This window comes from Onthophagus taurus, chromosome 8 (genome assembly GCF_036711975.1).
Source record: "Onthophagus taurus isolate NC chromosome 8, IU_Otau_3.0, whole genome shotgun sequence".
Lineage (NCBI taxonomy): Eukaryota > Metazoa > Arthropoda > Insecta > Coleoptera > Scarabaeidae > Onthophagus > Onthophagus taurus.
In genome coordinates, this window is record NC_091973.1 from 18,335,583 (window position 1) to 18,461,636 (window position 126,054).

The window sequence follows — 126,054 nt, forward strand, 5'->3', positions numbered from 1 at the left end:
AAGATTAGTAATATCAAATGATAATAAAGTATAATTTTTAGGCAATGATAAATTTTGTAAATTATTGATAGTGTAATGTGCTTTAAAATTAATTACTTGTTTAAAAAATTGAATTAAAAATTTTGATAAGTTACATGTACTAGAACCGATAGACGAGATTATAGATCTAATTGGATAGTGATTTCAATAAGGAATAAACTAGAGGAATTTTTGGATTCATTGGTAGGAAATTGAAAATGTTGACATTATTTTCTTTAAGAAAATCTTGTGTGCCTTTGTTATTTTTTTACTTTAGTTTTAACTTTAGTATGAAAAGTTGAATTAGGATTCCCTTTGATTTCTATAAACTTGTTTTCGTGAAAAAATCTTAAAGTTTTCTCAATATACAGAGGTTATTGGTAACAATGAGTGAATTAGTTTTAATTTTTTGCTTAATCTTAGGTAAAATCTTGTTTTCATCTAGGCTGAGGTGTTAAATCATGAAATACTTTGCTTACAAATTCCGGAGGTGGTGTATTTCGTTCCAGAAACGTCCTCTTTAAAGTTTTTATGGACTTCCAGATTTCTGCTGCAGGAGTATTCTGATTGAGATTTTCACAGTATCGTCGCCAACCGCACCCCTTCTTTAGTTTTAAGACTTTTTTAGAGTACGCCATGCTTTCTTTATACTTCAAATAATCTTCCAACGTTCGGTTTGCCTTGTATTGATTTAGAAGAACTCTTCTCTGATCAACTAGTCTTTGGCAGTCTTTATCCCACCAAGGAGCAGGAGGCCTACAATTTTTGATTTTGAATGGCTTTCTCTTAGAAAACACTTTGTCCGAGGCAGAGTGTATACATTCAATGACAAAATCAATTTTTTGTTCCACATCATTCGGACAAGAGAAGTCTCTTAGCGTTTGCTTAATATGTTTTGAGTAATCCGGAAATTTATTTGTGTCAATTTTCCATTTTCTTGGTGGCTGTATAACTGAATTCCTATCGTAGTTGAGTAAAAGCGTCATCATTATAGGAAAATGGTCAGATGTATAGAAGTCGTCTAAAACTTCCCATGTGATTCTAGGAGCGATCGGGGATGATACCAAAGTTAAATCGACTGCAGATAGTCCTTGCCCAGGATAGGTTAAACGTGTTGGTGATCCATCATTCAAGTAAACAAGGCCCACTTCATCGATAGCTTTTACCAAAACATATCCCGCGTTATCATTTTTGTGTGAACCAAAGTATTGTTGATGAGCATTGAAATCCCCACCAACAATGCAAAGAAACAGCACCTCAGACAGTACTCGTAGATAATCTTCTAAATATATCCGGCAGTCAGTAGTTCGATAAATTGACACAACTGATATGTTCGACTGCATCAATGTAATTCCGCAAACGTCTAGTTGTTTTATTTGCGTACTAAATGATAATATTTTATATTGTAGACCTTTTTTAACAAAGATTGCAACCGCGCCGTAACCATCGTTTCTATCTTTCCGTATGATGTCAAAATGTCTATTCGTAACACTACTGCCATCTCTATACCAAATTTCTGAAAACATTGCAATGTCAGTAGAACATTCCCATAATAAGAAGTCGATATTGTCTCTTTTTGCTACAGCAGATTGACAATTCCATTGTAGAATCTTGAGATTTGAATTTTTACCACCGGTCATTCCTTTTTGTTTGTTTTGTTTTTAATTAAATAAAGTAAGTAAAAGTTTTTATAAAACAATTCCAGCAAACACTTAGAATTCAGATGTGTCTGTTGAATATTCTTCCTGGGAAGTACTAAGATACACATCACCTTTTGAAAAGGCTTTATTTTTTTTTGCCAACCGTTTCATTCTTCCATTTAATGTATTGCTTTTAACTATTCTAATAGCAGAGAGAAATAAATCTTTATTACAGCTATCGACCTAATAGTCTTTCGAAGAAATTTTAGAAATTTTTAGAAATTTTGGAATAATTAAAGAATAGCTGTCCCTCTTAAAAATCGATGATTTTTTTTTAATTGGTAGGAAATGACTCAAAAGATGTGTTAATGATAAGAAAAAGTGTGTAAAAGTGCAGTACTTACCGAAAAATCACTTTAAAGTTGCGATTGGACGTTTCTTTTGGCAAGTTAGAAAAACGCGTGTTACCTGCTCTTTGAATGATTTTAATTTATTTTTGAGTAACGTAATTAAATCCAGTAATGTATATTGGGTTACTCGCTTCTCATTAACCTTTTAAAAATCGCGCCAGTAATTGGCTTCCGCGCATCATCACTTTCTGCTCGTAAGCATACCTTACATTTATCTACCTTGGACACAAGGTTTATATACATAGGTTCCTATACTGCAATACTTTGATTTTAGTTTTGTTGGTGAGACGTAAGAGCAGGAGTGTTTCGTGACGTAAGGGGCGGCGGATTGCGCGCGCAACCTCAAGGTCATGTTTAGTGAGAGCTGAAGTGTCTTCTCTGGTATAACATAAATCAATTACTATTGTAGTTTCACTCAATTATTTTGTGATAAGTGAATTTATACCAAAAATTAAGTTGAATTATTTTCCGTTTTCCTACCGCAGTTAATTATATACCACACTAAATATATTAAAGTAATTCAAATTCGTTATTTTAAAAATTTGCATATTTCCCGGTATTATTTTCCGCCAATTACGTAATGCGCAGTATGGTCACAGAATAACCAGATGTGACACTGACGTCGATTCTTTTGATGTTGGCAGCACCCCGTTTTATGACCTCGATTTAAAATCCGCCATCATATCGCGGGGATCCGTAGGCGCGATGAACGCACAATGAATGAGAGAGACAACTTAATTTACCACCAATAGCAGCCATACCTTGCTTCCTCGCAATAATATGACGTCAGATTTGGTGGGATACCGCCAGTGTCACTTCTGGTTATTCTGTGCTATGGTACGCAACCATACCACAGAATAATAATAAACCTAGACAACCTCTTATATACAAACATTGCCTTGAAACGGATGTAACTATGTTGTTTTAGAGAACGTCCAAAATGGCGTCTCGAACTCGAATGGAAAATTTATCAGGGTCCTCAAATTTACAAATCAATAAAAATCACCAAATTCAATAAAAATGCACAATAGAAAAAGGAAACAACTAAAAGATCGAGCCCTGAAAATAATATTTAGTAGAATATTTTTACCTTAAGTTAAACGTGTAGCCGTGTTGATTAAAACGGAACCAGGAACGCCAATAACAATTGACCAGATTAGTTTAGATCTTCTTGTCGATTTGTTCTACGACAAGAAGATCTCCAAAACCAATTAATGAGATTCTTCAATAAAAATCTTCTACAACCATGCGGTTAAGCTTTACTAAAAATTACACCAGTGTACTACACCAAGGATCGATAACGAAAGAGGAAGAGGAAACGCGGTACGGATTAATGATATCCGCATCCCCACCCCTAACATTAATAGATCTCACAAATATCGATAAATTCACCAACAAAACTCATGTTACATAGAGTTAGTTCTACTTTTAGTTAAACAAAAATATACATCTAATACATCTATATACATCTAAAAATAATCATCTAGCGCTGAATAACAATTAAAACTAAACCAAGTCTTAATATTAATTTTTCTCTATAATTATCTTTCAACTAACATTTCCCGCCGTTCGATATTATTAATCTTTCTACATAAAGATGGCACCTCTGCTGTTAGAAATCTGAAATAGAGATGCGCATTAGCAGAGAGAATTTGAAAACCTGGAGCCGCTTCCAGCTCCAGTGAGCTCCCAGTTATTGTGAATATCATCTTTAACATCAAACGGTGTCATGTAAATCAAACCACGTCTGGAGATGAACTGAACTTTTATTATTTTTAAAACCTGTTTTATATAATAAACTTAAACTTACATTTAAATATAACATCTACCTTTCTTTATTTTACTTTTCGTACTGTAAACTAATTACTAACTATCTTGAAACTAACTAATTAAGTAATTTTAAAAGAAAACTATTAAATGATAATAAAATAAAAACTAGAAACTATTCTGCAGTATATCTATTCGGCGGTCGAATAGTTCTGCCAAAACTTGATGTTTTTTCATTATCTACAACTACGGGTTTTAACGTATCATTAATAGTATTTTCACATGTATTATCGTATACAAATTTATTAGTTCGTAAATTATTAAATTGGTAATCTATGGTTTTTGAGCTTTTATCGGGTTTCAAATAAATCATATTGCGAATAATACATCGTCTATCTTATTTTTTTATTTTATAGAACGTGGCCCAATTCTGTTAATTATTATGCCAGGGTGCCAGATATCTTTTGTTTAAATTGATATCTTATCAAACTACCTGTCTTAAAATGATTACGCAACTTTACAATCATAATAACTTTTAGTTTTGTTTTGATGATTAAAAAAATTTGATTTAAATTCTTTTTTGTTGATCAATTTTGGGTTTAATAAATTTGTCTTTAGCATACATTCCGTAAATGGGTGTGTTTCGATAGGCTAATAATGACATATACAGGGTGTATCTGAATGACTGCAACAAACTTCAAGGGTGATTCTTTAGTGAATTTTAAGGATACTTTGATATATGAACCATGAGCGACTTCGGCTCCCCTAAGGAGCTACACCCCTCCAAAAACGGCGGAAAATTTTGGTTTAATTTTTTTTTCTCAAAAACCATAAACGCTAGGAAAATGAAATTTGGGGAATATGTTTAACTCATAATAGGGCACGTTTTGACCCTATTTGTACTTTCAACCTACCCTTCTAAACTACTAAACGTAACCACCCCGTTCAATTTATGCCTAGATTTTTTTTATGAAGATGATAAATACATTGGAAAAATTTCAGTTAGATAGATAAAACTATTCTAAAACTTTTTTGTCTCTCTGGTGTTCTTCTAAAATTTAATAATTTCTGAGAAAAAAATAATTAAGCAAACACTAACTGTTAAGCTGTAGGGTTGTTAATCGAAAGTTGGAATGAATTTTTAGTGAAAAAATCTTAGTAGGCTTTGCAATCTTTGTCAGAAATATTTTTGACGTTTAAATGTCAGTGGTTTTCTTACTTTATTATTGTTTTATTTAAAATTTTGAAACGTCGAGTGAACGAGCGTAAATGTGATTGAATTTTATTCAAAAATTAATTTGAAAAACAATGATAATAGTAAGAAAAACTGACATTTAAACGTCAAAAAATTTCTGACAAAGATTGCAAAGCCTACTAAGATTTTTTCATTCAAAATTCCTTCCAAATTTTGATCGACAACCCCGTTGTTTAACGGGCAGTGTTTGCTTTATTATTTTTTTTCTCAAAAATTAGTCGTTTTTGAAAGTATTTTTTCTAATGTATTTATCATCTGTATAAAAAAAATTTTAGCAAATATGTAAAAGGGGTAGTTACGTTTAGCAGTTTAGAAGGGTAGGTTGAAAGTACAAATAGGGACAAAACGTGCCCTATTATGAGTTAAACATATTCCCCAAATTTCATTTTTCTAGCGTTTATGGTTTTTGAGAAAAAAAAATTAAACTAAAATTTTCCGCCATTTTTGGAAATCGCCCATGGTTCATATATGAAAGTACCCTTAAAATTCACTAAAGAATCACCCCTTGAAGTTTGTTGCAGTCATTCAGATACACCCTGTATATATCATCATTATTATCAACTGATTTTTTAATTACTTTTTTAACGCTTTGAATAGTCCTTTCTGCTAAACCATTCGATTGTTATTGATAGCTATTTTGTGATTAAAGTTCCATTTTCTTGATGATACCAAGAAAAAATTTTCAATTTTGTAAATTGTTTACCTGAATCCGTGACAACAATAGATGGGATGCCATGTCGAGCAAATGTCGATGTCATTTTATTAATAACATTATCTGATGTTAAGTTATTATCCAAAAATACAATTTCGGGAAATTTAGAATAATAATCGACAATCAGCAAATAAACTTTTCTATACAATTCATACAGATCTACTCCCACCTTATACCAAGGAATTTGTTCAATTTTGTCAATAATCATTGGTTCTTTTCTATTAGAGTTTGAATATTTCAAACAAGAAGTGCACAATTTTGTATAATTAATTATATCTTTTGTCATCCCAGGTCAATATAAAAATTTTTTAGCTCTTTGTAGACTTTTAGTAATACCTAAATGTCCAGTATGAATTAATGCTAACATTTTATTTCTCCATGTTGAAGTTACAATTAATCTATCATTCAGATAAATTAAATCATTAATTTCAGTTAAATTGAACTTTAGATTAATATACTGTTTAATATTATTTGGGATATTTTTTGATTTGTTAGGCCATCCTTTTTTTTTAATGTTAGTTCTTCATCTTTATCTGTGTCCTCAATAAGTAATTTTAATTTATTGACATTTATGTTAATTTTCTTAGTAACAGTGCAAGTATGAAATTGAATATCTAAATTATGATTCAATAATTCCCCTGAAGGTGTTCTAGAAAGCGTATCAGCCACTATTAAATCTTTCCCAGGTTTATATATAAGATTAATATTATAATTTTGCAATGAGTAGTAAAATTCTTTGCAATCGTGGTGGGCATGAATTTAGCGGTTTTTTAAATATTGTAATAAGTGGTTTATGGTCAGTTTCCACTGTAAACTTTCTACCAAAGACATATTGATGAAATTTAGTTACAGCAAAGTAAATTGCTAAAAATTCTTTTTCAATCTGTGCATAGTTTAATTGTGTTTGCGTTAGAGATCTAGATGCATATGCACCAGGATTACCGTTTTGCATTAATACGGCACCCAAACCATGACTAGAAGCATCGACTGATAAAACGATTGGTTTCTTGCTTGGAAATAAGCTTGGATCGAAATATTGAAGACCTTTTTGACTGACTATCATTTGTTTTCAATGATTAAAAGCATGTTGTTGTTCATTACCCCATACAAATACATTGTCTTTCTTTATAATATCTCTGAGAGGTTGTGTTCGTTGAGATAAATTTTTTATGAATCTACCAATATATGTTATAAGACCCAAAAATCGTTGAACGTCTTTGACATTCTTAGGGTTAGGCATATTTGTAATTGCATTTATTTTTTTGTCATCTAAACAGGTACCTGACGTTGAGAATTTGAATCCTAAATATCTTACTTCTTCATGTCAAATACGAGCTGACGAACGCTTTGTTTAAAGTAATTACTCAGCTCGACCCTAAACAACAAACGCCGATACCAACGTTTACATCGATGGTCTATGCACTCCAGATCTTAAAGGTCGCCTGCAATGATGACCACTCTTTAACGTAAAAGAATTTAGATGTAAAGATGAAATTATATTAATTGTTCAGGATATATGCTACATATATGTTTCAATTCACAATAGAATCGTCATCAGGCACGACTAAAATTAAATTAAATATATAAAGTAAATAATAACAAACAAATAACCATTAATCGAATTACCGTCAAATAGGTTTACAGGTGAAGGTCGCAGAACATCAAACTCTTTAACGTGGTTGAAGGCTGCAGTACCGCTGATACCGCCCCTAGAGGGCGTAGTACTAAGTATTGTCAGGGAAGTTGATCTTCCTACCCTTTTAAGAATCCAAATTTGGATTCTCGATACTGATGTGGATGTGAACACCACGGAAAAGACGCCTCAGAATCTAGCGGTCCAAAATAAACACCTAGATGTCGCCAACTGGTGCCTCTTCCGCTACAAAGTGAGGACAGACCCTGTGGGTCGTCTCATTGTCTTCGGGACAGCGAAGAAGGACGCCGAATGGCTTAAAACCCATGAACGTAAAATCTGCTACCTTTTCAACACCTTAAAGGTCCGCGTTGGCAGATTAAAAGACCCCGAGCAGGGTGTTGGAGCAGCCGCGGAAGGAGAGACGCCAGAGCGGATGGAAACAGATGATGTTCCAACCGTTGAGGAAGATGAGAACACTCTTGTCAACTCGATGGCATCAGTTTACCTTCCGTATGAGGACCAACCTCCATCTCAAGGATTGGAAAGGCTGGCCGAGGACGCAAGGAAAGGTAACTGGAATCTTGTCATCGGATGTGACTCTAATGCACATTCAACTGCCTCGGTTAGCGCTGATGATAATGGAAGAGGTAAGTCCCGTCTTGAATTCATTTTTAGCAGTAATTTAGATGTACTTAATCGATTCTCTGAGCCGACCTTTGTAACCGCTAGAGGTCAATCAGTTATTGACATCACACTCGCTTCGATGGGTATCTCGTCCTCGATCCACAATTGGACGGTTTCTGACAATGTTTCAATGTCGGACCATAGATGGATCACTTTCGATCTTGGTACCATAAAGATTAGAAACTTAAAGTGTAACCCTAGAAGGACGGATGTAGGCGTGTTCAGATCTATGCTAATTGGGAGTTTGAGCGATATTGGTTGGCGTAAGCCAAAGCTTTGAAGTTGGGGAGTACGTAAATACTGTTAGTGATTCCTTAATTAAAGCTTATAAAAAGGCCTGTCCCCTCCGATCAGAGGCCGTCTCTGGGCGTGCTACCATTTGGTGGTGTGCTGCGCTCGGCAAACTCAAACAGGAGGCAAGAACAGCCTTTAATAGACCTAAAAACTCAAAATTAGACTCCGACTGGAAACTTTATAAAGAAAATTAGCGGACTTCAAGAAAAGCGTTCGTCATAGAAAACGAGAAACGTGGAGGAAATTTTGTGAGGAAGTTCCCTGCTGCAGCGAAGTTTCTCGACTAAATCGGGTTCTGGCTTCAGACCCTGAACGACGAATTGGCTTACTAAAAAAGGCTGACGGTTCTTATACCGACAACCTTTTGGAGAGTCTTTATACTCAGTCTGTGGCGTGGGGTCACAGTGAACTTCATACCAAAACCGGGTAAGCTTGATTATTTCACACCGAAATCGTTTAGACCAATCAGTTCTCCTCCTTTCTTTTGAAAACCCTGGAAAGACTGTGTGATCGCTACATTAGAGATTTCTGTCTCCCAACTAAACCAGTAAATTCTAATCAACACGCTTACACTCAGGGCACGTCCACACAAACGGCTCTTGACTCGGTGACCAGCTTTGTTGGTGGAGTGCTGGACCTAAAGGACGTTTTTCACAATTATTGCAAGGAATCTTATAGATGATATTGGATTGTAGACTTTTGGGAACTAGATCTTTAGTCCTCGAGAAACAAATGGATAAAGGTAAAGAGTTACATTTAGCAAACTTTATCAGGTCAAATTTCAGAACGGAAATGAGTTTATCAGTCAACTTGGGGATGAAGGGAATCTTAGTGTAGTAGGTCCGGGCGTCGGGGAGGTTAGATATGGTCAACCTTGTTCTTTCCAGTTTTTTGCAGTGTATAAAAACTTTCTGACTTATTGCGTCTTAACTTTTAACGTAGAATTTTAACGTAATTTTTAACGTGGTTTTGTAATGTATTGTAAGTAATATTCAATTCTCATATTTTTATAATTAACTTTTTCACAGTTTTTTGTAGTATTTGATCTCTGTTACTTTTGTGAATTTGGAGAGGTTTAGTGTTTAAAAGATTATATTTATTTAGCTTTCAATTATTGCGGCCTCATGTTTAAACTTTGGTTCAGTTTTATGCGCAATACACTTTTGTAAGTAATTTAAGATAAATTTATAGATTCTTGTAACTCTTTTTGTTGTCTCAATATTGTAGTTACCCTGAGGAAGGAAAAATAAAATTTCTGAAAGCTTGGTAAAGATAAAAGGAAGCAATAAATTTTGTACTTTTACTGGTTAAAAACTATTTATTCATTAGAAGCTGATATGTTTCGATCATCTTCAAAGCTCTACAAGAAGCCGTACAATTTCAAATTAGTATCAAAAAATCAAAAATTCTAAAAATAATCATCAAAAAATATGTTGTTAAACAACAAAGAAAATTGAAAAAGTTATACAAATAAGTGTTGAAAAATATAAAATTTATAATTATTATTACTTACGCAGTCTATTTATTAACTTAAAGTTAACATTTCAAAAAATTTTCTTTTTATAGTATTTGTACAGAAAACACTTTAAAACTACGACGAATACAAGTTAAAAACTCTTGGCCAAATGGTTCAAGAAAGAAATAAAACAAGTTCTTAAAAAAGTAAAATTTTTCCACAACGGCGTATTTTTAGAACAACATCATGGGGTGTTCCGAAAGAATGTCACACATGTCTGATCAGAAATGAAAAGCAAAAGACAACAAACGAAAAATAATTAAAAATTAAAACATTATTCATCCGTAAGAATCAAAAGAAAACAATTTTTAATTGAAATAAGGAAAGGATTGTCAAATGGCTAGGATTAACTAGAAAGGAGTTGGGAGTAGCCGCAAGGACCCCAAAATCTGCGGATAGTATCTGCGGCTAATTATACTACTCCTCGGTATTTTGGGGAAACGGACTGGATAAACAATTATAAAGTGGTATTTTTGTGTAAAAGACTTGGTCGTTAAGACATTCCACATTATTATTGCTGAACCTGAACTTGTCAATCTCGTACGATTCCAATAAATTAAGCTTAAAACCCTTATTTTGTTTATGCAACAGAGAGACATCATTGTCTATGTAAAATTCATGGTTATAAGTCATTTAATGTCTACCAAAATTGGATTCTTCTCTTTGAATATGTTCTTTTATTCTTGTTTTAAGACATCTTCCTGTTTCGCCAATACAAGTGGCTCCACAAGTGTTGCATTCCAACTTATAAACACCATTTCGATCCAAAATATCTAATCTATCTTTAGCATTAAATAAAATTTTCTGTGTAGTGTTGTTATTTTTGTAGGATATGTTGATGTTATATTTTTAAAAAATTCTCTGAATATTGTAAGCCATTGGACCAGGGTAGTTAATAGATTTATATATTTTATTGTTATCTGAAATAGGTTGAAGGGAGGGAGAAGATTTTAAATTTTGTTTAATTAAAAATTTATTGATTAAAGAATCAATTTCCTGAATTTCATAACCATTATTTAAACCTATAGATCTAATTATGTTCAATTCTGTTTGTTTTTCGTTATCAGAAAGTGGTGTATTAAAACATCTATAAAGATGAGCTCTAAAAGCTGCAGCTTTATGAGATCTATTGTGATATGATTCACAAGGTATTATGGTGTCAGTTTGAGTTGGTTTTCTGAAAATCTGAAATTCGATAGATTCTTCGTTATTAATAAGAGTAAGATCCAAAAAATTTATTCTGTTATTTGTTTCTATTGTTAATTTTAATTTGTTATGTAAGTTATTGATGTGACAATGAAAATCTTCTATTAAATTATAACCATCATCATTCCAAACTATTATGATGTCATCAATATACCTGCGCCACAAAACAATATTGTCATTAATGGTGTTTTTATCATCCAACAATTCATGTTCCAATTTATTAAGGAAAATGTCAAAGAGAAGACCACTCAAGGGGGATCCCATAGACAAACCCTCGTTATATTTATAATATTTATTATCGAATTGACAAAAATTTTGTTCAGTGCAAGCTTTAAGTAAGTTGTAAGTATGTTGAGCGCTTATTGAGTCTGTTTTATTATTTAACAATTGTTTAGCAATATCAAGTGTTTCATTAATTGGAATGTTAGTGTAAAGGTTTGTAACATCAAAAGATAATAAAGTGAAGTTTTTAGGTAAATTTATGTTTTGTAATGTGTTGATTAAATCAGTTCTGTTACTAATAGAATAGTCTGCTTTAAAATTTATATGTTTGAAAAATTGAAATAAAAACTTTGATAATTTATATGTGCTTGAGTCAATAGACGATATAATAGGTCTAATGGGATAATTATCTTTGTGCAGCTTAATCAAAGAGTATAGCAAAGGTGTTTTAGAATTCATGGGTAAGAGATTAAAATTGTTTATGTTGTTATTATTTAAAAATTCCTTCAATTCTTTAAGAATCTTTTTTATTTTAGTGTGAAAAGCGTTAGTAGGATTCTTTTTAATTTCAAAAAAGTTATTGTCGTTAAAAAATTGTAAGGTTTTAGAAATGTATAGTTGTTTGTTTAAAACAACTAAACCTGCATTTTTGTCTGCATTTGTAATAACTAGAGAATCTTTTTTAATTTTATTTTTAATCTTACGTAAAATTCTGTGTTCCTCTTCATGAATCTCTTTTATATGGTTATTAAAACTACTTTGAGTTTTACGTTCTTTTCTCCTGATCAGCTCCACAAAGTCCTTTCTTAAGTCGTCCTCCCCCTCTGTGTTGTTAATTGCGTTTTCAATTTCGATCGCCAAGGCCGGCATAATGACGGCGGTTATAATGATTTAGAACCATGAATTTTACATAGACAATGATGTCTCTCTGTTGCATAAACAAAATAAGGGTTTTAAGCTTAATTTATTGGAATCGTACGAGATTGACAAGTTCAGGTTCAGCAATAATAATGTGGAATGTCTTAACGACCAAGTCTTTTACACAAAAATACCACTTTATAATTGTTTATCCAGTCCGTTTCCCCAAAATACCGAGGAGTAGTATAATTAGCCGCAGATACTATCCGCAGATTTTGGGGTCCTTGCGGCTACTCCCAACTCCTTTCTAGTTAATCCTACCCATCCTTTCCTTATTTCAATTAAAAATTGTTTTCTTTTGATTCCTACGGATGAATAATGTTTTAATTTTTAATTATTTTTCGTTTGTTGTCTTTTGCTTTTCATTTCTGATCAGACATGTGTGACATTCTTTCGGAACACCCTATGATGTTATTCTAAAAATACGCCGTTGTGGAAAAATTTTACTTTTTTAAGAACTTGTTTTATTTCTTTCTTGAACCATTTGGCCAAGAGTTTTTAACTTGTATTCGTCGTAGTTTTAAAGTGTTTTCTGTACAAATACTATAAAAAGAAATTTTTTTGAAATGTTAACTTTAAGTTAATAAATAGACTGCGTAAGTAATAATAATTATAAATTTTATATTTTTCAACACTTATTTGTATAACTTTTTCAATTTTCTTTGTTGTTTAACAACATATTTTTTGATGATTATTTTTAGAATTTTTGATTTTTTGATACTAATTTGAAATTGTACGGCTTCTTGTAGAGCTTTGAAGATGGTCGAAACATGTCAGCTTCTAATGAATAAATAGTTTTTAACCAGTAAAAGTACAACATTTATTGCTTCCTTTTATCTTTACCAAGCTTTCAGAAATTTTATTTTTCCTTCCTCAGGGTAGCTACAATATTGAGAGAACAAAAAGAGTTACAAGAATCTATAAATTTATCTTAAATTACTTACAAAAGTGTATTGCGCATAAAACTGAACCAAAGTTTAAACATGAGGCCGCAATAATTGAAAGCTAAATAAATATAATCTTTTAAACACTAAACCTCTCCAAATTCACAAAAGTAACAGAGATCAAATACTACTAAAAACTGTGAAAAAGTTAATTATAAAAATATGAGAATTGAATATTACTTACAATACATTACAAAACCACGTTAAAAATTACGTTAAAATTCTACGTTAAAAGTTAAGACGCAATAAGTCAGAAAGTTTTTATACACTGCAAAAAACTGAAAAGAACAAGGTTGACCATATCTAACCTCCCCGACGCCCGGACCCACTACACTAAGATTCCCTTCATCCCCAAGTTGACTGATAAACTCATTTCCGTTCTGAAATTTGACCTGATAAAGTTTGCTAAATGTAACTCTTTACCTTTATCCATTTGTTTCTCGAGGACTAAAGATCTAGTTCCCAAAAGTCTACAATCCAATATCATCTATAAGATTCCTTGCAATAATTGTGAAAAACGTCCTTTAGGTCCAGCACTCCACCAACAAAGCTGGTCACCGAGTCAAGAGCCGTTTGTGTGGACGTGCTCTGAGTGTAAGCGTGTTGATTAGAATTTACTGGTTTAGTTGGGAGACAGAAATCTCTAATGTAGCGATCACACAGTCTTTCCAGGGTTTTCAAAAGAAAGGAGGAGAACTGATTGGTCTAAACGATTTCGGTGTGAAATAATCAAGCTTACCCGGTTTTGGTGTGAAGTTCACTGTGACCCCACGCCACAGACTGAGTATAAAGACTCTCCAAAAGGTTGTCGGTATAAGAACCGTTAGCCTTTTTTAGTAAGCCAATTCGTCGTTCAGGGTCTGAAGCCAGAACCCGATTTAGTCGAGAAACTTCGCTGCAGCAGGGAACTTCCTCACAAAATTTCCTCCACGTTTCTCGTTTTCTATGACGAACGCTTTTCTTGAAGTCCGCTAATTTTCTTTATAAAGTTTCCAGTCGGAGTCTAATTTTGAGTTTTTAGGTCTATTAAAGGCTGTTCTTGCCTCCTGTTTGAGTTTGCCGAGCGCAGCACACCACCAAATGGTAGCACGCCCAGAGACGGCCTCTGATCGGAGGGGACAGGCCTTTTTATAAGCTTTAATTAAGGAATCACTAACAGTATTTACGTACTCCCCAACTTCAAAGCTTTGGCTTACGCCAACCAATATCGCTCAAACTCCCAATTAGCATAGATCTGAACACGCCTACATCCGTCCTTCTGGGGTTACACTTTAAGTTTCTAATCTTTATGGTACCAAGATCGAAAGTGATCCATCTATGGTCCGACATTGAAACATTGTCAGAAACCGTCCAATTGTGGATCGAGGACGAGATACCCATCGAAGCGAGTGTGATGTCAATAACTGATTGACCTCTAGCGGTTACAAAGGTCGGCTCAGAGAATCGATTAAGTACATCTAAATTACTGCTAAAAATGAATTCAAGACGGGACTTACCTCTTCCATTATCATCAGCGCTAACCGAGGCAGTTGAATGTGCATTAGAGTCACATCCGATGACAAGATTCCAGTTATCTTTCCTTGCGTCCTCGGCCAGCCTTTCCAATCCTTGAGATGGAGGTTGGTCCTCATACGGAAGGTAAACTGATGCCATCGAGTTGACAAGAGTGTTCTCATCTTCCTCAAAGGTTGGAACATCATCTGTTTCCATCCGCTCTGGCGTCTCTCCTTCCGCGGCTGCTCCAACACCCTGCTCGGGGTCTTTTAATCTGCCAACGCGGACCTTTAAGGTGTTGAAAAGGTAGCAGATTTTACGTTCATGGGTTTTAAGCCATTCGGCGTCCTTCTTCGCTGTCCCGAAGACAATGAGACGACCCACAGGGTCTGTCCTCACTTTGTAGCGGAAGAGGCACCAGTTGGCGACATCTAGGTGTTTATTTTGGGCCGCTAGATTCTGAAGCGTCTTTTCCCTGGTGTTCACATCCACATCAGTATCGAGAATCCAAATTTGGATTCTTAAAAGGGTAGGAAGATCAACTTTCCTGACAATACTTAGTACTACGCCCTCTAGGGGCGGTATCAGCGGTACTGCAGCCTTCAACCACGTTAAAGAGTTTGATGTTCTGCGACCTTCACCTGTAAACCTATTTGACGGTAATTCGATTAATGGTTATTTGTTTATTATTTACTTTATATATTTAATTTAATTTTAGTCGTGCCTGATGACGATTCTATTGTGAATTGAAACATATATGTAGCATATATCCTGAACAATTAATATAATTTCATCTTAACATCTAAATTCTTTTACGTTAAAGAGTGGTCATCATTGCAGGCGACCTTTAAGATCTGGAGTGCATAGACCATCGATGTAAACGTTGGTATCGGCGTTTGTTGTTTAGGGTCGAGCTGAGTAATTACTTTAAACAAAGCGTTCGTCAGCTCGTATTTGACATGAAGAAGTAAGATATTTAGGATTCAAATTCTCAACGTCAGGTACCTGTTTAGATGACAAAAAAATAAATGCAATTACAAATATGCCTAACCCTAAGAATGTCAAAGACGTTCAACGATTTTTGGGTCTTATAACATATATTGGTAGATTCATAAAAAATTTATCTCAACGAACACAACCTCTCAGAGATATTATAAAGAAAGACAATGTATTTGTATGGGGTAATGAACAACAACATGCTTTTAATCATTGAAAACAAATGATAGTCAGTCAAAAAGGTCTTCAATATTTCGATCCAAGCTTATTTCCAAGCAAGAAACCAATCGTTTTATCAGTCGATGCTTCTAGTCATGGTTTGGGTGCCGTATTAATGCAAAACGGTAATCCTGGTGCATATGCATCTAGATCTCTAACGCAAACACAATTAAACTATGCACAGATTGAAAAAGAATTTTTAGCAATTTACTTTGCTGTAACTAAATTTCATCAATATGTCTTTGGTAGAAAGTTTACAGTGGAAACTGACCATAAACCACTTATTACAATATTTAAAAAACCGCTAAATTCATGCCCACCACGATTGCAAAGAATTTTACTACTCATTGCAAAATTATAATATTAATCTTATATATAAACCTGGGAAAGATTTAATAGTGGCTGATACGCTTTCTAGAACACCTTCAGGGGAATTATTGAATCATAATTTAGATATTCAATTTCATACTTGCACTGTTACTAAGAAAATTAACATAAATGTCAATAAATTAAAATTACTTATTGAGGACACAGATAAAGATGAAGAACTAACATTAAAAAAAAAGGATGGCCTAACAAATCAAAAAATATCCCAAATAATATTAAACAGTATATTAATCTAAAGTTCAATTTAACTGAAATTAATGATTTAATTTATCTGAATGATAGATTAATTGTAACTTCAACATGGAGAAATAAAATGTTAGCATTAATTCATACTGGACATTTAGGTATTACTAAAAGTCTACAAAGAGCTAAAAAATTTGTATATTGACCTGGGATGACAAAAGATATAATTAATTGTGGATATATATGTATGTATCCACAATATAAATTAATATTTTAATAAGTAATAATATGACTACACTAATATAACTACATTCACAGGATTGATAGGATCGATTGATTATTATTTTGAATGATAATAATATTAATAATTTTATATAGTAACGTTCTCCTTTATTTTGTACATGTCGTGTGCACAGCATGCTACAGCCATATTTAAAAATTGAAAGTAACTTTTTTTTGAATTTTTATATTATGAGAATTGATTGCCTCGCTGTGGTGACATGTTGAATTTTCTTTTAAAAGAAATGCTGGTTTAAGGTTGTTGATGTTAACAGCTACTTCCTTGTTATTTTTGAAAATTACAAAATATTTCGGAAATGTTTTTATCACTTCAAATGGGCCTTCATATCTTGGTGTTAAAGAGGGTTGAATCCCATTAATTTTGACAAAAACAAATTTTGAAATGAATAAATCTTTATGAATAAATGGTTTTTGGTTAGAATGAAAAACTGTGTTTACTGGTTTCAAACAAGAGAATGTTTCTCGTAAACTAGATAGCAATGGATCAGATTCCAAAGGGTGTTGAATATTAACAAAAAATTCTCCTGGAAGCCTAAGTGGTTGACCGTATACAAGTTCGGCAGATGAACAACCTAGGTCTTCCTTTAGAGATGATCTGAGGCCTAGGAGAACCAAGGGAAGATCATTGTTCCACCTCGTAGTGTTACCTCTGGCAGTTATGGCTGTTTTTAAAGAACGGTGAAACCTTTCTAAAATTCCGTTGCTTTGGGGATGGAAGGTGGATGTATGAATTTGACGTGTTCCAAGAAGGGTGTGAAATTTTGAAAAGAGTTTTGATTCGAATTGTCGTCCCTGATCATGGGTTATAGTGCTAGGAATGCCAAATCGGCTGAAATAATGCCGAAACAAAGTATCCGCAATAGAAGAAGAACCAATATCTTTGAGAGGAAAAGCTTCTGGCCAACGCGTGAAACGATCTATTACGGTGAGCACATATGTGCAGCCAAGGGACGGAGTGAGAGGACCGACCAAATCAATGTGGATATGATCGAATCTTAATTTTGGTATCGGAATTTTACTAATAGGTGATTTTGTGTACTTTTGAACTTTTGTTTGTTGACATCGCAAACAGGTTTTTGTCCATAACTGAATGTGTTTTGTCATGTGAGGCCAAAAGAATCGTGTTTTGATGATGTGTGTAGTAGCGCGAATACCAGGATGTGTTAAGTTGTGAAATTTGTTGAAAATTGTTTTACGAAATTTTTGTGGTATGTATGTTCGAGGATTGTTTGTTGAAATGTCGCACCAAAGCTTTACATCTGAATGTGATGTTGTTTGTTGCGATAGGTTATATTTAGTAGTTTGTGTCTTTGAGTATTGTTTGTTTAGTAAATGTGTTAATTCTGTATCGTTAAATTGCGCGTTTTTTAAGGTTTGTGTGTCAGGGTACTGTGAATTTAGAGAATCAATATTTGTTCTGGACAACGTGTCCGCTACAATGTTTGATTCTCCTGTAATGTACCTGATATCTGATGTGAATTGTGTTATGTAAGTAAGATATCGTGTCTGACGCGGAGTTTTTTCTGTGTTAGAAAAAATTGTGTTGATTAGAGGTTTGTGGTCAGTGTAAACTACAAATTGATGTCCATGTAAAAAATGTTTAAAGAATTTGATACTAGTGTAAATTGCTAACAATTCTCTATCAAAAGTTGAATAATTTATTTGGCTTGAAGATAATTTTTGAGAAAAAAATGCTAAAGGTTGTGTTTTATTGTCTATAGTCTGTGATAAAACTGCTCCTATACCTTTACTTGAGGCGTCTGTCGTCAGTGAAAGAGTTGCTTGTGGTGATGGGTGTGCAAGAGTGACGGATTTTGATAAAAGTTCTTTGGCTGTAGTGAAAGAAATGTCGTGAAGGTGTGTCCAAGAGGTGATTGATTTAAGTTTTTGTGAATAAAGTGTTTGTGATAAATGATGTAGAGGAGCTAAAATGTTTGAGATGTTTGATAAAAATCTGTGATAAAAATTTATCATTCCTAAGAATAGCTGTAATTGTTTTAGTGTGGTTGGTTTTGGAAATTCAGTTATGGCATTAACCTTAGATTGCGAAGGGCGAACGCCTTCAGCAGAAATTTGATGACTTAGGAAATTTAAATCTGTAACTCCAAAAACACATTTTGTTGGTTGTATATTAATATTACAAGAGCTTAACCTCTCAAACAATTGTTGTAAATGAAGGTAATGTTCTTCTTCATTGCGACTGGCTATTAGAATATCATCTAGATATACGAATAGGAAATCTAAGCCAGATAGAACTTCGTTTATGAATCTTTGAAAGGTCTTTGAAAATCTTTGTGCCGCATTACGTAAACCGAAAGGCATTCTCGTGAATTCGAACAGACCAACCGGTGTAGTGATAGCCGTTTTAGGAATATCGTCTTCTTCTACAGGAATTTGGTGATAAGCTCGTACCAGATCTAATTTTGAAAAAATGTTGCAATTGTGTAAATGTAAGTTAAAATCTTGAATGTGCGCAAGAGGATAACGATCTGGAACTGTGATGTTGTTGAGTTGTCGGTAGTCTCCACATGGTCTCCAATCGTTGGAATCTTTCTTAGGGACCATGTGAAGAGGCGACGCTGTAGAAGAAGAAGAGGGTCGGCAGATTCCTAATGCCACCATTTGTTCGAATTCTTTCTTTGCGATGTTGTGTTTGTGCACGTCTAAACGTCGGGGACGACAAAACGGTAAGTGTGAGTTGGTAACAATTCTGTGTCGAGTGTTATGTCCAACTGGTTTTGTAAAGTCCGGTGTAGACGTTAATTTTGTAAAATTTTTTAAGAGTGTTGTATATTTGGTTTCAAAAGAAAAAATTTTGGGAGTTGGAATAGTATTTTTGACAATGGAACCAATTGAAAACAAATTGGTTTTCGAATCTACCAATCGCTTCTTTTTTATATCCACCAAGATACCAAATGCATGAAGGAAATCCGCACCAATGATTGGTTTACTAACATTAGCTATAGTAAATACGAATGGGAAATTCCTTCTTAGATTTAATGAAATTGTAAGCATTTTTTTACCGTATGTAGTAATTGTAGTACCATTAGCGGCAGAAAGGTTTGAGTTGGTATCTTGGTTACGTTTCGGATATAATTTGTGAGGTAGAACCGAAATGTCAGCTCCAGTGTCAATTAAAAAATTTAGGTTATTTTGATTGTCAAAAATGAAAAGTCGCGAACTGACAGAATTTACCGTAAATTGAGGTTGACTTTTTGTCAAAATTTTGAATTTGGAAAAATTTTGTTTTTCTTTTGAAACCTTTATTAGTTTTTTGATGTCGATGGAAAATTTTTGTTTTTGTCGGTGAAGGAATTATAAAATTTGCAATATGTTCCTCCACATTTAACCGCGTTGTCTCCAAATTTACGGTGATACCAACAAATAGTCGAATAACTCGTAGAATTAGATCTATTCCGCGAGTGACGTGACGAAGAACGATGTCTATCTCGAGAATTGTGAAAACAATTACAATTACAATTCTTCGACGTATTTGTTGGTATGTTTTGAAATTGGGTAGTCAAAGAATTTATTTGATTTTCCAAATTTTTTGTCCTGTTGTCCTGTTGTTGTTGTTGTTGTGTAATGGTAGTCACTAGTGCTTGACACGTTAACGTCAGATTTTGGATTGTTGTTAGTAATTCGTCGTGTGGTGGTGTTTTTGTGGTGCGATGTTTTTGAACTTCCAAGAGGTGTGTTGAGGTCGACGTCAAATTCATTGATTCCCACACCTTGTCGGCAATGGAAAGAATGTCCACAACGTCCTCTTTGCCAGAAGCGAGGAGTGCAACCGAAACAACACGAGGTAGTCTCCTTTGCCACAATTTTAATAATAAATTTGGACTAACCACCTGAGAACCACCAACTGTGGTCAACATCGCTCGATAAAAATCTGACGGTTTTTGATCTCCCATTTGTGAACCTAACAGAACATCGTCCAGCCGTTTTTCTTCACTCAATTTCGATTTATGTCTGGAGGGTTCTGTATGAGATCTACCACGGTAGAGATGATCTCAGTGGGTAAATTTGCCAAAAGAATGTTAAATTTTGTTTTTTCACTGCTAATTCTAGTTAGAGTAAACTGTGCTTCAACTTGTCGAAACCAAATATCGGGATTAGAAGGCCAAAATGGTGGTAATTTCAGTTTTGAAATATTTTGCAATTCGTGTGCGGTATTGTCACCATCAGCAGGGTCAATCATTTTTAATAAAATATTGTCTAGAAAATACGTTTAGGTTTTCTATTAAAGTAAAGTAATTTTTTTAATATTTGTTCTTGTTAAATAAAAATTGTTGAAAATATGATTAATTTTTTGATTCCTCTTAATATTTAGTCCTATAGGAATGAAAAGTGACTTTACTCACCGGCACACGACTGTAAACAAAACGTTTGGAATCTTGATGGTTGCGGGACTGGGCTAGCGCTTGTTCTAACTTGATGGAATGACTTGACGTCTTGTTGTCAATTGACGTAATATGGCTTGGGTTTGTCTTTATTGGGTATGGATAGAGCGCAGATTCAAATATTTCGTCGGGGGCAGGTTCAAGCTAATCTTCAGGTGCAGGTATAAAGTAATCGCTGGGGTAGGTTCAAAAAATTCGTCGGGGGCAGGTTCAATTTTCGGGTGCAGGTATAAAGTAATCGTTAGGGTAGGTTCAAAAAAATTCGTCGGGGGCAGGTTCAACCTTCGGGGTCACCAAATTGTGGATGTATATATACCGAGAGATCAAAAAAACCGGTCCGCTAAAAACTACTTTCCCAAGCGCTTGATACCAATACTTACTGTCCTCGTCACAGCCTCCTCCCATCTCTACGTGTTTTTAATTTTCAACGTTCTTATTGGTCGACGAGGTGATATCGATTTTTAGTTTCAATAGTTTCGATCAGCTGAGCTCAGAGTTGTGTTCTTGGTTTTGGCGTTTGGTGTTTTCAATATTTCATTATGAATTTATTGCGGTTTTATTTAATATTATCTGTCTTTATTAAGACAAAAATTCGATTGTGATTTTTCTCTAAGGTAAATAATTATTTTATTTTAAATCGGTTTGGTATAAATTTCGTTGATTTATTTTTAGGTTAAATCATGCCGTTCACCTTAGAAGAAGACAAGTTTCAAAGTTTTTTCTCCAATCTTATCTTCGAAATGGAGTAAAAGATCAAAATGGGGTATGAAAATATTCAACAAGTCTTTGTGTAGAGGAATTTAGGGAGACATGCCTGGAAAATGTAGTGAATTACCTTATGTCATGACATTAGGGAAGTTGTCAAAGTGGTTTGTTACAAGAATTCATTGAATAATTACATGATGATGAATTGGAAGAAGGATTTTTTCAACATGACAATGCAACTGCACGAACAAACAAAAGATTCCTTCATGAATTTTATGATGATTGAGTAATCGGTAGAGGATGTTGACCACCTCACTCACCCGATCTAACCTCACTAAATTTCTTTTTATTCGGCCATTTCAAAAATTCTGTCTACAAAAACCGTTTACAGACCATAGAAGAATTGGAAGATGCAATACGACACAATGTTCAACAAATAACTGCAGAGCAACTTGTACAGGTCTTCGATAATATGAAAAGAAGAATCACTTTATGTTTAGAAAAGAATGGTCAACATTTTGAATTCGTTTTATAATAAATAAAACTTCTAAACCTTTATTTTTATAATAAAATAAAAGATCTTTTTTTGATTTATGAAATAAATTAATTACAAAAGAATAGTTTAAAGGGTTTTCTTTTTATTAATTAATCCTTTTTAATTATTTTCGTCATAATTTAAATTTACATCCACCAATCTAACTCCAGAGAGAATTTATTTCGAATTTTGTTTAACGAGAGTAACATTTTTAATTTTGTGCGTGAGTTTTTAAGGTTATGTTTACTAAACTAAAAGTTTCCTCCCATTTCCCCACCACTATTAAAACAAGTGGAAAGAGGGTGTGGCCGCTGTGACGAGGGCAGTAAGTATTGGCATCAAGCGTTTGGGAAAGTAGTTTTTAGCGGACCGGCTTTCTTGATCGCATTGTATATGTGTCCACAATATAAATTAATATTTTAATAAGTAATAATATGAAGTACATTCACAGGACTGATAGAATCGATTTTATTATTTTGAATGATAATAATATTAATAATTTTATATAGTAACGTTCTCCTTTGTTTTGTACATGTCGTGTGCACAGCATGCTACAGTAAGTAAAAGTTTTTATAAAACAATTCCAGCAAACACTTAGAATTCAGATGTGTCTGTTGAATATTCTTCCTGGGAAGTGCTAAGATACACATCACCTTGTGAAAAGGCTTTATTTTCTTTTGCCAACCGTTTCATTCTTCCCTTTAATGTATTGCTTTTAACTATTCTAATAGCAGAGAGAAATAAATCTTTATTACAGCTATCGACCTAATAGTCTTTCGAAGAAATTTTAGAAATTTTTAGAAATTTTGGAATAATTAAAGAATAGCTGTCCCTCTTAAAAATCGATGATTTTTTTTTTAATTGGTAGGAAATGACTCAAAAGATGTGTTAATGATAAAAAAAAGTGTGCAAAAGTGCAGTACTTACCGAAAAATCACTTTAAAGTTGCGATTGGACGTTTCTTTTTGCAAGTTAAAAGCAATGTTAAATATGCATTTTCCTATTAAATCCTAACCTGAAATTGTTTAATTTATACCCACGCACTAAATAAAAAATTATTTTCACTAAACTTATTGAGATTACAACATATTTTCGGGTGAAAACCTTATTTCTTAGGCTCGCAAAGCATAACCACAATTACCTGTCGTTAAAGGAAGAATTTGAAGTTGAAGAATTGTACATATTGGTAAAAGAGATCTGGCATGCATTTAATAAATATCATAAAAAATCGTTGTCAACGGAACCATTCATTTTTAAAAGAGTGGCGGACATGGTTGCACAATCATCGAGTCTACCTGAAGAAGTGATCACACAAATAGTAAGAATCATGTCCTATATGTATAAGACTTCATGATTTAAAGCAAAAAATTTAGTATTAACAACGTACAAAGAAAAAATAAAATTAAGAAATTTTGGAGTAATTAAAGCATAGATGTCCTTCTTAAAAATCGATGACTTTTTTTTTAATTGGTAGGAAATGACTCAAAAGATGTGTTAATGATAAAAAAAAGTGCGCAAAAGTGCAGTACTTACCGAAAAATCACTTTAAAGTTGCGATTTGACGTTTGTTTTTGGAAGTTAAAAGCAATGTTAAATATGCATTTTCGTATTAAATCCTAACCTGAAATTGTTTAATTTATACCCACGCACTAAATAAAAAATTATTTTCACTAAACTTATTGAGATTACAACATATTTTCGGATGAAAACCTTATTTCTTAGGCTATCAATGCATAACCACAATTACCTGTCGTTAGATAGAATTGTTTCTACCAAATGTGTGTTAATAGACTTTGTGTTAATAGATTGTGTATCAATTGATCTGTCAAACGACTGAAATATCTTTATGTTGTAAATATAAATGATAAATAAGTATAGTAGCTTATTTAATAGTAGTTTACTTAAATTAAAATAGTTATTAAAAAAGACATGTGTATACATGGTTACAAAATAAAAATAAATAAATAACCCGTGTGACGATAGTAACAAACCTTCCTACAACTAACTTTTACCCGTAATTTCCTATCTATTTTATTAGCTGATATCTTTCATATTATTAAAGATAGCGGAAAACTAAATGCACCATTTGAAAGCTTGATTCTTTCTCTATGAAATCGTCGGTCCTCGTTTGCCGATATGTTGATATTAAGATCAATAAAAGATGAAGAACCCCGTTCTGTACGTAAAATAGCTTAATATTAAAAAACTTCAAACCCTTGTGCAATTGTTATCAAACCGAATTTAAAAAAACTGTGTTCACAATCAGAAAGAACGCTCCTTCAAATATCTTAATCCGGGTTTTTGTCGGTCAATATCTATTAGCATCATGGTTAAATCACCTTTAATATACATCTCTATATACAGAAACGTTTAATTGCTCTAGTAATTGGCTTCCGCGCATCATCACTTTCTGCTCGTAAGCATACCTTACATTTATCTACCTTGGACACAAGGTTTATATACATAGGTTCCTATACTGCAATACTTTGATTTTAGTTTTGTTGGTGAGACGTAAGAGCAGGAGTGTTTCGTGACGTAAGGGGCGGCGGATTGCGCACGCAACCTCAAGGTCATGTTTAGTGAGAGCTGAAGTGTCTTCTCTGGTATAACATAAATCAATTACTATTGTAGTTTCACTCAATTATTTTGTGATAAGTGAATTTATATCAAAAATTAAGTTGAATTATTTTCCGTTTTCCTACCGCAGTTAATTATATACCACACTAAATATATTAAAGTAATTCAAATTCGTTATTTTAAAAATTTGAATATTTCCCGGTATTATTTTCCGCCAATTACGTAATGCGCAGTATGGTCACAGAATAACCAGATGTGACACTGACGTCGATTCTTTTGATGTTGGCAGCACCCCGTTTTATGACCTCGATTTAAAATCCGCCATCATATCGCGGGGATCCGTATGCGCGATGAACGCACAATGAATGAGAGAGACAACTTAATTTACCACCAATAGCAGCCATACCTTGCTTCCTCGCAATAATATGACGTCAGATTTGGTGGGATACCGCCAGTGTCACTTCTGGTTATTCTGTGGTATGGTACGCAACCATACCACAGAATAATAATAAACCTAGACAACCTCTTATATACAAACATTGCCTTGAAACGGATGTAACTATGTTGTTTTAGAGGACGTCCAAAATGGCGTCTCGAACTCGAATGGAAAATTTATCAGGGTCCTCAAATTTACAAATCAATAAAAATCACCAAATTCAATAAAAATGCACAAAAGGAAAAGGAAACAACTAAAAGATCGAGCCCTGAAAATAATATTTAGTAGAATATTTTTACCTTAAGTTAAACGTGTAGCCGTGTTGATTAAAACGGAACTAGGAACGCCAATAACAATTGACCAGATTAGTTTAGATCTTCTTGTCGATTTGTTCTACGACAAGAAGATCTCCAAAACCAATTAATGAGATTCTTCAATAAAAATCTTCTACAACCATGCGGTTAAGCTTTACTAAAAATTACACCAGTGTACTGCACCAAGGATCGATAACGAAAGAGGAAGAAGAAACGCGGTACGGATTAATGATATCCGCATCCCCACCCCTAACATTAATAGATCTCACAAATATCGATAAATTCACCAACGAAACTCATGTTACATAGAGTTAGTTCTACTTTTAGTTAAACAAAAATATACAATCATCTAGCGCTGAATAACAATTAAAACTATACCAAGTCTTAATATTAATTCTTCTCTATAATTATCTTTCAACTAACATTTCCCGCCGTTCGATATTATTAATCTTTCTACACAAAGACGGCACCTCTGCTGTTAGAAATCTGAAATAGAGATGCGCATTAGCAGAGAGAATTTGATACGCAATATTACGCGAGCGTAAGAAAACCTGGAGTCGCTTCTAGCTTCAGTGAGCTCCCAGTTGTTGTGAATATCATCTTTAACATCAAACGCTGTCATGTGAATCAAACCACGTCTGGAGATGAACTGAACTTTTATTATTTTCAAAACCTGTTTTATACAATAAACTTAAACTTACTATTCCGCAGTATATCTATTCGGCGGTCGACTAGTTCTGCCAAAACTTGAAGTTTTTTAATTATCATTGCTTTGAACATATCATTAATAGTATTTTCACATGTATTATCGTATACAAATTTATTAGTTCGTAAATTATTAAATTGGTAATCTATGGTTTTTGAGCTTTTATCGGGTTTTAAATAAATCATATTGCGAATAATACTCGTCCATCTTCCTTTTTTATTTTATAGAACGTGGCCCAATTCTCTTAATTATTATGCCAGGTTGCCAGATATCTTTGGGTCTAAATTGATATCTTATCAAACTACCTGTCTTAAAATGATTACACAACTTAACACCTTTTTAATCATAATAACGTTTAGTTTTGTTTTGATGATTTAAAAAATTTGATTTAAATTCTTTTTTGTTGATCAATTTTGGGTTTAATATATTTGTCTTTAGTATACATTCCGTAAATGGGTGTGTTTCGATAGGCCAATAATGACATATATACAGAGTCATCCACGACGATATTTTCAGATTTCTAGCACTTCCGGTTATACCGGAAGTCGCCACCTACTTTATTTTTTTAAATGGAACATCCTATATATTTTTACATATTTGGATTTGTCTGTTTTCAAGGTTTATGAATAACTTTACTTTTTGCAATTTGATTCCGCCGTTCTCGAGTTATTCGAGTTCGTTCTCGAATTGGGATATCAATTTAGGATTTAGAACATGCGTAAGCAACATGATGGAGTATGTTTCGGTGCCGAGTATGGCTGTCTAGAACGTTTGGTCACTTTACTACGGTACGTTAACTTTTCGAAATTTGGAAGCACTTGTATGTTGCAGCCGTCACGTACGCGCAATTATTTGTTTGCACTCTCCATATCATATTATTATCAGATTCAAATAATCCTCATTACTAAATTCCAAACGTGGCATTTCTTGAGAACAGATCACTATCAAAAGTAACGTAGTCATCACACCAACAGCAATAAACCATAGCTCCAGCAAATGTCAAACTATTTACTCTTTCCTTACTGATCCTCTGATAATACGTAATAACAACAACATTCCCAACACAAAATTTTGTTTCCGGCTGTCAAAGTAGATGATTTATAAATTATAAAAAGTAACGTTGTAGTTGACATTTTTGATTGAAAAATTTAATAAAAGTCAGGGTTGGGTTGAAATATGAAAATTGTCACCTCTTCTGGTGTAACCACCAGTACCCGGAACCTGAAAATACTTTAGTTAAAAGCTGGCATCAAACATCACAATCTGCAAATTTTCAAACCTCCACTTCATTCGGTTATTTACTAGGTCGCACTAGGTATTCATGGCACGCTAAGTTAAACATCGATATGATGTGTGTGCATTTTTCAAAAAACCCTAATTATCTTCCAAACTATAAGTGTTAGATATAGGACATATGGGATATAAAAGATGTAAAATGAGACACTGAAGACGACTAAGTAATAAAATATGGGGGGTGCCATTTAAAAAAATTAAGTTATGGTACTTCCAAGTTTCGAAAAGGTAACGTGCCATAGTAAAGTGACCAAATGTTCTAGACAGCCGTACTCGGCACCAAAACATACTCCATCATGTTGCTTAAGCATATTCTGAATCCTAAATTGATATCCCAAAAATCGAGTGTTCTCTGATTTTTTGAACAAATGTCTACTGGAGCAGATTTTTCTAGAAAAATTCGAATAACTCGAGAACGACTGAAGCAAATTGCAAAACGTAAAGTTATTCATAAACCTTGAATACAGACAAATCCAAATATGTAAAAATATACAATATACAGGATTTAAAAAAATAAAGTAGGTGACGACTTCCGGTATAACCAGAAGTGCTAGAAATCTGAAAATATTTTAGTCGAAGAGAACGCAATTGATAGTACTTTAATCTGAATTTTGAAATTTTTATTTTGGCCAGAACCCTGTAAAGTTCTAATGGACGGTCGTCGTGGATGACCCTGTATATCATCATTGTTATCAATTGATTTTTTAATTACTTTTTTAATGCTTTGAATAGTCCTTTCTGCTAATCCATTCGATTGTTGGTGATGTGGTGTAGCTATTTTGTGATTAAAGTTCCATTTTCTTGAAAATACCAAAAAATGTGCGCTTGTAAATTGTTTACCTGCATCCGTGACAACAATAGATGGGATGCCATATCGAGCAAATGTCGATTTCATTTTATTAATAACATTCAACAATCAGCAAATAAACTTTTCCGTACAATTCATACAGATCTACTCCCACCTTATACCAAGGAATTTGTTCAATTTTGTTAATAATCATTGGTTCTTTTCTATTAGAGTTTAAATATTTCAAACAAGAAGTGTACAACTTTGTATAATTAATTATATCTTTTGTCATCCCACGTCAATATAAAAAATGTTTAGCTTTTTGTAGACTTTTAGTAATACCTAAATGTCCACTATGAATTGATGCTAATTTTATTTCTCCATGTTGAAGTTACAACCAATCTATCATTCAGATAAATTAAATCATTAATTTCAGTTAAATTGAACTTTAGATTAATATACTGTTTAATATTATTTGGGATATTTTTTGATTTGTTAGGCCATCCTTTTTTTTAAATGTTAGTTCTTCATCTTTATCTGTGTCCCCAATAAGTAATTTTATTTTATTGACATTTATGTTAATTTTCTTAGTAACAGTGCAAATATGAAATTGAATTTCTAAATTATGATTCAATAATTTCCCTAAAGGTGTTCTAGAAAGCGTATCAGCCACTATTAAATCTTTCCCAGGTTTATAAGATTAATATTATAATTTTGTAATGACTAGTAAAATTCTTTGCAATCGTGGTGGGCATGAATTTAGCGATTTTTTAAATATTGTAATAAGTGGTTTATGGTCAGTTTCCACTGTAATCTTTCTACCAAAGACATATTGATGAAATTTAGTTACAGCAAAATAAATTGCTAAAAATTCTTTTTCAATCTGTGCATAGTTTAATTGTGTTTGCGTTAGAGATCTAGATGCATATGCACCAGGATTACCGTTTTGCATTAATACGGCACCCAAACCATGACTAGAAGCATCGACTGATAAAACGGTTGGTTTCTTGCTTGGAAGTATGCTTGGATCGAAATATTGAAGAACTTTTTGACTGACTATCATTTGTTTTAATTGATTAAAAGCATGTTGTTGTTCATTACCCCATACAAATACATTGTCTTTCTTTATAATATCTCTGTGGGGTTGTGTTCGTTGAGATCATTTTTTTATGAATCTACCAACATATGTTATAAGACCCAAAAATCGTTGAACGTCTTTGACATTCTTAGGGTTAGGCATATTTGTAATTGCATTTATTTTTTCGTCATCTAAACAGGTACCTGACGCTGAGAATTTGAATCCTAAATATCTTACTTCTTCATGTCAAATACGAGCTGACGAACGCTTTGTTTAAAGTAATTACTCAGCTCGACCCTAAACAACAAACGCCGATACCTACGTTTACATCGATGGTCTATGCACTCCAGATCTTAAAGGTCGCCTGCAATGATGACCACTCTTTAACGTAAAAGAATTTAGATGTAAAGATGAAATTATATTAATTGTTCAGGATGTTTCAATTCACAATAGAATCGTCATCAGGCACGACTAAAATTAAATTAAATATATAAAGTAAATAATAACAAACAAAAAACCATTAATCTAATTACTGTCAAATAAGTTTACAGGTGAAGGTCGCAGAACATCAAACTTTTTAACGTGGTTGAAGGCTGCAGTACCGCTGATACCGCCCCTAGAGGGCGTAGTACTAAGTGTTGTCAGGGAAGTTGATCTTCCTACCCTTTCAAGAATCCAAATTTGGATTCCCGATACTGATGTGGATGTGAACACCGGCGAACAGACACTTCAGATTCTAGCGGCCCAAAATAAACACCTAGATGTCGCCAACTGGTGCCTCTTCCGCTACAAAGTGAGGACAGACCCTGTGGGTCGCCTCATTGTCTTCGGGGCAGCGAAGAAGGACGCCGAATGGCTTAAAACCCATGAACGTAGAATCTGCTACCTTTTCAAAACTTTAAAGGCCCGCCTTGGCAGATTAAAAGACCCCGAGCAGGGTGTTGGAGCAGCCGCGGAGGGAGAGACGGCAGGGCGGATGGAAACAGATGATGTTCCAACCGCTGAGGAAGATACGAACACTCTCGTCAACTCGATGGCATCAGTTTACCTCCCGTATGAGGACCAACCTCCATCGCAAGGATTGGAAAGGCTGGCCGAGGACGCAAGGAAAGGTAACTGGAATCTTGTCATCGGATGTGACTCTGATGCACATTCAACTGCCTGGGGCAGCGCTGATGATAATGGAAGAGGTAAGTCCCGTCTTGAATTCATTTTTAGCAGTAATTTAGATATACTTAATCGATTCTCTGAGCCGACCTTTATAACCGCTAAAGGTCAATCAGTTATTGACATCACACTCGCTTCGATGGGTATCTCGTCCTCGATCCATAATTGGACGGTTTCTGACAATGTTTCAATGTCGGACCATAGATGGATCACTTTCGATCTTGGTACCATAAAGATTGGAAAGAACTTAAAGCGTAACCCCAGAAAGACGGATGTGGACGCGTTCAGATCTATGCTAACTGGAAGTTTGAGCGACATTGGTTGGCGTAAGCCAACTGAAAGCTTTGAAGTTGATGAGTATGTAAATACTGTTAGTGATTCCTTAATCAAAGCTTATAAAAAAGCCTGTCCCCTCCGATCAAAGGCCGTCTCTGGGCGTGCTACCATTTGGTGGTGTCCTGTGCTCGGCAAACTCAAATAGGAGGCAAGAACAGCCTTTAATAGACCTAAAAACTCAGAATTAGACTCCGACTGAAAACTTTATAAAGGAAAATTAGCGGACTTCAAAAAAAGCGTTCGTCATAGAAAACGAGAAACGTTGAGGAAATTTTGTGAGGAAGTTTCCTCCTGTGCGAAGTTTCTTCGCTAAATCGTGTTCTGGCTTCAGACCCTAAACGACGAATTGGCTTACTAAAAAAGGCTGACGGTTCTTATACCGACAACCTTTTGGAGAGTCTTTATACCCAGTCTGTGGTGTAAGGTCACAGTAAACTTCATACCAAAACCGGGTAAGCTTGATTATTTCACACCGAAATCGTTTAGACCAATCAGCTCTCCAACTTTCTTTTGAAAACCCTGGAAAGACTGTGTGATCGCTACATTAGAGATTTCTGTCTCCCAACTAAACCAGTAAATCCTAATCAACACGCTTACACTCAGGCAAGTCCCCACTAACGGCTCTTCACTCGGTGACCAGCTTTGTTGGTGGAGTGCTGTACCTAAAGTAGTCCGCCCTGGGTGTTTTCATAGATATAGAGGGAGCTTTTGATAAAACAACTTAAAGTACATAAACGTGATTTTTAATAGGTTGTAAGTAGCTCTCAAATTGCTAGAGTCTTGGTGTGACGAACAAAGACACTCTCTGTGAATCCTAAGAAGACAGAGTTGATTCTTTTCACACGGATGAGGAAGTTTGGCAAGCCCAGAATGCCATCCCTTGCTAATACTCCATTGGTATTGTCAAAGAAGTGAAATATCTGGGCATCACACTTGACAATAAAATGACATGGAGAGCGCACCTAGATAATAGCATTCGGTCAATGCCGGAGGGCTATTGGTAAGACATGGGGTCTGTCACCCAAAAATGCCCTCTGGATTTATACGGCTGTAATCCGACCTATGCTTACATATGGTGCAGTAGTATGGTGGTCAAAGACCTTACAGTATACATGCACTGCTGTACTTAATAAAGTACAGAGACTTGCGTGTTTGTATGTTACAGGTGCGCCAATCAGTGTTATAATTAATTTTCATAATTATTTCTAAGTCCTTCAAACAATTTTGAAATCTAGTTTGTAATGAATAAGGTATATTTCTTATAGGTTTTACTACAGGACTGAAATTCTTATCAATTTCAATATGATATGACTTTCCTAAACAACCAATATCTTTGAATTGATAAATTAACTGCTTACAATTTAAATCAACTACAGATATAACATTTAATAAGTCTTCATTATTAAATTTAACAACATTTAATTTTAAACTGGTGTCGAGTCTCAAAATGGAACCGTTATCACCTTCTTCAACATAAAAAATAGAAATTGTAACGGTCTGATTCTTTGTATGTCTTTAATGTATTGTTTTGGTGTAAATTGGTTTTGTGTTATCAAAGAAGGAAGAAGGAAGATTAATACATTTGTTTGTATTTTATTTTTTAGCAGCGTACTTCTAGAATTTCCTTAATTTCCATTTTTATATTCCATTTATTTCTTATTTCAATTCTCTTTCCTATTTTCTTTTTATTTCTTTTATTCAAAGTTCATTTTTTTTGTACAACGAGAGTACAGAACTTCTGAGACGAATCTCGCTCTCTTGAAAACCAGATTTGATACGTGCCACCCCTGTGAGTTTCGGAAATTTTTGGTGATAGCCATGGTAATTTAAAATTATTTGGGTCGAAATTTCCATTTTCCTTATTTGGAGGATTTATCACTTGTGTGTGAAATATTTTTGGATTAAGTAATTATTTATTCCTGTTTACGGTTTATCCGGATTTTCTTCATATCATATTAAAAACAATCTTTATCCTGATTAAGGCCTCGAAGATCTGAGGTAAGACTTTTCTCTCAATCCTTAATATTACAAATTTTTAACAATCTTTGCGTTATTTAACAAAATTCCTTTTTTTTCTTCTTCTCCCTTCGGAAAAGAAACAGAAATGTAAAATTTCTGTTTCTTTTCCTAATTCTCTTTATTTTTGCTGTAGGTCTTTTTTATATTGGAGAGCATTATTTTGATTGATTTGCATTTCCTGTTGGGAGAAAACAAATTATTAAATTTTATATTGTGAGTCAATTTTTGGAATCCATTATTCCTAAGTTTGGAAGACGTTGCTGAAGTTTTTGGATTAGGTTCATCACAGAGAGTCAAGGTCAGATAAAAACCTAAAATAAAATAAAGAATTATGAATCAATAGTTAAATTACTTATAATATTAATTGTATCGTTCTCCAAATCTTAATAAAATTGTTTTTGTTTACCAACTATTGCAAAATGATTTAATTTGTTACAGAATTCACATTTCTTTCCGTACGCATAACACTTATTTAACTGGCGATTTCGACCACATCTGCTACAAATTTTTATAGATGTTTTCTGTCTTGTTGTTTGTGATTTTAATGACCCTGGTTGACTTAGAAATTGTTTCATTCTCCTCTTCCCAATGGCGTCAATTTCCGTTTTAATAGATTTGGCAAATGTGGAATTCATCTCATCTAATTGATGATGAGCTGTCTCCGTCAAAATACTGCATTCAATTGCCTTGTCTAATGTGTCGGAATCTCGTTGAAGCGTTTTTCTCTCACCGCGTCGTCTTTATTAGATCGTTTTTTCATCCTTCATCGCCGAATTCACAATGCGATGCTTAATTTTTTAATATTGTAATAATAACATTGTTCGATTGATACCTTCATACCTTGTTAAATTCTTTTTGGAACAAAATAATCTTCAAATTTATTTATTAAAATTTCAACTTTATCTTTTTCTTCTTTTGCAAAATTAAACGTGTTGTAAATGTTGATCACTTCGTCCCCCAAAGAATACAATAATTGTGCGCATTGAATTTTTTTTTCTTTTTTATGTAACACGATTGGGACCGCATAAATTTCAAATTTTTGTTTCCATTTACGCCAATTTTCAGCCAAATTACCAGTTAGGAGTATTGGTTGTATAAATTAATAATAATATAATTTTAATCCATATTATTTTTTCGAGTTGCTAACGGGATTGAAGAAACAAATCTCCTGATTATTTTATTTTATGTAATTTAATTTTAACTTAACTTTATTTCACGTGTTTTACTCACAGCGCCATGTCATGATGTTTTACTTCATTTTGTTTATGTAGTTGATGTTGATTCGTGTTGTTTCATCGCTTGGTAAGCTATTTTTAAGGTTACCTTCTTATAATTAACGTTAACTTTTATCATATAGATGTTCGTGGAGTAAATTTCAAGTGCAGTTACCCCTTATCGGTGATTTTCAACGTTTTCTCTCACTCGTTGAAATCAATTTCTTTAACATCTGGGAGTGGATTATCTTTTGTTAAGGATTTATTTAATGTTTTTTTTTTATATTTTGCTATTAACTTTATTTAGGTTGGGTCTCTAATCTCTGCAAAATTTAACAACTATTATTATATTTATATTCATAACTTTTACAACTATAGGTTCGTGTTAAAACATTCAACATTACTATGTATTAATAATTGATAGATAAAGCTTTTCTTTGCAATTTGATTGAAACGTTCTCATCAAAAATTTGTTTCTAAACAACTAAGTGTGTTATATCCTTTCAATCATCTCATTTCATAAACTTGCAAGTATTGTTCAGCCGATTTCATTTTAACCCAGTTTTAAAACAACTTAACCTCTGTCAGACAAACTTCTCTGGGCTTGACATATGCAACATATCTAGCATGTTTATTATCCTGAGAAATTTTGTCTTTCGAGAACAATTTTAATTCCTACTTTATTAAAGGAGGTAAGGCTTTCCCAGTTCATAATTATGCAACTAAACTTTCTACAACCACAAAATGTAGTACTAAAATTATTATATTAATAAACAACTTTAACAAGCGATTTATTATTAACCGATATATTGAACACAATTTACATATTGACGTGTAGTTTATAGCTTTCGTTTGTAATGCTACTGTTACAAGGAATACGAGAAATCACCTATTTCAAGTTAGCCCCACGATATTACTGAAAGTTAATCAAAAGCCATGATTCCCCATAATCCTTATATCAACCTCTAACTAGCTACACTAAAGTGAAATCTAGATCTAGAAGCTAGTTCCATTAACAGAATGACATTAATTGCAATTCTTTTCGGGGATGGCTAAGTTAACGGTAGCCCCTTTTTTAATTAAATTTCTTTCGAAAACCTAGCTCCAGATTTAAAAAGGTAACTCCACCTATATAGCTCCACTAATACCATAGCTAGCATGTTAGCAAAATCGCACATAGGTCAAAATGAAAGAACTATAGTAGAAATATGTACACGTCAAGTTGACCCACAAATACTGGAACTTAATCATAATCTCCCTCCTTAACTTAGCCACCCACGGCAAAAGGGGTGCTATTTATGTGATTGGGATAATGGAGCTTGCTTCCACTTTAGTGGAGCTAGGTTTTGATTCATTTCCAATAACATGGTAGGATCTTGACACGCGCATACTTCAATTTGATTTAAGTGCAAATTTACTAAACTGCTAGGTGTGGTATTAGTGGTATTTTGTTTTAAATCTAGATTTAAATTTAAGAATATTTAACTCTTGATGTATTTGGTTTGTAGTATGATCGCTTTTAGAACTGAATGTAACTTCAGTATTATTCTTATTAGTATTACTAATCGTTACTTTTGTTTCAGTATGTATCTGGATTATTTGGCATTTCCGAATTTTGCGAAGCCGAGCTATCAAGATTTTTTAAATGAATTTTAAATTTATAAATATTACTAAAGTGTTGTAAAAATTGACGATGCATACATTTAAATTTATGGATAGATGGAACAACATGTACTTCTTTTAAATGAATTACCAAACCATTAGCTGAATTCAAATTAAAGTTACATAGGAAACAGATAAAGATTTTAATTATGTGACTATCAAATGATAGTAGAAATAATAAAAAAAAAGTAATAAATAGGTCTGTGATAAAGTACGTTTAGTTGGTTTAGTTTTGCTTGGCAGTAAGTTTTGAAATCAAACCATCAGATCGCGAGTTTTGTTGTCAGATGTCAAAAAAATATTTAACGAGAAATGACCAAACTAATTTACTGATGTGGGAAAGCTCTACATTTGGACCCACTACTATTACACGTGGCTGTACTTTATGTAATCTGTTTATAACTAGTTTGCAATGCTTCAATTTTTGGTGTTATATCGTTTATAGATTTAACATGAAGCACAAAATCTTCTTGAGCATCTACTATTGTGGGTTTGAAATTTCTATTAATTCGTATTAGTTGAAGAATGGAATGAAGAAGAATCACAGTCCAGTAATCTCTTGAATCTAAGAACAAATATTTGTTATTAAATAAAGAGAACAATAAGGCTGGAATAAAGCTCCTCACCCACTTCCTGACTGGGCACTGCGGGTTACGTGAGCACTACATATGTTCTACATGAAGCTGACGAATACATCCCTCTGTAGAAGATGTGAACTGGAAGACGAGGCGGTAAGTCATATTGCTTGTGACTGTCCCAAACTAGCGTACTTAAGGGAATCCACTTTTGGCGTACCATGGCCCCAAATTTCGGATATAAAGAACATACCCTTCTATTCTATATTAACGTTCATTAAAACCGTGGGCTTTTTAAAATGTTTTCCAGAAAATCTTGAGACTGTTTAATATTTTTAAGTCTATCTTATTCCATAACAGTGGGTCATTATTTGTAGCTAAAAAAGAATTTTCTAAAACATCTACAAAAATTGTATTTTCAATTTAATAAAAATACTACGTTACACAGAAACGAATTCGGTCAGGAATTAATCAAAAAAAACATGATCAGATTTGTTCTTTTTGATCAGGATTCGTATTTCGACATGATTAATTAAAAATTTTATTTAGGAAATACTTATGTAAAGATCATTGTTTTTGAATGATAAATTTTTATCATAGATTTATCCCCAATATCTTACAAACTTTAAGCCCTGTATACAATCTTTCTAATACTCTTAATACAAAAACAGAAAAATTTATCACTACTTGGACTGATGAACACGACAAAGCTTTCATAACCACAAAAGAAAAATTAGTTCAATAAACCATTTTAGGACACCCTTCACCACACTATCACTAACTACAGACGCTTAATACACAGCTATGGGAGCAGTTCTTTCGCAAACCGTAAACAACAAAACACAACCTTTAGCTTTTTTTCTCAAAAAAACTCTGTCCAAGTCGAATAAAATAGCCAATATTCGACAAAGAACTCTTATCGTGTGATAGGTTTGTCTAATGTGTCTGTTGGGTCCTTTACTGTTGCTGAAGTACACAAAGCATTACATGGGATAGCGTTGAATAAAGGGCCGGGAGCGGATAATCTGCCACCAATCTTGATTAGGAACTGCTCTGAGGCTATGGCAATACGCCTACAGTTAATTTATAATAAATTTTTGCAACAGGGGATTTTTCCAGACGCGTGGAAGCAGGCCAACGTAGTCCCAATTTTCAAAAATGGTGCTAGGAATTTAGTTACTAATTACCGACCGATATCATTATTACCTATTATTTGCACGGTTTTTGAGAAATTAGTGTACACCAGCGTATTTTTTCAAGTCAAACAGAATATACATATGAGTCAACATGGGTTTTATCCCGGACGATCAGTTGAAACCAATTTATTGGAATACACAGATTAAAAGTTGTTTTCGATTGTTGCATGGGGATTTTCATCGGACCATACGTGACTATTACGAGTATTATGTAGGCCGTAACGGGTGAATGTTGCTTCATCCGTAAAAAGAATATGCGATACAACACGATGATCATTATTTATCCACCGACAAAATTCGACTCGTTTAACATAATCTTCCGGCAGTAGATGTTGTACCTTACCTAAATGGTATGGATATAAGTATTGTTCGTGGAGTGTGTTTATTACTCTCTTTTGTGGAATGTCTAATTGAACAGCAATTCTTCGTGAGTTGGTCGTTGCATCTTCATCTACTAGATCCAAAATATTTTCTACTGCATTTAAACATTGACGCGTAGCTCGTTCAGATGTTATTTTAGCGCTGGTAAGTGTACAGGTTTCGCGCAATTTATTGAAAACCCTAATAAAAACGTTTTTATTAGGATGTCTGCGATTTGGAAACTGTTGACGATATTCATCTGTAGCAGCTGTAGCACTCCCGTTACAAAAATCATATAATAACATATCTGTATATTCTAAATGTGAATAAGTACTTGGCATTTTGTACCTCTTAATGCAAATCAAAATGTCAAATCTACGTTAAATGTTTAACGGTAGTTATGCAATCAATTGAAAACAAATGAAAATCGGATAACCACATATGGGTTTTTTTACATTATTTTTAAGCGTACAATACACACCTAACGTTTGGTCCGTTCCTCCCGGCTCACTCTGTATAAAAGGACAAAATATAAGCTTTACCCTTTATTATCCTTTACTTCTTATTACATCAAAATTTAATAAAATGAATAAAGCATATTGTAGCATGCTGTGCACACGACATGTACAAAACAAAAAGAACGTTACTATATAAAATTATTAATATTATTACTTAAATAATTTTATAATAAAATAATAAAAAAAAACGGTGGCAATCGACTGGCTCCCCATCGTTTCAAGCTTAGATGCTGACTTAAGTAAGGATAATAGAACATGCAGAAACCATATAAAATGATTTGAAATCAGCAGATGGAATTTTGATTTATAGCAGCTGTCGCAGTTCTTGCGGTCCAACAAGAGGCGGCTTCTTTAAATAAACAAATTCATCTGTGATAGCGGTGAGATTAGCTTGATTGTTTATTATGGACAAAGAATATGGATTAGATTCATACTGTTAAACTAATAATAGTTAAAATATCTAATAATAGTAGTTGATCATAGCTGCAAATAGTATTACAAGAGAATATCACCGAATGTTATATTAATTTTAAATCGGTAAAATTTATATACAGTGTGTCCCCGGATTGTGTCTCCGTAAGGTATAATTGACGATAAATAAATAAATTTTTGAATTCAAATTCCATCTTTTGCAATTAAAGTCTGGATGTCCTCAAATTACCAAAGTTAACGGAAGAAGTTTGTTAACCGTTGCAGGTAAAGTGGTCTTTCTGAGCAATGTACAACAAAAGTTGATTAAGACAAAATGTTTGTTATGTTAAATTATAGTGATATGCCGAATTTTATTAATTTAGCATATAAAAGAAAAAATGAGTTTTTTCTTGAAAATTTTTTTGATATTCCGTTTTACAATAAAAACAAATGATCTGAGTGAACTAACAATTATCATTTGATAGCTTAGCTTTAGCCTATTGTCAAATATTAATTGATCATGTTTATAAGTACGTAGGCTTTCACGGCCGGTGTTAATTGAACTAAAATTAGAACTAAAACTAGAACTAACACTAAAAACTTTCGGGTTTTGCCGTGCGTCTGTTAAGAAAAGGTTTGACGTTTCGGATGCCATGTTACAACCTTCTTCAGAAACTGGTTCGAAGTGACCTTCGAAGGGCAGTTCAAGTCGGTATAAGTAAATCCCATTTACAAAGAATTTATCGAGAAAATAAAATATTGCCGTATAAACCAAAATATAACCACACTATCGAATTAGGTGATGAAGCAAAACGTTTAGATTATTGTTTGTGGCTTGGGTACAAAATTTTGAAAGATAGAATTTTTTTAAAAAACAATATTTTCGGACAAAGCATCGTTCACCACTAATGGTATGGTTACATCACAAAATTATCGATTCTGGTCAAAGACTAATCCACATTATCGCATAGCAAAACACAATAAATTATATTTTCAACAAGATGGTTGCGGCCCTCCCACTATTTTAATTAGAAATTATTTAAATACGTTATTTGGAAAAAAATGGATTGTTAGATGTGGTCCGCAACCATGGCCGCCAAGAAGTCCGGATTTATCTATTATGGATTTTTATTTTTGGGGTTATGTAAAACAAAAAGTGTACACTGAAAATTTTAATAACAATTTAGACCGTTTAAAACAAAAAATTGAAACTGTTATTAGAGAAATTCCGTTGGACCATATTAGGAAAAGTTATAAACAATGTCGGAATCGGGCTGAATTATGTGTTAGTGTTGGTGGTGGTATCATTGAATAAGCTTTTATGTTAATTTAGTTTAGATCGAAAATGTTCTGTTAATCTTATGATTTAAATATCTGCACTTTGCTTTCATATCTTAAATTAATAAAATTCTGCATATCGCTATAATTTAACATAACAAACATTTTATCTTAATCAACTTTTGTTGTACATTGCTCAGAAAGACCACTTTACCTGCAACAGTTAACAAACTTCTTGCGTTAACTTTGGTACATTAACAACATTTGACGTAAAAGTTGGTTATATTTCGTTTTATGACATCCAGATTTTAATTGCAAAAGATGGAATTTGAATTCAAAAATTTATCGTCACTTATACCTTACGGGGACACAATCCGGGGACACACTGTACATATAATTACCTCTATGCGCTCATCTTGTAAAATTACGAATTCATAAATATTTCAAAGCAAATTTGATAAAGATTTAATGTGTCGTTAACGCGCATGACTTGTACAGCTTTGACATAATCGCAAAGGTTTTGAAAACCGTCAGTAAGTAAGCAAGAAGAACAAATAGTAAGTGACCGACGACCAACACAGTCGTTTTTCTTTGTGAATACGAAAAAATATTTGGATATTTCATTATTTTGTGTAAGTAAAAAATTATCTTTGTATACAATAATATATATACATATGCCGGGTGAGACATTTAAATTGTGACGACCTTATAACTCGTAAACCATCAATTTTATCAAAAAAAGTTTAAGATAAAACGTTCATCTTGTGAAAGGCGAAAATATTCTGTATGGTTAAATTGCATTTTAGAAGCTTCTAGTCTTTTATTTCTTAAGTAAGTTTTTTACATTGATACATATATTTTTTTCTTAACTATGCTATTATCTATCGATCTGTAATCGTATGTCTTGCCATGCTTAAGTAATAAAACGTAACTAATGAATATAATTAACAGATAATTACCAACGTGCTTATTAATTAAATTAATTAATTGTGTTGTTCCCCGTATTCCCTGGTTGCACCTTGATTTTTATTATGCGTATTATTCAAAAATATATATGTATTCATTTGAAAAACTTACTTAACAATTGAAAGACATTTAGGGCGCTTCTAAAAGGGAATGAACACAATACAGAATAATATATATAACCGGAGAAGTTATCTGATGAAAGTTTTATCTGAAACTTTTTTCGATAAAATTAAGAGTTTACGAGTTATTCGATTGTCTCAATTTAAATACCTCACCCGGTGTATATAATTGAATGAATCAATTAAGAAATACATAAAGTGTTATCACAATTAAAAAATCTGAGTTGTCTATTAGCATTGCATAAAGAATGTATTACAAATTCCTTATCCAATACTAATATCTAATACAGTGATAACAAAGTATATTTATTTTTTTATTGAAATCAGTTTACATCACCGGCAATATAAAGTGTATAAAATTATTAGTTAATTATTTCACCATTAACGTTTCAATAAAAATAATTATTTTTGTTTCAGATAAAATATGCTGTTTCTAACAACATTAATTTTTCCATTGTTAATTCATTTGGGTGCATCGTGCGGTTCAGATGAAGGCTTAATGAAACAAAAAAATTTTTATCGTGATCAATGTAAATGTAGAGAATATGTAGGTTCGTACGCGATATGTTACAATTTCCGCTGCCAAAATTTTCCGAAATACTTTCAAACATCGGTTAAATGCTTTAAAATAAGCGGATCCGGAATTAGGGATTTCTTACCAGGAGATTTTGAAAATTTAGCACACATAACCAAATTACACATTGAAAATAACATAGCGTTAAAAACGATTCAACCTGGAACTTTTAAAAAATTATATAAACTAGCAACTTTATCGATTTCTTTTAACCCACAATTAATGAGTTTGAATGAAGATGTTTTTAGAGGGCTATATAGTTTAGTATCGTTACAATTATCTAACAATGGATTTAATGAAATCAAAGATTTTTCAACGGCTTTAAAAGTTTCGTTTATGCCGATGTTAACGACGATTATTTTAACGGAACTACACTGCTCAAGAGTTGAAGAAGATGATTTCGCTTATTTATCCGGAAGCAAAGTGAGAAATATTTTTTTTGATGGTTCCCAAATTAATTATATACACCCGGATGCGTTTATTAATTTAAAAGGTTTAAGGAATTTAAGTGTTAGCGATACTTTGGTGGAGGAACCAAACGTGATTGAGATTTTACAAAAAATTAAGAAAAATAAGATACCGTTGATGTCGTTAAAATTAAAATTGTGGGGTAATAAAACACGAGTACCTCATCAACTTTTCAATGTAATAGGAAATACGACGATAACCGAGCTAATTTTAAACGAGAATCAATTTGATATAATCGAGCAGGATACGTTTCCTAAAATGCTTAACATTAACACCTTAATTTTAGAAGAATCTAAGATTACTGATATTAAAGAAAATGCTTTAATTAATTTTCCTAATTTAAAACAATTATATTTAAAAGAAAATAAAATGGTTGGAATACCGCTGGGGGTGTCAATACGAACGTTAGAGGTGTTGGACATTTCTAGAAACACAAAACCAGAATCGTCTTGTTTTACCTTCAAATTTGATAACATGGCTTCATTGAAAATTCTTGATTTAAGTTATAACAACATTATAAGAATTTATAATCGCACTTTACACGGACTCCCAAACCTGAAAAAATTAAATCTTTTCCAAACAAACATCTTGTTAATATCAAATAATTCTTTTAAAGAATTAAGAAGCTTGGAATATTTGGATTTAGGCGACAACGATTTCCCACAAATATCTTGGGTTAAAAATACCTTTACCGGATTAATTAAATTAAAATATTTATCCCTGGAAAAGTGTAAAATTAAATTTTTTCCCAGCAACGACATCTTTGAAAATTTGGTATCTTTACAAACTTTAAATCTCCGAAATAATTTTCTTGTTGAAATACCCCAAGATTTAATGATTTCAATGAGCAAAATGAAAGTCTTAGATTTAGCTAATAATCGATTAAAACCTTGGCAAGAACGGTTATTTATTAACACCGCGGTGGAGAATTTAATAATTTCCCGAAATCCATTCACACATTTAACGAAAGCTATGTTACAAGATATTGCTGATTTGAAAGTAGTTGACGTTTCAAATAATCCATTTCATTGCGAATGCGATCAATTAATCCAACCAATCCACTCCTTAACAGATGAAAGAATCAATCACATATTAAGCCTTTTAAATCAAACAAATTCCTTTTGTATATCACCAGAAACTGACAATACAATTGTCGAATATTACCGGAGTAATTTGGAACGGTGCAGCAGAGAAAGGATCATAAAAATTTTGAGACACACAGCGCCTTTATTAATATGTGGATTTCTTCTCCTCACAATTTCATTTGTTTCTTACAACTATCGATCACACATTCGTTATTGGATTTTTTTATTAAAACTATCTACATTACGAAGAAACCAATTAAATAAAAAACGCGATTTCATCGAACGTCGCATTAATTATATATACGACGCAATAGTTTCTTATAGCAATGAGGACAGAAATTTTGTTATAAGATTAGTAAATATGTTGGAAAGTTATGACCCATTTCTTAAATTAAGCGTATACGGTAGAGATTTTGAGATTGAAACGAATGTGTCTGAATCAGTTTTGAAATGGGCTGCAAGAAGCAGAAAAACCTTGCTCGTAATCAGCAATTCTTATATTAACTCGGAATGGTGTGCTTGGGAGGCTGCAATTGCTGAAAATCATAGGTTATTTCTTGAAAATGAGCGTGGAGAATGTGTGAATGATTCGTTGGTTATGATCCAATTAGGGAGTATTTCGGGTTGTAGCATAAGTCCGATGATGAAATATCTTATGAAGACTAGAATTCTTTTGCAATGGGAACCTGAGGAAAATAAACAAAATCTGTTTTGGGAGAAATTGAGGAATGCTTTAAGACCGCGATTAAATAACTAAAAAGAAATGAATTAATATGATAATTTGTAATAACTTTTGTTAATAAAAACAAAAATTTATTATGTATTATTTGCTGTTTTTAATTATATTTCTTGTATCTATTCTTATACCTATGTATACAGTGTGTGCACGCGGCAAAGCGCCGGAACAATAGGGCCGTTAAGGTCAATCCATTAGAAAGACCGTCTTTCAAAAAATCGATAATCTAAATTAAATTAGACGGATTAGTAACGTTTTCACGTTCGAAAATTGTTTAATTTTTGCAATAATTAATGTAAAAGTTTAAAATTCCCCACCCCGACTCTAGATGACGTTTTAAGTAAGAAGAAAGAAATCACAGACGTTACGCTCGCTGCCGTTTTCTTCTAGCGCATAAGATTCATAGCATTGTCTCTCTCCAGGAATTTTATTGATTTTTATACGCTCCAATCGTACGCTCAAATCTGATTGACGTATTTTGGAGTTCGCGCCCTGTAGTTTCATTAGTTTTTTTTTGGAAAAACTAAGATTCAGAATCAAAAATTAAAAAATATAGGGTCAATCAATTTTAAAAAACTTTATAAATAATAAATAAATAAATTCCTTTATTTCTATAATGCTTACATGCATAGAAAACAGTCAAAAAAACAAAAAACCTTTACAATTAAGTAAATAACTAATTAATTAATTATAATACCAATAAATTTACAAATTCAAATACAAAAAAATCTAGTACAAAATAAAAATAAAAGATGTTAATAAACATATTTCTTAGTGGGTTGAAATATTTTCGAGAAAAAAATCATCTACCCTGTAAAAAGCTTTCGCGATTAAGAATTCTTTCAATTTTTTTTTAAATACTTGTGATGGTAGCGCTTTCCAATCATCACGTAAGTAATTGTGCAGTTTTATACAAAAATATAAAACACTTTTCTGTATTTTAGAATAATTAGTCTTCGGTGGTAGTAAAAATAATCGTTCAGTGCCTCTCGTTTGATGTTGATGAGATAATTCATATTTTGAGAAAAATTCATGGTAATTAGTTATAACAAAAGTGCACATTCTAGAATAAACAAACATGGGAACGTGAGAATATTTTGTCCTGCGAAAAGAGCTCTACATGAGTCACGCGGACCCAGACCGAAAACCGCTCGTACACACTTCTTCTGAAGGATGAAAACACGTTCCGAAGTTACTGCATTTCCCCAGCAAATAACTCCGTATCTCAAACGCGATTCAACACACGCATAATAAACACTTAAAGCGACTCTCTCACCTACACATCGTGACACTGTTCGAAGCGCAAAACATGTTCTGGATAAACTAGTTGTCAACCAATGTGTTGACTCCAGGAAAGGCGGCAGTCCATCTTTAAACCGAGGAACGTCACCTCCTGTTTATAGGTGAGTAATGGTCCTCCAAACGTTATTTCCATCTCAGGTGTTTTATTTGCAAAAATCATAAAAGTTGATTTTGCTATATTGAGCTGTAGATTATTTCCTAACAACCATTCGTTTAGTTTTGTTAAATTCTCTCAAAGACCGCTTTTTCACTTTTTCTAGACACAACAGAAGTTGAATCATCCGCAAATAATACCAGTAAACTATCAAGTACATCAGGCAAATCATTAATGTACAGAAGAAACAAGAAAGGTCCCAAGACTGACCCCTGAGGTACTCCCTGAAATACTTCTTTCCACTCAGACCTAACTTCTCCTCCCGAATCGCTGTATGACATAACACACTGGCTTCTGCGGTGTAAATAGGATTTTAACCAATCAAGGACAACGCCGCGGAAACCCATTTTTTCCATTTTATTCAGAAGGATTTCATGATTCACACAGTCGAATTTTTAATTACAAAATCCATTATTCTTCTCAATGCAATTTTTTCAAATATTTTTGCAATATTTGATATCAACGCAACAGGACGATAGTTTGAAAAAACTGATCGATCTCCTTTCTTATACAATGGTTTAATTACTATTTTTTTAAGGCTTGCTGGAAAAACGCCCATAGAAAAGGACAAATTGATAACATTACTAAAGGGTTCAGAGAGAGCATCAGAAGAGAACTTCAATAAGGCCACCGGAATCTCATCAAAGCCTACCGCTTTTGTATCATTTAAAGATTGTATTGTTTTTTGAACTTCTATTGCATCACTTAAATATAATGCGAAAGTTTTAGATATTTGTAAGTTTCTTATTCTTAAGGGAACCGTATTAGAAATTTGTACACTATTTATAAAATATGTATTAGCAGCATTAAGTATATCTATATCATTTTCATACACTGGCCGAAATACGTTTAGATCAAAATAATTATTTGATTTTTTGCATCCCCTGAGTGCATTAATGGTTGTCCACGTAGCTTTAGCTTTATTTGACGTATTTTCAATATAGTTAGTATACGAAGCCTTTTTTGATCTTTCAATTTCTGTCTTTAGGTACTGACAGAAATTTTTATGTGCTTCAGGAGTAACAGCCCCATTTAACACTCCTTTATATAACTGCCGAACTTTCGAATAAGCCAATTAAAAAAAAATACTTAACGGCCCTATTGTGAGGCGTGGTTCAAAGTTCGATAAAAAATAAAGGAAAATGGAATTGTTTTACCTGGTTTTATTATCACTAACAAATTTATGATTACACAATACATTTATATGAATTTATAATGTTTGGCGGTTACAATAATAATTGTCTCTCTCTCGTATGCGCTCCCATTTAAAGATGCGCGGGAGACAATTTGGGGGTGCGCATCGTGCGCATAGAAACGAATGTTTACGTTACACAAACATTTCCATTAGGTGTATTTTTAACAACTAGTGAAGTGAAATAAGAGAAATTATAACATTGATTACAAGTAATTACAATAAATAAGGTAAAACAAACAATTAAAGCTTTTACAATTTTAGGTTAAGGGCAAAATGCAGATGTTGTTGACTGGGCGCGTTAATTTTCCATTCTGAATTTTGACGGTTACCACTCGAAGGCGACCGTCTTTACCAGGGTGTACTTCCACAACACGTCCAGTAGTCCATTGCAATGGAGGCTTTAATTCGTTACGTATAACAACTAATTCTGCGATTTGAATTGAAGGAATATCCGTATTCCATTTCTGGCGTTGTTGAAGAATGTACAGATATTCATTTCGCCAACATCCCCAGAAATCCTGAACCATTCGCTACAGTAAATTCCACCGATCATAACGGTTCAATAAACGATCAATAATATTTGGATCTGGAATCTGTGCACCAAGAGAATCTAAAAGTAAAAAATGTGCGGGGGTTAATGGTAATAAGTCATTTGGATCGCTCGACAAAGGACACAATGGCCTGGAGTTCAAGATAGCTTCGATCTGTGATAGGACTGTTGACATCTCATCATAAGTATTTGTTCTAGAATCACTCTTGTATGGCATAGCATACAACAGCTACACGGCTAAGGTGGAACAAAATATTAAGAATGAGCCAAATTCTTTTTGGAATTTCATTTCTAACAAAAAAAGAAACTTAAATGAAGCAACGTGTTTTCAACAACATGGTTCAACACTTTCTTCTGCAGAAAATATAAGTATGGCATTTGGTGAATATTTCAGTTCTGTTTTTGATAATGTTTCTTCTTATATGCTTAATAAATATGATGAATCCCTTCAAAGAAGCTCGTTGAACATATTTACATTTAATCCCATTTCGAACAATGAAATATTGGAAGCAATAAGAAAGTTAATGCCAAAAAAGGCACAAGGACCGGATAATATACCCCCTTACATCGTAAAAGGTTGCAAAAAGTTTTTTTTGTTGCCTCTCTCTATTATCTTTAACCTAGCAATTTCCACCTGTACGTTTCCTTTACATTACAAGTGGGCAAAGGTTGTACCTATACACAAGTCTGGTTCTGTAAGTAAAATCACCAATTATAGACCAATTTCAATAATATCCTGTTTTGCAAAAGTCTTCGAAAGCATTATATATAATAGAATATTCAATCACATCAAAGAGGCATTGCATGTTAACCAGCATGGATTTATCCCTAATAGATCTGTACAAACAAACTTAATTATCTTAAATGAATATGTTAGTTCTGAATTGGCTACACTGACTTCACTAAAGCGTTCGATAAAGTGAATCATGATGTACTTTTAGACAAGTTAGTATTGTATGGTTTATCTAAACAAACATTAAATTTTTTTGGATCTTATTTGGAAAACAGACATATCTACGTTAGTTATAAACATAGCGAGTTACAAAAATTTTAAATAAACTGTGGTGTTCCGCAAGGGAGTAGTCTAGGGCCTTTACTCTTTATTGTTTATTAATGACATGCCGTCCATTGTAAAGGAATCTGAATGCCTACGGTTTGCTGAGGACCTAAAACTGTTTCGAAATATACGTGATGAAAATGATTGTGTGTGCCTACAATCTGATCTTAGAAGACCAATAATTTGGTGCAACAAGAATATGCTCCACCTTAACCCTTTGTCTACCAGCGGTATTTAAAAGTCTCGCAAAATATAGATACGTTCAGCTAATCAAAGCTAACGTGATTATTAGAATTTAAGTGAGACTTAAAAGTACCGCTGGATGATAAATGACGTTTTATAAAATTTAATTCTGGTAGGGAAGGGGTTAATGCGGAAAAATGTGAAAAAATTACTTTCACTTTAAAGAAAGTACCGATTGTTTGAGTATTATATCAATAACAATAAACTGAAAAACATTGTACAGAAAAAAGATTTAGGAGTAATATATACACAAAGGTTTAACTTTGACGAGCACGTAAAAGCTACAACTGCATCAGCTCTAAGGTTATTAGGATTTATTATAAGAAACTGTCACTCCTTTTTCAATATTGACACCATATAGGTACCTATACAATTTATTAATTAGATCAAAACTGGAATATGCTGTTGTGGTATGGGACCCTGGAACAGCCTATCATTCGAATATCATTGAGACAGTACAAAACTAATTTATTAAATATATTTTCTACAAACAATACAATAGATTTATTGGTTTTCAGTCTTATGAATTGGCTCGGAGATATTGTGATATGACCAAATTGTCGATCATTTGATTGGTGTGATAAGTCCTGGTTATCTGTATAAGATACTAAACAATAAAGTAGATGCACCATCAATTTTGAGAGGCGTTGGTTTGTATGTCCCTACATATTCTGGTCATCCTAGGGCTCTGTTTAATATAAAGCGTTTCTCTACAGAACTGAGAAGAAACTCACCATTAAATAAAATGGTAACATTATATAATAAAGTATCAGCAAGAAACTCATTACCAATATTCTCTGTATTTTACAGGGAGTTCAGAACTAAGTGTTTTATGGCGCTCAACTGATTAAGTGTTGGTTGTTAATCACTATTTTATATTGCGGCCTGATTTTGGTAGATATTGTTCTATAGATCTTAGTTGTTCTACTATTAAGCTGGTTGAAACATGTAATTAGGGTAGCCTGTTTGTTTCAATAAATAAATAAATAAGGTGTTTTAATAAACTTAACTCCGGCCTCAGTCAATCCGTTAAAATGGGGTCCACCTGGTGGATTAAATTTCCAATGGATACCCAAGATAGTTTCAGTAACATCTGCCAGTTCTCGAAGTTTGTGGCTAGCATCAATAAAGTTAGTTCCCTGATCGGAGAACAACTTGGAACAGTGTCCTCGACGGAAAAGAAACCATCGGAGGGCAGCAATGAATGCAGCTGTAGATAAGTCTGAAACCTATGTGAATGGCTTTAGTAGTTGCACAAACAAAAACGCATATATAGCATTTTACAGACCGAGATCCTCGAGCTCTTGTCATGGTGGTGAAAATTGGACCAGCGAAGTCTACTCTAACTTTGGAAAGTCAGCCCTAAATGATGCATATGATCTGGGTTTGACACGGAAGCATTGGATAAATCTTGATAAGACGTGGTAAATGGCACTTTGTGGAGACAAAATCCACTACTGTTGCGCCAATATTGCTGATAACGTACGAAGTCCAGGATGCAAAAATTCACGGTGACTTTCTTCAATTTATAAGATGAGTTAAACGCTACACTTTTGGTAGTAACACTTGATGTTTTTGATGAAATGGTGCATCCGCACTATGTAACCGGCCACTCACCCTGAGCAACCCATCTCGATCTAGGAAGGGAGCGAACTTACGGATTGGTTTTGGTAGTAATTGGTTTTTGGTGAAAAAGCAAAGGATTTCAGAAAAACTTTTGTAATTCGACAGAAGAATAAAATCGTTTTTCTTCTGGGTTCTTTGCATGAGGCGAAGGACATAAGATATGATTCGTCAACGCATTCATAATAAATAAAAGTAATAATCCTGATGGCGAACTTTCAAAAAGCAGGCGACTGTTTTTGGAGCAGCTGGGCAAGAAATTAGTTTTAGAAAATATGAAAATACGAGCTAATAAACTTAACCTAACGCGGAACGTAAGAGGACCTGCGATTCAACTATCAGGACTCCCAACTTCACAAGAATCTCGAACGGTTTCGACTGGTCGACAAAGGTGTAAATACTGCAACGACCGAAAATCGAAATATTCTTACATGTTTTGTGGTACTTGCATCTGTTTGGAGCATTCAAATCCATGCTGCACCGACTGCGCAGAGAATTTTGTTTAAGATGTTTGACCATCTACATTTTATGCATAGACTGTATATATATAAAAATTCATTTTTTTTTGTGTTTATTGAAGATTTTAGTTTGCGTTTAGGAAAAAATTTTTCTTATATTGTTTTAAAATTTTTTTTATTTACACTTTTTGTGTAAACTACGTTAAATGTAACATTTACTCTAATAAATAATATCTTTTTGGGCTATTTTTACTTTCAGGAGTACAAAATAAGAGAGACTAACAGTAGAATACAATAAATTTAATATTTTATTGTGTTATAGTGGGAGGAATAAGCATCAAACTTTAGTTCTGAGCGACCCAGCCCGTCGAACAGTGTGATTTTTAAACCACCCGTCAACTGGAGGGTTAATAAGAGACGTACAGTAATTTTTCGTTCTTTGTTTTATTTTGTATGTAGATTTAATTTACGGTAATAATTCGAGGTACTTGACGATTTCGGATATCTAGATTAATGTTATTGGAGAAATTAACTTAATAAACAATTTTTAAATTTTTTTAACAAATTTCTGATATAAGGGTACAAAGATTTTACGTCATCGAAAAGAAAAAAAAATCTCTATCAAATGAGCCTAACGAAAGGGTACATTGCTACTTTAAAAAATTCAAGCGTTATTCATTTACTCATTTGTTTTATGAAATAAAAACAATTGAATGCTCTTTTATTGTGGCAAACTTATTATGGTTACTAAACTACGTAAGTATATTCAATTGGCTATTCTTTCTTAATTTGACCGGTATCCCCACTCTCTTGTGTGACGTCACGCCGGTCTGAGATGCGTGCCTATGATAATTCGAAATATTTACAGAATATAGAAAAACAATTTAAGTATAAAAAATTAAAAAGTTTAAACATCAAAATGTTTATTTCAACAAAATTATAGTATTATTCATCTTCTTGTGATACGTATTAATCAGTTTCACTACTAAATTGATTCACGACCTGCATGACGTGTCGCGTCACTCCCTTCCATAACCAACAAGTAGTGGATTGGCCGAGTAGAAAAACATTGTGTTCTACGTCGTGGACAAATATACTCTCCACTCTCCATAAAATAATATATAAATAAAATCATAAATATCCCCATAACATCTCGCCATTTTATACTGTGATGTGATAAGAATACCAAGAATAGATCTAACTTTTATACTCAATCCATCAATCTATAGTGATTGTGAGTACACTACTTAAAATCTTAGTCTAATTTAATGTATGAATTTTTATAGAAAATTTAACCTTACTTTCAGGGACATCTTCTAACTTTGCTGTTGTATAAAGGTAAGTTTTTATTTATTTTTTTTATTATCCATAATTAATTAACAAACTAATTTTTATTTTGGTTTCAAAGAAAGTCATTTTTAAAAAAGGATTGATTTTATTCGAGGAACGGAATTGCAGGTCGTGTCGCTAGAAATTATAAATTTAAATTTAATTTTAATATGATTTTACGGTCCTTTCATACTTATTTTGAAACTGCTTAGTAAGCAGTTAATAGAACCAAAAAGGAAACCTTTAACGTGCATGAACATGTTAACACGAGGGTTCTCCCGACGGTGCCTATGATGTCAGAAGCGCCAATCCTCCAATTCTACAGGTTTTTTCAATAGATATGTTGCAATATATACATATTCCGAAAATGATATATTTACGCGTGTGAAGTTGGCCATAGATTACAGCCATAGATTTTAAACTGAAGAAAATGCGTGATCGGTGTATTTAATCGATCTAATTTCAACGGCATCGTATTCCTGGTGGCCTCTTGCTTCACATTCGAAAAGAAAATTTTCCTAACCATTGCTTACATTCCGGGAAAACCATTTTTCTTGAAACAATCGCAAATTTTGGCCTGTTCGGGTGACTAATCGATCTAATTTTAACGGAATCGTATTCCTGGTCACCTCTTGCTTCAGATCCTAAAAGAAAATTTTCCTAACCATTTCTTATATTCCGGGAAAAGATAATTTGAGATAATTTGACTTAACAGGATAAAAGAAAATATCGCACTATTTTGTTGTATAATTAAAAGGTATCCGAACAGAGTGCGAGAAGTTAGCCCCCCATTTTTTCATTTCTACATTTTTTATTGATGTTCTAGATTGTTCTAGAGTTGTTCTACATTGTTCCAAAGCAGCAAATAGAAAAAAAAAATGAAAACTCGGCGAGAAAAACCGAAAACCGGGTTTTTTGACTAGCTCCCTATTTTTGGAAAAATTTGATTTTCTTAGTTGTTCTGGGTTGTTCTAGATCTAGTTGTTGTTCTAGAAAATCAAAATGATGGGATACAGCATTACGAAGTTATAACTAAAAATAGGTTTGGCTACCAAAATGTCTAGTTGATTGCTGTGACCATAGTTTTTCTATTTTCAATTCCATATTACAAATATATACTTATTATACCTAAAGCAATCTGGAACAGCTATTATTTTCACTAGAACAACTCTATATAGGACACTTTACTCTTTGACAATTAAAGTTTTTGGATGTTTCAGTCAGTAATTCTTGCGTCAGCAGTTTTAAATTACATAATAACAATTAAAAAACATATAACGATCTAAAATAACCCAAACCTTGCCTATTCAAATTGTTCTAGGTGTCTAAAACAATGTTACAGCTCTTAGTTAGTTCTAAGTTACACTTAAAAATGTAAATTAATAAAGCAAAACAAATTGGAAACGACTCTCATAGTATCGATGACAGTCGGGTTTTCTGTGGATTGGTGAGGTTTAATACCGTGTATGCTCTCCACCAGCACGAATCACTTCCTCACACCTGCGTGGCATGCTTCGCACTAGTCTGCGAAGAGATTCTTGAGGTATGCTTTCCCATTCCTCAGGGCTTGTGACAGTTCCTGTATGGTTAGTGGTGGATTAGGTCGCTGTGCGAACACGTCGGTCAAGCTGATCCCACATGTGTTCAATAGGATTCAGTTCAAGACTTAACGCCGGCCATTCTATGAACTGAATTCCACGTTCTTGCAAAAAATTTCTGGTGATACCGGCAGTATATGTGGCTTTGCACTGTCCTGCAATAGGATTAAATTTTGATCGACCCCATATGAAGCAGGCACCACATGGTCCTCCAAGATGTTTTCGATGTAATTCATGACATTTAGTCTACCAGGAACAACAACAAGATCAGTTCTGTTGTCTATACTGATTCCAGCCCAAACCATAACAGATCCCCGACCAAATGTATCCACTTCCTGTATAGTAGCGGCTGCGTAGCGTTCACCAGTACGTCTATATACACGTACTCGACCGTCGCAACGAGTTAAACGAAATATGGACTCGTCTGTAAACAGTACAGGCATCCAGTGACGAAGTTGCCAATCTCTATGATCCAGAGCAAACCTCATTCGCGCTGCTTTGTGATGCTGCGTGAGGCGTGGTTCGCGGACATGTCTTCTAGGTTTCAAATTCGCTTCTTTTAATCTGTTTCTAACAGTTTGATCAGAAATTTCTATTCCATGTGCTAGTCTTAGGTCGTTTAGGAGGTCTCGTGCTGTGGCAGCACGCGTACGTAGACAGGAAAAGACAAAAAATCGGTCTTGATTTTGAGTAGTTTTTCGATTTCGACCTTGTCCAGCTCTTCTAACATGTTGGCCAGTCTTCCGAAACCGATTCCATAAACGCTGAATAACAGAAGGGGAAACTCGAAGATCCCTGCTAACATGTCGAATAGTGGCCATGCTGAATAAGGGCGACAGCACGAGCAACTTGCACTTCACTAAGATGCCTCATGACGCTTCTAATCAACGAAAATTGACAACTGAATTCATTTGTCATCTTTAGTAGGCTTTCATTCGCGGATTCAAAGCATACTTGACATTTTTCCACTTTGTTTTGCGTTATTAATTTACATTTTTATGTGTAACTTAGAAGTAACCAAGAGTTGTAACATTGTTTTTGTAATTTTCTTTAGTTAAATATATGCCGTTGAAGTAAACCAAATTTGATTTGTCTAGAATTATTATTTAAAAAATTACAGATTTCCAAAAGTGTTCCCTTAAGTTTTTTTGAGCAGGATATATAAATATATATATAGTATATATAAATATATTTCTGTGTGGGTGGGACACAGAGATATTTAGTTTTTAATACATAATGTATAATACAAAGTGTATTTTTGTTTGCTGATCGAATAGTTGGATTGTTCATTTGTTGATTTATTATTTTTTTTGTTAGGTCTGCATTTTGCTGTATTTTTAAGAACATATGATTTTATAAAATTAATGTCCGTGTAACCAGAAAAACCTTTTTTCCCTAGTTTAAACGTAAAACACATCTAGAACAATTTGAATCAGCAAAGTTGGAGTTATTTTAGTTTGTTCTATGAGTTTGAATCCTTATTGTGTAATTTAAAACCACTGATGCAAGAATTACTGACAAACTTCCAACAACTTTTTCAAACAGTAAAGTGTCCTTTATAGAGTTGTTCTAGTGAAAATAATAGCTGTTCCAGATTGCTTTAGGTATAATAAGTATATATTTGTAATATGGAATTGAAAATAGAAAAACTATGGTCACAGCAATCAACTAGACATTTTGGCAGCCAAACCTATTTTCAGTTATAACTTCGTAATGATGTATCCCATAATTTTGATTTTCTAGAACAATAACTAGAACAACTCAGAACAACAAAGAAAATTTTATTTTTCCAAAAATGGGGGGCTGTCAAAAAACCCGTTTTTTCGGTTTTTCTCGCCGAGTTTTTATTTTTTCTATTTGCCGCTTTGGAACAATGTAGAACAACTCTAGAACAACAATGAAAAATTTAAAAATTAAAAGATTGTGGGCTAACTTCCCGCACTCATCCGAACACCGAAAAAAAAATGCGGATACCGGATACTTTTAGATTTAGTCACGGATACTGGATACAAAATTTGAAAAGTATTCGGATACAGAGTATCGGATACTCAAAAAGTATCCGAGCTCTGCTGCTTACTCAGATTTTAGAAGATCTTCATCTACAAGTATGTAGTCAACTACCTGATTAAGGGCCGGTTCAACATTCGGAAGATATACTGGGGATAAGTATTTCTCGGTATAAAACGACAGTAACGACGGTTCGTTTGATGTTCGTGTCTCTAATTTTCGAAACCTTCACAGTGTCTCCGCCATCTTTGTCGTTAGTATACTGCTCAGCGATTTGCCGCCTTATTTAAAAATTAAATTAAGTAGTAATTTTTTGTACTTGTTACTATTTTGTACTTGATACCTGGACCATATAACTGGCCTTCTAAATGTTGATCCTGTTCGTGTTTTTCCTTTCTCGCCAATTTGATGGACTGTCAAGCTGTTTTTACTCTGGAAGCTTGCGATCGTTCTGCCGATTCTATTCGTCGTTCGTCGGTTTCCATGCAAAAATTGTAGCAGTTTGATCCAATTACAATGTGTAAGCTTTCCATGATTCTCATAATGCCAGATAAGCCATCATTATATACACATACAGCTATGTTACATGCCATATTGAGTACATGTGCCCCACTAGATACTGATTTTGGGGCCAAATTCCAGACGGTTGCATTGAAACTCTCGTTAGTATTTTGTGTTGTGGATTTTTATCCTTCGATATTTTATGATATAGAGTTGCCCATATCTCATTTTTCATTTTTTCTGCTGACTCTGTATTTCGGCCAATAGCAAATCCATAGTATATGGATAACTCATCGATAAGTTTTCCAGTTAATTTTCCTTTACCTCCCAGACCTTTGACAGATTTTTTTGTGTTTCGAAGACGACTCGCCATTCGCTTTTGAACGTGATTAATGCATTCCTTTTATGTAACTATGATATCTTCATATGGTTGACCATTGATAATTCCTTTGAATGTTTTAGAACCTCCATCCCCTATATAGTTCCCATATTTCGCCTGATGCAATGCTTCAGAACGCTGGAATATTTCAATAACTGCATCCACTTTCATTTTGCCAGCGGATCCTATATGATTTGCTTGACATTCTTTATCATGAGTTTGAAACCATTCTGCGTAGTCGTCTGTGTCAATTTTTTGGACCAGTATTCGCATTGTTTACAGTATTTTGATTTGACACATTTATCCACAATTTTTCCGGTATACCACCCAAGAAGTGTCACAATCCCGAACAATGAAGAAAACCCACGTTTCCTCCAGGAGCTGTCGCCGGATACAGTTAGTCCTGTCCCTTGTTTATTTATAATATTTTCAGATTTTTCTGCTTGTGCAGCGTTTTCATGCTATTCTGGCAAACATCTTCACTATGGTTCTCATTCATTTTAACTATTCTATCGTAAAAAGAATGAAATATAGGTCGTGGTAGATCCATAAAAGCACAAAACTTCTGTAATCCATGCAAACCCACTCCCAATAATCGCATAGCAAAAATTACTCTCCGATTTATTTCATATCCAGTTATTTATATACGAACAACTCGGAATGGTGATTTCATCACAATTATCGCAAATGATAACAACTTTAAATCCTAGGCCACGGATACCACTTTCAGCAAATTTCACATTCGATTTGCACGTTTTACACTTTACAACTTTATCAGAAATAGCAGATAGGACAGATAGCAAGTTTAGTATTCGATATCCAAATGTATTATCAACATTTACATCACGCAAACCTTCACTAAGCTTCAACTTCTTAGCAGATGTACTGGTGTTTTTAGTATGCAAGGGCTCTTCCACAATTCCATTCAACCAAGGTCGCCTGTCACTTATTTTTCGCTTATTAGAAAAACTGGGACCACCGCGCTTTCCCTTTTTTTCTCGGTTACTTCCAGACTTATTCATGATTACAGATTTTCGTAAACACAAGAACACTACACTGCACTGACAAGTACAAGAATGAAAAAATGATACGACGTCGGAACAGTATCGTTATAAGCAGGTATAATTTCTAGGGTATGTTTCTCGGAACATAATACTTGTTTGTTATTAACTATCTTAATTGGTTTTCTGAGTTAGACCAACAAAATTCCAGGTAAAATTAACAAAGAAAGTCTTTTACTTACTAACTCTGATAGACGACCAGGCGGTCTTGAACTATAATTCAAAAACCGAGTACTTAGAAACTTTTCCCGGCCATAATTTTTTGGGACGTCATTTTTTAGGTCATAGGGGACCATTAAAACCCAAAAAAACGATTTTTCGAAAATTCTACAGTGGCCTAACCCCATAATGGAATAAAATATTAAAATAAAAGCATTGCATAAAGTGAGAAAAAAATTACCTGAAAAGAATAAGGTTTTTTCTTTGTAAAATGTAATAGTGTATTAAAAAACTAGTTTCGTAAGGCACGCTTGAAATGCACGATTCAAGTTGAAAAACGAGAGGCTAAGCCATGAGTTTTTTAAGGAATGAGTGCTTTAAGTCTTACGAAACGTGTTTTTTATGCTATTTTTTGTAATTCGTGGTTTTATCCTTTTTTTTAACAAAAATAAAATAAATTTTTACAATGTAGGGAAATAGGTATGCAGCAGTTGGTAACACTGTAACACTTGAAAATAGAAATTTGAATTGACAAGTAGAAACTGTCAAGACATAAAATGTATTCACCTGAAAAAAATGTTTCATGTACACCTCCCAAAATAAGAGAAATTGCTCAGTGTTCAATGTCCTCATCATTGTGGACCTTGTATTCGATGCTAAGAACGTGTTTAAACATCCATAGACAGAAATTGTCACATTGACAACTAGAAAAATTAATGACCCAATGTCAACAACTTTAACTGGTTCCATAAAATGTTACTAAAATCTCATTACAGCATCGGATGCTGTAAGGAGTCTCATTACAGCACTCGTTTGAGTACTGTTAGAGCTTTCGTTACCGTCTCGAATTACAAAATAGTATATTAAAAAACTAGTTTCGTAAGACACGCTTGAAATGCACGATTCAAGTTGAAAAACGAGTGGCTAAGCCATGAGTTTTTTAAGGAATGAGTGCTTTAAGTCTTACGAAACGTTTTTATGCTATTTTTTGTTATTCGTGTTTTTATCCTTTTTTTTTTTAATAAAAATAAAATAAATTTTGACAATGTAGGGAAATAAAAGGCATTTTTATTATTTTCATATCTTATTTAATACTTTGACTGCTATTGCTTACCAAAACTAATCTTTCTTTACAAAATAATCCTAGAACGAAAATACTTTCAATCTCTAAGTGTTAAAATAGTATGAATTACGGATCTGCTTCAGCTGCTTTGTTAAATAGAGAAAGACGGTAATATGCTAATATATTCCTGTTGCAGTCACATTGGATAAAAATGGCCGCGACCAAAACTCTTAAGTTTTATACGCGCACGCGCAGGAACAAGCGCAATCTATATTCTTTTCTTTGTCTATGGTATACCAACATTTTACCTAACATTTTCTCATTGTACAATTTGGCTAAATTTTCAACATTTTCTGCATACATAGTTATAGGTACTTGCGTTGGTAACATATAATCATGTTCTTGCAATAAATTAATATCGATTTCCTTATATCGATTGGTATTACATGTTATGATGTTGTATTTAGCGAGGGATGATGGAATGCTTAATATCACTGTTGTGTCTAGTACCTTTGCATTTCCTCTTTCTAAGTTTGGAATATTGCCATGTAGTAATAGTTTTTTGAAGGAATAATAAAATTCTTGACTGGAAGAATTATTATTCCACCCATTTCTTGTCCTACCAAAAACACAAAAAGCAATATTAAGCTAGTACACATAGTTACTCAGCGCACCTTATACAACAGAAAAACAATTCCAAATGATCTTGACTACAGTTGTATGTCAGCAGGTAATGAATGTTATTTGTTTTTACAAATTCATCATATATGGCAATAATTGAAGTTATTGTTATGAGAATACTAATTGTGGGAGTTTTTTTCTCGACGTGTGTAAATATTTTCCTGAGCTATCTCTTAATAACAATAGTTCATCTTTAGTACATAACAAATATGGCCTCCAATAAAATTCGTTTCCTTGTCAAAGGAGTGATTTAAAATTTTTAGCAAATGGGTTAATAGAATTTAATATGTCAGTTGATAGTTGCTTGACTATCATTAAAATAATCCAACATCAAACAGTTTTTTAAAAATTCCAAAGCTCTAGCAACACTGTTGCTAAACACTTGTGCAGCCAAACTAACCTACAAACATTTTCAAAAATTAGTTAAAAAACATTTTCTAAATTCTACTGCATATTGTTTACCTTCATTTTTTTATTTTCCCAGTTTATATGGTTTTTTTTTTCAATTTTGCGGATATTTTCAATCCTTCTTGCAATTTTTGTAGCTTTACAATATAATCCCATCTTACCATTTCTGCCGTCCATTATAACATTTAAAGTTAAGAAATGGTTTCTTAGTAATTTTAGCATATGTGCTGCATCAATAGAGCGTAAACGTTTTATTTTCTTGTGGGATGACTAAAATATAGTTTAATATTTTGTAAATCTGACCAGCCACACCCTAACTCCTTAAACATTACAAAGTTAGTACTTGTCCATCACAAGTAATTGATTAAACTAGGACGCCTACTTTATTTAATCTTATTAAAGCTTCTTTAACAAGGTTAGCTTTTTCTTGTTCGTTTAAGGATTTTATAAAAAAGTAGCCTATGGGTAATTTCCATTTTTGTGTGAAGCTAACTGCCATAAAAACTAATGCCTCTGATGCTGGTTCACGGTCATCATCTTCAATTGCTATTTCAACAAACATTAAAGAACATATGTTTTTAAAGCCTTTTGATTCTTGTTGCTTACTAATAGTATTCAATAAAATTCGCTGAAAACCAGGTTCGCAATTAACTGCTGTGTACCATTTTCTAATAGCTTTTTTCTTGTTCCGCTAGATGTTCCACTTTCAGATGAATCCAGTTGCCTGAAATGTTAAAAGCATATAATAATTGGAATAAAATTTTGGAAAAAATCAATATTACTAACCGTTTAGCAATTCTCTTTGACTACTACCTCCACTTCTATAATTAATTAATGGTTGTATTATAAATGATATACTATATTGCAAACTTTATTCATAGAGTTTATACAGCCTGTTTCACAGTAAACGCCTTATTTTTTTGGCCACACTATGGGTACTACTTTCAAAATATTTGGCAGTAATATGTTTTAAGACATTCTCTACACGATGGTGATACCAGATTTTCAATTGGACGAATTATTTCAAAATGGCGACTTTCAACTTTTTCTTTTTAAATGGAATGCCATAATTTTTTTTTATTATTGAGATCCTAAAAACATTCTTCTTACGATAGCATTTTGTTTTTCTTAAAAATTCATTTCTTTTCCCATTAAAAAGCAAACTAACATTGTAATAGAATAGTAATTAGTAGAAACAAATAAACAAACAAAAGAAACAATTAAACGTTATTTTGTAATAAACATCTACTTTTCGAAACTCAAAATTAAAAATGTACATGAAATAAAAATTAGGTATTTACAAAAAATGCTAGAAATGTTTTCCTTCTTTTTCAATACATAAATTGAAATGTCGTTCAATGGAGTCAATAGATTGATAGCATTGATTGACGCTTGACTACTAGATTAAAGTTTAACTGTTCTTTTGTGTCTACCGCTACTTGATATTTGGACAAAAATAACATCTAGTGTAAAACATTCACGAGCTACTAGATTAAAATGTTAGTTTGCTTTTTGATGGGGAAAGACATGAATTTTTAAGAAAAACGAAATACTATCGTAAAAAGAATGTTTTTAGGATCTCAACAATAAAAAAAAAATTATGGCATTCCATTTAAAAAAAAGTTGAATGTCGCCATTTTGAAATAATTCGTCCAATTGAAAATCTGGTATCACCATCGTGTAGAGAATGTCCTAAAACATATAACTGCCAAATATTTTGAAAGTAGCACCTATACTGTGGCTAAAAAAAAATAAGGCGCTTACTCTGAAACAGGCTGTATATAAAGTTTATTCATTGAGCATGTTTTATGCCACTGTTCTGCTGCTACTACCGTATCAGATTCTCGATTTTTGGGTCGCAGTTTACCTCCCCAAAGGATCTGAATGACCTTTCACCGAGCAAGGTATTAATGTTCGTTAAGAGCGTTGAACTGCACGGTGAAATTTGATAACGATATCTATCAGGGTACAATAGATCCTTAGGGTCGCAGTGCAAGGTTGGTTGATCCGCCTACCCGATATGTAATCTATGTAATGTAATGTAAGTATAGAGTAACTTTCCTTCTATAACATTTTGTCATATCTCCAATAGTAGTCGAGTATCTGTTGTTTAAAATCAAACACACTGTATAGAGAGTGGGTAGGGTTCGAAGATTATTCTGTCGCCCTATTCCTCGACTTAGCAGAAGCTTTCCATAAGTTTTGGTTCCCTGGGCTTCTGCTAAAATTGAAAACTATAAATCTATCAGAATATTTACTAATAATACTGTAAATATTCTGATAGATTTATAGTTTTCAATTTTAGCAGAAGACTTATTAATGACACTACTTACCTGATACTACCTTAAATTGGCTCACAAAATGATAACTCAAATTAAATACCACCAAATATGAAGCAAAGGTCTTCCCTTTTAGATAAATTAATACTCATTTCAGCGTAACCCTGAATGGACTGACAATTGAGATTTCAACCTCATATCTGTAATCTATCATACCCTTACCTTACTTTATCCATTGGCACTACAGTTCCTGTAGAACCTCGGCCTCCCTCACCACTCCTCTCCAGCCCTCCCTGCAGAGTGCTCGGTGCTTCCATCCCCTCACTCCCAGCTTTCTCAGGTCAATCTTCACGTCGTCTAGCCATCGCCTGCGCTGACGTCCCTGACGTCGACGATGATGCCACGTTTTCAAACAGTACTTCCTGTAGACATGTGCCACTCAAAGTACAAAAATAAAAAACTGCAATATTGAATTGCTTATAGCAAATACAACTGTATCAATATAAATTTGAGAAAAAGCAAAATGAACTATTTGACAGAATTCGTCGAAGACGATCTGTGATCTTCCTTTGTCTTGTTAATATGAAGGTCAGCCAATGTCGTCTCTCCTTCCATCTCCGGTAAGCTTCCCGTCCTTGTTCTTACTCATCTCTGTCCTGGTCTGAAATCCTCTCTTCTCCTCCTTTATTCTGTCACACATCTGTTTTACCTCTTTCTTTTTGGTCATCTTTATTTCCTCTATCTTCTCGCGGTCCTATTCTCTCCTCTCTCTCCAAATATTATTAATATTTATTAAGTCTCCCAGAATTATCTAGTAATCTATTATAAACCTATGTGCATATTGTTATATAACCTATGCACTTAACATGTAGGTGTTGAGCTGGGGAATAAATTAATAAAAACAACAAAAATTCTATTGATGTGGATGCTCCATGTTAGTCTTTGATCTAGTATGCTTCCGACTGTATAAATTATTGAGTTATTGCGGTAATATCACCATTATCAGATAATTTGGTATTACACAAAAATATAGGTTAAGCAACAAAACATTTTTTTTTATTCGGAATTAAATAATAAAAACGCACGGAACAAGTTGGTTAATTTGTCAAAATCTCATTTCAAACATTGACTTCTCCAATTACAAAGATAAAATTACCTATGTTTTTTTTTTGATTTCGAACTTATGAAAGAATGTGCCTTCTGTTTTTCCCTCGGAAGCGGGAGATGACACTTTGTTCGGGCGTACTCGGCTTTGTGGAGGGCATTTATTGAATTATAGTACAACTTGGTAAATCTATCTTGGCCGGTGAAGGTGAAGAAAAACCGTACCCAAGAATGAATTTAGATATCACCATGAAATAAAAAAACATTTTAAAACAAATTTTATGAAGATTTAATGTGCCATAAATAATTTCTTATTGTCCATATTCATCGTAGTTATGATTTTTTAAATATAGGGTGTAAATGTAACTATTTTTTTACCATATTCTATTGCAAAAACATTAATTTCCGTTTATAGTGTGGAAATTTCCTACAACTTTTCTCTAAAGAAGAACTGTGTATCTCGGCTCCTTAATGTCATTTATTTACTTTGCTGCTTACGTGGGACTTGCAGTGCTGTCAAACCTAAACGTTAGAGGGTGAGGGTAAGGGTATGTGAATAGGTGTGATATCAGAATTGAGGATAAGAGACTGGGAGAATTAATATAGGATAAGAAAGAAAAGGTGTGATTGTCAAGGAACTCATTCAGTGCAACTCCAGTTATACAACCTTTACCTGCACTTCCCTATCCACACCCTTCTCCCCTATCCCTATTCCTCAACAGAAGAGAATTCCAGTTAATGATTGTGTAACTGGTTTTGCGCTGATTGAGATCCTTGACAGTCAATCCTTTTCCTCCCCTATCCTAATATTTTCCCTCATTTTTCTCCTCATTTTGATATCACTTCTCTTCACAATTTAATTCATTATTGTGGATTTAAATTTGTTTTCCTCCTCACTCCCACCATTCCGGGTTGTCCTCTGCACATGCGCACCTCTCCTACGTGACAACTTAACCTATGTGTTTTAACGTGGTTCCTGCATTTTCTTCATGGTATTTTAAAAATGTACAAACATTTCTGCTAGCAGCAACATTTTTTCACGTTAAATTTCCTCGTATATTACTTTTATATTTAACGATGTAAGTATTTTCATAATGACTTATAGGAACTATTTTAATTTGTTAATTACATAACCTCAAAAATTATAATTTATTGTTTTGTACATCTTTAATGTTTTCGTTATTGCTTGTAGACCTCCGATGATGGTCCAATAGTGACCGAAACATGTCAGGTTGATTTAATATTTAAAATAAAACCAGTTGTAAAACATTTCTTTTGGATTTTATTTATTCGTCCCACTAGTTAAAATTATGGATCCACCTATTCAACTAAACGTTAGACCCTTGGCGTTTCATGTTTTTGTGGTGTGAATTTATTTATTGTCGTCGTGTTTTCTACTAATTGATGAATAACAAATATAATTCTTACAGATTTTATTCATTCTATATCACTCTGTAATTTTTAATTTTCCTTCGATTTACAGTTTATAACAACATAATGTCTCATGTCATTGTTAGTGCTTGCAATCAAGAAGATAGTATGAAAAAATCGAATAACTTATTTTCGTCTTCTTTAAACAAAAATCAAAGCGAAAATTTTGATTCGCTTAAATTGAGCATATTATCTTATATTAAAGCTGTAAATAAAAAGAATGAATCTATGCTAAGTACCAGATCACGCCAACATAAACAAGAACCTGATTTAAATAAAATTGTAAGCAGAATATCGACAGAAGAAGTTCATTATATTAAACGTAAACGCAAATCTTTAGTATGCCAAGAAAAGGTTGTAGATAATTTTACTGAAAATGTCGACAAATCGAGTTTAGACTTTACTGATGATTTACCGCAAAAGAAACAACCAAGGATATCTACAGAATCGGAAAAGTATGTAGAAATAAAGAATCTAATGACATCTGCTGATATCAAAGCTATAGATGACCTTTTGGAGAGTTTAAAAACATATAGAAATATAGCTGAACTTGAAGATGTAGCTGATTCTGTAGAAGTGACGCAGGCATCATTGTCTACTTCAATCAATTACTCAACAGAAATGATCGAAAATATTACAAATGGGTGTATTGAACCGATCGTGATAATACCTCCACAGCAATGCAAAGCAAAACTTATGACACATCCTAATGTATATCAGAAACCAATTTCACCGGTTGTTACCGTACTACGTGAAAGTAAAGGAATTATCCGAAAAGTAATAAATATACTAGAGCCGTTCACGATACAAATTCCACCGCAATGCAACGTACGAGTTACAATAAAACACAGCAAAAAATACAAAGACATTTTACCGGTTGTTAACATATACAGCCAATCTAAGCATATAAAAGTAATAAGCCTACCTCCCTAATTAAAACCAATTTATAATGAAAACGAGATAAAAGGTGAGTGTTTTAAATTCTTTGATGAGTTTTGGCCGAAACTAAGATTGCGATTTTAGTGATCAATTTTTTCTTTCACAGAACGTGTTTCAGCTAGCAATCTTCCAACTCTTATCGAGTCCTTAGTTAAGAAATATTACTGTTATATATACAACAAATATATATATATATATATATATATATGTGAATCACCCTGTATATATATACAGGATGATTCACATAAGAACCGACACAGAGCAGGGACATGTAGAGAACAATAAATTAAGATGATTTAACGTAACTTACCTCTATACTAACTTGTACACCTAAGGAGTTATAAGCCTTCAAAGTTGGCTCTTAAATTTTTAAAAAGTTCAATATCTTCGTAATGCATTAAGCTAGAAAAGCCAAATTTAGTATACGTTATGAGTGTATCAAGGGTATTAATTGGTAGCAAATTGAACTCAATTGAGGCATTTCAAAGAGTTGATTCAGGGTGATGGTACCCTAAATTTTGACAGATTTTTTTAGTCTTTTAGCGGATTTAATACATTACTACTTCATTTCATGTAGAATTTAATTCTAAAACTTTTCTTGCTCTTATTATTTTTTAAAAAACTTTGTCGTTTTCATAAAAAACTTAAATAACTAAAGACACGTATTTCGTTATGTTACTTAAAATAAGCTAAAATTCAGTAGTCGGCTATGAAATTGTACGTCAAACTTGACAAATAGGTTGTAAAGTTATTTGACGACAAGGTTTTATAACCTATTTGTCAAGTTTGACGTACAATTTCACAGCCGGCTACTGAATTTTCGATGATTTTAAGTAGCATTAACGAAATACGTGTCTTTAGTTATTTGATTTTTTTATGAAAACGACAATGTTTTTTAAAAAATAATAAGAATAAAAAAAGTTTTAGAATTAAATTCCACATGAAATGAGGTAATAATGTATTAAATCCACCAAAAGGTTAAAAAAGTCTGTCAAAATTTAGGGGACCATCACCCCTAATCAACCCTTTGAAATGTCTCGATTGGTTTCAACTTGCTAATCAATACCCTCGGTCATACTCATAATGTATGCCAAATTTGGTTTTTCTAGCTTAATGTATTACGAAGACATTCAATGTTTTAAAAATTTAAGACCTAACTTTGAAGGCCTACAACTCCTCAGGGGTACAAATGAGTATACAGATAAGTTGCGTTAAATCATCTTAATTTATTGTCTTCTAGATGTCCCTGCTCTGTGTCGGTTCTTATGCGAATCACCCTGTATATTAACTGTTATATATTTTGTTATATAAACAAAATAAGAAAGTATTTATTTAGCAATAAATCTTTATCAAATATGTTTTAAAATGTTCTTTATTTTCTCCATTCGTTCTTGAGATACTATTTTTTATAAGTTATATTTCATATCTATAACAATCATATGTTACCTTTTTTTTCCTTTACTAATCCCTTCCATTTTTTTTATTTGTTTTATTTTAGAGATGCAAAGTGATTTTTTTTTTGAGAATGTTCTTTTTCTTGTTTTTTTTTTACTTGTTATAGTGACCGGTGACGATCTTCACAGCAAAACAGGATACTATTTTTCTTAGTTTTTCCTTTTAAAAGATAGCTGTCTGATATAATTTTTGATATTTCAAATTATTTAAATAATCTCTTATTTAATTTATTTCTTTTTATTTCTCAATTTCTTTCATTAATTTTAGTAAGATTTTAAAACATTGTTTCATACATTTCACATAGTAATTTTATTAAATAAATTTATTTTGGATATATTTCAATCTTGTTAGTACCAGATGTGACGTTGAGTTCACATTTTTTATTGCTTCGGTATTTAAAGAAATCTGGACATCAGATTTGCTCTCTTTTAGTGAATTTTGTTGCAAAAATTTTCAACTTTGTGAAATTTAATTTTGAGATTTATTGTGGATATCCGCTGTTAGCGAAGTATCACGAAGATATTCATTCACTTATTTTATTTCAACAAGCGTTTTCATGGGTGGTTACGTTTAGCAACTTAGAAAGGAATATTGAAAGTACAAATAAGGTAGGAACGTGACCTACTATGAGCTAAATTTATTCCCCAAATTTCATTTTCATGGCGTTTTTAGTTCTCGAGAAAAACAAATTAAACCAAAATATTCCGGCATTTTTGAAGGCGCGTAGCTCTCTAGGGGAATCGAAGTAGCTCATAGTTCATATCGCGTTTCCCATCGACTCAAAGCCAAGGAGGGTCGTGTGCGCTCAATTATTGTGCGATTCAATAATAAGTGCGTTGAAAGGTTCTGATGTGTTAATTAGAGAAGATCTTACGTTTTGGAAAACATTGCTTTTGAAAGAAACGTCCAACCGACATGGAGTACGAGCTGTTTGGACTAACAACTGAAAAATTTGACTAAAAGGGGTAATCGTATTGTTGAAATTAAAAGTTCTGATGTCCTGCAGAACACGGTTGGGGGTGAAAATCGGGCAGTGGACGGGAAATAAGCACGGTCAGGTAATTATTAATTTTGTTTTATTTTGAATATAATTTAGATTTAGTATTTTTTTTTCTTTTTTTTGTTCTGTATTCTTTTTTTTTGTATTATTAGAATTTTGTGATCTCTGAATTTACTTGCTTTCTCATGAATGAGGATCTCTTTAGTGTGGCGCACTTAACGTTCGCTCATTGCTCCCCAAAACTGGAGATGTTGCTGAATTACTTCACTGTGAGAATTTTGGTATTTTGTGTATTTCTGAAACTTGGTTATCGCCATCTATTGATGATGGCTTGGTGTCCACTGACGGTTATTGTTTGCCGAGAATGCCATGGTTGACTGACACTATTAAACTGCTACAACGACTTAGAGATTAGACTAAATTTAGATATAAACGTACTAAATTGGACGCTCACTGGCAATACTATAAGCAGTGGAGGAACTATACTACTCTCGCGATTCATAATAAAAAGAAGGCTTATTTTGAATATTTACGAACACACTCTGATAGTAAAACCTTGTGGAAAACGTTTAAAAAAGTTCATGTGGTTCCTAATAAAAACACTGATTTTCCGTCTCATTTAAGAGATGCCAATTTAACAAATCAATTTTTCATTAATGGTGTCCCGGTCAGTGGTGATAACTTAGCTGACACTATTAAAGTTTATTCGTCTACATCACTTGTTCAAACTCCGGGCAGGCCAGATATTTGAAAATGTTTGGGAAAAAATAAACTCCGGGCAAGCCGGATATTTATTTTGGAACGGATTAAACTCCGGGCAGGCCAGACGTTTAATCCAGGAAGGAAATGAGCATTACGAAGATATCAATAATACTGTTTATTAATTCAAAATTTGGGGTTGCTGACCTTATTAAAAGAAGTAAAAAAAATTAAAAGAAAAATTGAATAAAATATTGTTTAATCGAGATTAAACATTCTGCCCGCCAAAAAAAGAGAAAATTTATTACTTACAATTAGTGAGGTTATTGTCTTTTGTTATGTTAATTCACTACACTACACTTCCCTACATCGTATTACTGTTCGGAGTTCATTCTTTGGTGAATTTCCGCGTAGATTGGTTCTAGTTGAACTCCTCCGACTGCAGATGATTCCGAGTTGATCGGTTGCAGAGGAATCCCTTCTTCAATATTGGATGTCTCTTTTGGTTTTGGTTTTCTTTGACATTTCACCTTACACCATTGATACAATCCCCATGATATGACAACTACAATGACGATTGATAGAGTTGTAAGAGTGCTGATCAATGCTGAATGGTGTTTCACATGACGCCAATTCACGTTTCGTATCTCCTAATTTACTAATTCTTCTGTGGCCATAAGCTGAGAAACTTCATCTCCAGCTTTGATGACCTTTTCTTCAATTAGTTTTGGAATGACCCATGGTTTTTTTTCGGTGATATTCCTTGGAAGTACGATGGGGTGATTGAAACTGGCTGTTATGGTAATACTGTTGTCTCTCTTGGGTGCTAATATAATTTGTTTAGTTTTTATAACTCAGTCCTGAGAGATCTGGAGTACACCAGTTGAATTTAATAGTACATCTTCTCGTGTGCCAGAACATGTTATAGCGATCTTCTCTGGTTTCGGTGTTATGAAAATCCAGGTATTCTTCATATATAATTCTTTCCAGATGATCGAATTTATTGGGAACATTGCCATCATCTGATGGATGGACGTCTGTTATTTGTGCTAATGGCCAACGATTGGGATCAACGATATTTTCTTTGATAATAACAACATCACCAGGCTTGAAATTATCTTGTGGAACTTTTCATTTGTATCTCTGTTGTAAACGACTGAGGCACTCAGTGGACCACGCTTGCCAGAAGTCTTTATTCATTTTTCGAATTAACTTCCATCTCGAAGATAAATCGTGCTCATCTTTGATATAAGGATGATTGTAGGATAACAAGGGTCTACCGATAAGAAAATGGCCAGGAGTCAAAACTGTGGTATCATTCATGTGGTTACTTAAAGGTGTTAATGGACGGGAATTTAAGGATGCTTCTATTTGATAAAGAAGCGTGGAAAGTTCTTCAAATGTTAATGTTGTCTCCCCAATGACTCGTCTCAAGTGATGTTTGACAGATTTCACTCCGGCTTCCCAAATTCCTCCGAAGTGAGGAGCTGCGGGCGGATTAAAGTGCCATTGCGTCCCTTGAGTTGCAAGACTGTCTTGAAATGACCGATCCTGGATGACTGTTGCAATCTCTGGTTGTAATAGCTTACTGGCTCCAACAAAATTTGTTCCGTTATCACTGTACATGTGCTCACAGTGACCACGTCGAGCGGTAAATCTTTTTAGTGCAGCCAGAAACGTTTCTGTGGTCATGTCACTGACTGCTTCCAAATGAATTGCTTTCGTTGTCAGGCATACAAAGACGGCGATGTACCCTTTATATGATTTGTGGCCTCTTCCTTTCGTGGTACGAATTTGAATCGGGCCGGCATAATCTACACCAGTATGAGTGAATGGGGGAGCTGGGCAGACTCTTGGTGCAGGAAGTTCTCCCATCATTTGTTCTGCTGTCTGAGCATTGTATCTAATGCATTTTACGCATTTTTGGAGGATGTTTCGTACGTCACGTTTTCCATTTATGATCCAATATTTTCTTCTAATATAAGCTAACGTTGCTTGATTTCCTCCATGTAGAGTTGAAGCATGTGCATTTTGGATCAGCATTTGAGAAAATTGCGAATGGTAAGGAATAATTATTGGGTGTTTTTCATCGTAGGCTAGTGGTGATTTTTGTAATCTTCCGCCAACACGAAGTAAACCTTCTTTATCTATGAATGGATTAAGTGTCGAAAGCTTGCTTTTCTTGTCCACTTGGTTATTTTTTCGCAGACTTTTGATTTCCATTTCGAACGTTCTGTTCTGGATTTCGATGATGATTGCGTTTAGGGTCGTATTCATCTCGTGAACGGTAAGCGGTCCATGTTCTTTAGCTTTATTCGAACAATTTGTTATGAATCGACGACAATAAGAAAGTACTCGAATCATTTTTGTCAATGACGAGAATCGTTCGTACTCTTTCGGTATTTCGATTGCTTTCACGCAGGCAATAATTCTTGGGATCTTCATCTCCTCATTGGTGTTCTCTATCTCTTCTTGTTGTGGCCAGCATCTTTCTTTTAATAGCCATGATGGACCATTCCACCAAACTTGATGCTGAACTAATTTTTCAGGATGGGTACCTCTTGATATGATGTCGGCTGGATTTTCTTCGCTGCTCACGTGATGCCAGTGTTCTTTCGAAATCGTATTGTTTATTTCAACGACTCGATTTGCAACAAACGTCTTCCACTTCGTTGGATCTCCTTTTATCCAAGCTAATGTGATTGTAGAATCTGACCATGCGAAGAGTGGAGTTTCTTGATCTAATTTTAGTGTTCTGGTGGTTCTTTTAAATAATCTTGCAAGTAATACTGCTGCGCAAAGTTCTAATCTTGGTAATGTGGATTTTGTTCTTGCAGGTGCTACTTTTGATTTAGCTATTACTAGGGTCGACGTAATTTGTCCGTTTTCGTTCGGACATCTTGCATAAATTACTGCCCCATATGCTTTTTCTGAAGCGTCGCAAAACCCGTGGAGTTCAACTTTGGACCCTTTTCTGGTTTTGATCCACCGTGGCAGGTTGATTTCTTCTAACGCTTTTAACTCTTCTTGAAATTGTAACCATGGATGCTTGACCTGGTCTGGTACCGGTTGATCCCACTCTAATTCTTGGAGCCATAACTCTTGAATGAGAATTTTTGCTTTTATGACGACAGGTGCTAGCCAACCGAGAGGGTCAAATAATTTGGCTACTTCTAACAGAATGTGACGCTTTGTAGGGTTTTCATTGATGATCACATTCACTTGAAATCGAAAAGTGTCTGTCAAAGGTGCCCAATATACGCCCAGGGATTTGGTTAGCCAATCTTCAGCTATTTCTCTCTCAGCTTGTGCTCTGAGTGAGATTGGTATTGATTGAAGCAATTCTGGTTTGTTGCAGGTCCATTTTCGCAATAAAAATCCGCCGGTTTTTAACATCTCGTTGAGTTGTTTTCGAACGATTTGTGCTTCTGTTATGGAATCTGCACCAGATAACACGTCATCAACGTAAAAATCTTCTAAGACAACCTCTCTCTTCTAGACGCCTCTGGGAAATTGTTTCTTTCGTCTTGAGCCAGTTGTTGTAACGTTTTAACGGCTAAGTATGGCGCGGCTGTGGTTCCGTAAGTAACCGTCATCAGTTTATATTCCTGTATAGGCTCCGATGTATTGAATCTCCATAATATTCTTTGAAAGGGTTCATCTTCTTTCGAAATTCTTATTTGCCTATACATTTTCTCTATATCAGCTGAAAAGGCAATGCGGTGTTTTCTCCATCTTAATAAGATGTCTGACAGTTCTTGCTGTAGCCTAGGGCCTGTGTGCATGACGCTGTTTAAACTTATTCCGTTGGAGGTTTTACTTGATGCATCAAACACTACTCTGAGTTTTGTTGTAGTGCTTGATGGACGAATAACTGCTTGATGAGGAATGTACTACTTCGCAGGTTGATCTTCGGGTTGTATTTTTGCCATATGACCAAGTTTTAAGTACTCTTCCATAAATTCGTGGTATTGGAGTTTCAATTGTTCATTTTTTGCCAACCGTCTTTCCATTTGTGTTAGTCTTGCTACTGCTCGACGTTTGGATTCACCAAATTCTGATTCAGTTTTAAAAGGGATTGTGACAGTGTATGTACCGTCATCATTTCTCTTTCTGTTGTTTTGGTAATGATCTTCACAATCGGCATCTTCTTTCGTTTGAATTCTTGGAACTAAAACTTCTTCAATTTCCCAGAACTTCTTTAATTGAGCGTCTTCTTCGACTCGATTTATCATGCTTATAATTGTGGTAGCTGGTTTCTCTTTCATTGTTCCTGATAAAATCCATCCAAACTCCGTCTTCTGTCCCAATAATCCATGTTCAGCTTTATGAATCCCGTCTTGAATGATTTTTCCATATTCTTCTGCTCCGATGATAGCATCTATGGGACCAGGAATATTATAGGTGGGATCAGCTAGGATTTTGTTGTTCCAGTGTTCGTCTGAGGAAATTGGTAGATTTTTATTTGGTAATGATTGCGTTAGCTTAGATAGAATAAGGAAAGTGGTATTGAGGGTAAAGTTACTCGGAAAATGAGGTTGAACGTTTAGGTCCACTTTCCATTTTGATATCTTTGGTGAGCCGTCTTCAAGCCCAGATATTTTGGCATGTATTTTTTGCCTTGGATGAGCGAGTAAGTTCGCTGCTTCTTCCGTGATGAAGGAGGCTTGGGATCCTGGATCGATAAGTATTCGGAGTTTTTCGGAACTTCCGGAAACTGTCTTGACTTTCACCAGGGCTGTTGCTAGAAGAACTTCACTTTCTAGTCCGCTTGACGCAGTCCTGTTTTTTGTTTCTTTTTTGGTAGAAACTAGGATTACATTTTTTGTAGATTTTGTGCTTTGGTTAATCTGCTTGTTCTCATCTCTATGAAGCAACGTATGATGTGGTTTTTGGCAGATGTGACATCTTGACGTTGAGTTGTACATGTTGCTTTTGTCGTGAGATAAACAATTTCTGCACAACTTTTGAGCTTTGATGTACTCTGTGTTTTCTGGAACTGTAAGTTTTTTGAATTTCATGCAGAAGTGTATTATGTGGTTTTCATTACAATATCTGCACTTATTCTTATTGTAAGCTTCTTTTGCTTGCATTGGATTGTTTCGCTTTTTTTGGTTCAGCGATTGCTTCTAGTGTTTGGAAGCGAGTTCTGAGAAAACTTAATAAATCTTGGAAGTCTTGTATTTTATGTGGTTCTTTCAACGACAGTTCGTATTGCTTGTTCGTCTCATAATCCCATTTTCTGACAAGTAGTCTTCCTATGATAGGACCCCAAGATTCCGTTGGAATTCCCAGGTTCGATATGGCTTGGAGACTCTCGACTGTTGTGTCGTGTAATTCCTTTATCTTTTCCCCGTTTTCAGTCGTAGTTGCTGGCAGATCCAAAATCTTGTTCAGTAGTTTTGATAGAATTAATCGGTTGTTTTGGTAACGTTTTTGTAGAAGTGTCCACGCTGCATCATAATTACTATCGGATATTTGCAGGTGTTGGATTATTCGACTAGCTTCTCCTTTCAAGTACGTCTTCAAATATTGCATTTTTTCGACTTTTGTTAGGGTTATACAGTAGAGCCCCGATTAAACGCGGAATTGGGTGGCAAGGGCGCCGCGGATAATAAAAATCGCGGATAACCCGAAAAAGACTAAAAATAAGGTGGAAACACAAAACATAATTCACCATAAAGACTATTTTACTTAAACCTTTCTTCTACATGTAAATCACTAAAGACTAAAGTAAAGACTAGTAATAAACAAAAAATAATATGTACATATGTATTGTATCACTGTACTGTAAACAAAACTGTACTGTAGACAAAAACTGTCAGTTACATCTTTTTAAAAAAATCGGTCACTAGCTTTTGCTTCTTGCTTTGGAAGCACCTTTTCTTTATTCTGGATTGTACGTTCCTTAGCATAAGTTTTTCTGCCAGATGTGCGTCGTCTTGCTCCTCTAAATATTGAAGCAATCCGTCTACATGCTGCAAAGCAGTTTCATGTGTCATCCGCGCAAGCACCTCGCCTTCTTCACTTTCAATTTCTTCGTTTTCTTCGTTCACTCCCATTGCTTTGTTTGTTATTTCTACGTCAGATAGTCGTTCAAACCCTAGCTCATTTTTGTCACATTCCAGCCACTCTTCTATGTTTTCTTGATTTACATTCTCACCTCCCGGAACAGATGTCACTAAGTCAATAAGTGCAGCGATAGGCATGTCTTCATTATGTTCTTCACCAATGTTTTGGTTGACATTTACTTCAATATTTGGAAAGAGTTTTCTCCACGATTTGACGAGGGTTGACGGTTTAATACAATCCCATGCAAACGCAATATCGTAAATGCTATCCAAAATTGTATACATCTTCCAAAGCTGCTTAAAATCGTAACCTTCTTCAATTTTTGTTTTTACCAACTTTGTTCTGTATATCCTGTTCACAGTTGCAATGACCCCCTGGTCCATAGGCTGTATGAGCGCAGTAACATTTGGGGGCAAAAACTTTGCAAAAATTTGTTCATCAGAAGATTTAAGCACACTTGCTGCAGGGTGTCAATTAATAAAACGGCCTTTCTTGGTAAATTCTTTAAATCAAGGTGTTTACGTACTTGAGGCACAAAAATCTTTTCAAACCATTCTTGAAAAATCTGCTGGTTCATCCAACCTTTTTTTTGATTGAAATAATCGACTGGTAAATTGTCTGCTGTTGTCCCCTTAAAAGACCTTGGTTTCTTAGATTTACCGATTACAAGAAGTTTCAGTTTGTGGGTACCAGCAGCATTGCTGCATGGCAAGATTGTGATTCTTTCCTTGCTACTTTTGTGTCCTGTCACTTTATGTTCACTTTCAAATGCTAAAGTGCGAGTGGGAAGACACTTCCAAAAAAGCCCTGATTCATCAGCATTATAAATTTGTTCTGGTAACAAATCTTCCGACATTACAAACTTTTCAAAATCACGTTGAAAATCGTCAGCTGCTTGTTGATCACCGCTCAGCTTTTCCCCATGAAGACCTATCTCCCTAATTCCATAACGTTTCTTAAAACGATGTAACCAACCGGACGACGCATCAAAATTTCCTTCCAGTCCTAACAAATCAAAGAAGACTTTTGCTTTAGCTGCAATGTTAGGACCGGATACAGGAGTGCCTTCACTTCACTCTTGAGCTAGCCACTCCGCTAATGCCGAGTCAAGTTCACTGTACGTGGATTTCTTCATTGTTTTTCGTTTTTTCATTCCAGAAACACTGTTTGAAACTGTTGCAAAAGCCAATAACTTTTCTTTTTGCTTTAAAACATCTCGCACTGTTGTTTCCCCAATCCCGTATTGTAAACACATCTGCTTTCTTCATGCGCCATTTTCTATTTTAGAAATCATTTCTATTTTTTGTGGAATCGTTAACACAACCTTCTTTCGTTTTTCAGCCATTATTTATTTCAGGAACAAACTAATAATCTGCTAATAACCACCGACAAAGAAACACGACTGTAGACGTTGTGACAAGTCGAAACACGCTTTAAAATGAGTCGAAACACACGTTCGTCTGATCAATATCGAGCGCAATTCGCATAAACACACGAGCACACACGAACACATTTCGATATATAGCGAAAATCAAATTAAATTTAAAAGAAAAGAATATTTCACGGCACTCGCGGATAATCCGCACTGCGGATAATCCGCTCGCGGATAATCGGGGCTCTACTGTACTAGCATGGATTATTTTTTGGAAAAGGTCATAGAAGTTGATCCATTGGTCATAGGATCCATCGAATACGGGAAGTTTTATTTGTGGAAGAGGTATAGCAGTGTTGTTCTGAGGGATATGTCGTGTTTCAGAGGAAGGTGGGTTAAAAATGATGTCTTCTAGTTCTTCCATTACGGCAAAAAATTCCGTCTGAAGGTTGGAATATACATCTTCTTCGAAGTATCGGGCTTGAAATCTTGTTTCTTCTACCTGGATATCTTCTTCCAATCTTGAGATGCTGTCCATTTGTTGTTGAAGTTGACGTCGAAGATATTCATAAGTGCTTTTTTGTTTAGATTGCACCATTTGCAGTTTTACTTTGTCGATTAGTTTACCCATTTCTTTGATTCTTATTTCCTGCCTTTTTATTCTTCGGATCTGTTCTGGATCTTCAGTTGCTTCTTGTACTCTGGTTTCGGGATGTTGTGCTTTTTGACACTCTTTTATGTAGTTTAGAGCATCGTTGTATACTTGCTGTAATTGCAGGTAATAATTTGAGGTGTAATACGAATGATTGGGTATTTTTATTTCTTCCATTTTGTCATCATTTTCTTCGATCTTCTTCCAAAGCGATTCGAGGGTTGGGTTGGGTTGGGTTGGGTTGGGTTATATATACTCTGGCGTCTTCCGGGACTGTGAATCTTTGGTCATATTGGTGTGTAACTTCTTGATGTTTTGACCGATTTCTTCTTGATTTTGGGCATATTGGTTAAACGCCTCCATGATTAAGGAAAAGTGTAAGGTTTTGTTTATTTATTTTTATTTATTATATGTTTGAAAAGATAGCTTTGTTACTGAGAGCGGCCTCACTCTCTAATTTGGCCTGGTCCGTAACAAAGTGGATAATTCGCTACTGAGATCAGCCTCACTCTCTATTTTATGGCTTGGTCCGTAGCGAGGAATGGAGAACTATAAGTTGTATAGTCAAGGATAAGTATCACTTCTGAGAGCAGCCTCACTCCCAATTTTAGGCTTTGTCCAAAGTGATAGGTAAAGAAAATTAAAGTATGACTTTAATTTTGGTTGATAGTTTGTAAGTGTCGTAGGACCTTTGTTCTGATCCGTAGCGACTGAAGAAATTAAAGTAAGACTTTAATTTTTTGTTGCTGGTTTCTTAAATTGCTCGAAGGACCATGTTCAAACTCCGGGCAGGCCAGATATTTGAAAATGTTTGGGAAAAAATAAACTCCGGGCAAGCCGGATATTTATTTTTGAACGGATTAAACTCCGGGCAGGCCAGACGTTTAATCCAGGAAGGAAATGAGCATTACGAAGATATCAATAATACTGTTTATTAATTCAAAATTTGGGGTTTATATACAAATCTTAATGCTAACTTAACAATTAATAAGCGATTAAAAAAACCAATTAATTTAGGTCGCATAATTGCGCGCGGTGTGCGTTACGCAATTATGCGGTGCGAGCGATGCGTTTGGTCAGCGACGTTTGGTAATTTGTCTGCTGACCTTATTAAAAGAAGTAAAAAAAATTAAAAGAAAAATTGAATAAAATATTGTTTAATCGAGATTAAACATCACTAAATGGGAGTAAGTCTCCATTTGAGTTGCGAGTTGTTGAGCAGGAATTTGATTTTTGCCATTAAGAGTGGGGCTTATGCTTATGATCGGGGATCTGTTTCTATGTTGAAACTGGTGGTTCCTCAACTGCTACCTCATATTACTCATATTATAAATAGTTGCATTGCTAGTGCTTATTTTCCTAAGTTGTGGAGGTCTGCGATTGTACTGCCTTTACCTAAGGTGAACTCGCCTACTGAGTTTAAAGATCTGCGCCCTATTAGTATACTACCAACGTTGAGTAAAGTCTTCGAAAAAAATGGTAATAAACAGCTTAGAGAATTTTTAAATGAATATAACATTCTGCCTGATGGACAGTCGGGCTTTATGCCTGGTCGCAGTTGTGCCACTACCTTATTAAATGTTACTGATTATATAATAAGGGCTAGGGATGATAATAAATTCACTATATTAGTGCTTTTGGACTTTAGTAAGGCTTTTGACACCGTCAACCATTCTATTTTGTTAGCTATATTGCGCAATAGAGGTTGTAGTAATGATTTGTTAGGTTTCATGCAATCTTATCTTCAGAATCGGCAACAGTTGGTGCGAATGGGAGGCGAGGTCACTGAGGCTTCAAACTTTATGAATATAACTAGAGGTGTACCGCAGGGCTCCATTTTAGGACCTTTATTATTTTGCATATACACTGCTTTTATGCCTAAATGTGTTAAAAATTGTCAGATACAAATGTATGCGGATGACACACAAATATATTAGCATTTTGCCTGAGAAGAATTGTTTGCTGCTATGGCAAAGGTTAATGAGGACTTAAGTAGTTTGAATACATTTTCGGTTGCTCATTCTTTAAAGTTAAATCCTTCAAAAAGTGTTGTGTTACTATTTGGTAATGAGAAGAAGGTTGAACACCTATATCAAAATGTTGACATTAATATTAATAATCTTTCAATGCCTTTTGTTAATGAAGCTAAAAATCTTGGGCTATTGGTGGACAATTACTTCAGATATCACTCATATATCTAAAATAATTGGTCTTGCCTTCTGTAACTTGAAAGTTTTATATACTTTTAGAGCTGTTGTCAGTATTGCTATGAAGAAAATGCTTTGTCAGTGTTTGATTTTGTCACTGTTTAACTACTGTGCGTCGGTATATGGGCCCTGTGTTGATGGTTTTACCGCGAATAGGATCCAACGAGTGCAGAACGCTTGCATAAGATTTATTTACGGCATTCGTAAATATGATAGAGTCTCCTATCGTTTAGTAAACCTAAATTGGTTAAATATGCGTGTTCGTTATTTGCTTTCATCTCTCTGTTTCTTTCACCGATTGCTGAGTACCGGTAAACCGCAATATTTGCTGAGGAAGATTAGATTTCGTGGTGACATTCATTCCGTCAATATCCGAAACCGAATTTTAATTGCTCTACCGGCTCACTCTACCACTTTTTTTGAAAGATCTTTTACTTATAATATTTATTCGCTTTATGGTTCCGTTCCGGAGAGTTTACAGCAGGGACTAAAAACGAAAAGTATTTTGTTCGTTTCCGATCAGAACGAAAACGAAAAATTTAGTTTTCGTTCTTTTCGTTCACACCCGAAAAATATCGTTTTCGTTTTCGTGAACCGAAATGAAATAACGGTTAAAACCGGTTTTTTACTATTTTTCTAATAAAAGTATGCCAACATGCTTTTTTAATTTTTTTTTTATATTTGACAAATAAGTCACTTGTCATAATTTTAATCATAGCTGGCAAAAATTACTAACATAAAATTTATGCTTTTAAAAACTTAAATGTTAAAAATTTCAATCAACTGCATTTTAAGTGGTGATGGCATTTTTTCTTTTTATAAATATTAAAAATAAAATTTAGAATGAATTGTTTGGGACTGTTTCTATATTGGAGAGGCACGAATCTGTTTTAGTTTCTTTCATTTATTCCCATTAAATTTAGTTAAAACCACGCACAAACTGCTATGCAGTTTAGTGGTATGCCAGTGACAGATTTTTTTTGTTTTTTTGCTTCATATTTTAAATAATAATATTTGTTTCTTTTCTCTCTGATCTTGCTTTATTTCAATTAACTTTTACTTATTTAAAAATTTTGTGTCATGGTTAATTTTTGGTTATTTGCAAATAAAGTTATTATTATTATTAAAAATAAGAGAAAAAAATTGTTAACATATTTATTTTATAGCAAAAATATATATAAATAATTCAGCATTCCAAAATAAATAAAAATTTTAGTTAACCCTAGAAAGATAACCATATTTTATAGTACGTTAAAGATAACCAATCGACCACGTCGATTCGACGTAGGTTATCTTTCTAGGGTTAATTAAACTAAAGATATATTCTAAAGTAAATCACAGGATAATTATTAATTTTAGTATATGTGAATATATTTATATAAAAATTAATTGTAACTGTTTAATCTAAGAAGCAAGACATCTTCCAATAAGTTTTCTTTTAAATTCGTCCTTTGACATGAAATTTGAAAAAATAATAGGGGAATACCCTGCATGTGCGAGCGATTGGTTGGCGATCACGTCACCTTCGGTTCTTCTACTTTATAGCGGAGCACTAGTGATGAGCGCGAGTAGATACTCTTGAATCTTCGGTAAAGTAGTAGGAAGTAGAAGTGGGAGCTTCCAGGGCCAACGTGAATAGAAGACCCTTGCATATATGTCCCGATATGTCTACTAGGAGTAGGTTACAAAAAGATTGTGTCATTAAACCGGTAACCGAAATTATTTATTTCGTTTTCAATCATGAACGAAAAATAAAAATTTCGTTTTCGTTTCCGTTTTCGTTCTTATAAATTATTCGGTTAATTTCGTTCTTTCGTTCTCGTTTTCGTTCCGTTCTTAGTCCCTGGTTTACGGGGTTTGAGTACAGCGGCGTTCAGGCGCGCCATATTTCGGAATTTGTTTGAGGAGCAGTCTTAATGATGATGAGCGTTTTGTAATTTTTGTAATTTTAAGCACATGCGTACGTTATTGAATTTTATCCTTTATATTTTTAGGCTTGTAATTAATATATTTAGCATTCCTGTGGTCAAGGGATATTTGTAAACCAGAGAGTGGTTATACCACTTACCTGAACTATCCCTTGTGGTTCACCTACTATATGTATGATTGTGTTAATATTTAGAATTTATTATTACTTTTTTTTTATATTATTTTATTGTTATTATTGATTGTTTACTTTCTTTTTATTACTAATGGGTGCATAAAAGTATTATTATATAAGAAAGTACCCTTAAAATTCACTTAAGAATTGCCTCCTGAAGTTTGGGAACGTCATTCAGATACATACTGCCTGAATATTTATCCTTATAATCAAGGTTTGTAAAGCGTATTGTACCAGGTAAACGGAACAAAAAGTTAAGTCTTTATTTTGGTCTGTTTTATTTTTTATTCAACATTTGTTTAATTTTATTGATTTTTCTTTTAAACACATTTGATTTTTTTAACGATTCATACTTTTCATTTAAAAAGTTAATTCGAATAAATAATCGTTGTCGAATAAAAAGACGTAGAACATGATGGTATTGTTCATCAAATTTTAATGAAATTTGCTTAAATAATTTTGCTTTATCTCATTCGCAGGCATAGTTTTCTTAAACTCAAATTCTATGTCAAATAGTAGGTTTTTGAAGTCATTAGAAGGCGTCGAAAGACCCCCAAATGATAACCTTTCTAACCGTGATGGTGCGCAATAATTATGATCACATTTACGTTGATGTGAATAATTGCCCAATTCCGGATGCGAAAGCTTAAGCTTTTTACAATCCTATGTTTACAAGACTAATGAAGTTGCTAAGCGCAGATGCTGTTTGATTAGAGTAATAATGAATTAATGCTGTAGCTGTGGTATGCGATAAGAGCTGCAATGCTAACTTGACATTCTGCCTTCTAGCGCCTTCACAAGTGATGTGATCTATTGTTAATTTAAAACAACTGCTAACTTCTGTGTTGTATTCGTTTATAAGTTTTTCTAAGTATATTTTGTTTATTGTAATGTCATTTATTGTAAGTTCTGAATCTATCAACCAATTCCTAATTAATTTTAAAAGGTGAGGAGCATCCGCAAAAAAATAAATCTTTTTTGTAGTTGTTGGATGTATTATATATGAGGATTCGTGTGTAATACCCAACTCTCTCCACAAACCAAGATTTAAGGGTCCACAATCGGACGCACATGCAATCACCTCAAAACCAATATCGTGCAGTTTATTAATTAATGTTAATAACAAAGTACCAGTCATTCTTATATCAAAACCATCAAAAATTGGCTGCTTTCAAGATCCAAAAAGTCCCCTGGCGTTCACAACCTGCATTTGTGAATGCGGACCAATAATTTGATCATATTGCCTATCATACTCATACAGTTCTGCAACTTTCATTTTGTCAAATGACAAAACAAGCCTTTCTTGATCACTGTATCCTCTTCCAGCCACAGACAAAAAAAGTAGCATGTGATGTAAAATACCCTGTCTCACATCAATTTTTGAAGCCCAACATTTTAGCGTTGATATACCTAACATAAATAAAATAAATTTATATCAATAAAATTATTGAATAAAAGTAAACAAGTTTGACAGGCTACACTGGATTTTAATAAACAGTTTACATCATTTCCCTTTGATAATGGTTCTTTTGAAATATTTAACAATGATGTAGATGGATCAAGGTGTCCGCAGATATTTGAAACGTCGTCTTGGGATGCTCCCAAGTTTAAAGTAGGTATAGCTGTCTTCGTTAGAAGCCGCCTACGTTTCAATTGCAATAGTTCCGCACGTAGGTCGCGTTCAAAATCTTTAGGACGAAAATGTAATGAACAGACCCTTACTGTTGTAACGTTAACCTCCTCTTTACATTTCATCAGCCACAGTTTACGAACGTCTTCCTCTTTGGGTATGTTAAAAAACGATATATTTAAATCAATAACCAACATAATTCGAACGACAATTTTTAATTGAACATGAAACGGGCATCTAAAATTACAAATTTTGATGTGGGGTTACAATAACTCATAGCTTATCTGTAAATAATTACCTTGGTATTGAAACTATTAAAAAGTTTCGAAAAACCAGTAATAAACAAAAAAAAAACTATTTTATAATATAAAATAACCGAAATAACAATGAAAAAAACAGAAATCGTATTACGGTGTATTACGGCTGGATCTGGTGACGTCACGATGAGGGCATCTAAGGGGGGGAATATTTTCGTACGTTGAAAAGGTTGAGTCTGGCCAACCTGTACAAATTCACAATGTCTTAGATTGACACTCGAAAACCTATCACAAAATATTTTTCTCAATCAGAAATTATTAACGTGATAGCTACAAATCTGTATATGATCTGAGTTGAATATTAAAGGCTTTGAAATCGGTAGAAACTTTCAGTTTTTTCACTTTTACTTTTCTTTTGAAAAAAATGTAACATAATGAACTATAATTTTAAAGGATTACTTTCATAGAATCATACTATCTATAATAGATGTACCAAAAGTTTTGCGTGAAACTGTACGCATGTTGGTATAGGACAACGCTGATTCAGGTACACGTAAATCAAGTGTTAACTGCATCATACTTTAAATATTAAATTGTTTTTGTAATTAAATACTGCTCAACAAAGATATAAAAAATAATAAAAATAAATTGTATCGAAAAATGTTAAATAATTTAAATCATGCTATCTATTAATGGGAAACCAAACTATACTTGCCACCAGATGTCGCCTCCATCTTGTAACGTTTACGTCAAAACTTCCGTCAATTGTCATCGAATAAAAACAAAAAAAGAGGCAGATTTGTAATTCTGCATTTCGAAGATGATTAAGAATAAGATGTCGGCATGGATGAGGTAAGATCTTTTAAAAAAATATATAAAATGAACAGAAACTTAGATTATTTTATAATAGTAAATGTATTCTTAAAATGAGCATTTACTTACTGTCGGATACGCCATCTAGGAATTGATAAAGAAAGTAGGGGAATTCATTTAGTAGAAAGTATACATTCATTGGGTAGAAATTATTCATGCATTTAGTAGAATAAGAAAATGAATTGTCGTTGTCACTTTTTACATTGTGATTAGATACGTTACAAGGAATGAATAAAATGTATTAACGAGTTCAATTACGAGAATTTACTTACGATTACGAGTACATACACAACAAGTGGCGACGAGGATAAAAGTAGAGCGAGGATAAAGGTAGAAGAAGGAAAAAAGTAAAGAAACGAGGAAAAAAAAGAAGTATTTACGTTTACCTACGTCTACGTTACACTATATACGAAATAGAAATGGAGGAAGTACTAAAACAAATTACACAAGTGCTACAAAACTTACACCAAAACCAAGGAAATACAAATACAATGGATCTAAGAGGAATTCAACTACAGAAGTTCGATGAGGGAAACGAAACCTTTGAATCGTACGTACAAAGATTAGAAAATTACTTAGAATTACAAAACTTGACAGAAGATACATCGGAAAATGATAAACGGAAGGTTCAAATTTTGATCAGCTGTTTGGGGCCGAAACACTACCAAATATTATCAAACCTTACAGCACCAGACTTACCGAAGACAAAGAAATACGAGGATCTTGTAAACCTGTTACGAAACCACATTTCTCCAAAACCAAGTGAGATAGCGGAACAGCACAAATTCACGATGCGAGTACAACACGAGGGTGAGTCAATTGCTCATTTCCATTCTGAATTAAAGAAACTTACCACAAATTGTAATTTTGTTTGCGAAAACTGTAAACAACCTACGGTGAATACGCATTTACGTTCACAATTTATACGAGGGGTAAGAGATACGGAAATCCGTGAAAGACTACTTCAACAAAATAAGTTAACATTCGAAGAAGCGTTGAAAGTTGCCATATCCATCGAAGCTTCAAAACAAGAAAGCCGAGAAATTCAAAGACCAATAATGGCAGTAAATTACGTCAACAAAGAAAAGAAAAAGTTTACAAATAAATCAGGAAATCAAAAGAATACAGGAAATTTAAAAGAAAAGAAATGTTTTAGATGTGGAAAAGAAAATCATATCGCTAAGGATTGCAAAGCCGAAAACCTAAAATGCAAGCATTGTGGAAGAAAGGGACATGTAGCCATCGTATGCTTCCAACAAGCGAAGAAGATAAAACAATTGAAAGAGGAGGATGAAGAAGAAGAGGAGGAAGAAAATGAAGAGAAAAATGAACTGGAAGAATATACAATAAATAGCATTAAGAAACTGGATACCACTCATTGCAATAAATACATGGTTCAATTACAAATCGAGAGCAAGAGTTGTTACATGGAACTTGATACAGGAGCAGCATTATCAATTATGTCGCAGAAACAATTCAAAAATACTTGTCCAGGAAAGAAACTGGAAAATACAAAAATTCAATTAAAAACCTATACAGGGGAAAAAATAAAACCAATCGGAAAATGTGATGTAAAAATTACATACAAGGACCAAAATACAATTGGGACCTTATACGTTTTACAAGAAGATGTCGATACAATAATGGGTCGAGATTGGATGAATAAAATAAAAATAAATTGGAATGAAATATACAAAATCAGTTTGGATCAAGATACGACATACAAAGAAAAATTAGAAAAATTATTGAAGAAGTATAATAAATTATTCGAACCGACTTTGGGGAAGATACCCAATACAAAATGCAATCTGAACTTGAAAAAGGAGACAAAACCAATATTCATACGCCCAAGACCAGTGCCATACGCCTTAAAAGAGAGAATAGAAGCCGAAATTGATCGTCTCGAGAAACTGGAAATCATTGAAAAAACAACTTACTCAGAATGGGGAAGTCCCATAGTACCCGTGGTAAAACCTAGCGGTGAAATTAGATTATGTGCCGATTACAAAGCTACGATTAATAAAAATTTAGAAGATGACAATTATCCAATACCAAGAATCGATGACTTATTCTCGAAATTAGGTGGTGGAAAATATTTTTGTACATTGGACATAAATCAAGCATATTTACATATGGAGGTTACAGAAGAAAGTTCAAAAATTCAAACGATCACAACACATAAAGGAAATTATCTAGTAAAAAGATTAATGTTTGGAACTAAAATTGCACCAAATGTTTGGCAACGTTTTATGGACCAGGTGTTAATTGAGTTGGAAGGAGTATCTTGCTTCTTCGACGACATTGTGGTCCAGGGAGCGACTTATTCAGAATTATTACAGCGACTAGAAAATGTTTTCTCAAGATTGGAAAAGAATGATTTACATCTCAAAAGAAACAAATGCCAGTTTTTACTAAAATCAATTACGTATTTAGGACACAAAATAGACGAGAACGGACTACACCCATTGGAAGACAAGATAAAGGCAATAGTAAATTGTCCAAGACCAAATAATGTAGACGAGGTGAGAGTATTTTTAGGCCTCATAAACTACTACCAAAAATTCATTCCAAATTTAGCTTCAAAATTAAATCCGATAAATAATCTTTTAAGGAAGCAATCAGAATTCATATGGTCAAAAAAGTGTGAGGAAAGTTTCAGAACGCTAAAGGAAGAAATAACTAGTCCAAAAGTACTTATACCATATAAACCGAAACTTAAATTGGTATTAGCTACGGATGCATCTCCTACGGGATTGGGAGCAGTAATTTCACATATCTTACCAACAGGCGAAGAGAAACCAGTAGCTTTTGCGTCACGATCGCTTTCAAAAGCTGAAAGAAACTACAGCCAGATTGACAAAGAAGCGACAGCTATCGTCTGGGGATTAAAAAAATTTTGTCAATATTGCTATGGAAGGAAAATAACACTTGTGATGGACCATAAACCGCTAACAAGGATCCTCCATCCCGAAAAAATACTACCAGCTACATCGGCAATTAGATTACTACATTACGCAAGTTACATGGCAGGATTTAAATATGACATCATCTATCGAAACACCAAAGACCACGGAAATGCAGATTTTTTATCACGATTTTCTACAACGGATGAAACCGAGATAACGAAACTGTCAGAAGAAAGCGTATTTTATATAAACCAACTTCAAATGTTACCCGTAACCAGAGAGGAAATTAGACGAGAAACTAGAAAAGATCCAGAAATTACTAAATTGATTATATCACTTGAAAATGGAGACGAAGACCAAAATTTGACGAAATTTACATTGGAAGATGGATGCCTGTTTAACGGAATGAGAGTGGTCATACCAAAAACATTACAAAAAAGAATACTGGAAGAATTGCACACAGCACATACTGGAATTGTCAAAATGAAGGCACTTGCTCGAAGTTATGTATGGTGGAAAAAAATAGATGAAGATATTGAAACTTTAACAAAGGAATGCCGGCAATGCTGTCTTACTAAGAACAACCCAAAAGCAATCACCAAATACCATACCTGGGAATACCCAAAATCACCGTGGCAGAGAGTACATATTGATTACGCTGGACCATTCCAGGAACATTACTTCCTGATAATAGTCGATGCTTATACAAAATATCTTGAAGTTTTCCCTACAAAATCAATGACAACGGAGATAACAATAAAAAAACTAAGAGAAACATTCAGTAGATTTGGACTACCAATCACTTTGGTAAGTGATAATGCTACCAATTTTAAAAGCCAAGATTTCAAGGAATTTACACAAACAAATGGAATTATACATCGATTCTCCGCGCCGTACCACCCTTCAACAAACGGCCAAGCGGAGAGATACGTCCAAACGGTCAAGAAAAAACTAAAAGCAATGGCATCGGAGCCAGGGAATATCCATCTCAAATTATGCAAACTCTTAATGCAGTTTAGGAAAACACCAAGTGCAGCCACGAACCAGAGTCCGGCGGAGTTGCTGTTAAAAGGGAATTTCAGAACACGTATCGATCTGGTGAGAAGAGAAATAGGAACAGAAAACAAAAAACAAGAAAACTTAAAAATAAGAGACTTTCAACAGGGAGACCAAGTCCTTGCGAGATTTTATAACAACCCAGAAACAAAGTGGAAGATGGGAAGAATCATAAATAGAGAGGGAAATTTGCATTACGAAGTAGAAGTAGAGGGAGCTATACACAGAAGACATATTGATCAATTGATGAGTACTAAATTCAGAGGACCAAATGAAAAGATTCCTGAAATAATAGAAATACCTGAAGGGGACAAAGAGGCAGATGATAGCGATAAAACCACTACACCTGAAACCATAAGAACAGAAGAAAGAGAAAAGGAACCAGAATAGATCAAAGAAGAGTCAGGGCACCAAAAAACTATACCAAAGAAAGAAACCAAAAAAACAGGTGAGGAATCAACCGCAACAGAAGGTTTACGACGTTCGACACGAATAAGAAAACCACCACAGAAATTGGATTTATAAAGAGGGGAAAAGTGTCGGATACGCCATCTAGGAATTGGTAAAGAAAGTAGGGGAATTCATTTAGTAGAAAGTATACATTCATTGGGTAGAAATTATTCATGCATTTAGTAGAATAAGAAAATGAATTGTCATTGTCACTTTTTACATTGTGATTAGATACGTTACAAGGAATGAATAAAATGTATTAACGAGTTCAATTACGAGAATTTACTTACGATTACGAGTACATACACAACACTTACTTACTTACTACATTGCTTATATCACTTACTTCATTTTATAAGTTTGTTTTTGTTATTTTTCGTGACTGCTACTTTGGGCTTAATCCTGTTTGCATCCCAAATAAATAAATTCATTTCCAGGGGCAGTGATTTCTCCAACAAAATGGCGCGCCACCACATTATACCCTTCCTGTTGGAGTTTATTTAAACCAATTATTTCCCAATCGATGGATTGGGAGAAGAGACTGCAATATCACCAGATTTACACCACTGGACCAAATACTTTGGATGAACAAAAAATCAGAATCCGAAAAGTTCAGCAAATAATTCTTGATACCTTAGGGAATTGTTAAGAAGAATTTAAAAATTGTTTAGGAGCTGCCCAAGGTATGCTATTTCAACATTTAGCTGACTTTTAATTTTTTTATTTATTCATTTTGATAAAATTTTAATGAAATTGTATAATCCCTAATGCTAATTTATCTGGTGGTTCCTGTGATATCAAGGCTATGTCACTCTTCCTCAGCTTGAATTGTTGTTAATATATTCATAAATTCTGTGTCCTTCTAAATCTATCATTCTGATAGATAAAAAATACATTGAGTGAGGACATTTACTTCTGATTAGTTATAATAATACAATTCTATAGGTATAAAACAGTGTTGTCCACTAATTTTTGATCAAAATCGACTTTTTATATAAATGTCTTGCCAAGATCGACCGAAGGGTTTAAAGTAACCTTACTTTTTTTTTTGCTCTGAGGCCCAAATATAGATATTTCAAATTCATAATATTTTTGGCAATAGACGTTATAGTCACCACTGATTTAGAGCTTATAAATAAAAAATGGTAATAATTGGGATCAATCTTGTTATGGATTTAGTCTTTATGGCCCATTACTAAGGTTTTATGTATAAAAAGTATTTCACCATCGCTTTTAGTTTTTGAGTTATGATTGAGTTAATTTTCGAAAATCAACAATTTTGATGTTTAATCGATTTCGAGCTTATAATTAAAAAATAGTAATAATTGGGTTCAATCTTGTTATGGATTTAGTCTTTATGGCCCATTAGTAAGGTTTTATGTATAAAAAGTATTTCCCCATCGCCTTTAGTTTTTGAGTTATAATTGTGTTAATTTTCGAAAATCAACAATTTTGATGTTTAATCGATTTCGAGCTTATAATTAAAAAATAGTAATAATTGGGTTCAATCTTGTTATGGATTTAGTCTTTATGGCCCATTAGTAAGGTTTGATGTATAAAAAGTATTTCCCCATCGCCTTTAGTTTTTGAGTTATAATTGAGTTAATTTTCGAAAATCAACAATTTTGATGTTTAATCGGTTTAGAGCTTATAAATAAAAAATGGTAATAATTGGGTTCAATCTTTTTATGGATCTAGTCTTTATGGTCCATTACTAAGGTTTTATGTATAAAAAATATTTCTCCGTCGCTTTTAGTTTTGAGTTATGATTGAGTTAATTTTCGAAAATCAACAATTTTAATGTTTAATCGATTTAGAGATTATAAATAAAAATGGTAATAATTGGGTTCAATCTTGTTATGGATCTAGTCTTTATCGCCCATTACTAAGGTTTTATGTATAAAAAGTTTTTCTCCATCGCTTTTAATTTTTGAGTTATGATTGAGTTAATTTTCGAAAATCAACAATTTTGATGTTTAATCGATTTAGAGCTTATAAATAAAAAATAGTAATAATTGGGTTGAATCTTGTTATGGATTTAGTCTTTATGGCCCATTAGTAAGGTTTTATGTATAAAAAGTATTTCCCCATCACTTTTAGTTTTTGAGTTGTAATTGAGTTAATTTTCGAAAATCAACGATTTTGACGTTTAATCGATTTAGAGCAGTAGTGTCCACTAATTTTTGATCAAAATCGACGTTTTATATGTCTTGCCAAGATCGACCGAAGGGTTTAAAGTAACCTTCCTTTTTTTTTGTTCTAAGGCCCAGATATATTTCAGATTCATGATTTTCTTGGCGATCGACTCAAAACTGCTTTGCGATCGACGTTATGACTGGTATAAAATGTGAGATATATTTTTATCTAATATATTTTTTTTTGTATTTTAGGTGAGGCCAACGCTCTAAAAGTATAAATAGTACCGATTTGTCTCAGTTGTGCACCAGTTAGTGGTGCACTGAAATTACAAACACCTTCAAGAAAGTTATTTTGATCAGTAATATAATGACACCAACTACGGTTTTCATGTGGTCTAACTTTTGAAGACAATTTCTCAGTTTAGCAGGTAATAGTTTAATTTTTTTTGTGAAATTTCCATTCGAAATTCGGAATCGATTCCATTTCTGAGCATCGATTCTGATGCTTTAAAATTAAACTCAAAAAATAATTTTAAAAACTAAAATCAAGTCCAAGAATCGATAAATTATGAATTCGAGTCGGCATCTGTATCAAATATACTGTAATGGAGATCATAATCAAGTCGAAATGGAAATCATATGATTCTGATTCGAGTCAGACTCTGATCCTGACTCGATACTTAGAATCGAGTACAAGAAAATTTAGAATCAATTCTACTCCCATAGTTTTAAGAATCGAGTTTGGACTTGATTTTGCTGACACGTACCATCAGTTAATAGTGTTACAATAATGATTCTGTATTATGACTTTTGCTAAAACGCAAAATTACTTAATCTTGAAAAAATGTGTGCATTAAATAGTTTTTATCTGTTTAAAGAAAACTTTGTAAATTGAACAATGGATCTTTTATACATAATTAACCCCTAAATTATAACCAAAGCATGATTTATCAATTACATTAAATATTGAGCAAATTTTAAACAATACAATACAATTTTCAATTGCAAATTAACTTATTGAGTAATTTAAAACTAATAATTTGATTCTTGTTTGTAGGCTCATTCTTAGTCTTTGTTATAAGCTTAGCTGCCTATCTTCGCGGAGACATTTGTTTTTGAATAGAATAATCATTAAGGATAGAATTTAGCTTGAAAATTAACTTCGGTGAATTCTCTATTTTACGTTTTTATTTATTGGAATAATTTTCATGGGGTATTCTTGTGGGGTCCACCCAGGGAAACTATTCAACGTGTTATAAAATTGAAAAGTAATAAAGAAAATCACGTTTAATGACAAACTTAAAAGTGATATTTCTCCAAATTGAAACTTTAATTATAAATTTGGGTGAATGGTTTCCCTTCGTATATGGATTATAGTATGTATACTGAAAGGTACAATATAAATAAATTGTATTTATGACGAATTCACTGAAGTTTGAATATTGACCATTTTTGACAGAAAATCTAGGGATTTAGTGTAGTCAAATTGATTTTAAAAGTTCATCGGTTCTTTACTAGATGGCGCCACAAAAAAAATCTTATTTAAATCTTATTATTTCAAAAGTTATCCGTTAGCTTCACAGCGTTGTGAATTTTGAGTTAAAAGTCCTGTATAATTTTGTAATTATGCATTACTACACCGTTTAAAAATCGAAACCAAAAAGAAAAAATTTGCCGAATTGAGTTACTATGTTATTTAGTTTAATCAGTTCGATTTGGTTCAATCAGGTTCAATATTATTAATTAATAGCAATAATTTTATTGTTTTTATCGTGAATTGCTGTAAATTGGTGCTGTAAGTGCTTGAGTGGTCTAAACTATACGGTTTGAAGCTCAATGCTAATAAAACCCAAGCCATAATATTTGGTACAAATCCTCTACGGGGCAGGGTGGCTACTTTTGCTAACTCGCAACTTCTACTTGGTGACACCGTCATTAAATTTTCGAATGTAATTAAGAATCTTGGAGTTATGATGGACTCTGCACTGTCTTGGCGCCCCCAGGTTCAGACGATTTGTAAGAGGGTTTACTCTTGTTTCCACTCCCTCCATAAATTTAAGTGTTTTCTTCCACCTTACGTTCGACGCAACCTCTGTTATTCGCTGATTTTTCCACATCTTGATTATGCGGATACGGTTTGTACTGACCTGTCGATATCTTTGTGTAATAAACTCCAGAGATTACAAAATAATTGCATACGTTTTATATTCGATCTTGGGAAATATTGTCATATTACTCCTTACCGCAATAACTTACGTTTGCTTACGTACGTAAACCGTCGGTCCTTCCGTGTGTTAACAAGTCTCTATAAGATTATTAAGACTCAGAGTCCACAGTACTTATTTAATAATTTTAAATTCTTATCATCACACGACCGTCCCACTCGTTCGCAATCGGACTTAATTCTTCTATTCCCAATACATCATACGAATTTATACCACAGGTCATTTACGCTGTACGCCATATCACTCTGGAATGGTTTCCCCATGGATATTAGAAACGCTCCAACCCTGTCATCTTTCAAGACTTGTCTTACACATTTCCTCTTCTCTCGTTAAATTGCGATCTTGTAATATTTTACTTCCTTTTCTTCTTTTCTACTTTCTTTTCTATGTTCCTTATTCACCTTCTTTCTTTTCTGCTTTGTTACTCTGTGCATTTCTTACACTTTTCTTCCCTCCTTTTTGTTGTTTGTTTTTTTTTTTTTTCGCTTTTGGTTAATTATGCGTGCGTTAATTACTTACTATTCTGTATATCTGGTGGTATCATTGTAATATAGTTTAGACTGGGTCGATTGGAAGATATCGTCTTTGGCGATAAATCGTTCCGTTTGTCAGAATTGAATTTATGATTTGTTTTTCACTGTCATTGTTATAATCATCTTTGCTTTTTTTTTTTTTTTGTTACACTACCGCCGCTAATATAGGATAATTATAATAATGTACAATTTTCCTTTGTTCTTTTATGGCAATAAAGTTTGTTTATTATTATTATTATTATTAAATTGGGGCAATTCAATCTGGTAGAAAGGGTTTAAAAAACAAACGCAATATTATAAATACGCTAATATTTATTAAACGGACAGAATTATACTATTTAAAATTATATATATAATAAAGATAAATAACTTTTTCTTTTTTGTACTTCCGATGTTTTTATTTATTTTATTTATGCTCTACCGGTTTCGGTCGTAGCCATCATTCAGGAGCGTCTATAATTAAACCACATACAATTATTAAACAATTATAAAATGAAAGTATGACATTAAAAGAACATGTGTTAATCTAATCTAAAAATAACTTACGTCAGTTTTCTTGAGATTTCCAGCAAAAGCATTACATGAAAACAGGTGTACACTAAACAAATATTTCGATTAATCTATTCTTCAATAAACGATCGTCCGAAAAACACAAATATCTTAATTATAAGCTGATGAATATGGACAAAAAAAAACCCTAAATTTGATCAGGTTAGTCCTCACTCGTCCAAACCTACACTCGAGCAAAACATAAACTACACATTATTAAACATCATATATGGTTTATTACAACCTGTCTAAGGGAGGGACTTACGCCGAATTTCGTTAAAATTAAAGTCCATAATCGATTCGAGAGAACACAATATAGGAAAATACAAATAGACCTCATGAAGAGAGAAAAACGCCAACATCACAGGAAGATTAATGAGATGAATAGTTTACTTTATAAAACTTATCAAGACCTATCACCCACTGGAAATAGATAAGATTATGTCCGAGGAGAAGTTGATCAACTATAATGATATCAAGAACGACCAAGCCAAGACAGAACGAAAGATAGAAATCTGACGCAAAGATAGGGATAACAAAAACAGGAAGAAGAACGAGTACTTTAACCCAAATTATCCCTTCCATCCTCGCATAACAAACATGTCGAAATTCATTTTTAACACAGAAGAAATGAAACTTTTATCTAAAGGTCACAAGTTTGCTCTACCTACAGAAACTAATCTCAGTTTAGCAGCAATAGAAATAGAAGCCAATATCAAATATCTCCCCAACCAAAATCAAATGAGGAATGATATCAAGTTTCTATTAACTAAGGAAGAGAAAAGAATAAATGAAAAACAGAACAAAGATCAAAAACCAGGAAAGAACTACCATTCCCTAAAAAATGAAGTTTCTCACCTAAAGATCATTAAAAAGAAGATCAAAGATAATGATTTGATATTAATTAATGCAGACAAAAATGCGGGAATGGTCATACTACAAAAGGAGGATTATATCAATAAAACCATGGAATTCATGGAGAACAACAAATTTAAAAAACTTAAAAAAACCCTATGATTTTTAAAAAATATCTTCCACACCTTCATAAAATTAATTAGATGAACCTCCAGTTACCCAAAATGTATGGCCTACCCAAAATACATAAGACCAACATCCTGATAAGACCGATCATTTCAAGCATAAGCTCTAGTACATACTATCTAGCAAAATTCCTTAGCTTCTTCACTAGGAACAACCTCACATTCAGACCGAAATACACAATAAAAAACAGGAAGGACTTAATGGAAAAGATCAATCAGACTGAACTTCCAGAAAAATTCTCTACGATATCTCAAACTTGTACACTAATGTCCCTATCAAAGAAACCTTGGATATCTTAAGAAAATTGCTCACAGATGAACTTCAGGAAGAAAAAGAAGTAGACGTCTTTCAAGATTTGCACTGAACAGAATTTTTGCAGTTTTGAGGATAACATTTCCACATATCCAGACGGTTTACCCATGGGTTCACCACTGAGTGGTTTCTTGGCCGATCTCTTCCTCAATAAAATAGAAGAAGACTTAAGCTTAAACACAAAGAATCCATATTAAGAAAACATCATCTTATGGACTCGATATGTAGACGATATCCTGGTTTTGTGGAAACAAGAAAACCTGGATAAAATTGAGGAACTACACCAATACTTAAACAGCCTACATGATAAATTGAACTTCACCATTGAAATCGAAAAACAAAAATCCATAAATTTCCTGGACTTGACAATAAGTAGGAGGAATAGAAACAATGATTTTAACATTTATCGTAAGCCAACACAGACAGACACTGTGATTCCCTACGACTCTTTTCATCATGTTACACATAAATTGGCGGCTCCCCGAACATACATACACAGAGCATTTAACAGCAATTTATTAAGCGAGACTCTAGAAAATGAACTCAACATCATAAGACAAATGGCAGACAACAATGGTTTCCCAATTTCCATCATTAATAAAATCATTTATAAGGCTGAAAACTCACATAAGAACACATCTACACTACAAAGATTAAAAGAGGAAGACACATCCAAGAGATATATCTCCTTCAGGGCGATGAACTGTCCCGAAAAATCCAAAATTTATTTAAAAAGTACAACATTGAAACATTCTTTACAAGCAAAAATACTATAAAACAACTACTTTTTAACGCTAAAAAGAATACAAACATACTACAAAAAAACGGTGTCTACAAATTGAAATGTTCCACTTGCAACGCTTATTACATGGGCGAAACAGGTAGAGCCTTAGAAAAAGGAGTAAAACATCTCACTAAGGATAACTCTAATTTCGGACGACACCTTAAAGAAAATAATCACGAGTTTAAAGAGGACGATTGCATAAGATTGTTACACTCTCATAGAAAAGGGTTTCAATTGGAACTTTTGGAGCAATACGAAATTGACAAACATAACTTTAAATATCCAAATCTTAACTGCTTGAACGACCAATTACACAAAGAAGTAAAGCCACTATACAAAGTCCTAAAGGAACCTTTCTCTGATTTAAAAACTGAAATATAAATTATCCCTCTCTGAACGAGGAGCCTGAATATTGGGTTAATTCAGGTTCGCAACAGAGAGGGGAGATAACAACACAACCCATGTTTGACGAAATTTCTTAAAACAAGTTTTACTCTAATAAAGAACCTTAACAACGGAACCCGAAGAGAAATTAATCAGTTTGATTCATAGTTTTTTGTGATTTTTTATCGTTTTTCGGACGATCGTTTATTGAAGAATAGATTAATCGAAATATTTGTTTAGTGTACACCTGTTTTCATGTAATGCTTTTGCTCGAAATCTCAAGAAAATTGACGTAAGTTATTTTTAGATTAGATTAACACATGTTCTTTTAATGTCATACTTTCATTTTATAATTGTTTAATAATTGTATGTGGTTTAATTATAAACCGGTACAGCATAAATAAAATAAATAAAAACATCAGAAGTACAAAAAAGAAAAAGTTATTTATCTTAATTAAAAGCTGATGAATATGGACAAAAAAAAAACCCTAAATAAAGATATATAATAGTTATTTATTGTGTAAGTGTTTTAGACAGCATTTTATTCACGTAAGAATGTTCCAATTACAATTAATATTGATGTATTGTACATTACTGGATTTAGAAAAAAAATCTCTATCCAATAGTGTGAAGAAAAACATACCGAGCAATTTGAAAATCAAAAGTTGATAATCGCTAGAAATTGAAGATGACATTTGTAGCATGAATCATAGTGTTCATCAAACGTTTTCATTTGATACCTCGCTCATGAAAATCGGAATAGCTCAGCGGTCATAGTTTCTTGTTCTGCATTTATTCCATAATCGGTATTTTTCTCTTTACATACTCTATGTGTAATTCGCTTTTTTGGAGTTTGAGTTTTCAACCATTCCTTCCTATTGTGGAATTTATTTATAAATTTTTGGTGGTAAATTCCCGGGTATTCTAAAAATATTTTGGGAAAAATATTTGTCTACCAATTTAATGCTGCAAAAAATACAGAAACACAAAATTATTCTAAAGAATTTGTTACAATAATACACCGAAATTATGAATATGAGTTTACGTAAGTCGGAGTAACGGAAATCGCGGTATTACTACATTTGTGAATCGACATGAGCAATATATTACAATGCAAAACAGATAAAATACTGAATAACAAACACAAACCTTCATTATATCTCAAAACAGATATATTTGCTCTTAATTTGAACGAGAATCTGTTGGTTAAATTTAACCGTTTTCCACAGTTAAACTTACATAACACGGCCATAAATGTTTCTGCAGGATTATTATTTTCATTTTTAATAATTTTATGAGCTTTCCTTAGGACAATTTCCAAAGCACCTGAAATTATTGACTAAGTAAAAGACAAACTGCACCACAATAATTAACATCAATTCACACACCGTTTATGTGATATCGTATCCCACTACCTTGAAATTGGGTCATTCATGACTGTGATTTGTCTGATACTATGTTACAATTCAGCTCATTGCATAATGTGTGATCACCATACACATGAGCGACTGTATTGGCCACCTCTTTCTTTAACACGTCAACGTTATTACTTGTATTTATGCATTTCAAAATGTGTGTCTGAATTTTCTTTATAATTGCTAACGATAATAATTTTCTTCCACTCGGCGGTATAGTTGTACCCAGCTTGATTGTATGGAGTGTTTTACTAACATTCTTTATAATGTGGTTGCTGCATTCGATTTTTTTCAATTTATCGCCATACGGTACTTTCTGTTGTATTTTTGCAAATGTGCTGGAATCACCATCGGCAACAAATTGCAAATAACGAACGCCATGCATTTCTTCACTGCGGTTAAAGCCTTCGCAAACAATATCAGATTCCATAAAAAAAGGGCCGCTCCAGTTCTTAAAACACACGTGCCTCCGTGCTGTAACTTCTTTATTTGATGCCTTTGTACAAACGGCAATACTTGTTGCGAACACTTTTTTCGTGTGCTTTCCAACAATAACAGTCTACGGATTTCATGATTAGTAACGGTTTTGCACATGCATTTTGATTAGTAACACCCTGTATATTATACGCTCTCAGTCCAGGTATACACAAAATTATTTTCGCAACTATTTAAAAGCTAGAAATTAATGGGTTAAAGATATGTTCTCCACTTACTATTATAATATATATCGATATATATTTAAATAAAAGCAAGCTAAAGAAGTTTTTTCTAGTATATCTTTTTGGTATAATTTTTAATATATTCCCAACTTGCAACATGGATAAAATTCTTACTTGCTATTATGTTATTAATCTTATAATTGTTGCTTTAATTTTCGGGTAGGGGTTCTAAAATAAAATAAACGGTATTTTTTCATAATTTTTGACATTTCTAGGCCGCTGGAGCGAACGATTCAATTATGAGGCTGCTTGTGCAAAAATATAGATATGTATTTGAAAAAACTTACTGCACCAGACGAAGCATTATAATTATGGCCGTACGAACGCTTCCTCCAACCACCATCCAACTAAACGTTAGTCCAAGGAACACCATCATCGTCTGTTTGTCCTTTTTCTAGAGCTACTTCTTTTTTTGCTTTGCCTGCTTCCTCCATAGACCGCAAGGCATCGGCTTTTATGTGATTTCCTAACTCATTAGCGATGTCAATGAATTTATTTCCATTTAAAGGAGGTATAGTCATAGCTGATAGAAGTTCTGCTGTTTGGTTGTGAGTACTTCCACACATAAGAGTACCTCAAACCAGTAATCTGTTAGTTTTCTGTTTAGTTGGGTCTTCAGTACTATATTTATACAGTCGATCGCACATATTGCAACCGAATGTGATAGTACTACTGAGACCATTATGTTTTTCTGATACTGGTCGAAGGTATCCACATGTGCAAATTTTAGAATGGTTATATTGTAGTGATGTAACCCACTGCAGCACGTATCCTAGATCTACAATACGAAAACCATTTATTGCTTCTAGTTGTGCAGTGTGATCCACCTCTATGTCCAGTGCATGATTCATAGTACTATAGAATAATACATAAAAAAAAATAGTTTCTAGCAATACAAAAAAAAAATAATTAAACATACTTATCGTATTCTTCAATAAATGAGGGAAAGTCATACACATTGCCACACTTTCTGCAGTATATGCAATAACACTTCTCTTCCCTGTGATCATATGTTTTGTCATTTCTGTGGTTAATCTATCTTGACGTCGAGCTTTTCCATTTTTTATTCTATTATTACCGTTTCCAACTCTTCCATGGTTATCTGCTCACCTGTTTCTGTTCTGTTTCTTATTTTGTGGTACAGGGGTCGGTAAATTAATTTCATTTTGACTATTTACGTTTAACAGTTCCATGAAGTGTTTCTTCCATTTTCCCTCAGTACTAATCCGTTTTTATCCTTTACAGCTTTAGTCTCAACTATTTCTTTCTCTGCATCCTTATCTCCGAACCATGTCCAATTTTGCTTTTTTGCCTCAATCACCATTTCTTTCACTTTCTTCCTTTCATGAGCGAGGTATCAAATGAAATGATTTGATGAATACTATAATTCATGCCACAAATAAACTTATTCCAACGCCATCTTCAATTTCAAGCGATTATTATCTTTTGATTTTCAAATCACTCGGTATTTTCTTCACGTTATTGGATAGAGACTTTTTTGGAAAACTTTTGTTGGAAAAAATTTATTTATAGCATGAATCATAGTATTCATTAAACCATTTCATTTGATACCTGGCTCATTCTCAAATCGGAATCTAAATGACAGAGTTACAGCTTGGGGCGTTTTTTGTATAACATCCTGTATATAATTTTGTATTTGTCCATAAACAATTTTTCCCTGAAAGCAAAAATTTAATTCAAAAGGCATTCAAATTACAACAAATACAGGTGTAACAAATCTCCGTTGTCACTTCTGTCGAGTTGGTTGATCATTCTTTCTCCATAATCGTGTTTTCTTCCATGATTTCTTGGTGAAGTTATTTGCTTTCAAAATTACCCAACAAGAAGATGTTATCTTCGTCTTCCAACAAACACAAGTTTGGTTTAACATACCATTAATAATGAAACTGCTAAAAAGTTTTAACATAAATGAACAACCAATTATAATTTTCTGCTACTACGTACCATGTGGAAGCATTCACAATAATAATTTTTCCTAATAATTATGTAGTATCGAATAGATAGTGCATATAAATTGATGAATTGCAACACTTATTAATTAAATTTTTTTCATTTTGTTTCAGCTTGTGGACGAATTACATGGATTTAAGATGGTTAATCATGGTGCAACTAAAATGGGGCTATTATGTTAATAGTAACTATTTTCTCTGATATTCAATGGAACTTCCTTCAGTAGGTCTAACAAATTAATTACAAAAAAGGAAAATTGATGCTGAACGTCACTTTCCACTGTCACATGTGGGTTATTATCAGACCAACATAAATTTGTGTATTATTTCCACAATATGCTGCTGAGATATTTCAATGATTTCATATTTGTGATATGTAGTTAGGAACCAGTCTTTTATGGCTGTGCTATGGATAGGTAGACAAGTGTTCTACGAAGAATAATTGCCACAGAGCTTTAAAATAATTCTTTGTGGAATGCATGTTTATGTGCAACCTGTACATTTTGGGATTTGTTTTTTGATAATTTGTTTTGTTAAAGTATCTAAAATGTAACTCTTCCTTATAACTCTGCTTATTTTCTGTGTAGTGGATGTTATGTAACTGTTCACACAATTATTTTGAGTCATTTAAACTTCTGTATAAGTAAAATTTTTAAAATTACAACCGAGAACTGAAATATTAATAATATAACGTTCACCCAATGTTATTATGCTTAAGAGAATTCGTTATGGTCCTCTAAGTTACTGAGGCGGGTCGCTGCGTGGGGGGAGGAAGCTCCAGAGACGGGCCATACACGGTCATGTGACCATGATGACGCGAGAAATAGGCGGGTGCAAGGCGGAAAAATAGAAACAAATATCGAAAACTCATCTCTGTACGGAGTCGCCGCGTGCCGCCGACTATTTTTTGTAATCAAATAAATTTTATTGCTTTTATACCTTGATAACGGACAAATTTATTACAGACAAAAAAAATTATTTTTTATTTACCAAATATTTATAGATCCTACTGCATTATTATATTAACTGCTAATACTGCTTATATTTTCAAAAAATATAAAATAATTATAAGTTTATAGCAGTGAAAAAAATTAAAATATGTATTTTAATTTAAAAAATATATAAACAAAGAAATATAAATAAACATAATATGCAAAATTTACTTAACAAACATTAACTAAAACAAACAACAAAAATAACAAAATATTCTACTTACAAAACTATTATTGATTATACAATGCGATCAAGAAAGCCGGTCCGCTAAAAACTACTTTCCCAAGCGCTTGATGCCAATACTTACTGCCCTCGTCACAGCGGTCACACCCTCCTTCCACTTGTTTTAATAGTGGTGGGGAAATGGGAGGAAACTTTTAGTTTAGTAAACATAACCTTAAAAACTCACACGCACAAAATTAAAAATGTTACTCTCGTTACACAAAATTCGAAATAAATTCTCTCTGGAGTTAGATTGGTGGATGTAAATTTAAATTATGATGAAAATAATTAAAAAGGATTAATTAATAAAAAGAAAACCCTTTAAACTATTCCTTTGTAATTAATTTATTTCATAAATCAAAAAAAGATCTTTTATTTTATTATAAAAATAAAGGTTTAGAAGTTTTATTTATTACAAAACGAATTCAAAATGTTGACCATTCTTTTCTAAACATAAAGTGATTCTTCTTTTCATATTATCGAAGACCTGTACAAGTTGCTCTGCAGTTATTTGTTGAACATTGTGTCGTATTGCATCTTCCAATTCTTCTATGGTCTGTAAACGGTTTTTGTAGACAGAATTTTTGAAATGACCGAATAAAAAGAAATTTAGTGGGGGTTAGATCGGGTGAGTGAGGTGGCCAACATCCTCTACCGATTACTCAATCATCATAAAATTCATGAAGGAATCTTTTGTTTGTTCGTTCAGTTGCATTGTCATGTTGAAAAAATCCTTCTTCCAATTCATCATCATGTAATTATTCAATGAATTCTTGTAATAAAGCACTTTGACAACTTTCCTGTCATGACATAAGGTAATTCACTACATTTTCCAGACATGTCTCCCTAAATTCCTCTACACAAAGACTTGTTGAATATTTTCATACCCCATTTTGATCTTTTACTCCATTTCGAAGATAACATTGGAGAAGGAACTTTGAAACTTGTCTTCTTCTAAGGTGAACGGCATGATTTAACCTAAAAATAAATCAACGAAATTTATACCAAACCAATTTAAAATAAAATAATTATTTACCTTAGAGAAAAATCACAATCGAATTTTTGTCTTAATAAAGACAGATAATATTAAATAAAACCGCAATAAATTCATAATGAAATATTGAAAACACCAAACGCCAAAACTAAGAACACGACTCTGAGCTCAGCTGATCGAAACTGTAAAGGGCACGGAGAGGCTCGTGCCGTTTACCAGGCTAGGTCGTGCACTCTGCTATCGCGCTCGCTTAAAAACGAACAGCAGTCTATGGATGACTCTGGAAACAGGTAAAGCAATAAAACAACGGAGAATTATTTGAATACTTATACTGGAAACTAACTTTTAAATTTGTTACAAAAAGAAATAGGGAACAATAACTAATGCATTTTTGTATTAAAAATGAACAATACTTTTCAAAACGATTTACTCAATTAACTGCGCGATAATCTTAAAGTTACTTACAATTTATTCTAGCCATTCCTAACGTCCACGTTTCACACTCCGCTATAATTCCTTAAGACAATTTTATTTGTACTACAAAAACACAGAAACCGAAACAAAAAATATAAATTGAAAACAAAACAATTACTTTTTCCAAATTTTCTAACTTCACTCAACGCCCGTTCGAACCTCTCTGCTTTTTTCGATTCCCGCTCCAGTTCTTCCCCTCCTATCTCTCAATTTCGCCCAGCGCTCTTATCACTCCCACGCGATGGCTCCCACGGCCCAAGAACGCTGAGACTTGTGTACAGTAAGTATTGGTACTTGGGAAAGTAGTTTTTAGCGGACCGGCTTTTTTTATCTCTCGGTACTAACTAAACAATTTAACAATTTGTATTAAATTTTTCAATATTACCATTAAATAGGTTTTAATGAGCAAAAAGCTTCTAATCTTTTTTTTTGTAAAATTTTTAGTTTTTCCAAAAATTGTCGTATCAAATTTGATACCTTGGGCCTATATAAACACAAAGTAAAATTTAAGAAATATATTTAACTAATGCGTACTATAAAAAAATAATACAATATATGATGAATTATTACTTCTTATGGAATTCTAAAAAGCAATTTCGCCCAACGGAACAGCAAAGAAAAATTTTACACGCCCTACAGCACACAAACGTCAGATTCTTGTAACCAGGGTTTCTACATTTTGATCTACACTTTTGTTCCTTGTTTTTGAACTCAGGTAGGTGATTGGCTTTGGAAGATGCGAATTTTTTGTCTGGCATATATTGTGGTTTTCTGGCTTTCTTTGGGGGATTTGGTTCATTGTCGAAGTCTGCATTTGTAACGCGTCTAGTAGCTGAACTTGGATCATTTTCTGTTCCTACTTCTGCAAGGTGCACTAGAAGACGTTTTGCGACTCCAAACTTAAAATCTAAGTAATCCATGATGTCCTTTTTCTGAAAGCCTTGATGTTCGGCATCTTTTCTATACTGTAACCATCCAGCCGCCACAGCAAAATCAACAAAATGGTAAATGGCTCGTACCATCCACTTATTTGTTCTATATCTCATTGGATACTTTCCAATAACACGATCTAACAAATCTATTCCACCCATGTTAGCATTGTATGTTTTGACAATAGCAGGCTGTTTCACATCAATATATTCTGAATGTGGCTTACTCCAACGTCTGCATTTGGTTTCAGGTTGAGAATCTTGTAGTGACGAAAGTAAATGCACTGGTCTAGTATCAAACCATTTCACTGCAATAACTTTTGAATCTTCTCTAACCATCTGTTCATAAGTTCCACGTCCTGATTTTTTCATTTTATTATCAGATGTAAACACGACTTTCTTCGGAATTCTAGATTTCATAAGTGTTCCAGTTAAACCAAGAGATCTTGTTAATAAAGCATCGATCAAACCGATTGAGGTAAAATATCTGTCCGTAAAAATTACAGCTTCATGTTGTAAAGTGTCAGACAATCTTCCACCTACATGTAGTTTTTCTGGGGTTGGAATCAAAGCAGACTCTACAGAAGTCCCTTTTCCTTCATACAGATGAAAATCTAAAGGAATACCTGACGGAGTACACATCACAAAATTTTTTAGGCCTAGGGGATTTCGCTTATTTTTAACATACTGTCTCATATTAACTTGACCGTGAAACGGTATCATTTGTTCGTCTATTGACACGTCTATTAGTACGTCTATTGACATACTTCTCTGGTTTTCACGACAGGCTTTTTGAATTTTGTCAAGCATAGGTCTAATTTTCCAAAACTTATCTAAAGTTCTGGTTTGTATAGACACGGCATTATCGTCACCAATTTTCAGTCGCGATCGTAATTGAAAATAACGATTCCTAAACATGTTGTCAGCTACAATTGGTACTTTTGTTTGGCGACCCCAGTACATTCTGATCCGAGGCAAACCGTAAATACCAATCAACATTGAACAGCCAAAAAAAATGTTAATTTCATGAGCAGAAGTATCTAAAGACTTACCAGAAGTTTGTACCTCTCGCATGTTAGTGAACAACGCCACTTTCTCAAAAAAATCGGCATCTAAATATTTGCTAAAATATTCGAAAGGTTCTAAGCAAATATCGTCGCTGTTAACTGTTGAGTGAATATTATCATTTGTCGATAGGCCTGAAGGCCGGAATCTGAATGAAGAGTCCCACTTTTTTTTGTCGTCAGGAACCAAGTTGATCAAAGGCTCATCGTCAGGCTCAGCTTCAATATCATCGATTCCAGTGTCATCATCTAGTAATTCTTCGGCGTCGTCATCTTCAATATCATTTTGAATTAAATCTTCATCGATATCCGAATCGTCTAAGTTATTTTAGCCGCTATCTCTTCAAGCTCTTTCTGAGTGAGGTACCCTAAGTAAAGTAACTGTTATTTTTATTGTTCAAAAGAAACACAAAATCTTGATCAAGTATCGGTAAATACCCAAGGTATCTAAAGCGATACCTTAGCCAAAGGTCGTTCTCTAGGGCAGTAACGGCATGCAATGTTGACTATGATTTATATTTCTGTAAAAATATTGCCTTACTTACGTTTATTTCGATATTTATCCATGTTGTAAAGTTACACTTGTCAAATAGGTTATGTTCACTCGCAATGTATTAATGTACTGCTCGTAGCTTAGTTGGGTTAGAGCGCCACCTATTTTTATGCGTGTGTCTGAAAAGGTTCATAGGCGATACCTACGGAGCAGCAACGTTTTGGAAGACGGAACGTCTGTAATAAAATATATTGCCGGAGGTATCACCTATGATACCTTGGGTTTGAAGAGGTTATACAGATGTCCCAAAACTCACCTGCCAAACATAAACCCCAGATATAGTACTTATACCATATTTATTTTTCGAGCTTTAACATTTGCAAAATCATTAACAATATCGCTAATATTTACATCGTGGCCCATCACAGTGGCTCATTTGATGAGTTTATCCAATTTTTTCGCCAAATAAGATTATAATTTTTTAGTTTCGAGGTGTGATCATATGGTCACACTAGTCGAATAAGGTTTGTACGAAATAAAAATTGATTTTTATATTCTTGGTTAATATATTTTATTATCGTGTATGAAAACTAAAAAAACATTGTAGACACAGACCAATTTGACATTTGTTACATTGTCTTCTTTTTCTATTTGGTACTTCGATGAAATATCCTGTTTGATCATACCTCAAATGTAGTGGCACACGTGAATCTTTTGAAAATGATGGTGGACGGCCACCACCTTTGGCCGTTCTTTGATTGCCGTTTTTATAGAACGGATATCGTGTATTGTAGAGGCAACTGTCACTGCTGAATTGTCCATCCACCTTGCTATCAGAATTCCCTGCTGACCATCTAACGCAAAATCATATTCATCCCGACCTTTTTTCTTCATTGCTTTTGTAGGTATAATGGGGCAATTTTTGGGGGCACGATTTTCCCGAATCGTACCTGTAGCATGGTAACCCAATTTGTTTAGATGGATCAATAGCTAAACACGCGTAGCGATTCGCAAAAGATATCAACTCCCGCGCCACGATGTAAATGGTCGCATGTACGCGCCATTCTCAACATGGGAGAGTTCTGAAAGATATTCGTACGTGGAGTAGGTATGTAAAATAAATAGTCGAGCCGAAGATACCGGGGAGGAACACGAAAATTAACGACCTCAAGAAGGCTAGGAGAATAATGATTTTATGGAATGTTAAAGCATCACCACATGAACGACGCTGACGGAGCGATAAGAAGTTGAAGGAGGCACAGGCAGATACGTAATCAGTGTAAACGATGTTGCTTTTAAAACATAAATACTTTAGGAATTTAAAAAAAGCTTAAAACGCTATGTACACACGCAAAATACAATGTTCTTATAGCATAAATATTTGTAAAATTTTGCGTGACTCTCATAACGAAGCCAAGCATGCGCCAAGCCTTAGCAACAGCTCCATCAACGTGGCCCTAAAACGTTAGTTTGACATCAAATGTGACGCCTAAATCCCTGATCTGAGTCACTCTAGGCAAGGTATTTTTTAAGGTATAAATGTGTGGGCAACTGCCCCCCCCCAGTCGCGACGTTTGCCCCTCCAGTGAAAGCCATTTACCCACAAAGTAAAAACTTTTAATTATTTTCCCAGATTTGCGGAAGGATTGACAATGGAATGAAAGAAGTTGTATTTCTATAATATGTATTTTATTCTACAATGGTCATTGGTGACGGTTTATAAATTTGCTTCCTTTCTAACAAATTTCTTTATAAATTCTCTATTTGAATAAACATGGTAACGTATTACTGTGGTTCCCGGTAACGGCGTTCCTTTTTCAGCAAAAATTCGGCAACTGCCGGTCGTGGGTCGTAATGTGCCGTTCCAATTCCATTTAATGCTATGAACATTCTGGCATTGATTGTTTCCTCTGATGTGGACATTCGATGTGTCGATTTTATTTGGTTGTGATGTGATACAACCTTTTCGACTGTCATCGAATGTGGAGATAACACCATGAGTGCGCAGCTCAATCTTTGTAAAACTCCCGTTGTTGCAGAAATAAGTTTTCTTAATCTAGGACATTTTTACTGCTATGTCGGAAATGTCTAGGTCGCCGGTTTGTTCTATTTGAGGCCAGCAATCACAAACGTTGGATGAGAACTCACTTACAGCATCTTTTCCTTCTCTACTGAAAATGTTCTCAACCAATGTTCTGCCGCCATCAATCATCTCCTTAGGGGTCTTGGAGTTTAAGAACAAAGTGAACGCTTTCATAACGCTGCTTTCTTCAATATTTAAACGTTCCTTCAAAAAATTTATGAAGGACAAAACCACTTCTTTCCTGACTGCCGACCATTCTCGGACGCCAGTGAATGAACATGTTACCAATTGTTCGCCTCTTCCTTGCCAAGTTTTGCTCACCCTCACCCGGCGTTTCATCATTCACCAGCTTTTCTTCGTAGCCTTCTGGAAACGGGTTGTCTACCATCAACAGTAATTTTCGCAAGGCGTTGTTTCTTACAGTTATTACGTCAGGCAAGATTAAATCTCCCGTCTGGAGATGTTTCTGCGAGGTTTGTAAAATTGCAGTAATGTTTGCCATCAAACACGTTTGCTTCCGTTGGAGAGAATTCTCACTATCTCATGTCTTGAGCATTCTTGCTGCAGTAGCTTTTTCACGACGCATGGAATGTTCCGGGTCGGCTATCAATTCTTGCCAAAACTTAATGCACCTAGGGAGATTATGCAGCACTGCAGTTATAAGATTATGCACATGTTCTGCAAATTGCACTTCAAAATAAGGTGGGAATGACAGATATTCGGGAAACATTTGTTGCATTGTCTTCAGTTTTGCGGGAAAGGTTCGAAAATACCTCGAAGTTCCTGTTATATTACTCATCCACATTTTTAGTTCAGGAACCAATTCTAAGGCCGATTCCATTGTTAGGTCAGATAGATGACAGTAACACCATACAGTTAGTAGTTTATGTCCTAGATAGTCCTCTAGCAATTTTCAAAGGCCACTTTCTCTTCCAGTATTGGCAGCTTCTCCATCAGTTGTGACGCCAACTAATAATTCGGTTGGAACAAAAGATTTTTCACAAGTGTTGACCGTCGCCTCGAGCAATCCTTTGGCTCCTTTCGATTCTGGTTGACTAACTCCTATGAAACGACTGCGGAGTACTGTAGGTTGATCCTTGGTAACATACTTAGCAAGAACGTACTTCATGTCTTGATTACCACGATCTACACTTTCATCAATCTGAAGAGATATGCAAAGAGCCGATTTAAACTCGTCACGAAGTTTCTTCTTCTCTGTATCTCCAATAACGTGAAGCATTTCACAATCTCACAATTAAATCGTGGACAACCATTGCTCTATGCTTTTTTAAAGTTTTAACCCAAGGGTGTTTGTCGGATTGCTGCTTCCATAATTCCGCCGCCTTCTTCGCATTCACGGCAGCGGCGTGGACGTTGGAATCAATATGATCAATAATCTGCTGTAGCCTTTGCACACCATCTGCTCCAACTCCTGAGGCAATCGGAACAGTCCTATTTCTGGCTACTCTGGAAGCTTCATCTTTATATTCCTGGCAGATTGTGCACGAAACATGTGTACGGTTTCTATTTTTATCCGCATGAAATATTTTTTTGAAATAAGGGTAGGTCTTTAGCAGCCATCCCAAATCCAACTTCCTTCCATGATATTGGCTTGTGCCAACGTCAGCACATTTGTCATGCATTTATGTGGGCGATTTGCATAGCATAGACATTTAGAAAAGCCGTTCCCGTTCGTAGTTCCGAATTGGTGAAATTTTAAATCGCGCCGTTCTGATCTTGGTAATTGGCAACGAGTGACGAGCAGGAACGGCGACGGAATTTTTTATAAATCGACCATTAAAATAGACCCTGACAATTTTATTACGTACCACAACTTTCTTCATTAGGGACACAGGTGGAAGGCCTAATTTCTGGTTCAAAAGGAACACTAACTGCACTTTGTACATCTGCAACTTTCTTCGAAAAGAACTTTCGTATATCCATGTTGTTATTTCGTACAAATAAACCTCAAAAATTGTTCTATGTATTTGTTTATCCATATAACCGTGAAGAATATAAGGTAAGTATTAATTAAAATTATATACTATGGTGATTATTTATTATTTATTTGTCTTTACTAGTTTCGGTTACACTACCGTCCTCAGAAGACCTGTCAATAACTTTCTAAAAACGTCGGGAAATGGATGTTTATTAATTATTTTATCCATTCATGCATTAAATTATAACTATCTATTGTAAAAATGAACATTAATGAATCAATTCGTTGGTTATTAACCTTTAACTGATGACGTGCATATTCTATAACACAGAAAAAGAAATCTGCCAAAAAATGAAATTTAAGTAAAACTGTTCTAAAAAATTCAACCTTTTGCTTAGTCTTAGTTTTTATATTTTAATTATCTTGAACAAAAAATCTACTATATTTGAATAAAGATTACATTTCAATAAATAAAAAAATAAATAGTTATGCTTAAATAATTTATGGAAAACACAAAACCACAACACCTCAATATCCGTAAAAATAATCATTTATTCCATACAATTCTTGCATATGTTAACTCTGCAGTCATCACACATCGCAATTTTACAATACATACAACTATTCTTAGTTTTTTTGTCGTTCTTCCGGGGACAAATTCCACATCTTTTCCTTTTTCCATCCGAATTAGCTTGAGAAGGTTGTTCACTTATTAGTTTTTTTACTATTCTCGCAATATTCAAACGCAATTCTCGAGGAAGCCTTTGATTTGTCAAGCGTCTATTTAAATGGTCTTCTACTAACTGTTGGCTAAGTGTTTGTATAAATTGCAATCTTGAAATATTGTCATAGTTTGGATAGCTTTGATACAGTACAAAAGAGTTAACGGAAGCAATATCTAATACCGCATAAAATACGGCCATGGGCCATCGTCTGGTTCGCCTACTTGTACTGTAATTTGCATACTTTTTATCTAGTGTGTCTACACCTCCTTTAGTTTCATTGTAAAAAGCTATTATTTCAGGTTTACCGGTAGTTTTGTCGACGCTACTGTTATTATGCATCGAAGAGACCAGAATAACTGCTTTTCCTTTTTTAGGCACGTAGGAAACGAGGGTCACATTTTTGGTAAAACCGTAGAGAGCAGTTCCTGCTGGTTTTTTACGATTTGCTAAGAACTCTTGAGGTATTTCTCGTTTGTTTTTTCTCATTGTTCCTACGTAGGTAAGTCCTCTCTTTCGTAACTCATCAACAACTTCTAAAGAGCTGAACCAGTTGTCAGCAGTTACATTTCTGTTTGTATTTTGAATAGGAGCAATTAACTGCAACACGGATTGAGTAGGTATTGAAAACTTATGTTCTTCACTAGACAACATCTGCCCATCACTGCCTTTTCCAGAATAGATATAACCATTATAAAAATAATTGGTTCGTGCATCAGTTAGAATTTGAACTTTGATGCCATATTTGTTAGGCTTATTAGGCATGTATATCCTAAATTGAACATGACCCCGGAAACCAATAAGCATTTCATCAATGCATGTTAGTTCCCCAAGGGAATATTGCTGTTGACAATTGTTTACAAATCTTTTAAAAACCCACGATATCGCTGCAGTCTATATTCTATCTTCTATATTATCAAAACGTAAGCAAGCTAAAATAACTAGTACCCTTTGTAAAGACATTATACAACGGAATATGTCCCGTCCTGTACCATCTGTTGCAAAAAGAGGGATTGCAAATCTTCATTATTGGATTTGAAAATGGAACTGTAGTACAAGAGTCCAAAGAAAGCTCGAAGTTCTACCATATCCAAATCCTGTAATTCGGGCTTATTGGTTCTTCCGTATCTTTCTCTCATTTCTATAAGTTTTATATTTGTGTACTTTAGAATTTCGGATAATATATCGTTTGTCAGTAGACAAGTCCATACTTGTAAAGGCGTTGCTGAATTTCCAATAGCTTTTGCTTCGCCTCGCAGGCCGGGCAAATGCGACACTATGTTATGTTTTTGCGTTCGAGATCTCTGTATAAGAGGTTGTGATGACCACTTAAAGCGATTTTTTTCCGTAATAAGATTTTGCTGTTTCATTTGATACTTTCTCACCTCTACGTGCCACTTCATCATCACTTCCTTCAGAAACTTCAAATTCTGAAGCTGAGTCATGTTCGCTTTCCATATCATGTTGAGATGAATCATCCACATCACTAACATCACTCTCCGCTTCGTTAAACCATTTCATTAATGTCTCTTCATAGTTAGGATCACCATAACGAGCAAAATTAGAAGTACTAGCCATGTCCGATGTCGTAACGCAATTGGTGACGTGGTGCCAATATGACCCCAATTAAACTTTAATCTCCACTGACACAAACAAGACTGACTGTATTTCAGTAAAAACGCACAGAACCGTGCAAGTACATCTGCCTTAAAGGTAGATGGAGCTACAGTGGCGTAACTATAAAATTATGTAGTTGCCGGTAAATTTAAAATTCGCTGGGGTCACAGGGGCACCACGTCATCAGTTAAAGGTTAAACATGTGACAAGGTGGGTAAATGAGTTAATTTTTAGGTTATGTCAAAAATTGTAGTTCACGTGGATAGGTGGCAATAACGAACTGTAGTGGGCGTGGCTTCAACACGAGGTTATTATCATGTTGGCGGTCGTAGCTCTTTTGGACAGTGGTCTATATAAGATGTTTGGGGATTTCCGCAGTTTTATAAAAAAATATCTCAAATTTCTTAATTTCTAATGTTAGCTTCTAAAGTATTTTTTTCGGTTGAGCTATCGAAACGTAGAGTTTTGACAGTCCAAATAAGGACGTGGCACCTAAAAATTTTTCGCCCGCGGCGCATTTTTTAAGGAAAGTAGATCAGTGCCTCTCCAGTGGAAATTCCTTAAAAAATGCCTTGACTCTAGGTATGGTATCATCACCTAGGCTATAATCGTATCTGATCGTGCCTGCCTTCTTTGTAAAAGAAATAAGATTACATTTTTCAGGGTTCAGTGTCAAGAAATTTGAGCTGCAATAAATACGTAGCGCATCAATGTCGCGGTGTAGCCTCGAACAATCCAAAGGTGAAGAAAATCGTGTAAAAATTTTTAAATCGTCAGCATACATCAAGCAATGAGAGTGTTTAATTATTGAAAAAATATCATTGATATAAATATTAAATAGAAGAGGTCCTAAGTAACTCCCTTGCGGTACACCGAAGGTACCAAATATGCTGTCCGAAAAATAACCATTGATATTCACCTTTAGAGTCCTTCCACGTGTATAGGAGGCAAACCAACGCACAAGATGTTCGTCAATATCAAACATACGAAGTTTTGAAAGAAGCAGAGCATGATCGACTCGAGTCAACCTGAAAGGAATCATTCATAGAGTTTCAAATATAATGGGTGTATTCCAACAACTTGCTCTCGACCGAGCGACCTGCAAAAAAGCCGTGCTGTCTATAGTCGATTTTACTTTTCACAATAAAAATAAGTCTTCTATAAATAAGGTTTTCAAGTATTTTACTAAATAATGGCAATAATGAAATAGGTCTATAATTAGATACCTCACTACGATTTCCGGATTTAAAGATGAGCCTCCTTCCAACCACTATGTTGAACTTTAATGATTGCTGTAAGAAGAATATGTGGTTATTAGATTTGTTCCTTTTTTCCATTAAATTGTGAAGTTGTCGGAGTTTTATAGGTAACCCTGTTGTAGTATAAATAGGATGAAATTCTCCATATTTCTCTAATATAATAAAATATGATGTAGGTAAAAGTAAAAACTTTTTGAGAAACACTAAAACGTTTAATTCAATGCAAGCAAACATGTTTAATTACAATAAAGTTATCTCATTCATTTATCCTCACTATAAACTCCCACCTAAATATATTTCTATCTCAAAGTACAACCCCGCAATAAATCAACTACACCACATAACTAAAAAACATAACATAAACATAGCCATTAAAAACAATACTAAAATTTCCAATATGCTCATTAATAATAAACACAAATTTCACTTTCACTTACTTAACGGTGTTTACAAAATTTCCTGTAGTGAATGTAATAAAATTTATATAGGTCAAACAGGGAGAAAGTTATTAACACGTTTTAAAGAACACAATAAAGATAAAAATTCCGCTATTTTCAAACATATTACAGAAACAAATCATAAAATAAGTCTTAATAATATGGAACTTATTCATCACCAACCCAAATCTTTGAAGCTGGACTTACTGGAAGAATATGAAATCTATAAACAATCTAAAAATAACACCGATAATCTATTAAACGAAATATTAGATAACAAATATACTCGCTTGTACCACAAATTTAACTGATTACTTCAAAATTTTTTTTTGTTATGATGGGGGTGGTGCGCCGTCGAAGAAAACCAGCCGTTGGTTTAACAATAAAATTTATTTACAATATCTTACAAGGCGTATTTACATCAGGGGTATTTATTTACAGTGGATCGGGCCTCGATCTTGATGCGGAGCGTCGATCTTGATGCGTAGCGTGGTTGGAGTTTTCTCTTGTTTAACGTACACGTCGCTGGTGTGGTCGGAACTGCCGATGGTGAACGGTGAACATGACGGGCCTCTTGAGGTACCTGGAATTTCTTCCCTAACCCTCTTCATCGGACCTAAAACAAACGGAAAATATATTACAAAATTTTCACTAATTAACAGTGACATCGTAAGTGGAATTGGGAAGGACAGTCGGACTCCTGGATCGTCAGACGAGAAGCAGCCTTAGCCATTTGTGGCGAAGGTGTTCAACGTCGTAATCCGTTAATCCCGCTAGGAGGGGATTGGGGTGGTTTTCGAGCCGCGTAAATTCGGTACTGGCCTTGTCACGAATGAACTCCTCGATGGTCGCCATCTGGGAATCATTGTGCAGTGTCGGATTACTGACAAACCAAGGTGCATCAAATGCCATCCTTAGGACCTTGTTCTGAACAACTTGGAGTTTTTGCACGTGCGAGTGCGCGGCGTAACCCCAGACGGAAGAGGCGTAAGTCATCGTAGGTCTGATAACCGCTTTGTAGAGCCGAGTCTTCCGTAGAGGATCCAACTTACTTCGACGATTTATCAGAGCGTACAGATTGACCAGAGCTGCTTTCGCCCGGTTCGCCATCGACTCGATGTGACTTTTCCAAGTTAGTTTAGAGTCCAGAATGACACCCAAATACTTGGCTTCAGAACGCCAGGGGAGCTCGTCCCCTTGCAGTACCATCGCATCGGGGGGTCTCTTCCTACGCCGAGTAAAAAGTACTGCGGTACTTTTATCAGCGTTGATTTTGACCCGCCACTTTGCGAAGTAGTCTAGCAGTTCGTCCGATGCTGCCTGCAGTCTACGAGCGGCGACCTTGGGGGACCAAGATCTGCTGTAGATGCATACATCGTCGGCGTACATCGCTAACTGAATGCCCTCAGAACGGGGTAGGTCGCTCACAAAGATACAAAAGAGTATCGGTGAAAGCAACGACCCCTGAGGGATGCCTGCAGTTAGGATTCGCTATCTCGAACGCGTACCTTTCAATTTGATGCGCGCCTTTCTACCGTCAAGGTAGGACGCGATCAATTGAACTAACGCCAGGGGCACGCCCGCTTCTAGCATTTTGAACAAAAGTCCTTCATGCCATACTTTGTCGAACGCTTTGGCAACGTCGAAAAACACAGCACAAGTGTTTTCATTTCGATTGAAGCCATCGGTTATGTGTTCGACAAGTCGCAGTACCTGGTGTACGGTCGAATGTTTGGGTTGGAAACCAAACTGTTCGTCCCGAATAAGGTTAAGATCTTGAACGGATCTTTGTAGCCTCGTCGGGACGACCCTCTCACATACCTTGCCGAGACAAGAAAGCAAACTGTTGGGCCTGTAATTTTGCGGGAACGTTGGATTCGCACTGGGTTTCGGTAACACGACGACGTCCGCGCTTTTCCACTTGGTGGGAAAATGGCGCAGCCGGAGCGTCGCGTTGATGATCCCCGTTAGCGAAACGACCGCTTTTAAAGGTAGAGCCTTTAAAGCGGCGTTTCCTATTCCGTCCGGTCCCGATGCCTTGTTCGACTTACATCTCGCGATTGCCTCTTTCACTTCGGTTGGGGAAGCGTGCTCGATGTGCCGATCATCTTCTACAGCCAGTCGCCTGCTCACCACGCGCTCGACTCGATCGATGAAATCTTCATCTTCGTCATCGTCGCATAGCGGGCTGCACTGGTTTTCGAAGTTATCGGCATGAGCCTCTGCTTTCTCTTCGAGAGTGAAAGCCATTCCGGTTTCACCGTGAATGGGCGGCATGCGTGACGTGTTCCCCTTCAGCACCTTGACCATCTTCCAACAGGAGTGATCGCCTTCGCTGTTCAGGGCGTCGAGTTTGGCGTCGAAAGACGCATATCGGAACTCCGCGAGTTCCCTTCTCACTTTATCGCGCAGACGGTTATAGCGTCTTTTGAGATCGGGATCCCAATTTCGCTGATAAGTCCGTCTGACGCGATCACGCTCCCGCATAAGTTCCCTGATGCGCGCTGGGAGCGCCCACCGACGGTCCTTTACGGAAATCGTGTTGGTTGCGTATCGAAGAGAATCCTCGATAGCGACCGTGAGTCGTTCAGGGGGTGGCACCTTCCTATACCAAAAGTTGTCGTAATGTAGTGTTTCCTCTCACCGTTGAAGGCGTTAGTAGCGTTTCCCCCACTTCCCCTCACTTCCCGTCCCAACTGGATCGCGTGGTCAGCTGGGTCCACCATTTTATTTGTTTATTTCAATTTAACTGACTGTCAGTTAAACAGCGTTTCGTTTAAGTTTTGATCGATTTTTTTTTACTAATTTTAAAATTTTGTGATTGCAAAAAACGAATTGTGTAACAATTAAATATGGTGCATATATGCTCAGTAAGAAATTGCCCTTCTTATGGAATAAAGGGCATAAAAATGCATGCATTTCCAAAGGATGAAGAGGTATGTATACTTGTTTATCTGTATTTAAATGATTAATTTATTTTAAAGGGGTGTTTGTTTTATAATAACATTGTTGTTTCAGTTATACAAAGAATGGATTAATGCTATCCAACGAAATGATTTTTTGACAATGCCGGTTCAAAAAGTAAGGGCAAATAGAAGAGTTTGTAGCATGCATTTTACCAATAATCAATATTTTATGGAATGCATGAATAAATCCAATTTGAAATAAGAATCCAATACAATACGATATAGTAAGTAAGAGCAAAAAAGGAAAAGGTCTTCCTTTTCCAGCTAGAACAACCATCAAAAAGGAGACCTTAACTAAAAGGGCCTCTCTTGCTTACTATGTTCGTAAAACATACTGTAATGTTTAACCTCTTCTTTTCATTTCTGTGTGATTTCTTTATGGGTTTCGAGTGTAATTTATTTAAAATAACTTTTTTCTTTACTTTCTTTATTTATTCTTACGACGACTACATTACAGGTCTAAGTTTAGCTTACTTCTAATTACCAATATAACAATCACAATTTATTTGTTGAATTGGCGAATATCGCACTCCTCGCACAAGTATGCCTACTCGTGCGTTTTTTTGAGTTTATTGACTTGATTAATTATCGCATTACACCTTCCTCGCTAACAAAGAAAATAATAACTATCGCGAATATTATTATTTTCTTTCTTCAACGTTAATTTGAGGTTTCTTTCCATTACACCTTCCTATTACATCTAATATTCTTAAATCTACGTCCCGGGTTTCTAATTTAAAACTAAATAACAACTAAATTTATTTAGTTATGATATGGTTTTACGCGGTTTTTATGCACTTCCACAGTTTTATTTTTTACTTTAATAATTACATTGGGTGAATTTTCACGAATGACTTTATAAGGTCCGATGTATTCAATGAGGTTATTTCGCACATCGTCCCAAGCGCTTTGTAAGCGAAATTTTAATTCTGTTGGGTAATCGTTGAAATTATATATGGGATCAATTTTTGTTAATAAATTTGACGGTAAATTACATTTTTTTCCAAATACCAACTCATACGGCGTATATTTCGTCTCCGTATGCACTGTATTATGAAATGAAAAGCACCAAAAGGGCACCCATGTACTCCATGTATATGGAAATTTATTTGTTTGGGTACGTAAGTATGCCCCTAAGCATTTGTGAGTGTTTTCTAATGATCCCAATGTTTCATGGTGGTAAGCTGTTGAAGACAATTGCTTAATACCTAAAAGTTTTGCGGACTCTTTAAAGACATTTGCCAGAAATTCTTTACCCTGATCTGTAACAATTCCCGTTGGAATGCCTAATTTTAAAATGAAATTATTTACGAAAGACTGTGCTACCGTTAAGGCTTCCTTGTTTATCAATGGGTAAGCTTCTACGAATTTAGTGAGTTCACATTGTATTGTTAAGATGTATCTATTATCATCGTTATCCTGAACAAGTGGACCCACCAAATCCAAATAAATTTTTTGAAACGCCGACAAAGAAGTAGTGGTGATTGACAAAGGTTCCACATTAGGTTTTGAATGCTTGTACCTTTGGCAATCATCACACCTCTTCACGAAGTTAGATACATCATTTCTCAGATTTTCCCAAAAATAATATTTTTTGATGTTAGCGTACATTAGATTAATTCCTGAATGTCGTCCGGTAGGAAGCAAATGAAAATCGTTAAGGATTAATTGACGCGTTTGTTTACATTTAATTCTTTCTGCTTTAGCAATAACGCAAATTTTTATATTGTATTGTTGAAGGTTTATCGATGCTTTTGAAAATAGAGCAATTAATTTCTCATTTTGTTCACATTTATACACGTACAATTTTGGAATTACGTATTTTCTACAAATATCATTCAAGTGTCTCAACTCTGCGTCTAGGGCAGAAGCTGATAGACAACTTTTAATATAAATTACTTTTATTTTGATATCATAATATATATTACCCAATTTAATTATGTTTTTATTTAAGTACGTTTTATTATTTAATTCTCGAATTTCTACCGAATTGAGGGGCGGTTTCAATACTTCAACAATGCTAGGATGGCCAGTCCCGTCATTGCTTTCATCAATTGAAGATCCTCTAAAACGAGTAGACAAATTTAAATTTTTCTTACTTTGTGCTCTGGTAACTATAAAAACATTATTTGCTAATTCTTTTAGATCGTTTGAATCAATTTTAATTCTTGATAAAGCATCAGCAGGTGCGTTATCTTTTCCCTTCACAAAATTCACCTCGAAATCAAATTCCTCCAGTACCAACCTAAATTTTGTTAGTCTAGACGACGGATTATTCATACCAAACAAATATACTAATGGTCGATGGTCTGTGTATATTTGAAATTTACGTCCAAAAAGGTAAGGACGAAAATGTTTCACTGACCAAACAATAGCTAAAAGTTCTTTTTCGATAGTGGCATAATTAATTTCGGATTTGTTTAGGGCTCTGCTGGCGTATGCAATTGGTTTATTGTTAGAATTACATAAAACTGCCCCAATTGCATAACCAGAAGCGTCCGTCCTTAGAATAAATTCATTTTCCGGGGAGAAGTTCGGATATTGCAATAAGGGTGGATTTATTAGATATTGTTTAAGTGTTTCAAATGACGATTGACAATCTTCATCCCAAACAAATTTGACTGCTTTCCGAGCTAATCTGTTTAAAGGTGTAGCGATTTCCGCAAAATTTTTAATAAATTTCCTGTAATAGTTAACAAACGCTACGAATCGTTTTGTTTCGTCTGCTGACTTAGGAATCGGATAATTTCTTATAACACTGATTTTATTCGGATCTGGTTGAATACTTTCTGCAGAAATATAATGTCCTAAATACAAAACTTCTCTTTTTAAAAATTTACATTTTGTCGGATTAAGTTTTAAATTAACTTGACGCAATTTCTCAAGAACTTTAACTAAATTCTGGTTATGGTTCTGTAATCCATTTCCGAATACAATTAGGTCATCTAAATATACAAAGCAAGATTGAAAATTTAACCCAGACATTGCTATTGTCATTGCCCTTGAAAATGAACTCGGGCTGGTTTTTAAACCCATAGGAAGCCTAGTCATCTGAAACTGACCCTTATTGGTTGTGAAAGCTGTATACTTTCTGCTTTCTTTATCAAGCTCGATTTGATAATAACCTTGGGAAAGGTCTAAATGCGAAAAATAAACTGCTCCGGCTAATGAATCCAAAATCTCGGTTATGTTTGGCAATGGAAATCGGTCATCCTCTATGTTTTTATTTAAAAGTCTATAATCTATGACAACTCTCCACTTTTTTTCTCCGTTGGAATCTGATTTCTTGGGAACAATTAAAAGAGGTGAGGACCAACTTGATTTGGTTTCCTCAATAACACCCTCGTTCAACATTTTATCAATTTGCTTGTCGATTTCTACCTTTTGGCTATGAGGCAACCGATACGGTTTAACATATATTGGTTGTACGTTTTGTTTTAATCGAATATTTTCTTTGAGAATGTTTGTCACGCTTATAGGATCGTTTTCTAATAGAAAAGTGCCTGCGTATTTTGCGCAAATTTTTTGTATTGACGTCTTTTCTTCCTTGTTTAATTCTTTAACGTCTATTAAATCTAATACTTTGTTAACTCTATCTAACGTAATTTCATTGCAATCGAAAGAATATAATTCAAAATTATTTAATTTAGAAGTGCACGGTCTAAAATTTCTAATTTTAACATCATTATCGTTTGTGTTTAAAATACGAACAGGTATGACGTGTGATTTAGGTTTCGCAATAACACCAGCTGTAAAAACTCCTTCCGCAATTTTGCAAGGTGAGACAACACAATCATCATGATCATCGACCCAACAATATTTTATTATTTCGCAACGCGAACGAATTGTGGTATAATTTTCATATATTGATTCTAATGGAATACTAATTTGTTTTGAATCATGCCAAATAAACATTAAAAATTTTCCGAAATCTATAGTTACAGCATATTTTACTAGAAAATCAGAACCAATTATTCCATTCATATTTCTACAAAAGTTGTTCATTACCAAAAATTCATGTTTAAGTTTATTATTTAATATATCTATATTAAGAGTAACTGATCCTAAAGATTTAGTGGAACCACCAATTCCATTAATTGTAATCTTTTTGTTAAAATCAATTTTTTCATAAGGTTCTAAAATATCTTTAAAAATCACACTTACAGTGGCACCAGTGTCAATGAGAAAATTTAGTTTTTTATTTTTATATGAAATGCAAATGTAGTTCATACCGTTCATACTTAAAATTACATTATCAGAATTAGTTACGAAAAAATCGATCGGGTTCGGTTTGATTGTTCTCAGCAGGTGAATCTACATTATTATCTGGGGTTTCCGCGACATATACATTTCTAGGATAATTTCCGCGACCTCGAAAATTACCTCGACCCCGAGAAGTATTATAATTACCCCGATTGTTATAAGGTCTTGATCGCACAGAGTTTTGATCGCGATTGGTTTGGTAGGTTTGATGATAATCTACTTTTGACCTATTGTTAAACCCTCTATAATTGGAATTAAATGGTTTACGAAAATTTGGGCGATTTCTACTCGCATAGTTACCATTTCCTCGAAAATTTCCGCGATTATTAAAATGAAAAACATTTGATGTTGAAGGTTTACTTTTTTCCTCATCTTTAGCGGTATTAATTGCCTCTTTCAAAGTAGCACAATGACGAGCTTTGACAATCATTCGAACATCGTGATTTCTTATCCCGTTACAAAAAGAATTAATAGCGATTTGTTCATTTACACTCCGCAATGATTTCAACAAAGTATCATTGCCTCCCGCTTGAGCTAAAGTTAACTCGCTAAGTAATTGTTCTACTTCGCTTCCAAAATCATCAATTGACTTTTCTAATTGCCGAATTTGGTGAAGTTGGTTTGAGAGAACGGCTGCTGATTTCTTAGTGATGAAATTAATTCTAATGTCTTCAGCAAGTGACTCTAAAGAATCATAACTTTTATTGAGTCTTATTTTTGCGTTTTCTGAAAGACGCGTTTTCAATACGAATTTAATTAAAAATTTTGTATGCTCGGGTTTCAACATTTCTGAATATAACATCATTGAATCAATTAACGCTTTAGTGGTATTTTCTTCTCCATTCATAACTGGAAGAAGGCTACCAGCAGTTTTTAAACAAAATGATTCTCCCATATTGGTTTCAATATTTTCTAACCTCTCGTTAAGAATGTTTCTAATTTCCTCAAGTAATAATTCTATTGCTTTATTATAATTCTTAATTTCAGAAACTATGTCTGTCTTTTGAACATCCTTTATAGCTAAACATTTTAAATTATCTAACCTTGAACTAAAACCAGCTACTTGACTAATTCGACGATTTATTAACTCTTTATTATTACGCTTATCTTGATTATCTTTAATTCTATTAACTTTAAATGCCTTAACTTCATCTAATAAATTCTTAATTTCTTTTAAAATATTCATAAAATAATAAACAATAGTTTACTGACCGTTACAAAGACCACTCGGCACCCAAATTCACGAGTTAATCTCTACGAACGTTGAGTTCCATTAGATCCTGACTCCTGGTGATCTCTCTTCGAATTTTCTTCTCCATCCTCTTGTTGCATTTTATCCACACAAAACGAGCAATTATAATGATGAGCAGCAATCCCACAAGGAAAACTCCTATTTCCCACATTGTAAATGTTGTCCCAGGGGTTGTGGTCGTGGTACCTCCGCTGTTACCGGCTTGAGTTATAATGACTTCCTTCTCTTCTTTTGACTGATTGTACCCCATTGTATGTATGTATGTTGATAATTTAATTTTTTTTTTCACTTTACTTTTTATACTGTTTCGTTGACCTTTTATCCTAATCTGTTTTTTTTTTTCTAATGCCAATTTATAATTGAACTGGCAGGATCGCCATGTAATGTTTAACTTCTTCTTTTCAATTTATTTGTTGAATTGGCGAATATCGCACTCCTCGCACAAGTATGCCTACTCGTGCGTTTTTTTGAGTTTATTGACTTGATTAATTATTGTGCAATATTCGCCAACTACAAATACTTTACTTTCCATTACAATACAAAAAATGAGAAGTTGTAATTGTTTAGTATAACAAATAGAATTAAATATTATAATAATTATTGATATAAATTAATACAATTAAGAAGTTATACTTTATATAATAATTTATACAATTAAAATGTTTAGTATATACGATATATGTAATATAATTTTGATTTTGATTGGTTGATCAATTATATAATTATGTTTATTATAATTAGAATTTAAAAGTTATCTCTTTACATTACAACACTTATAACTGAGATGATGTAATTTTACTAGTATATGTATAAAATTAAAATTAAAAAATGTTAAAAAATGTAAATAGCATATTAAATGGAAAAGAGTTGAGACCTGCATTAATCAATGATAAAATTAAAAAAATTGCTGCCTTGAAATGCCTGAAAAGACAGGCATCAAGAAAAAAAATACGGCAAATATTGTAGTCATTATAATAATTACTTTTAATTATTATTAGTTTTAAGTTTAATATTTTTTTTGTGTATTAATTTTTATGTGTATATACTGTTTGTGTGTATTAATTTTTATGTGTATATGTATATATATATATATATATTTTTTTTTTTAATATAAATATTTTTTACAATTATATTTGTTATATTTAATAAAGTGAGTGAATATGTATTTTACTTATGTAAAATACGTTTTCACTACTACTTTCTCATCAAACCAATACATTTTTTAAATATTTGAAATTTTAATATTTCAAATAAAGCGCCAACGCTAGCAGCGCCTTCTGCGGTGTGAGGGAACACTACATACACGATTGTGTATACGAAGTTACCGTCCCCTGGAGTCGTTCAACAGCCTCATCCAGTTCCTGAGCGTTGTGGATCGGTCGTATTTGTCCCATATTGTGGTGCATGTGGTCGGTAAAAGCCGGCCACGATACACTAAGTTCGTTGAGCGTGGTAACTCTATGAACTAGTCTGACATTTTTCATTACAACCACGTCCAAAACGTCAGATCGTTGCCTTTCGTTCGACGGGTAATACGTGTGGTCGGCGGGGGCATCGATGACAATGCCCGTCTCGTCGGTAAAACTCCGCAGTATTTTACCGTTCGCGTTTGCGATCCGACTGTTCCACGATGGGTGCTTGGCGTTTAGGTCGCCGGCGATAACCACGCCTTTGTCCGTATCCAAGACACCAGTTAGATCGTCTTCCAACAACCGCCGATTCGGCGGATTGTAGGCGGCGATCAAGCGGACGCACCCCGATAGTGTTCGTACCACAATCGTAGTAGCTTCGAGATGTTGAAGAGGGGGAGTCAGATCCTCGTAATGATCCAAACTGGTCCTTACAAAGATGGCTGTCCCGCCGCCTCTTGCTTCAACTCTATCGTTTCGATAGAAGCGATAATTAGGCAGCCGCGGCCTGTCGCCCGCTCGCAGATGGGTTTCGCAGATGAGTATCGCGTCAAGGTCGTACCTTTCGACGAACTCGCGAAGCTCATTCTGTTTACAGACAAGGCCGTTGGCGTTCCAATAAGCCAACTCAAGCGAATGAGGTACTCTCGGTCTTCGATGAGTCATCATAAGAGTTTCATCATCTCGGACATGATTTGGAGGCACAACTTTGCTCGTGCGTCCCTATCGGATTTGTCGATCCGGATGACCTCGCTCATCATCGCCAGTATGTTGACGAGGGGGTCGGTTGGGGGTTCAACCGCCGCCTGTTCCGCAACATTGACCGGTGATGGTGTTTCAGCCACTGCGATCGACCCGCTTTTACGAAGCCTCCTATTGCGACGCCTCCTCTGCGACCTCGATAGCTTCGGAGGGTCGTCGGTCGCCTTTTGCTTCGGCTCGTTGAGCTTAGTTTTGGGCGCCGCGACCTCTTTCCGAACTACCTTGGTAGTTGGGGCGTTCGCTTTGGGGGCAACGTTAGCGTTGCCTTTGGGCTTTTTCGCCTGACTACTTAACTAACCGCTTTCACGGATTTCGCCGCGACTACTGGAGCCTTTTTATCCCTTTTTATTTTCGGGTGTTTTGGGCACCCTTTGTAGTTGGCTGTATTGTTCACTAGTAACACTGGTAGGTGGCGAAGAGTGATATTTTAATGCAATTTTTTGCAAGATAGGGTACGGGCTGAAATCCCAATATGAGTATATATCGGCATTCCGCTGAAGTCTTGGTTCCAAAAGATAGCATTTAAGGGTTTTCTCCAGTATATCTTCTGGTGATTGCATTGTATTTTCACAATTTTCTGTTTCGATTTTTGCGTCATGAATGTCGTGATCAGGTGTGTTGTAATGCGTTTCCCATAAACTGCCTTCCTTTCCTGGGTGACTAGTGCAGAGTTTAGGATATAAATCAAGCTCTTCGTTCGGTGTTTTTTGCTTTATGTGGTTCAAAAAGTTTCTCATATCGGTCATGGCAATATCTACATCTGCAGAAGTCAGGTATTTGGATTTAAATCTTGGGTCAAGTAACGTAGATGTTATAAGAAAAGAATTTCCTTTCGCATAATCAAATCGTTTATTTAAAAATTCATATAGTTTTCTTTTTACTTCAGTAATGTCTTTATTTTCGTTTTCGTCTTGAAGTTGTAGGTTATTGTTTAGTACAGCTAATAATGGTATAATAATCGAAATACAGGCACTGTCAGAGGATATGTCGAGTGTAGCCTCATAAAAATATTTTAGCATATTTATTAAATTTTCAATATGTTTCCAGTCAGTGCAGGAAAGTGTAGGTATACCTTCATGCTCAACGGCATAGAGATTTATTGTTCTTTTTTGCTCTACAACTTTCTATGTCTTGCAGCAAACAATGAATCAGAAGTCCACACTGACTTTGACAATCGGTCAATTTTCTAGATGCCTGCTCGCTTCGACGAAAACTGCCTACAATTTTTCTACAGTTATGTACTAAAATTTTGTTCCGCTCATTTTCAAACAAAACATCTTTTATGATTAATTGCAGAGTATGCGCCACAAAGCCTAGGGATTGATATTGCGTTCTCATAGCACATACCATATTGGCTGCATTATCACGTATAATTAGGAACAGCTTCTTGCTAATATTCCAGTCATTCACCATTTCAGTTATTTTTTGTTCAATATAAGCGCCGGTATGGTCCTGATCTAGTACTGTTGCGCCCAATATCACTTTCAATCTTTGTGAACCTATAATAAAATGTGCTGTAAAGCTTAATAAAGTGCA

At 34.1% G+C, this 126,054-nt stretch overlaps 6 protein-coding genes and 2 long non-coding RNA genes across 8 annotated transcripts; 4 read left to right on the top strand and 4 right to left on the bottom strand.

Moving 5' to 3' along the window:
* The first annotated feature begins 30,611 nt into the window (after positions 1-30,611).
* On the top strand, positions 30,612-31,283 carry LOC139431335 (uncharacterized). The gene has a single exon (XM_071198986.1). The coding sequence runs from the start codon at positions 30,612-30,614 to the stop codon at positions 31,281-31,283; it is 672 nt and encodes a 223-aa protein (XP_071055087.1).
* Positions 31,284-41,825: 10,542 nt separating this feature from the next.
* Positions 41,826-44,406, top strand: LOC111419581 (toll-like receptor 2 type-2). The gene has a single exon (XM_071199080.1). The coding sequence runs from the start codon at positions 41,881-41,883 to the stop codon at positions 44,338-44,340; it is 2,460 nt and encodes an 819-aa protein (XP_071055181.1). The 5' UTR covers positions 41,826-41,880; the 3' UTR covers positions 44,341-44,406.
* A 7,503-nt stretch (positions 44,407-51,909) lies between these two features.
* LOC111413465 (uncharacterized) lies at positions 51,910-66,042 on the top strand. The gene is made up of 4 exons (XR_011641445.1): positions 51,910-52,135; positions 52,188-52,239; positions 64,954-65,868; positions 65,947-66,042. It is a non-coding gene; the product is annotated as an uncharacterized lncRNA (long non-coding RNA).
* Positions 66,043-70,125: 4,083 nt separating this feature from the next.
* LOC139431336 (uncharacterized) lies at positions 70,126-72,390 on the bottom strand. The gene has a single exon (XM_071198987.1). It carries the CDS (start codon positions 72,388-72,390, stop codon positions 70,126-70,128), a length of 2,265 nt encoding a protein of 754 aa, XP_071055088.1.
* A 497-nt stretch (positions 72,391-72,887) lies between these two features.
* Positions 72,888-73,922, bottom strand: LOC139431337 (uncharacterized). Its single transcript, XM_071198988.1, has one exon. It carries the CDS (start codon positions 73,920-73,922, stop codon positions 72,888-72,890), a length of 1,035 nt encoding a protein of 344 aa, XP_071055089.1.
* Positions 73,923-74,819: 897 nt separating this feature from the next.
* LOC139431338 (jerky protein homolog-like) lies at positions 74,820-77,267 on the bottom strand. Its single transcript, XM_071198989.1, has 3 exons — positions 76,899-77,267; positions 75,524-76,021; positions 74,820-75,452 (listed from the first exon to the last, which is right to left on the bottom strand). The coding sequence occupies exons 1-3, from the start codon at positions 77,265-77,267 to the stop codon at positions 74,820-74,822; spliced, it is 1,500 nt and encodes a 499-aa protein (XP_071055090.1).
* A 6,746-nt stretch (positions 77,268-84,013) lies between these two features.
* Positions 84,014-102,654, top strand: LOC111420187 (uncharacterized). The gene is made up of 4 exons (XR_011641273.1): positions 84,014-84,137; positions 89,008-89,253; positions 90,961-91,136; positions 100,755-102,654. It is a non-coding gene; the product is annotated as an uncharacterized lncRNA (long non-coding RNA).
* Positions 102,655-102,736: 82 nt separating this feature from the next.
* Positions 102,737-108,231, bottom strand: LOC139431339 (piggyBac transposable element-derived protein 3-like). The gene is made up of 4 exons (XM_071198990.1): positions 107,958-108,231; positions 103,972-105,589; positions 102,892-102,921; positions 102,737-102,833 (listed from the first exon to the last, which is right to left on the bottom strand). Exons 1-4 carry the CDS (start codon positions 108,229-108,231, stop codon positions 102,737-102,739), a joined length of 2,019 nt encoding a protein of 672 aa, XP_071055091.1.
* Positions 108,232-126,054: the final 17,823 nt, after the last annotated feature.

Excerpts from the sequence above, each read along its gene's own strand:
- LOC139431335 (XM_071198986.1), top strand. The coding sequence starts at position 30,612 with ATGGAAACAGATGATGTTCCAACCGCTGAGGAAGATACGAACACTCTC.
- LOC111419581 (XM_071199080.1), top strand. The coding sequence starts at position 41,881 with ATGCTGTTTCTAACAACATTAATTTTTCCATTGTTAATTCATTTGGGT.
- LOC139431336 (XM_071198987.1), bottom strand. The coding sequence starts at position 72,390 with ATGTTAAAAACCGGCGGATTTTTATTGCGAAAATGGACCTGCAACAAA.
- LOC139431337 (XM_071198988.1), bottom strand. The coding sequence starts at position 73,922 with ATGTACAACTCAACGTCAAGATGTCACATCTGCCAAAAACCACATCAT.
- LOC139431338 (XM_071198989.1), bottom strand. The coding sequence starts at position 77,267 with ATGGAAGAAATAAAAATACCCAATCATTCGTATTACACCTCAAATTAT. Across the intron at positions 76,022-76,898 it reads CCCGATACTTCGAAGAAGAT|AAACGTTATGGAATTAGGGA; the intron begins GTATATTCCAAC and ends CATCGTTTTAAG. Across the intron at positions 75,453-75,523 it reads TAATTGACACCCTGCAGCAA|CCTATGGACCAGGGGGTCAT; the intron begins GTGTGCTTAAAT and ends GCGCTCATACAG.
- LOC139431339 (XM_071198990.1), bottom strand. The coding sequence starts at position 108,231 with ATGAAACGCCGGGTGAGGGTGAGCAAAACTTGGCAAGGAAGAGGCGAA. Across the intron at positions 102,922-103,971 it reads CCTGGTTACAAGAATCTGAC|ACAAAAATTCGATTGTGATT; the intron begins GTTTGTGTGCTG and ends GTCTTTATTAAG. Across the intron at positions 102,834-102,891 it reads GATTGTGATTTTTCTCTAAG|GTTAAATCATGCCGTTCACC; the intron begins GTAAATAATTAT and ends ATTTATTTTTAG.